General features: G+C 50.3%; 1 protein-coding gene across 2 annotated transcripts; it reads left to right on the forward strand.

Moving 5' to 3' along the window:
- Positions 1 to 2,563: 2,563 nt before the first annotated feature.
- On the forward strand, positions 2,564 to 76,593 carry NOL6 (nucleolar protein 6). 2 transcript variants are annotated; one of them, XM_048849812.2, is made up of 26 exons: positions 2,564 to 2,688; positions 4,959 to 5,180; positions 6,781 to 6,897; positions 7,413 to 7,592; positions 8,502 to 8,670; positions 9,759 to 9,893; positions 10,471 to 10,634; positions 11,385 to 11,505; positions 11,963 to 12,021; positions 12,350 to 12,451; positions 15,779 to 15,894; positions 16,441 to 16,618; positions 17,304 to 17,426; positions 18,599 to 18,747; positions 19,569 to 19,644; positions 23,754 to 23,894; positions 24,748 to 24,865; positions 25,086 to 25,240; positions 32,052 to 32,215; positions 33,986 to 34,138; positions 36,272 to 36,369; positions 45,622 to 45,746; positions 46,194 to 46,283; positions 64,466 to 64,666; positions 74,533 to 74,634; positions 76,086 to 76,593. In XM_048849812.2, exons 1-26 carry the CDS (start codon positions 2,644 to 2,646, stop codon positions 76,236 to 76,238), a joined length of 3,456 nt encoding a protein of 1,151 aa, XP_048705769.2. In that variant the 5' UTR covers positions 2,564 to 2,643; the 3' UTR covers positions 76,239 to 76,593. The 2 variants fall into 2 exon arrangements, with proteins under 2 accessions (XP_048705769.2, XP_048705773.2); XM_048849816.2 differs by lacking the exons at positions 45,622 to 45,746; positions 46,194 to 46,283; positions 74,533 to 74,634; positions 76,086 to 76,593 and having other exon boundaries at positions 64,466 to 64,616.
- Positions 76,594 to 142,212: the final 65,619 nt, after the last annotated feature.

Below are 142,212 nucleotides of genomic sequence, written 5' to 3' on the forward strand. Positions count from 1 at the left end.
ATTTCCCTTGACTCTGAAGCATCTGGCACTAGTCATTGTCAGAAGTCAGGATACAGGGCTAGACAGACCATTGGCCTGACGCAATATGGCTGTTCTTATGGTATTATTTACTATTAGTGCCTAGAGTCTGGGTTGAGGCCCTATTGTGTTAGGGATTGTACAAACACCTAGTTATAATAATGCCTTGCTCTCACCTAATGCTTTTCATCAGTAGGTCTCAAAGCACTTTACAAAGGAGGTCAGTCTCATTATTTTACAGATGGGGAAAAGGAGGCACAGGAAGCTGAAGTGACTTGCCCCAGGTCACCCAGCAGGCAAGTGGCAGAGCCGGGAATAGAACCCAGATTCCTGTCCAGTGCTCTGTACACACGGCAGTCCTGCCCCCCAAAAGGTTATAATCGAAATAAACAATCGGTGGGACTGAAAACAGCGAAGTGACTTGGCCAAGCTTACGCAGCAGTTAATAGTAGAGATGGGCCTAGAGCCAGGTTTCCTGATTCCCAGTCCTGGCTCCTATTCATCAACACTCTGGACTCAGGCGTCGCCCTAGCCAGGGTGGTAAATGTTTTCGACACCCCTCTCACAGCGGCCAAGGCAAACCAACAACCACCCACCACACACAACTGGCCAATCAGCAGAGGGAAAAAAATAAATAAAAAAGCCCAGTGGCAACAGCAGTTCAGTGCCCCCTGGAAGTTGGCACCCAGGGCAGCCATGCTGCTTGCCTGCCCCAGTTTAGATATTGCCCAGAATGGTGAAAATCTTGCAAATTGCAGCTGATCTTGCAAGAGTCCTATATATGGCCAAGATCTCATAAGACTTTCTGGTGAGAATTTGGCACCATCCACTATGAACCCAACCTGATGCCTCTGTTTAGCACCAAACCCAAACCTTAGCTAACCTCTGGATACAAATACCTCCCATATCACATAATATTGGATTGAAAATCTGAGTCCAATACATTTGTTAGCCCATGTAGTAAACATTCTTTTCTCTTGAAAATCTGATGAAAATGATTGAGGCCCATGTGTCTCATAAATGTGGTTTCTGGGATCTCATGTGGATCAAATTAGGGGACCCTGTGGGAAATTCCAGGTGGCAAGTGGCTCTCTGGATATGTCTACACAGCAAAAAACCCCACAGCAGCAATTTTCAGAGCCAAGTTCAACTGGCTTGTGTTATGGGGCTAAAAGTAGCAGTGTAGATGTTCCTGCTTGGGCTCTGAAAACTTGGCGGGGCAGGTGGGTCTCAGAACCCGAGCGGAACATCTACATTGCTATTTTCAGCCCTGTAGTGTGAGCTCCATGAGACCAAATCAGTTGACCAGGGCTCTGACACTTGCTGCCGTGAGTGTTCTTTTGCAGTATAGACATACTCTTTCTGGTCCCAAAAAACAACTAAATTTTAGCATGAAGCAAACAGGTTTGTGGGGCTAGATGCAGGATTCCCAACTCCAAAGCATTAACAAATCATGTTGGGCTCCCAAAAATCATAATATTGGTTTAAAAATCATTAGGTTCTTTTATTAGGGTGCCCTTGGTTCACATTTTCAGGCTTTTTTGTGCAACTGGGAAGGCTAGGAACTGGCTTGCTTGCTTTTCTTAAGAGAAAGCTGAGCGTCCCATGTAATCACTTGCCTCTAGGGGCAAGGGCATCAAGGAAAACCTCAAATATCATGAGGTGAATGATCAAATCATGAGTGTTGGCAACACCGCTAGCGGTGCCCGGGACCGTGGTTCTTCTCGCGGGCACCGAGGGATCAGATAAAGGATCCGAGCAGAGCCGCTGGCATTTCCAGCAGGGCAGCTTCCAGCCCAGTGGGATGGGCGGCAACTCCCTGGCCCTACCGCGTGGGCACTGGCAGGAGGCGAGGCGGAGGTATAGGGTGGCAGCTCACGCATTCCCAGAACGCCGACGCTCTGGTACTTCTGGGAGCGAAGAGACCTCGTTCCCTTGGCAAATGCCTGGTCGTGCTGCGTGGGGGTGGAGGGGCACCATTTTGAAGAGCAGACCGCCCTGCCCCCACGCTCCTTGGCCTAACCTCAGCCCCTTGGCGTAACCTGGCCCTGGTGGCGCCAACAGGGGCAGGTGCTCTTCGCTAGGGCTTCCCCACCCAACCCCAGGCCCGGTTTTGTCTCAGGGCGGCCCAACTCCCAGGCGGGCGAGGGGCCTGCCCGGGGGTGGCAGAAGGGGCTACAGGGATCTGGGGTGAGCCCTGGGAGGGCGGCCACAGGGGGCTGGAAGGGGACCCAGAGCAGCCCACGAGCATCACCCCGCCCCTAAGTGGGGCTCGCCTGGGCCCAAGCCCCTACCCAGCCAGGCCCCCCCGCTGCCGTAAAGCGCCCTGAGGCCCAGCACCGCTGGCGGCTGAAAAACTCCCCCCAGAGTCGCGAAATTGCCGTAAATCGGGGGAGGAGCCTCCTGTCTTCTCTCAGGCAAGCGTGCTGATTGCTGCCGGCACCCGTGGGCGGGGCTAAGAGGACAACGCAGCGCCGGGGGGGATCCAAATTAGCCAATCAGAGGAGAGGAGTCGCCCGTTGAGCCAATCGGGAGCGGCCAAGGGGGCGGGTGTCGGCGGCAGCAGGAGCGGCTGCGTTCCACGTGGGGCTCGGCGGGCTGTCCACGTGAGGGCAGGCGCCGGAGATGAAGCTGGAGCCGAGAGCGGCCGCGGGCGGCGGCGGCGAGCGGGTAGGGCCGGGGGGGACCGGGGTTCCACGCCCCCTCCCCCCATCTTCCCAGCCCGCCTTGGGGGCTCGTCGTCACCCCCTCCCCCCCGGGCCTGGCGGCCTCCCCCCATTGTCTGTGGGGCTGGGGCTGGGGCTGGGGGGGGAGGCAGAGCCGTGTCTCCTCCCAGCCCGGGCGAGACGCGGCCCTGGTGGTGGGGGCGGCGGCGTCATGTCCCCGCCTGGCCTGGAGCGGGGTATTTTCCGGGCCCCCGTCGCTGGGCCCCGGGCCGCCGCGTGTTGTGACCTGGAACCGAGAAGGGAAATGTTCGCTCTTCAGCCGCGCGAATGGGTGTGAGAGGCCCCGGCCGGCCCGGCGTGGGTTAGGGCTACCTGGGGGGGGGCAGGAATCCCGGCGGGGGGGGGCAGGGAAATCCCCCCCCCGCCCCCGTCACCCTGACCCGAGTAACCTCCCCGCACCCCGCTGTTGGGATGCTGCGCTTCGTAAGCCCGGGGGAAGGTGCCCGGGGGCTGCGGCGTGTGGCCCCGATCCTGCGAGTTGTCCTGCCTGACCACACTGCGGGAGCCTGGCCTGGGGTTGGGCGCTCAGGTGGGCTCCGTGGGTTTCCTTGAAGCTCAGGCAGTTTGCCGACCCCTCCCAGCACCGTCACCGTAGCTGTGCCAGAGCAAAGGAAACAAATCCTTGCCCAGAGGAGCTTGCCGTGAAAAGCCCCAGATCAAGCCGTGTGGTGAGGGTTCAGTGCCTCCGTGGTATTAACTGATATGGTGTGTGTGGCTTATTATATTAGTTGTTAGACAAAGGCAGCTAGTGAGTCATTGGCCTGGCAGGCAAAATTCTTCCCAGCACTGGGTTTCTTGACTCTCCGTTTCTGCTCTGGGTTAAACATCCTGGTAAGTGAGTGCAATGCAGAGTAACTTGCATTGCCCCTCTAGATGTGGGCCTACATATTACAAAGAGCTGGGGCTGGAAGGGATCTTGGGAGGTCATCTAGTCCATGCAGAATTACCTCTCATTCTGAAAGATCCCAAAGTACTTTACAGAGGAAGGATGAGCCAACTGTTAGGATGCTAGGCCCAGGCCTGGATTCAATTCCCTGCACTGTCCCGGGCTTCCTGTGTGACCTTTAGGTGAGTGATTTAGTCTCTCTGTGCCACAGTTCTGCATCTGTACGGTGAGGATGACAGCACTGTTCTACCTCATCACTAAAGACACTAAAAATGTATGAAGTGGTTAAGCACTGTGGTATCCAAACACAGACACACAACACGCACAGTTGGCCAATGCAGAAAGAAAACCAGCTAAAACCTCTCCTTGCTGTTTTTCCTCTAACTTGAGTAACCGTGATCACAGTTGCGACATGTACAGCAGAGCCTCAAAAAGAACAGGAGAACTTGTGGCACCTCAGAGTTTTGAACGCCAGAGTTACAAACTGACTGATCAACCACACACCTCGTTTGGAACTGGAAGTACGCAATCAGGCAGCAGCAGAGACGCGCTCGGCCCCCTCCCCCCAATAAAAATAAAAATATACAGTGCAGTGTTAAATGTAAACTATTGAAAATATAAAAGGAAAGTTTAAATAAAAAAAGAGTTGACAAAGTAAGGAAACGGTTTCTCTGCTTGTTTCATTTAAATTTAAGATGGTTAAAAGCAGCATTTTTCTTCTGTATAGTAAAGTGTCAAAGTTGTGTTAAATCAGTGTTCCGTTCTTAGCTTTAGAAAGAACAACCGTAACGTTTTGTTCAGAGTTAGGAACGTTTCAGAGGTACTTCTACTGGAGCACTAATAGGGAAGACAGTCTGAAGTGACTCTTCTTTTAAATTCAGTGCCTCAGTTTCCCCCTCTTTAAATGGGGATAGCATTTACTGACCTCTCAAGGGTGTTTTTGTTTGTAAAGCACTTTTCAGAGGGCAAGGCTGTGGGTAAGAAGTAAAAGACATTGATAGTCTGATGGGGTGTATAAATTACCTTCCCGGGGGAGTGCCAGCTTCTCCATCTCATGTTCGCTGTGCTTCAACCTCTTGTGTAAGGCAGAGAATTTTCATTCAGTCTCCATGGCCCATTTAGTCCTAGACTATTCTATGGTGGGTCTGTGGGTGCCAGTCCTGGAGGTGGCTTGGGTATTAAGGTCCCTTACCCATTAGGAACTGGGCTGAATCCCACCCAACCTTGAGGTTTCTTACTGACCCTGCTTTGGTGACTCATGCTTTCTCCCAGTGGCATTTATGATCAGATCTGCATGGCTTCTAATCGGCTTGTTTATGTCATCACAGGTGTTTGACAATGCGGAGGGAGACATGGAGACAGAGGAGGAGAATCAGGATCTCCCCAAGAAAGGCAAAGCCCAGGGAAGGAAAAGGGCTTCAGCTCCGGAGGGTGTAGTGAAACAGGTGAAACTCAGCCGGGCTGATCTGTACAAGCTGCCCACCAATGAGGAGCTGAACCAATTGAAGGAGACGGAGAACCTCTTCCATTCCAGCCTTCTTCGCCTGCAGGTCAGGAGAAGCCAGGGAGTCAAATGGGATCCACTTTGTGCTGCATTTGACCTGGTAGCCCGATTCTTTCCAGCCAGGAATGTGTGTTGGGAATTGGGGAGGCTTGGGAAGCAGCAGGTGGATTACGGCACTGGGAACTGCCAAGCTCCAGTCCCAGTTCGGCCCCAACCATGGAGCGAGTCCCTTGACCTCTCTCCAGTTTGTATAATGGGGATAACAACATTGAGCCTCTGGCGGCGGCACTGAAAGGAAATTTGATGGGTTTGTTCATTTGGGGTGATTTCATTTTCAGCGGGTGAACAAACGATTCTCTGATTCTTCACCTGCAACATGATGGGTAGACAGTAGCGCTGGCTGAAAAATGTATGAAAATTTTGGCCAAAAAAGCCTTAATTTTGGGGGATCCGAATTTTTTAAATAGATTTTTGTGCCTGAGATGGTAGTTTTCATGATGATATCACAAGACTGTTCCTGCTAGAAGCACTGCTGCTGAGCCCTCTCTATCTGCACGTTTCTACCGTCAAGCGAAGTGCAGGGTCCCGAGCTTTGGATTCTGCTTCTCTTGTTGGGGTTCCGCAATGTCCCATGGGTCAGCACTAGGGGAACCTAATTGCAGGATCAGGGCCTCCATTTGGGGGAAGAAGGTGGTTGGGGAGGCCCTTGATTTTGGCTGCTCTTTGGACATTGGCTTGACTTTATGAGTGAGTGCTGAATGTGTGCCTGGAATTGTGGATAGTGCACTGGGATGCCTCGGGTGTGGGTGGGACACGTTTGCCTGTTGGGGGTGGGGAGGCATTGGACATCATTTTGGAAGTGTAGGAATGTGCATTTGCTGTAGAATTTGCAGAGCTAGATAAAATGGCCTGATGGCCAAGCAGTTTGTCTTGTGTTTATGGTCTCAGAGGCCTTGGGTTCAAACCCCGCATGAACCCTGGTTGGAAAACTGAAAAGTATATATGCATGTTATTGGGCTCAGTATAGGGCTAAGTGAGTGAAATTTAATGGTCTGCAATAGACAGGCGGTCAGGGTAGATGATCTGAGGATCTCTTCTGATCTTAAACGCCCTCAGTTGAAGAGGAGCAGTTCTCAGCCACGTTCTGTGCCAGCTTGATGGCTAGGCAGGCAAGCCCACACCTACCTCTCAGGCCTAGCTCCTGGATGCTGCAGTGTCTTTTGCTGTAGCAGGGATTCTTTCCCTTCACCCTTCCCAGCCACAGTGAAACGGATGTCAGTTGAACCCGTTTGTTCTGGCTAAGCATCGAACAAGAGGGAACTGACATTTGTAAGTTTTTGTGCAGCTTAGCAATTAGCAGCAGCACGGGGACCGACATGAATTACCACTGGCCAGTGGAGGATGCCCTTTGGAGGAGAATAATTCGTATTTGGTATCATGCAACCATATTACCCGTATGTCCGGGTGCTGGAGAAACCTACCTGGCATAGAGGAGTCATTGAGAGGGGCTGGGAGCTCCCGTCTTACCCTACAGAGAGCGTTACCCCCTGGTCCCGACTGGGAATCCCCCTCGAAGGGCAGGATAAAAGTCAGCAGTGATTTCCATTGCTGAGGCTGCCCTTCACGGTCTCCCCTTCTCTCTGCAGATCGAGGAGCTGCTGAAGGAGGTGAAGCTAAAGGAGAAGAAGAAGCAGAAGATCGATGCCTTCCTCCACGAAATCAACACCCTGCTGAGTGCTGTCCCAGAGACCCTGGAAACCGATGTACGTCCTGGGGCGGCCGGGGGAGGCGACGGGGCTGTCTGCTTACAAACGAGCAGGGCTGGCAATGAGCCACTTCCAACCGGCTTTGCCCTTTGTGTTTCACGTGTCATGATTATGACTCAGCCGAGTGGTGCAGTGGTTCCAACCCTGCTGGGTGTACTGCTGCTCCCCCTCCGGAGAATGTTTCTGGGGTGCATAGATCCTGCCCTCCCCACCCTGTAGGGTCCTGTAGCTGTAGGGTCCATGGATATCATGGCTGGGATATATATACATATGATAGGGAATACAGGAGAGAGGACTGTGAAACAAAGGGGGAATCCCTGCAGGACCCATGTCTAGCCACTGAGTTACGGCCTTTGGTTCAGGGTCCTACACTCGCCCTTTGATGCTCTGAGCAGTATTTTGGTGGGTGACCGAGTCCCAGCTCACTTGGCAGAGCCCTGCTCGTACCTGGGTGAGCTTAGCCATTGCTGGGATCTGGAGCTATTCTTCACCTCCCTCCCTGCCTTCCACAGCTCGCCAACCAGTCCTGGCTCCCAAAGGATGTGAAGGTTCCGTTCCTCCAGGTGCCTTCCAGCGTAAAGGGGAAGTTCCGCTTCCTGCCGCCAGCCACGGTGACGGTGGTGGGGAGCTACCTGCTGGGCACATGCATCAAGCCGGAGATCAACGTGGACTTGGCAGTGACGATGCCCCGGGTGAGTCCAAGCACCCCTGGTAGGCGTGGGGTTGGTGTGGTGCCACAACTTTTCCCGTGTTCCTTCCGTGGCCGATGTCTTGTCCTGTAGAAGCTTTACGCTGAGTGCTTTCACAGGGTAAAGATGCCCAGTGCATGCAGGTCCCGGATTCTCTATCTAATGTGCCAGGCTTACCGTTCAGGGCTTAGATCAGATGATACATCAGTCTCAGGCCTTGCTTCGTGCCAGAAGTTGTTAAGGGAGTTGGACCTCATCCCACGGGGACTCCATTGTCCCCGCTTTTCCCAGTCTAACCAGATCAAAGCTTCCTGCTGCTTGATTTCCAGCATAACCTGTCCCTTTCTCCTCTCTGCTCCCTCTGCCTGGGTAGGGACTGGGCATTTCCTTTGCACCCAAACTCACTGGCATTAATCTGGCTTCCTTAGCCACCATGTGGCCTGCCCTTGGCCTGCTCCTGAGTCTGTGTCAAAGAGCAGGTGAAGCCTTTGCACCATTCACCTGCACTTGTAGTAGGTTATATGCCAAGAACTCGCATAAGAGCACTTCGTGTGCCAGGACTTCCTGTCCCTCTTTTCAGCTCACTCCTCAGAACGACTCTGCCTTTTATGTGCCTGGCTTTCAGCTAAAGTGACCCACCTGGGCTGGCTGTCAGGGTGAGTCAGCCGAATAGCTCTGCACTTCCCTGCAGGAGGCATGCGGTCTGCTAATGCTTGGCAGGCTGGCTGCAGTTTGCTGGCACTGTTAGAGCTGGAGTGGATGGCTCTTGGTTCTGCAGTGCTGTTTCTCTGCCTGTCACTTTCTCACCCCAGAGGTGGCTGCATGTCTACAGGGGAGAGAGGGGCATGTGTGCTGGGCTGAACTGGGCTCTGGAAGCATCAGAGATGATTCCTCTGTCCCCTTCTTGCTCAGGCAATCCTCCAGGACAAAGACAACCTGAACCAGCGATACCACCGGAAGAGAGCCCTGTACCTGGCCCACATTGCTCAGCACCTCTCCAAGGAAAAGCTCTTTGGCAGCGTGCGATTCACGTACATGAACAGCAACCATCTCAAGCCGATCCTGCTCCTGCAGCCTCAAGGTACCATGTCTGTGAACTCCCCACCCACCCGTCATTCCCCTAGGGCCTCCTGATCCCCAGGGCTCCTCTCACCTTGTCAGTGAAGTTGCATAGTTCGGTGGTGCTGTCACATCGAGCAATGCCAGGTCTGCGTGCTTGCTGCAACCCCCACCCCATATCACTGGCAGGGCTGTGCCCAAGGGTCTGAGACTGGTACCTGTGCGCACAGGACATGGTGCTGGGAAGAAAACTGGCCTGGAATCGACATTGATGTGAATCTCTCCGGGAGCCGGGCTTGGCCTCACAGACAAGAGCGATCAACAGGAACTGGCAGCGCAGAGGCACTAATGGGACAGGGTTGCTCTGGGGGCTGAAGACTTTGGAAGTAGCCCAGGCACCTGGGCAAAGCATTCGGGGGTGCGGGAATGGGCCTTCCAGTGTCATCCTGGGTCCTCCAGGAGATAGGAGTCTGTTTGGCTGCATTAGCAAAGGGCTGGAGAACAGTGGGGACTCCAGTGAAATGCCACAGTGTGCAGCACTGATGCACCCCGTCTGGTCCCTCTTATCTTGCTGCTTGAGCAGCATCCTCTGTGCCCATGACTCTTTCCAGGCCAACTGGAAGAGGCCCACCCCGGCCTTGGAGCCAGGTTAATCCTAGGGTTGGGCCGTCGCTGCTGGGTGTGACGGTCGCTGCCAGGCGTCGCATTGGCCATGGGTCGCAAGCTGAGGGCCTGCTCTTGCAGGCCCAAAGTCCGGCAATGGAGAGCCAGGGGCGATTGGCGGAGCATTGGGGGCAGGACGAGAGGGTGCTAGGAAAGGTGAATGAGAGATGCGTTGTTCTGTGCCTTCCCTTGGCCCCTCCCGGGGATGGGAGTTCGGGGTGGCTGGAGACTTGGGCAGGGGCAACTAGGAGGAGTTATCGTCAGCGCTGTTGATTCGTCGTCCTCATTACCGATAATGTCTCCGTCTCCTGCTGGGAGCTCTAAGGAGTAAAAGGGAAAGGTCGATGATCTCGTCCCTCTAAGGAGAAGGGGGTGTTGGCCCCTTCCTGGGTTAATCCCCTGTCCTGTGTCACTCTCTCTGACCTCGCTCCCCCTTGGTGCTTGCAGGTAAAGACGAGAAGCTGGTGACTGTCCGGCTCTATGCCTGTCCCGCCCCTGGCTTCTTCAAGCCCAGCCGCTTGTACCCCAGCAAGAACAACGTCCGGACGGCCTGGTTCCTGGAGCAGGGCTCCCCTGGAGAAGGTAGGGCTGGGACATTCAGAGTTGGGGTGTGCGGGAGCTGGGTGCGTGGCTGATCCTGGGATAGAGGCCATGGGGGGGGAGGGGAGCGGAATTTCCTGCAGGGTGGGGTCATGGTGTAGCCCGCAACAGAGAGAGGGAGTGTGTATGTGGGTTTCTCGGTCCCTGCTGGGTCTCTGGACCCACTAGCATTCCCTGCTGGATCCTGTCTGGTCAGTGGGCTCAGTACACCCCATATAGGGGCATCAAGTCACCGGAGGGTCTGCCCTCGCATTGCACCGTTTCCTTTCCCTGCTCGCTGCAGTCTGGCTAAGACCTTCTCCCACCACGATGGGGGAACAGCAGTTTGCTGCTCCCACCCCACAAAGCTGGGAAGGCTACAAGGCAGCACCAGCTCGAGTCTGCAGCCAGCCCCCGCTGCCGTCCTCCGGTGCAAGGGGTGTCACGTTCTGCAGCCAGCCCCTTGTGGCGCTGCAGGTTCTGTGGGAGTTTCTAACTGAGAAGGATGTGGAGGGTTCGATTGGGTTAAAAGTGCCAGTAACTTGTCTGATTGGGTCGGGCTGCCTTGTTCCCTCCCCAGGAGCTGCCGAGTCCCCCACTCCCCACTACAACAACTCCATCCTCTGCGACACGGGGCTGGAGTCCAACCTGCTCTTCCTCGCTGGCGCCGGAGCCGACTTCCCCGGCATGAGGGACGGAGTCGCCCTCCTCAAAGTCTGGCTGCACCAGCGGGAGCTCGGCAAGGTAGCCTCGTCTGGGGATGGGCTGGCCTGCTCGGCTCTGCCCCTGCAACCCCCGTGCGTGTGTGTGGGGCCTGGCCTCTTTTATTCCCGCATGAGGAGTGGGGAAGGGACCGGGGGCACGTTGTCCCCGGCCCGCTCTGCCTTTGGGGTGTGTGTGTGGGAGGCACACCAGCTTGGTATGCTCCCCGCTGATCTCCAATAGCTCCCTCCTGCCCCCGGGTTCCTGCTCTGTAGATAGGAATGGAAGGTGTGCAAGGTCGCTGGCCCATTGAGGTTGAGCTTCCTGGCCCTGTCTGGTCCCTCAAGATCTCATGATGCTCCATTCAGACCAGTCCAAGCGATTGGTTCGCTCCCCTGGCTGGGGAAGTGTGAACTGCAGGGTGTCGCCCTGGGGCAGGCAGGCCCTCTGTCTGCTGTCTAGGGTCCAGTGATGGTCTCTGGCGTCAGCGCCTGGCCCTGCCACGTTCCCTTGCTGGCTGTTCTGGTTCCCTGGGGAAGGGGTTTTCGAGCCACAGGAGATGAAAGGCGCTTAGATCCCTGGAGCAGTCCAAGAGGCAAGGGTGCCCATGCTGGCACTGCTGGGGGAAGGGCAGCCGAAGCTGGCGTCGTTACTCAGCTGAGCCTGGCACTGCAGGGAATCAGGCTGCGTGCTCTTGGGCTCTCTGGAGTTGCCGTTGCATTTGCCAAGGCAGCCTGTGACTCCGGGGCAGGCCTGGAGCTTGCCCTAGCTTTGTGTCTTGTCTCCCAACAGGGCTTGGGGTGTCTCAACGGCTTCATGGCCTCCATGCTGGTTGTCTACCTGCTGGCTAAGCACAAGATCAGCCAGGGGATGAGCGGCTACCAGGTGCTGAGGAGCGTTCTGCAGTTCCTGGGTGAGCTCCCCGATGGCAGCACCTTTGGCTTGGATCACAGCCGAACCTAGAACCCAAAGGTGTAAAGCTGGCGCGTAAACCTAAGTGTGCCACGCAGCCAAGGCTGGGCTTGGAGGGGCCTGGAGGACAGATGTGCCTCTGTCCCTGTAGGATCCCCAGTTAAATGTCCTATGACAGACTGGTAAGAATTCTGAGCAAGACCAGCCAGATCCTCTGTAGCTCCCACCCTAGGGTGAAGGCAGGATGATGCCCTGTGATTTGATCTCTAGAGAGAGAGTTAAGAAACCACGACAGTCCTGTTGATTTGATGGTCTGGAAACTTACAGCAAAGTGCAGCCTTGAGCTTCACCCGCAGGGTTAAATGGCTGTACAGGGAGAGTATTTTAGAACCCAGTCCTGGGGTGCGGTACGATAAACTCCCCCCAGCACAGAGCACTGACCCTTTCTTTGTTCGCAGCTACCTCGGACCTGAGTGCAACTGGGATCAGCCTGTCAAAGGACGCAGACAGCTCGCTGGTAAGGAGCAGGTGTGGCTCCCAGCAGCGTGGTCCGGTGGCTAGGATTGGGTATGGGCACCTGGGTTCTATTGTTGGCTCCGCTGTTGACTCAGCGTATGCCTGTGGACGAGTCACTTAACCGCCGTGCTTTGTCTTCTCTGTCCAGGGATGCAAATACCCCCCTACCCACTGTGCTGTGCAGGGGAATGGCCTGCATGGCACATGGGCTGTGCTCCGCGTTTGCGAGTTGCTGTTACTCTAAGGGTCTGGGTGGTGCAGAGTCTGTTGCTGCGTGTATCTCTGTGGGTGCTACTCCTGCGTGCTAAGCCGCATGCTCTCTCTTCCAGCCCACCCTGGCCGACTTCCACCAGGCGTTTGAAGTGGTCTTTGTGGACCCCTCGGGGTTGGTGAACCTCTGCGCCGACATGACCGCTAGCAAGTACAAGCAGGTACTGGCAGTGTTACGGATGGGCATCCCCATAGAGTCTCGCCTCCCTCTTTCCTCCCAAGGCTCCCTTTGCCTGCTGTTTCCAGACTGGTCTTGCCAAGTGGCTTTGTCCTGGCACAGGCCTGTTTGGTACTAGGAGCCAATTTCCCCTTGCCTGGGATGCCCCTTCCCCTGTCAGAGTCAGAGGCTTTTCTATCCCAGCTGTAGTGTATTACAGACAAGCAAGTGTAGGAAGGATGCAGCTTGTGCGTTGGCTGCTTGTGCTGTGTCCTGCCCAGCAAGCTAAACAGGGTGAGGCCCTGTGTGTGCTGGGATGGGAGACCTCAGAGGAACGGGGTTCTGTAGGTGGTGCTCTTCCTATCAAGTGAGTGTCCCAGCATGGTTCCAGAGGTTGCTGTACAGCTTAAAGTGCTGTCTTCTGACACCGTGTAGAACCAGGCTTTCTGCCTGCTTGTGGTCATTGGAGATCTTAGGTACTTTTCACAGGAGCTGGGATCGGAGTATGAGCATCTACCCCTTATCCCTATTGTGTTTTCTCCCATTCCTTGTCGGTTTTCATATCACACTCTTCACCGTAGCATCTGAAAGCCTTCCAGTAGCGCACTAAGCAATGCGACTAGCATGTCGTGTGTTGGCTGGTCTCTCCTCTTCTCCCCAGAGTGAGCAGTGTGTGTGGTGGAGTGTCTTGTTTTGCTAGGGTTTTTGTTGTTGCTGCTGTTAAATGCACCTTTTGCGGCGTGTGCCGAGCCAAGCGGCTGCCTAGGCTGAGAGCTCACTAACGAGGCTCTAGCCTGCTGTCCTTGATCCTTAACCCCTTTAGGATCCCATGACGAGTGGGGCTAACCTAGGGAGAACGGGGTTAAGAAGCTGGCTTCAAAGCGACCAGAGGAGCTAGCGGGCAGGGGTTTTGCGAGGGAGTTCTCCAGGTGAAGGAGGAGCGACTGAGTGACCCTGGGGGTGAGTTTGTCTGGTAGTTTGTTGTGTGCGTGCTTGCTTGCTCTGTGTGTGTGTGTGTGTTTAAAAATGATAGTGTGCGCTGTATGCTGAGCCTAGCGACCTGTGACAATAATCTAGGCAGAAGTCCAGCAGTAGAGTGGAAGCGATCCCGTCTATTGCACCGAATGCAGCATGTACAGTTACCTTTAAAACAAATAAAAGGAAGTTCTTCTTCACTTAGCACACAGTCAACCTGTGGAACTCCTTGCCTGAGGAGGTTGTGAAGGCTAGGACTATAATGGGGTTTAAAAGAGAACTAGATAAATTCATGGAGGTTAAGTTCATTAATGGCTATTAGCCAGGATGGGTAAGGAATGGTGTCCCTAGCCTCTGTTTGTCAGAGGGTGGAGATGGATGGCAGGAGAGAGATCACTTGATCATTACCTGTTAGGTGCCCCAGAGGGAGTGAACCTGGCGTTGGTGACTGTTGGCTGACAGAATACTGGGATGGATGGACCTTTGGTCTGACCCAGTATGGCCATTCTTATGTTCATACACTGCAAGCACCTCTTAGCCCTCAGAGACATGGGACTGTCTCTTGAGGCTGGGGTGCTGGAACAATTGTATAGTGGGGGTGCTGAGAGCCATTGAACCAAACTGTGAACCCTGTGTATAATGAAAACCCCTTCAAGCCAGGGGGTGTGGCAGTACCCCCCACACCCCTAGTTCCAGCACCTGTGCCTGAGGCCAGAGGGGCTAAGGGAAACAGAGAGGCACATAGATGGAAAAATCATGAATGGTGTGGCGATAATGAATAGGGCGGTGTTATTTACCACTTCATGTTAATGCAAGAACCAGGGGTCACCCAAGGAAATTAACAGGCAGCAGGTTTAAAACCAACACAAGGAAGTATTTCTTCACCCAACACCGTCAACCTGTGGAACTTGTTACCAGGGGGTGTTGTGAAGGTCAAACGCATAACTAGATTAAAAAAAAGAATTGTCCAAGTTCAGGGAGGATAAGCCCATCAGTGGCCGTTAGTCAAGATGGTCAGGGATGCAACTCAATGCTCTGTGTCCCTAAACCTCCAACTGCCAGAAGCTGTGACTAGACGACAAGGGATGGATCACTCAAAATGGCCCTGTTCTGTTCATTGCACCTGGCATTGGCCACTGTCGGAAGACAGGATCCTGGGCTAGATGGATCATTGGTCTGACCCACTGTGGCCGTTCTTATGTTCATGTTGGAGAAGGCAGATCAAAAACTTGCTCCTTGCTCTTGGAGTGGAAAGTGGTGATGTTTGTGATAGTCCTTAGCTCCTGGGGCAGTTCATTCTGCTGTCTCTGATCACCCCAAGAGACGGTTCCGTCTCCTGCACAGACGAGCTTTACCCTTATTAGTGAGAGTTCCATTGTGCCAGAGGAGTGACGTTGTCAGCCACGGTCTTCGTCCTGGAGCTGTAAATGGTCTTTTAGGTACCCTGGGTCCAGGCCATGGAGCACTGTGATGACAAGGACCGAGACCTTAAACTTGATTAGCAATTCTAGGGGAAGCCAGTGTGGACAGCAGAAGGTGGGTGTGTTGTGCTCACCATAGCCTGTGGTGCTGAGCTGACATCTGGCAGCATTTTATACTAGTTGGAATTCCCTACGTGCTGTAGGTTTCATGCCCAGGTATGTTGCATTTAAACAGCTGCTGTGCTCCACCTCAGAGGTGGCTGCATTTCAGTGGTGTGGGTGAATCGATTCCTTTCTATTACTAGTGTTGTGTAAGCTGCTTTGGGCTCCTAGGGCAAAGGGCCGTTATTTAAAATTGTCTCTGTAGGTTTTTAAAGTGTATATAGTACTGGTGAACGTCTCTAGATTAACCGCTCTGAACTCCTCGAGGTGCAGACCATACTGCCACCCCCCAGGGCGATGTGAGGCCAGTGTCCGGGGCCCAAGATAACCAGTCACAGGGGAGGGGGAACTGCTGCTTCTAGCTGGCCACGCAGAGACACCGTTGGACGCGATAAGGGATCCGGGTCCCGCTCCCCAGGCACGGCTGTTCCTGGTTCTAGCCCCAGAACTGTGTGTGATGCTTTAGAGATGGATGTGAGAGCTCAGCACAGGCACCTTGTGCCTTCTCCTTCCTAAGCCTAATTGTCTCCACCCTGGAGTCATTTTATTTAGGGTTCGTCCTGCCCAACAGTGAGATCTGGGGCCGAGGATTGGCTGGGCTCAGAGCCAGGACTACCTCTGGGCTCCTCCCAGATCGGGGTGGGGTGTGGGTTGCAGCTGGGCTGCAGATGACTGGGCAGCCAGGGTGCTCTTGGGTGCTGAAGGACCTATGCTCAGGCTGCCAGTGGAATGAACTCTCCCCTATCCTCCGTTCACAACTGCCCCTCCCTCAGGTCCAGTTCGAAGCCAAGCGCTCGATGGAAGTCCTGGACGACCGAACGGTGGATGGATTCCAGTTGCTGCTTATGACCCCCAAGCCTCTAATCAGGACCTTCGACCACGTCTTCCAGTAAGTCTGGTTGCCGTGGCTTGGGGACGGTGTGCGGGGGATTAGTCAGAGAGCAACTGGCTGTCCCAAGCTCAGCACGGGATGCTGGCAAAAGCGCAGCGCAGATGCGGCCCGGTAACTCAGGTCATCATTTGCTCCCTCCCCCCCAGCTGCCTCCCACTCCCCCTGCAGACCCTGCTCCCCCCGCCTCAGAAAGGGTGTGCTATGCACACATCCCAGCAGTTTGGTTTGGCTAGCCTAGGTGGCCATTTCAGGGTCTGATCTCCCCGGAGCCACGAGGGCTGGGAATTCCAGTACACGCTGGGAGAGAGCTGGGAATCCCAGCTTAGCTGGTCCACGCTGTATCAGACTTTACCTCGCCAGCTGGATGATGCTGGGTGCACTTGATCCCTTGACTGTGGCCCAGTTCCTGGCCCGTGACCCCCTCCCTGCATCCCTCCTACTGTGGGACCATTCTGCAGGTGCCACTGTCTTGAAGTGGCTTGGCAGGGGGAAGCCCAGGGGCGTTTCCCAAGGTGACTGAGGCTCTCTCCTCCCTCACTGCAGCCTGAAGCACGTCTCCAAGCTGCAAGGGGCCTGCAAGAAGATGCAGCTGCTGAATGAGCTGATGGATCGAGGCGGGAACTACGTAGCTGCGGCCCTGCCCTTCGTCACCTCCCTGCTGGCGCGAGGGCTGGCCGGGAGGGTGCTGCTGCTGACGCACTCCCTGCCCCAGGCACCGCAGGTAACCCCCCCATCTTCTCAGAGCCTCCTGTGTAACGCAGCAGCTGCTTCTCTGATAGCTCCCTCTCCTGCCGACTCTTCCCTCGGGCCTCCTGACTCCTTCCATTGCTGTACTGCCTGGGGAAAGGTGGGAAGGGAGAGTCCTTGCCCTGTGCCCCTCTCAGAGGGGGCTGGCTAGCTCAGGGGGCTGGGGGTGCAGCCTATTGTGCCTTTCGCATCTAGGCTGCTGGTTCAAATCCAACCCAGGGTCAAAAGTTGTAGCTGTTTGCTGACCGATTCGGGTGGAGCTCCGTCTAGTTCCTGGCTGTCCTGGCTTGGTGGTCTCAGCAGAGAGGCCATGGGGATTGCACCCCCCTTTTCCCTCTCTCGGTGGGGTCCCTTCGAGGCAGGGATTGAGACCCGCTGGTGATGGGGGTAGTGAAAGAACTTGCATTGCTGGGCTGTAGCTAATCTGGATGACCAAGCCGCTGCTTGGCAGCACTACAGCAGAAGCTGGTATGGGGCTCTTGCATGGGGGAGAGGTTTTGAGTGCATGGCTGCCGTGCCTGCCTGGCCCCAGAGGGCAGGGATTCTGGGGAGCAGCACGGCTGGGGAGAATCTACCCAGTAGAGGGGGAGTGGTGCCCGGGCAGGTGCCGCTCTGCCAAAGGTGGTTCCGTTCATGCTGTGTTTCCTGTTTCTCCCCAGTGGCCTATCAGCGCCGAGCCCCCGAAGCACAAGGATGCCGGACACCTGTCATTCGGGCTCTTGCTCACCCCTGAGTTTGCCACTAGTATTCTGGAGAAGGGACCAGAGGCAGATCGACCAGAGGTGAGGGCGAGGCTGCTCCTACCCAGGGTTGGGAGGGTGGCGCTTACATTGCAGTAGTCTCTGGAAGCCTCGCTCAGGGTTCTGTCCTGCTAGGTGCTGAACAAAGGGCTAACAAAAGCCGGTTTTCTGGCACAAGCAGCTTATGACGCACGTACCAGAGACCGCAGAGAGATGCGGGTGGAGGAGCAGGTGATGGCAGACGATCGTCATGCTAAGCAGCGGCCCCAGCACGCTGGCTGCCGAGTAGTCTGTCGGCATTGCAGCAAGGGCCAGTTAAAGAGGGGTCGGAAGGAGGCTGGCGTGGCGGCTTTGCGGGTGTCTACCGGGAGCACCGTCCCGGTGTAGGGGCAGGCTGGTAGGAAGTGCCAAGGTGTCGGGAAGGGAAATCGGACACGGCGACTGGCAGCAGTGGCAAAGCAGAGAGGGGAGCCGAGCCCTCGCTATCGGTTTGTGGGTGGCGATAGGGGGAGGCAGAGCTAAGGTGCGGGGAGCAATACACTGTGTGTGTTTGTGCTGGAGGAGGGGATGCCTGGGGAGGGATGCAAAGAGGGGACAATGCACTCAGAGGGATGAGTCCGGAAGAGGAGCGATGGAGCTGAACTGAGACCTTGCACCTGGTCTCTTCCTCCACCCCGCTCCAGGGATCGGGATCGGACCCGACTCTGACGTAACAACAGGGAAAATCCTCAGGCCTTTGAGCAGTTCCACGGGCTGGGGGGGGCGCGGTCTCTGCTGCATCAGCTTTAGCCACATCCTGGGCATACGGGGGCGCTGGGGCATCACTGGAATAGGTCTGAGGGCTGTGGTCACTCCCTAGCAGGCTCTTTCTGCCTACCAAGCCCCTGTGTGCCCGACTCTGATCAGTCCGTTTTAGTGGCTGCGGTGCCCCAGGGCACAGTCTGAGCTTTCCATGTGTGCCCTGCCAGCTTGTGTCTCCATGACCAGGAGGGGCCCCGCCTCCATGGATGGGGGGCGTTCCATCTCCAGGGCCTTGCTAACAAGGTTGGCAGCCAGATAGAGGGGTGGCTTTTGAATGCCTGTCTAGAGGGAACTGGCCTGAGACACCCACACCAGACATGAGGTGGTAAGAGCTGGCAGTTGCAATCGCCATGGGCTGCATTCGCATCCGCGGCTTGCTCCCCCAAGCCATGCTCTGACCGCTCTCTCCGCAGGCTGCCGAGTTCCGGAAGTTCTGGGGGGAGAAGTCTGAGCTAAGGCGGTTCCAGGACGGCGCTATCTGCGAGGCCGTGGTATGGGGCGCGGAAACCATGTGCCAGAAGCGCCTCATCCCTGAGCAGATTGTCAAGCACCTGCTGTGTCTGTGAGTAGGGTGCGACCGCCGTGCTGCCTGGTCAGGAGCACTATGGAGCTGGGGGGTCAGCTGATTACACTCTTCTCAGACACAAGTTACTGGGCTCAGGATAGGGGTAACTGGGTGAGGTTTGAGACTTGAGGACGCTGACATCAGTTAGCCACCGTTACCCCATCGATACAGCCAGGGCTGTTGGGAGTAGGGACTCCTGGATTCTATTCCTAGCTCTGCCACTGGATCTATGTGACCTTAGGGCGGTGGGGGAGTCGCCTTGCACTTCCGTGGCTCAGTTTCCTTATCTCTACAAGGGAGATTTTACCTGCTTGTAAAGTTCTCTGAGATCTTAAGATGGCAGGTGCTGTATCCGTGCAGGGTGTTCATCCACCCAGTGCTCTGAACACCTGCAATTGGCAATTTAGGCTTAGTGTCCAAAAACGAGACCCTCGCCCGGAACTAAAAGCTTCCCTTGGCTCTACTGATCCCTTCGTGCCCCGCCCCGCAGAGATCTGAGAACAGCAGCTGCAGCTTGCAGTGCCACTGGCAGGTTGGGAGGTTTGGCTGTGAACTCAGCAAGCCTGTAGTTCTCTGAGTTCTTCCAGTGGTTCTGAACCCATGCTCCTTTGGGTATGTTCCTGATAATGCCTTGTCCTGGGCGGGGGAGAAACGAAGTGACCATCTCGTAACCGTAACCTTCCTTGGGTGATGAATTCCCAGGGCTCCAGCAGGCGCTCACCGGTGATGGGGGGGTGGGATTTCTGCAGGAGGTTGGACTTCCGAGGGTGGGGCCACGTGCATCTCACAGCTCCTCTTGCTTTGGTTTGTCTTTGTAGCCATGCAGATATTCCTGAATCCTCTATCTGCTACACAGGAGCTGTGCTGGAGTCTGTGATCAGAGTTGGGCGAGAGGTGAGGTCTTGTCTAAAATCCCAGGGCTGGCGCAGGAGGTTTCTCTCTGGCGTTTGTGAAGGAGGCAGGGTGTGAGGGGTGTAGCTCTGGGGCCTAGAGACTCCTGGCTTGCTACTTGTGAGATGCTGAGGTTAACAAAAGGACAGGAAATGTACCTGTCTGAACACTCAGTGAGGCCCTGAGCCAGTGCAGCAAATTAATTGGTTCTGTGGCTGTCTCATAATCCTTTCCTGCAGTCCCCCTGCTATTCCAGCCCTGAGGCTCCCCACACAAACACCGCCTCCTGTCGCCCTCGATCCTGACCCAGAACCTTCCTGCTTTTCCAGCTGTGGGGCTCCCTGTCACCTCTTCCCCTTTGAAATCCACACTGTCCTCTGTTATCTCTAGGTCTGTGACTAGCTTGCCTTGCTCTAGTTCCTGTAACCTCCTTTCCTTCCCCTCCATTCTCTCCAGGATTCTGCTGCTAACGTCCTCTACAGCTGTTCAGTCCCCTCTCTTCCATTCTCCAACCTCCTGCTGGCTCCCTGTCTGTGCCCCCATCCAAGCCAAGTGCCTCCTCCTTGACCTTTAAGGAGCTATGTAATCTCACCCTGCCTATGTCCCTTGTGCCCCTCCCAGTTCTCTTCTCTGTCTCCTCTTCACATCCCAACCCCTAGGGAAAGTCTCATGCTTCTTCTTGGTACCCTCCTCTCCTCCAAATCCCTCCCTAAAACTCACTGCATACGTTCTTTCCTCCAGGAGCCGTTCTTTCCTCCAGGAGCCATTCTCTCTCTCTCCCATCTGAGAATAGCCCTCCTGGGGCCTTCATAGCCTAAGTTTCCCATCTCGTCTATATTAAGTTCATCAGGGTAGGGAAAGCGTGTCTCCCTGTGAAGGGCTGTGTAAGTTTAGAGCACTATATCCATGATTTTTGCTGCCCGTGCCAGTCCCCACTCCAGAGCTGGCCCTGGTCTGTCTGTTGCAGGTAGAATATCATTGTTGCTTGGCATGTTGGCTCGAGCAGCTGGGCTCCTCTCTTCGAGAAGCTGTTCCTGCCTTGGCTGTCAGGACTGATTTATTACCACAGGGAAGGCTGTGTGATTTTTCCCCACCGGCACCAAGCATGTTATTGAAATGTTCCACAGAAAAGTTTCTTTTTAGTGAAAAATCCAAAGCAAAAATACTTCAGCCAAAACCAGCAGTGTTTTGATTGGAAAATGGTGCCATGCTGCCTCATGGGAGTTGTAGTTTGGATTCCTCATACTTCCATTCTCCTCTATAGGCCCAGCTCTCTGGTTGGACAACATCTCCCATGATGGACCACAGTCTCCCCGTCTCTCTTCATCATGGGAGTCCTTGGGAGATGCAGCCCAGCTGAGGAGCCCAACCCCTAGAGGAGAATGGGCACATGAGGAAACCAAACTACATCTCCCATGGGGCACCAAGCTCTCTTGATGCAGGATATCTAAATAGAAATATTTCAGGTTTTAGACAAAATAACTTGATTTTGGGGTGTTTGATTTTTGCAACCAAAATTCAAAATTTTCCACAGAAAACAGATGCTTTTTGTTGAAAAACATCTTTTAATCAAAAATCAAATTTTCTGTTGAAAAAGAATTTATATGGAAAACTTTCACCCAGCCCTACTGCTTGCCTTAAAAGCTGTAAAAGCACTGTCGGAAGCGGTCCTGCCATGACCCTGGGGGATGGATTTGATGGGACCCATCTCTAATTTCCATAATCCAAAACAGATTTGCACAGAGTTGTTTATTGTATCACTAAGGCTAAGATTATGTCATGGAGGTCATGGATTCTGTGGCTTCCAGAGGCCTTCGTGACATTTTCTGCTTCAGCCCCGGGGTGGTGGAGCTGGAGTTCTCAGCTGGTGGAGGCCCCCGGGGCTCCATTTTGTTATGGTTATTTTTAGTAAAAGTCAGGGATAGGTCACGGGCTTTACTCCTTGCCCATGAGCTCATAATGCTTCCCAGGTCCTGCTGTGGCTTGTTCTGTGGCTGCCCTTAGATGCTGCCCATGGCCCACGGTCATCTGAGAGAAAACGTCTCCAGGTGGCTTTGGTGCTTTTCAGTGTAAGGAGCCGTAGCCCTGAGAGGGATCCATATTGCTCTTTCCATCTTCCTTGGGGGTGGCGCTCCAAGCTCTGCTAACGTTACCTCCAACTTAAGCTGTGCAGGAAGGAGGCTTTTACAGTGTCCCTCTTGTGACTTAGGGTAAGAAACCAGCATGTAAAGCAGGTCAGTTTTGTCACCCGATAAATTGGATAGCGTATTCCAAGACAACTTGGATCAGCATTGGTTGGGATGGGAGGCATTAGAGAAACCCAGTCCCCACCCAGACCTGTTCTGTGGCCTGATCTTTATGTCCCCCGTCTCTAGCAGGGAGCAGTTTGGATGGCAGGCTAGCGCCAGGATACAGAATTTGGATTTGAGGAGCTGCTGGGGTTGTGCACAGACACTCCAGTAACTTCCATCTATGAATGCTGCTTCTGGGAGCTGAGCAGGAAGGAATCCAAAATGGGGCCTGGGAGCAAGGGTGGGGGGAGAGTCTTGAGGTGCAGGGTTTCCTAGCCAGTAAGGCCAGAAAGTACAGTTATAATCATCTGGTCTCACCTGCTGCTTAACTAGCCCAGTGATTCCCATTTAGTGTGGCCTTCAAGCCTGTTGCACTGCCTGGGTACATCTACACTGTGTTAAGAGACCCTCAGCACAGCCATGGCTGGCCTGGGTCAGCTGACTCGGGCTCTGCCTATGGAGGTAAAATTTGCCGTTTAGACATTTGGGCTTGGGCTGCAAAGGGGGCAGGTGTCAGAGCCCGGGCTCCAGCCCAAATGCCCGAATATCTACATGGCAATTTTTAGCTCCATAGCTCGCTAGTCCAGCGTCATCTAACCCCAGCTCTGAGAGTTGGTGCCGCAGGTGATTTATTTCAGTGTAGACCTGAATACAGGCTATGGCTCTGTATTGCCTATTTGCATGTCCCCTGCTAGCCAGGCCAGGCAACTTTGGGAACATTGGGCAATGAGAGGGAGACAGCAGAGAGAGGGTGAACAAACCATCCTGCTACCCTTCGTTGGGGCAGCCTTTTAAAGACTTCAGTCTGCAATTACCAAGTGGTCCGGCAGAGGGTACTGCTGCTCTCCCATAAAATCAGGCATCCTATAGCTGTCGGATCCATCTGCCTTAGCACCGTCCCTCTGAGCTGCTCCTTTGAAATCTGTCTCCGTTCCTGTTCTTTTGTTTGTTCCAGGCCCTCTCCTGAGGGTGGTGGATGGAAATCCCTCTCTCCTCTGTGCTGACTATGTGCCTATCACTGGGCTCTCTAGTACCCTCAAGGTTTCCTCTCCCTCCTCAGTGTTGCACTCGGCAGATGCCTGTCCCATTAGTTGTTGCTTTGCCAGCTGTACAGGCTGTGCTCTTGCCCATCCCACCCATCAGCCCTCTCATCGGATGTTGCTCTTAGTGACTGTCTCTGGTGACGTGGTACCCGGAATGGAATGCAACAGCTGAGCTGCGCAGCGGGAGGGACTTGTGCCTCCCTTCTCCATGATACAGTGTCTCCCCCGGCAGCTTTTCCTTTATTTGCACCTATGTTGCATTGCTCTGGGCATTCCTAATTTGTTCTCTACTGGCTCTTCCTCCTACTGGGTGTGTGTGTGTGTGTGTGTTTCAGCCTTGCTACTTCCTCAGCTTCTCCCTTAGCGCGTACAATATAATTCTTTGTGCTTCCTTTAGTGCCTTTTATAGGGATCTCTTCCTCCGCCAGTGAAAAGCAGCCACTTCTGGGGTGGGACATGGCAACTGCGCTTGGCTCCTTGTGCTCCTTTCCTTCCCTGTCGTGCAGAGCTGTGGTGGGAGAGAGCAGCAGCGTGCTCCTGCTGTCCCTGATGCTGTTGGCCTGGTGATTGCGTTTGGCAGGACGCAGAAAAGTTGGTGGGGGAACTGGTCAGATGGCAGAGCTGCGCAGTGGGAGAAGCAGCAGGAGGGTTGCAGCTCCCCACTGCTGTGGTTGAGGATGCAGGGGAGGGGTCCCTGGTTGATTTTTGTTGCACCTGCACTTAAGAGTGGGGCGGGGTGGACTGAGCACTGCCATGTGACCATCTGGGGTTTTCTCAGCCTGCAGGGACTGGGGAGGAGGCCATGGTCAGCATCGTCCGCTCCTATGATGACTTGAGCCGCAAGCTCTGGAACCTGGAGGGGCTGCCGCTGATGGTGACAGCTGTGCAGGGGACCCACCCGACCCTCAGATACACGGACGTGAGTCTAATGTGGCAGGGAGAGCACGAGGGATGGGAATGACTGTGCCCCCTTCGCCCCGCAGCAGGCTCCGCATTGGGGGGGCTGGGTAACATCCTAGCCATGGTGAGGAGCCAAGTGTGATGGAGACAGGAGCTGGGAGCGGGGAATGGCTGCTGTGAGGTACTGGAAGGGGCTTGAGGCTGCGACTGTCGCTTCAGACCCAGCCTGGCCAGAGGAACCAGCCTTGCTAGGGAGCAGCGCTTGGTCCCCTTCTCCCCTCCAGGGCCTGAGCCCCCTGACTTCACATCACTCCCAGTCCCTGCCCTGTGGAGCGGAAGAGCTGGTTCAGAAGGCCAACCTGGGTCTTGCATGTGGCCATAGGGAGCACTAGGCCCCAAGCCAGCCCTGGATGGCTGGGGTTTGGATGGGGCCCCTCAGGGGTGGGCGATCCAGCACCTGGGGAGCTATGGGAATGGTGCCCTGACTGTACCGTGATAGGGAATTGTCTCCTCCTGACATGGCAGTAATTCTCCTAGGCCCCTGTCGGGGAGAAGGCTCCACTGCGCTGGGCGCTGTACGTGCGCTCGCTCTCGGGAATCCTAGGAGCTGCCACGGAGGAACAGACCCAGTGGCTTCTCTCATCTCCTGTGCGGCTTCCCCAGCCGATCACCCACCTGTGCCCTGGAGCACAAGGCTTGACCGCTGCGGTGCTGGTGTTTATGCACATGGCTGCTTGCGTGGCCGTGCTTTTGCTGGCTGCGATGGTGGGCACGAGTAGGGCACCGTATTTGGGAGGGACGTGCTGCCTTGCCGTGTGCACCCCGCTTTCTCCAGTATCACCCCATTAAACTTCAGTCTGGCTGTGTCCTAGGTCTTCCCTCCAACCCCCATGAAACCGGATTATTCGTACCACATGAGGATCAAGGATAAGGAGTCGTTGCTTCCATTGGCTGAGAAGCCCTGCCCGGCGTATATAGCCCCAATGAAAGGTAGGGTAGCAAGGAGGGGAAACTGAGGTATGGAGGCCGGGGGGAGAAATAACCTGCCCAAGTTTACATGTGAAGTGCTGGAGCTGGGAACCAAACCCCAGAGTCCTGGCTCCCAGTGCCTTGCTCTAGCCACTAAACTGCCCAGCCCTCTGCATTGTGATCTGGTCTCTCACTGCTGCCCTGGGCTCACCCTGTTCCTGTTGCTGATTTAACCCCTCAGTCGTGTGCCACATGGAAGGGAGCGGCCAGTGGCCGCAGGACAAAGAAGCCATCAAACGTGTCAAAGCCGCTTTCCACCTCCGGCTGGCCGAGCTCCTCAGCCAGCAGCACCAACTCCTCTGCCGGCCTGTGGCCACCCACACAGATGTGTACAAGGTACAGACACGGGAACCTGGGGTGCAGGCAGGCTGGGATCCTTCTCTGATGGGCTGGGCTGGTCTCAGGAGTCAAGGAGCTTTTGTGCCTGGCTCTCTGAGAGGGAGCCAAAGGAGCTGTGGGGTGGGTATAGCGGCTGGCACTGCCAGCTGCAGAGCTGGGTTTCTGGCTGGTGGGTCGCAGGGACCACCAGGCATGAGACTGGCGTGCTGCTCTTTTTCTTGGAAGGCTGGTCCCTACATGTATTCCACCGTGGGTACGTTTGCGCCTGGAGCTTGAGGACATTGAAAGCAGCGTCTGTTGATCTGCACATGCGCCCTGGCTCACCTTGTGCCTCTGACCAAAAAGATAAAGGGCGGGGCGGACCAATGGTCTCCCTAGTTCCTTTTTGTTGCCGCGTGGTCGTGGTCATAACCTCCAGTGTCTGAAGCTTCAGCTTTATTTCTTTATCTGAGCACAGAGTGAGGTAGCTCTAAGTAGCTTTTCGAGGTTTGAATTTAAAAGTTTTATCTGATAATTTTTATTGTTTTTTAGTTAGTCGCTCTCCAGGCTTGGGGAGCTCTCCTTCCACTCTCCCCACCCCTGTTTCTGGTAGTGGGCTATGCGCAAGACTCTGGGCTGATCAGACCCAGAGTGGGGCAGCCCCCCCATACATCGACCTGACTTAGCGAGGGGTGCCCCCTGCCACAAGGTCTGAATCAGGAGCGAAGGACTCTACTGCATATCCCATGTCGGGGTTTTCTCAGGAGAGCAGGGAGCATTCTCATAAGCATGAGACTAAGTCTTCCTCCAAATCCACTTGGAAGAAGGCAGTCTGATTCAGCCCTGGCTAAACCGAGCAAGTCTCTAAGCCCAGCCCAAGAAAACGTAGTATGTCCTAAGTCTCAGCGGCGTGAAAGCTCATAAGTCTAGGGCTCCCATCAGCACCAGATGGTGATCTGGCAGCAAACACGAGCCACCGACCGAACACAGATCACTGAGAGCATCGGTTACCTGTGGTACCATCCTTGTCTTCCATGGCAGTGCTTGAGACGGTCTCACTGCGGCTCCGGTGGTTCGGGCAGACGGGACCCCTCTCGCTCCAGGAAGAGCTGAGACCTGCGCTCCTCCTGAGAACAACTTCTTTCTCCCAGGCCGAATCTCCCCTCCTTCTGGTCCCTCCCTCTCGAGAGAGGTTGAGTCCCCCAGGAGAGCTGACCTTTGGGAGGAGTTGGTCTCCCGTTCCCTTGTCGGGCTATGACTTCCCTCCAGTGGCGCTGTTGGACCCAGAATCAGCTTTCTTCTCATCAGGAGATTCTGAACCGCCCAGTGAACCATCACTCCTTCCTCCAAGACACACCTTCCTGGTCACAAGGCCTGGACCAGTTTGGGACCAAACCTCCACCTCATCACTAAGGCTAAGATTTTTGTCACGGATATTTTTAGTAAAAGTCAGAGACAGGTCATGGGCACTAAAGAAAAATTCACGGAAGCCCATGACCTGTCCCTGATTTTTACTAAAAATATCCATGACAAAATGGGAAGGGGCTGGGCAGATGCCAGTGGCTGGGAGCTCCAGGCCCCCCCACCCGTCCTGCAGCTGGGAGCTGCAGGGATCCCCCTGCCTGCCATGCCACGGGGAGCTGTGGAAATCCCCCTGTGATGGGCGGTGGCAGCCAGGGCGTTGCAGGGATCCCCCTGCTGCTGGTGGTGTGGGGAGCTGTGGGGATCCCCCATGCTGCTGGGGAGCTGCGGAGTACTACCCTGCCCACGGCAGCTGGGAGCTTGGGGGCACCACTGCCCTGCAGCTCCCAGCTGCCAGGGCTGAAGTCACGGAGATCACAGATTCTGTGACCTCTGTGACTAAACCGTAGACTTACTCATCACCTGCCTTGGAACGGTCAGTACCCCATGCCGTGGGAACCTCTGCAACCCCCATTAGATCCATCCAGTTGGTTATTCTGGGGCTATGGGACCAGTACCATCTCACAGAGCTGGTCTGGTCTGCTAGGGAGTCTCCTCTTCTCTTCCCTCCCCTTTGAGCGGGCAACTGGATCTGCCCGCGACACAACTGAGGAGGAGTATGCGCCGGATCTGCTGGCTTCACCAGAACGGATGAGATTGTCTTCTCAGTCTCCAATATTCTCAAATGAGAAGTGGAGTCCTTCTTACAGTGCGGAGCGACACAGTGGGTTCTTCGGTACCAAAGGGGGGGTTTTTGCTCGATGTATTTCCTAGGCAGTTGGAGACTCATTCTCGACCTCTGCCATCTTAACCTCTTTATTCTCAAACTCAAGTTTTGCACGGTCACAGTGGCATCTGTAATTACATCCTTGGAAAAAGACATGTGGTTTACAGCCCTTGACATGAAGGACGTCTGTTTTCACATGGACATCCACCCTACTCACAGATGCTTTCTCAAACTCATGGTGGGCTCTGACCACTTTCAATATAGAGAGTTCGCTTTCGGCATTGCTACCATCCCCGGGGGTTTTACCGAGGTGTTCTCTACAGTAGTAGCCTGTTGCAGACGCTGTGGTGTCACTGTCTTCCTCTACCTCGATGATCAGCTCCTTGTCGCCAGGTCATGCCAAGAGACCTATGTGTTGACTCGACAATCCTGCTACCCCTTTCCTCTTCGGGGGGGGGTCAGCGTAAATGCCAAAAAATCTGTCCTTGCCCCATGCCGACTTCGTTGGGGCATCCTTAAATTCAGTCACAGCAAGGGCTTGCCTGCTGAGGGACAGGTTTCAGGCTATGACCAGTCTTATTTACCAGGTCATAAGCAGCCTCCGAATACCTGTCAAGATTTTTCTCTCTCCTAGGTCATATGGCTTCATGTGATTATGTCCTGCCATTTTCAAGATGCCATCTCTGTTGCCTACAAGTGTGGCTTCAAACAGTGTACTCGCCAAACTGGCAGTCCGTGAACACCATAGTGACAGTTCCTGTCCAAGTGATACCATCCCTGTCATGGTGGCAGAATCCCCGCCGGGTATGTGTTGATGTTCCCTTTGTCGCCTCCACTCTGGACAGAAGGATCATTATTAACACGCCCCTGTTGGGTTGGGGAGCCCAGAAGGACAACTGTATAGCACTGGACATCTAGAGAGTCATAGAATATAAGAGGGATAGCTCAAGGGAGGGAGGGATAGCTCAGTGGTTTGAGCACTGACCTGCTAAACCCAGGGTTGTGAGTTCAATCCTTGAGGGGGCCATTTGGGATATGGGGCAAAAATTGGGGATTGGTCCTGCTTTGAGCAGGGGGTTGGAGTAGATGACCTCCTGAGGTCCCTTCCAACCCTGAGATTCCATGATTCTATGATTCTGCGTGGCTCTGGGTTGTGGCAGATGTCAGGCCGAGGGCTGTACTTATGTGGGGGGAGGGATAGCTCAGTGGTTTGAGCATTAGCCTGCTAAACCCAAGGTTGTGAGTTCAATCCTTGAAGGGGCCATTTAGGGATCTGGGGCAAAAATTGAGGATTGGTGCTGCTTTGAACAGGGGGTTGGACAAGATGATCTCATGAGGTCCCTTCCAACCCTGATATTCTATGGATATCAGGATTGGGAGGGACCTCAGGAGGTCATCTAGTCCAACCCCCTGCTCAAAGCAGGACCAATCCCCAACTCAATCATCCCAGCCAGGGCTTTGTCAAGCCTGACCTTAAAAACTTCTAAGGAAGGAGATTCTACCACCTCCCGAGGTAACGCATTCCAGTGTTTCACCACCCTTCTACTGAAAAAGTTTTTTCTTAATATCCAACCTAAACCTCCCCCACTACAACTTGAGACCATTACTCCTCGTTCTGTCATCTGAGATAATGGCCAATGGCTCTGCAATCACATCTGCCAACTCCTTTAGCACTCTCGGATGCAGCGCATCCAGCCCCATGGACTTGTGCTCGTCTAGCTTTTCTAAATAGTCCCGAACCACTTCTTTCTCCACAGAGGGCTGGTCACCTCCTCCCCATGCTGTGGTGCCCAGTGCAATAGTCTGGGAGCTGACCTTGTTCGTGAAGACAGAGGCAAAAAAAGCATTGAGTACATTAGCTTTTTCCACATCCTCTGTCACTAGGTTGCCTCCCTCCTTCAGTAAGGGGCCCAGACTTACCTTGATTTTCTTCTTGTTGCTAACATACCTGAAGAAACCCTTCTTGTTACTCTTAACATCTCTTGCTAGCTGCACCTCCAGGTGCGATTTGGCCTTCCTGATTTCACTCCTGCATGCCCGAGCAATATTTTTATACTCCTCCCTGTTCATTTGTCCAATCTTCCACTTCTTGTAAGCTTCTTTTTTGTGTTTAAGATCAGCAAGGATTTCACTGTTAAGCCAAGCTGGTTGCCTGCCATATTTACTATTCTTTCTGTACATCGGGATGGTTTGTCCCTGTAACCTCAATAAGGATTCTTTAAAATACAGCCAACTCTCCTGGACTCCTTTCCCCCTCATGTTGTTCTCCCAGGGGATACTGCCCATCAGTTCCCTGAGGGAATCAAAGTCTGCTTTTCTGAAGTCCAGGGTCTGTATTCTGCTCTGTATTCCCTGTGTCAGGATCCTGAACTCGACCATCTCATGGTCACTGCCTCCCAGGTTCCTACCCACTTTTGCTTCCCCTTCTAATTCTTCCCGGTTTGTGAGCAGCAGGTCAAGAAGAGCTCTGCCCCTAGTTGGTTCCTCCAGCACTTGCACCAGGAAATTGTCCCCTACACTTTCCATAAACTTCCTGAATTGTCTGTGCCCTGCTGTATTGCTCTCCTAGCAGATATCAGGGTGATTGAAGTCTCCCATGAGAACCAGGGCCTGCAATCTAGTAACTTCCGTGAGTTGCCAGAAGAAAGCCTCATCTACCTCATCCCCCTGGGCCGGTGGTCCATAGCAGACTCCCACCACGACATCACCCTTGTTGCTCACAGTTCTAAACTGAATCCAGAAACTCAGGTTTTTCTGCAGTTTCATAGCGGAGCTCTGAGCAGTCATACTGCTCCCTTACATACAGTGCAACTCCCCCACCTTTTCTGCCCTGCCTGTCCGTCCTAAACAGTTTATATCCATCCATGACTGTACTTCAGTCATGTGAGTTATCCCACCAAGTCTCTGTTATTCCAATCACATCATAATTCCTTGACTGTGCCAGGTCTTCCAGTTCTCCCTGCTTGTTTCCCAGGCTTCTTTCATTTGTGTGTAGGCACTTGAGATAACTTGCTGTTTGTCCTCCTTTCTTAGTCTGTGGCAGGAGCCCTCTCCTCTTTCGCTCTCCTGCTCGTGAGTCCAGGGTGCACATCAATGTTCTGGAGCTGCGGGCTGTTCAAAGGGTTTGCAAAGCTTTTCTCCTGCTCATTCAAGGTCACTGTGCCATTGTGATGTTGGACAATATCACAACAGTCTTTTATATCAACCAACAGGGAGGAGCGAGATCCATTCCCCTGTGTGCAGAAGCGGTCAGTCTGCGGAGCAGGTGCGTTGGTAGTCTGCCTCCCAGGAAACCAGAATGTGCTAGTGGATTTTCTCAGCAGACATTGTGCTGTTGATTGTGAGTGGGAGCTACACAACTCTGTGATGACCAATATTTTGACTCCGTGGGGAAACGCCACCAGGGACCTGTTTATCTCCCAAACAGTCAAGAACCATTAGCTTCTTGCGCCTTGTCTTTCTTATCCAGGAAGGTTGTATTCCTGGTTGCCAGCACCTCAGCCAGGAGGGTTGGTGAGCTTGGAGCATTGATGGCGGATCCTTCTTACTCTATATTCCATAAGGACACGGTTTCATTAAGTTTACACCCTGAATTTGCCCCCAAAGCAGTTTGCATTTCACCTGAACTAGTCAGTTCACTTACTTGTGTTCTTCCCAAAACCTCTCTCACCCTCAGAAGAAAGGAGGCTCCAATCCCTCAATGGTCAGCGAGCCTGAGCCTTTTACCCGCAGAGTACAAAACCAATCAGAAATTCTCCTAGACTGTTTGTCACCAAAGTGGAAAGGGTCAGGGTTGAGGCTGTCTTCTCTTAAAGAATCTCCAAATGGATGTCAGCAAAGCAAAATACAGCCCACTGGCTGGCTAATCTTTCCCCTCCTCCTGGGGTAAGAGCTCATTCCACAAAAGTGCAAGCAATGGCCATGGTGTCGCTTCAGGAAGTGCCTTTTACTTGATATCTGCAAGGTGGGTACCTCGAGCGGCTTTCACACCATTGTGAGATGCTACAGCTTGGTAGCGGATTCGTCCGTTTGGTGCATCTTCTGGAATGGCGGTCCTTGGTTCAGCTCTGCCATCCACGACCTCACACTCCCCTCCTTTCGGAGTCCTGCTTGTCCGTTGCCCACAGTGGAATACACAGAGGGACCTGCACTCAAAAAAGAAAAGAAAGTTATTTTACCTTGTAATAACTGGAGGTTTTTCAAGATGCGTGGTCCCTCTCTGTGTTCCACTACCCACCCTCCTTCCCTTCTGCTTTGGATCTTCTGTGATTGGTGGTGGAGAAGGAACTGGAGAGGTGGTCGGCCCTCCCCGCCCTTCATCTCTTTGGTCGGAGGCACCAGGTGAGCCAGGGTGCATATACAGACTAGCAGTTGGTGCTTTCAGACTTCTCCAGCTCCGGGCACATGTCGTGCGTGCATGCTCACAGTGGATAACGGAGAGGGACGAGACATCTCCAAGAACCTCGGATACTATAAGTAACTTTTCTGTTCTGCATCCTTGACTTGGGGATACAGCATCGTCTCTGCCTCAGAGGGACGTACCTTGGCTTGGGCTGTAACCAAGCTCAAGGCGTAGCCCGTGTATGTTGCTCTGGGCTCTTGCCCCCACCCACCGTGGCTCACTCTCCTGCCCTCTCTCAGGATGGCTATGTTTTCCGTCTCCAAGTGGCCTACCACAGGGAGCCCCACATCCTGAAGGAGGTGGTCACTCCGGAGGGGATGCTGAAGTACCGGGACACAGAGGAGTCTCAGCAGCTGGAGCTGGAGACACTCCACCTGCCCTACCTGACCAGCTCTCTGCACGGGTAAGGAAGAGGGGAGTGCATTATGGGTAGGTGTGACCATTGGTGCCTGGAGGTGCCATACTGAGATTGCTTAATGGGGGCAAACTGCAAAGAATCGGACACACGATCCCCCAAACTAGTGGTTATTCTCATAATTAGGTTCACCAAGCCAGCAACAAAACAGCATCTACAATACCTTCCTGGTTACCAAGAAGCCAAAACCACAGCTCCCTTAAAGCAACCCAGCCTTGGGCTCCCACCCAGACAGCCAAGTCAAATATGATGAAGATTATGAAAAATCTTGTTCATCATATATAAAGTGCTACCAATCCCAAGAGATCAGACACATTACCCACCAGGTCAATGAATATTTCAGATCTTACCCAAATACATGCTTACAGCCAATTCTTGTTAACTAAACTAAGATTTATTTTTTTAAAAAAGAGAGAGTATTATGGTTAAAAGATCATTATTCATACAGATATAAATAGAATTCTTAGGTCAGTTTCATAGTAGAGATAGTGAGCTGCTGAGTTGCACAAAGTTCTTTCCAGACTCAGTTCATTAGGTTATAGTCCGAGTAGGCAGTCCACATAAAGAGTTTGTTCAAATTCTTCCATGGGAAATAGCAGGGCAATCCAGATGGGAGCTGGAGAACTCCATCTCGTGACTCAGGTTTCCCCTGACCAAGCTTAAGCAGATCTGAGATGCAGGATCAGGGCCCCAGAGTTATTTTATAGATCACTGGCAGGCTATCAATAGCCTCTTGACAGCAGCTATTCCTTGGGCTTTGAGGTAAAACCTTCTATTTCCTGTGTATACACAGTATCAGAGGGATAGCCGTGTTAGTCTGTATCCACAAAAACAATGAGGAGTCCGGTGGCACCTTAAAGACTAACAGATTTATTTGGGAATAAGCTTTCGTGGGTAAAAAATCCCCTTCTTTAGCTGCATGGAGTGAAAATTACAGTTACAGGCATAAATATATATTGGCACATGAAGAGAAGGGAGTTGCCTAGGTAACTAGTTGCATTCGTCAGCATAAGATAACTATCCATTAAGCAGTTCATAGATAGATAGTTTACTACAAACTTCAAAGAGGAACATAGACAATGGTATTATTACACCACCTAAATGTTGTTAATTCCTTTCTGATCTCTTAATCAATAGAATATAGTAACAGTCAGGAACCATCTAGTTACATTGTTAATCTCTAACAAGATATAAGTAAACACGTACAAATACCTTTTAGTATTTACCTCTAATTACCTAACAATGTAGGTTTGCATCTCAAAGCTCTAGTCTATCGGACATGGCTATGCTAGCTATTTATAAGGAATGGCCCTAATGACCAGTTACATACTTTTCTAATATGTCTTTAAAGGTTGCATTTGGGTCGTTTAGCCTACTAATTGCGTAACTCTTTCTGGCTCAGTGTCACAGTCGGGAACTGGTCCTCCAGCTCTCTACACCTATAAGGAATGGGCAGAGCACTGTGGGGGAGAGAGGAGTGCATGGTGGGTAGGAAACTGATGGGCGGCTTTCTGCTAGATCTGAGACACCTTCCCCTCCAGTTACGACAGCCAGTGGGTCTGGGCAGTCGCTATGGAGTGAATGAGACTGACCCATTCCCCCTTCCCTCTCTAGAAAACCCCAGTAAACCCAGTGCCTGCAGCTTGCTCACAGCGAACGATCCATCCACTCACAGCTCTGTAATCAGAGGCCATTGGGGTGGCTTGGGTGACTGGAATAACAAGGTGATGCTGTTGCTTCTCATTCTTCTCCCTGCAGGCTCCAGCAGCAACACCCTGCCTTCAGCGGCACCTCCCGGCTAGCCAAGCGCTGGGTCCGCGCCCAGCTGCTGAGTGACAGCCTCTCGGATGAGTGCGTGGATCTGCTGGCGGCGTCTCTGTTCTTGCACCCCGGACCTTTCACCCCGCCGAGGTGAGAACCAGGGTTCCCTGGCCTCACTGCTTTTTGTGTTGGGTTAACTCTCTCCTGTTTTCTTGAGATGCTTTGGGTGGGGGAACTGAGGACAGGGTTGGGAGTCCTGCCCGGCCAGCTGGGAGGGCGGGGCTGGGAGTCCTGCCCTAGCACACACTGTGTTTTTAATGGCTTATTAATGAAGTGCATCTGGGGACCAGTTCAGTCCTGAGAAGCTGAATGGGTGGCTGGTCCAAAGCCCGGAGCCACCATGGGCTATGAGTAGGGACCTACCAAATTCACAGTCCATTCTGGTCAACTTTAGGGCCAGAGGATTTTAAAATTGGTCGATTTCAGATGTTTACATCTGAAATTTCAGGGTGTTGTAACCGTGGGGGTCCTGACCCAAATGGCATCGGGGTGAGGGGGAGGTTTGCAAAATTGTTGTTTGGGGGGGGGGTGTGGGGGTCCTGAAGATTGCCACCCTCACTTCTGCACTGCCTTCAGAGCTGGCCTCCAAGCTTCCTGCAGTTAGAGGAGGTTCCTGGAGGTGCATGTGGGTAGGATCTCCCCCATGCTGCCAGGATCTCCCCCATGCCCCAGCCTGGGTCTCCTACCTGCTAGTCGAGGCCAGCGACAGATTAAGGCAATTTGGGGACTCTCCCGGGAAAAAAGGGTGCCCCAGCCCTGGCAGAAGCCCCAGGGCGGAAGCCCCAAGCCCTGGCAGGAGCTGTGGGGGAAGAAGCCACCACCCTGGGCTGCTCCTAGCCCCAGCTGGAGCGGCGGGGAGCGGCAGCCCCGAATCCAGTCTGCAGCTGGCAGGAGCGGAAGCCCCCAGCCCTGGCAGGAGCCATTCGGAGAGAAATCCCCAAGCCTGGGCTGCCCTGGCTGCAGCCGCCAGGAGGGGAAGCCTGGGGAGGAAGCCCTGAGCTTGGCACCATGGCAGAAGCCAATGGTGGGGGGCATGGAAGCCTAGAACCCAACTTCCAGGCTGCTGCAGCGCAGAAGTGGGGTGTATCACCCTCATTTCTGCCCTGCCTCTGGAGGTGGGTCTGATCTCCCCACCAACAGCAGCTGTGCAGGGGAAAGACAACTCCTGTCCCTCCCCAGCACAGCCAGACTAGTAGCTGCTGGGAGCCCCGGGTTCCCAGCAGCAGGGGAAATCAGATTTCATGGGGAAGGACTGATTTCACAGTCTGTGACACGTTTTTCACAGGTGTGAAACTGGTAGGGCCCTAGCTATGAGACCTTTCACTTCCAGGCCACCAGTTGGACCCTGGGCCTCATCAGCAAATGAACTGTGTTTCCATCTGAGAGCTGTGATCAACCTGAAATGCGTGTGTTGAGTCCCAGCTCAATTCCCCGTGATTCACTCTCACCAGTGGCTCGGACTAGCCCGCTGGCTAGTTAGCCGGGGAAACTTGGCATGTTTAAATCTAGATGGAACAAAACACTAGTAAATGTACCATAGAGACCAATCCTGCACTGGCCCTGGACTTGACAGGACCCCACAGGGCTTTAAAATAATTATCAGTTTTATCCCTGTGTGGAACCATGAGACCTCCCAGCCGCTCTGTAGCTGCACTCAGGATCCGATTTCTCCACGTAAGTTGTGCTGTTTATAATGTCACACACTGCCAGGGAGTCTTTCATCTGAGGCTCTCAAAGCACTTAATTAAACCTGTCCGTTGACTTGTGGTGCTGGCAAGTATCGTCCCCCGTTTTATGGGGAGGGAAACGGGCACAGAGATGTAGTGACTTGCCCACTACGAGAGTGGCTCACTCCAGCCCCCCTGCTGTAACCACTAGACAAAATTGCTTCTCTGTGGAAGAGGCAGACACAGGAGATGGAGAGGACAGAGGAGAACGTTTTGCCCCATCCCTGGTTTCAGCTGCAGGGACGTGAATGGGGGAGAGGCTCCCACCTGACTTTAATGAACGATCTCTCCTCAATGGGGCAGAGAGGCCAAAATGCCCATGGTTCCTGGCCGTGGGGAGACCCCTTCCTAGCTCTCCTAGCTGGGGCTCTCTGTTGGGGCTCCGCAGAGCCTGGCTCGTTGATATACCATTGCCTGGCTCGGCGCTCCTCTCTGTGCAGGGGGAGCATTCTCTCTCCCTCTCACCCCGTTACATTGGTTTCTGTCTTGCCCGCAGCTCCCCTCAGGTGGGCTTCCTTCGCTTCCTCCACCTGCTCATGGCCTTCGACTGGAAGAACAGCCCCCTCATCGTTAACCTGAATGCCGACCTCAAAGGTGAGTCGATGGAGCCCCGTGCGGCCCATGGTGCTGTGCAGCATGTTCTCTGGCTGCCCTTAGCTCAGGTCTGCTGTGAGGAGATGAGAGATTCTAGCAGATCGTGGCCTCTTGTTCTCCGTGAGAGCCCTGCAGATGGTGCTTCTAATAGGTGGCTCGGGATTGGGAATGGGGTATATGGAACCTTCCACCATAAGGTTGTGGGGCTCACTGTGACCCAAGTGGCCTGCATCTGTTGTGGCTGGCAGGCAGGGTCTGTGGAATAAGATCGATGGGCCTCGCTTCCTTGTAGACAGGCTAGAGAAAAATCACTGTCCCTGTTGGCCCTAATAGCACTGTGGCTGCCATGGAGACTTCTCCATTGGGAGATCTCTCCATGGCAGGAGACAGTTGCATTGACTGGGCCGTGTGAGGAAAGCCTTCATACCATCCTGCCTCAGGGTCTTGTTACCTCAGTTAAACCCTCTGGGAAGGGTTTTTGTACGATCCCTGTGTATGTGTTCAGGAAGAGGGGAAAGGCCAGGGACTTGGCCTATTCAGAGGCTGGTTGGGTTGCTATTTTGGGGGTGGGAGCCAAAATCGAGACTGCCTGCCCTGGTTTCACTGCAGCCACCCAGCAGCTGTTGGGAGAAGCTGCTTTTCAGCTGCCGCTGATTGGGGCCCGTTTGGAGGCAGAAGCTGAAAACCTCCGTATCCTGTTACCGGTCACCAAAGCTCCCTCTGGCTGGGAATGCCTTCCTCGTTGGAGTGGTTGGCTGGGAACCCAAGCAGCAGATTATCTGGGGCTCAAAGCGCTTGGGATGTGGGCTGGTTTCTTGTTCTGTTTTTCCCGTGTAGGTTTTAATGTCTTAATCCCCCAGGTGTTTGGGGGTGGGGGAAGGTATGTTCTTTGTTTTATTGCTTAGATCTATTGGTGTAGCCGTCTCTGATTTCCAAGGCGTTTGGCTCATTTCCTCCTGGACATAGTTTGCCTCGAGACAATACCTGAGCTCTAGTCTATTCATTGTCAGACATGTTTACTAACACCGCCACCTGGGACGCCATGTGGACATGATAATATAGGGCATTGAACTGGGACTTGGGAGTCCTGAGTTCAGTTCGTGGCTTTGCCACTGGCCTGCTGGGTGATTTTGGGCTGGTCACCACCACTCCCTGTGCCTCAGTTTTCCCATCTGTAAAATGGGGTTGAGGATACTGACCTTTTGAGATCTGTGGATGAAAAGTGCTATATAGGAGCTAGTGTTGGTATTGTTTTTAGGGCTGTCAATCACAATTAATTTTTTTTGAGTTAATTGTGATTTAAAAAATTAATTGCAATTAATCACAGTTTTAATCACACTGTTAAACAATAGAATACCAATTCACATTTATTAAATATTTTTGTATGATTTTCTGCATTTTCAAATATATTGATTTCAATTACAGAATATAAAGTAGACAGTGCTCACTTTATTTTTTTATTACAAGTATTTCCACTGTAAAAATGTCAAACAAAAGAAACTGTATTTTTCAATTCACCTTATACAAGTACTGTAGTGCAATGTCTTTATGGTGAAAGTGCAACTTACAAATGTAAGTTTTTATTAATTTTTGTTACATAACTGCACTCAAAACCAAAACAATGTAAAAATTTAGTGCCTACAAGTCCACTCAGTCCTACTTCTTGTTCAGCCAATCTCTAAGACAAACAAACTTGTTTACATTTACGGGAGATAATAAGAAGTGGGCAGCATTGATAGTGTCACCTGAAAGTGAGAACAGGCATTCGCATGGCACTTTTGTAGCTGGCACTGCAAGGTATTTACGTGCCAGATATGTTAAACATTTGTATGCCCCTTCATGCTTCGGCCACCGTTCCGGAGGACATGCTTCCATGCTGATGACACTCATTAAAAAAATAATTCACTCATTAAATTTGTGTCTGAACTCCTTGGGGGAGAATTGTATGTCTCCTACTCTGGTTTACCCTCATTTTGCTATATATTTCATGTTATATCAGTCTTGAATGATGATCCAGCACATGTTCGTTTCAAGAACACTTTCACCAGAGATTTGACAAAATGCAAAGAAGGTGCCAATGTGAGATTTCTAACAATAGCAACAGCACTCGACCGAAGGTTTAAGAATCTAAAGTGCCTTCCAAAATCCGAGAGGGATGATTTGTGGCGCATGCTTTCAGAAGTCTTAAAAGAGCAACACTCCGATGCGGAAACTACAGAACCCAAACCACCAAAAAAGAAAATCAACCTTCTGCTTGTGGCATCTGACTCCTGTGATGAACATGAACATGCGTCGGTTTGCACTTCTCTGGATGATTATTGAACGGAACCCATTATAGCATGGACCCGTGTCCACTGGAACAGTGGTTGAAGCATGAAGGGAATTATGAATATTTAGTGCATCTGGCACATAAAATGTCTTGTGATGCCGGCTAGAACAGTGCCATGTGAACGCCTGCTCTCTCTTTCAGGTGACATTGTAAACAAGAAGCGGGCAGCATTATCTCCTCTGAATGTAAACAAACTTGTTTGAGTGATTGGCTGAACAAGAAGTAGGACTGAGTGGACTTTGTTTTATTTTTGAATGCAGGTTTTTTTATACTTACTTCTACATTTTTAAGTTCAACTTTCATGATAAAGAGATTGCACTACAGTACTTGTATTAGTGCTGATATTGGAAGTGATTATGACCTTGTGATGCTAAACTTTTGGCTGCAGCTAAGGAAAATCATCAGGCCAAAGTTCACCAGAATCAAGTTTGACTTAGAGACCGAAGCATTGCAGAGTCATTGCAAGCAATGATCGGCGGAAAATTTGATCTGTTGCTTACTCTAGAGGAAGACTTAGAAACAATGACCAACAGTTTCAACGCTGTAATGAATGAGGCAGCAATGGACGTTCTTGGGAAACTCGGTAAGAAGACAAAACCTTGGGTCACAAATGAAATACTACAAATGTGAGACAGAAGAGAACTCAAGAGAAATAAGAACAGCACTGAGGGGGCTGACCAGTACGGAGCAATTGGCAGAAAGATCAAGAAAGGAAAGAAGGTGGCCAAGGAGATACAGATTGAAAAACAATGCTCTAAAATTGAAGAGTGTATCAATAATAAAAATAGCAAATTAGCCTTCCAGATTGTAAAAGATCTGATGAAGGAAAGATGAACTGAAGCTAATGCAATTTAAGACAAAGAAGGGAACAATCTTACAGAAGAAAAGGACATCATCAATAGGTGGACAAATTACTGCTCAGATCTATACAACCACCAGACAAATGGAATCCTAGTGTCCTAGATAGCCCAGATTCAACAGAGCAGGATGACTTTCCAGTACTGCGTGAAGAAGTGGAGACAGCTGTGAAATCACTCAGGAACGGAAAGGCTACAGGTATTGACATCTCAGCCGAACTGACGAAATTCGGAGAAGAAATAGGAATAGATACACTCACCAAGATCTGCAACAAGATCTGGCAGACTGGTGAGTGTCCCTCCATGTGGACACAGTCACTAATCATCACTCTGCCAAAGGAAAGGCAACCTGCAGTTGTCAAAATTACCGGACCATAAGCTTGATTAGCCATCCCAGCAAAGTGATGTTGAAAGTCCTACTGAACAGATTGAGGCCACAAGTGGAGAATATCATCGCTGAAGAACAGGCTGGCTTTCATACTGGAAGAAGTACCACAGAACACATTTTCAATCTTCATGTTCTATGTGACAAGTACTTACAACATCAGCAGGACATCTACCATGTCTTTGTTGACTTCAAGAAGGCAGTTTACGAAGTATGGCACGAAGCTCTCTGGGCAACCATGAAGAACTACAATGTTGGTCATAAGCTTATTCTTGCCATTAAGCAACTGTATGCCGAGGCCAGCAGTGCAGTTCTCACCAATGGCACAATAGGAGAGTGGTTTCGCACAACTGTTGGAGTTCGGCAAGGCTGCCTTCTTTCGCCCACACTGTTCAACATCTACTTGGAGCACATAATGACTGATGCCCTAGAAGATCACATATGCACAGTCAGCACTGGGGGACCAACAATCTCAAATCTTCAGTTCACTGATGACATTGACTGCCTGGCAGGCAGCGAAGATGAACTTACTAACCTTGTGAAACGATCGGATGAAACCTCCACAAAATACAGCATGGAAATCAGTGCAGAGAAAACCAAGCTGATGACAAACAAACGTGACTGGATCAGCTCATCGCTGTCAGTGGACAAGAGCTGGAGACAGTGAAACAGTTCAAGTATTTGGGGGCAGTCGTCACTGATGAAGGATCAAAGGCAGAAATTCTGGCGAGAACCGAACAAACAATCGCAACAGTGGCAAAGCTAAAGCCAATTTGGAGGAACAAGAACATCTCCCTGGAATCCAAACAGAAATTGCTGCACGCACTGGTCATCTCCATTTTACTGTATGTGTGCCAGACGTGGACCCTTATGGCAGAAGTTGAACAGAAAATACAAGTAGTAGAGATGAGATACTTCCCTAAAATCCTGGGCATCTCCTACTTTGACCACGTCACTAATGAAGAGGTCCACAACATCATCTCCTAACGCGCTGGGTCATATGAAGACCTCCTGAGAACTGTGAAGAAGCACAAGCTGAAGTGGTACAGCCATGTAACAAGATCTTCTGGCCTATCAAAGATCATCCTCCAAGGGACAGTACAAGGGAAGAGAAGAAGAGGTAGATAGAAGAAGAGATGGATTGACAACATACGAGTGGACAGGAATGGATTTCACGGAGACTCCACCCCTGACAATTTGTGTCAGTAGTTGAGACAGTTGGTTGATTGCTCATCAGTGATGGTGCCCTAACGACCAATGCGGTTATGAGTGGAGGGGGGGTGGTGGTGGTGGTGATGATGATGATGACTTGTGTTAAGTGAATTGAAAAATACTTGTTTTTACAGGGCAAATATTTGTAATCAAAAATAAGGTGAGCACTGTACACTATTCTGTGTTGTAAATGAAATCAATATATTTGAAAATGTAGAAAACATCCAAAACCATTTCAATAAATGGTATTCTGTTATTGTTTAACAGTGCGATTAATCGTGATTTAATTTTTTTAATCACTTGACAGCCCTAATTATTTAATATATTGTCTGTTGTAAAAATATTCTTACTGGTCAAAAGCAACAGTATGAAAATATTGTATAACTCTACTTGGGAGCCACAGGTGGCCATAAACTCTGCAGCTTCCCAGTGAGAACAAGCCATATATACACTGAACCCTCGCTAGAACGTGCATCTATATAATGCGAATTCGGTTATAATGCAGTTGCGGCCATGGATCCCAAATTTAACCCTAATCCCCAGCAACCTGGGGATGGGAGAGATGCCTTTCTTTGGCCACGGCAGCTTTGGGACAGGAGGCAAAGCGCTTTTCTAACTGCTAATTTTGCTAGTTTTGTTGCTAATTTCGTTTTAACGTGGTCCCCGCTATAACGCGGTACTTGGCATGGATCCCAAACCCCGCGTTCTAGTGAGGGTCCAGTGTATAATGTGTGGCTCTCGGTGTTAGGGTAGGAATAAACATACCTGAATTTTCTGGAAAAAAAAATTTTTTTTTATTTTAAAAGAAGAGGGAAAAACTCGGTTTTTGAAAACCAAAAATGTTTACCCAAAACTGAAAGTTGTTTGTTGTTTTTTTTTGGTTTTTCATCTAAACCAAGAAAATCTCAAACAAAACAAAAAACCATTTTTTTTTTGGTTTGGTTCAAAAACCATTTTTCAGAGGAGAAAAGTGTATTTAGATGAAAAAGTTTTTGAGTAGCTCTATTCAGTTTCAACAGTTCTGCAGTATTGGTGCATCCCACAGTTGTGCTGCTCTAGTTATTAACAATAACTCGTGCATTTAGAGCCATCCTCCATCCCAAAATTTTTTACATACGTTAAACTGCGTTGTGAAGAATTGCCCGCCACGAAATGCAACTGCCTTTGGGTGGAATATAGCAGCCATTTTGCACCAGCAACAGGTCTTTTTGGTAAGGGACTAGAAAGAAAACTTCCCCTCCTAAAAATGATTACGTGGTGTTGCTGTTCACTGTTAAACAGGTGCCATGCTCCACTCGGAGGTGGCTGCATTTCGGTGGTCGGTGGCGTGATCCCTGTGCAGAGTTAGTATAGTGCATTATAAACGTAGGCGGCTAGAGACAAAAGGAGCCCTAAGAGTGAATTTAGTGCTGACAAAAGATTCCAGCCTGACCACGTTGGTGACTGAAGCTCTCTATTGATCTGCAGAACCCGTTCTACACATGCAGCTCCGTTTTAAGTTCCTGTTGCCCTACCAATGAGGTTCAATTCTGCGCTGCAGTGACCACTCGGAAGGGGTTAGAAGAAAGTTTAGGCCTTGGTGCCTTGGCTATGACAGTCAGCGAGGGTTACCTGTGGCGTATGATTTTTTGCCCTATGGGATGTCTGGCCCTGTGGGGATTGGATTTAGCGCTACCAAATTATTCCATGTTGCGGCCCCTCAACAGTAGCAGCTCCCCATGGGGACTGTAGTTGAACGAGCGCGGTGGAGGTGAAATGTAAGGTCATTTTACGGAGCAGCCATCCCATAGCAGTGATGCCAAGGCCACATTCTGTCCTGAGGGCCTGGTCCAAAACCCTTTAAAACTCCCGTTGACTTCAGTGGATTTTGGATCAGGCCCTAAGTCCTATTTGTGACTCTTCCCCTTAATGGCCACCTCTAAACCTTTCTTGACCTGCAGCTCTTGTAACGGAGCTTCCCAGTGGTTATATCCACAGGCCTGTGGAGACCGACCCAGCAACTGAGCATGGATCCCGAAGCCTTATGACGTGCTGTGTGTAGTGTAGCAAGTTCCCATGTGGCACCCAGGTTTCTAAGCTGTTCCTGGCTCCTCGCAGGTGTCCTTCCAAGCCAGCTGCTAGGTAGAGAAGCCCTGGTGCTGGGAGAAAAGATGCATTTCAATCAATGAGTAAAAATAGTTCTATCCTGTTCCTTGGCTTGCATGAAATCTAAGCAACACTCAGATATTTTGTTCTCTGTTTCATGCTCTCCGGGATCTAGGGGACAAAGTCATAATGCCACTATATAAATCCATGGTACACCCACCCCTTGGATGCTGTGTGCAGGTCTGGTCCCCCACCTAAAAATAAAACCGTATATTCGAATGGAAAAGGGTGCAGAGAAGGGCAAGAAAAATGATGAGGGGGATGGAATAGCTTCCATGTGAGGAGAGATTAAAAAGACAGGGACTATTCAGTTTGGAAAAGAGACGACTACAGGGGGGGATATGGTAGAGGACATGAACGGTGTGTAGACAGTGAATAGGGAAGTGTTTTATTTATCCCTTCACATAACACCAGAACTAGGGGTTACCTGATTAAATTAATAGGCAGCAGGCTTGGAACAAACATGAGGAAGTACTTCACACAGTCAGCCTTTGGGATTCATTGTCAGGGGATGTTTTGAAGGCCTAAAGTAAAACTTGGTTCGAAAGAGAACTAGATCAGTTCCTGAGGATAGGCTTTTCAATGGCTATTAGCCAAGTTAGTCAGGGACGCAACCTCATGCTCCGGATGTCCCTAAACCTCCAAATGCCAGATCCTGAGACTGGACAACGGGATGGATCTCTTGAAATTGCCTGGTTCTGTTCATTCCCTCTGAAGCATCCGGCATTGGCCTCTGTCTGGATACTGGGATAGATGGATCATTGGTCTGACCAGTATGGCCATTCTTAGGTTCTGTACGGTGCCTGCCCAAGAGAGGGGACCGTGGGCTGGGCTTGTAAACAAGAAATCGGGGACACTTCCTGAAGATCTTGTGCACCCCCGAAGTAGGACCGTGTCTGATGACAGGAGCTCTGAGCATATGTCCACATGGCAGGTGTGATGGAAGCACAAATAGCCATAGCTGTGCAAGCTTTAGTCTAGCTAGCCTGGGTAACAATAGTAGTGTAGACATGGCTTTGTGGGCCAGCTGCCAGAGTACAGGCCTGCCCGGGACCCTAGGTGTGTACTCTGGTTGCTAGCCTGTGCTGAACCCTGCCATCACATCTACGCCACTGGTATGTGAACTAGCCAACTTTGGACTAGCACAGATATGCCTACTCATACTACAAACGCACCTTCCCTTGCAGAGTAGGCGCACTTGATGGGCACACGGGGATCTCCCTTACCCCCCAAGCCTCTGTGCCTAGGTAGCAATTCTGCAGTAGTCTGAAGACTCTCGTCATTTCAGAGTTTAATGTCTGCTATGGGGCCTGTTACTCGGCTGTTTTAATGTGTGGGGTGAAACCTCTTATACAAAGTCTGGTGAGCCCGGGAGGGGCATGTTTGTAACCAGGTCCTTTTGCTGCGTGGAGTTGTTGGATGCAGAGAGGGGGAGCCGGTGGCACAGAGTGCTGGCTGAAGCTGTTATATTTCTTAAGCTATTTCAGCTGGCATCAGACACTGACTGTAGGGTCAGTGGCACTGGAGATTTCAGCGCTAGTGTGCAATTACGCTGTACGTATCCCTGACCTCAGACGAGCTGCGAGTGACCCTGGGGCCACGTCAGTGGAAGCATCTTGGCCAGGATTGGTCTGTGGGCTTTGTATTTAGTTGGTGCTGCTCTATACACCCCCACAGTCTCCTCACTCTGCTTCTCCACTTCAGGTGTTGGCTTTGACCAACTTAAGAGAGACAGAAAATGCAGACTAGGGCTGCTGCCCACGTCCCAGACTGTTTCCCTGCTCAGCCTTGTGTTTGGTGACCCGTTCTGAACACCCATGTTCAAGAAAGATGAAGGGCCTGTCTTACAAGAGGGGACTGAAGAAGATTGGCTTATTTAGCTCAGCAGAACGAAGGCTGAAGGGGAGCCGATTGCCCTCTGTAAATACATTGGGGAGGGCAAACTCCAGGGAGGGGGAAGAGCTGTGGCAGCCAAAGGACAATGTTGGTCCAATTGCAAATGGGGATAAACTGGCTTTGGGTAAATTTAGGCTGGAAATGCGAAGAAGGTTCCTAACCGGCAGAGGAGGGAGGTTCTGGAACCTAGATTTAAAATGAAGCTTTATTATCCAGGGGATTGTGGAACTGGGTTGCCAGGGATAGCACTGCACTGGATTCTGTGACCTTGGAGGTCCCCCTGCCAGTCCTGTGTTCCTATGGTGAGAATGTAGAGTGGTGGCTTCCTATGCTGGGAAGGCCTGCTGGGGGCAAAGAGGGACATGGCTGGCACCCGGGCAGGGCTGATGGACAGGGTTTTGGATGTTGCTTTTGGGTTTGTTCCCCAGATGCAGATTACACCGAGATCAGGAACGAGTTTGTGGCTGCCCGGCTTCACCTCCCCGTCATGTTCATTGCCACCCCCAGAGACAAACGGAGCTCAGTGTGGACCAAAGAGCGGCCTTCTGCGCAGGTGAGCCAGGCATCCTCCCGCCCAGCTGTTCCTGCTATGCTGGGGTGCCTGCCTGCAGCCAGCCAGGGGTAATTTCTGCTCCCCCTCAGATCTCCCTGCCCTGGAGTGCTCTGATTCCCATCCCCCTCCTCTGTCAAGGTTATTCCAGATGTGCCTCTTTGCTGGGCCTGCTGCAGAGATGCCGCTACCCAGGAGGCAGGTATTGTGCAGGCCCTGCACCTGAGCAATGCCCCCAACTGACCCCCAGCACCTGTTCCCTTGTCCCTCCCTTCCTCATGCCCCTCACTGTAGCACTGTCGTCTGGCTGAGAACAGTGTGTCTTCCCTGCCCCCACTGGAGCTGGGCACCTGCCCCAGCACCTAGCAAGTGTCCCTATCGCAGTGCAGGGGCTGTGTGATGTCTGGGGTTGTCCTTGGTTCTACCCTCCAACTCTCTGCCCCTCCTCAGATCCTGCAGCGCCTTCTCGTGCTGGCGCTGGAATCCCTCCGGGCGTTAGAGGAACAGCTCACGGACCCGCTTGGGAGCCAGGATGTGAAGGTAATTCCTTAGCGCACCTGAGCAGAGCGTGCCTGTGAATTGGGGCTGGTGAAAGGAGCTGCATGCGCCACCTCTGGAGATGGGCATCCCTGTGCCCCAGAACAGGTTCAGCATGGAGGCAGCCGTGAGAGCTCTTCACCCTCACCCCGCTGTGCCTCACCCCTGCCCTGGAGGGGCTGCACAGGGGTGAGTGGCCTCTAGCTGTTTCTGCAGCTGGGGTTATTGCCCACATCCTTTCCCTATGCCAGCAATTCTCAAACTTCATTGCACCACGACTCCCTTCTGACAGCTAAAATTACTACACAACCCTGGGGGGGGGACGACTAAAGCCTGAGCCCACACGAGCCCTGCCACCCTAGGCTTCAGCCCCAGGCAGAGGGCCTGTAACCTGAGCCCTACTGCCCAGGGCTGAAGCCGAAGCCTGAGCCTCGCTACCAAGGGATTTTGCCCGAGGGCTTCAGCTTTGACCCTGGGGGGTGGGGCTTAGGCTTCTGCTTTGGCCCTGGGCCCCAGCAAGTCTAACACCAGCCGTGGCGACTCCATTAAAACAGGGTCATGACCCACAGTTTGAGAACCCCTGCCCTGTGCTTTATAAGAATGGTCATGCTGGGTCAGACCAGTGGTCCATCTAGCCCAGTATCCTGTCTTCTCACAGTGACCAATGGCAGGTTCTTCAGAGGGAATGGACAGAACAGGGCAATTTATCGAGTGATCCATCCATCTCCTGTCATCCCAGCTTCTGGCAGTCACCAGTTTAGGGAAACTCAGAGGTTGGGGTTGCACCCCTGACCATCTTGGCTAATAACCTTTGATGAACCTATTGTCCATGAACACTCCTGGCAATGAGATCCACAGGTTGACTGCGTTGTGTGAAGAAGTACTTCCTTCTGTTTGTTTTAAACCTGTTGCCTATTCATTTCATCAGGTGACGTGATGTTTTGTGGTCAGGAGGGAGGAAAACCCCTAAAAAATGTCGTCAACAACGTTTAGTCAAAAAGTTGAAAATTTCAAGTCCATTTTTGTATGAAAATCTGTCTTGGTTGAAAAATTTTCACCTGCTGTTAGGCCCAAGAGAAGGGTAGATATTGTTGAGAGAAGAGAGCCAAGTTTGATCCCTGTGGGACTCTGTAGAGTTTCTCCATAGAGGTGCTGGGCATCTTTTCAGTGCAGTCCGTGCCAAATGGGCAATCCGTGCCGAATGGTAGCCTCTTGGCTCACTCTCCTGGGTCTTCCTTCTCCTCGTTATGCTGCAGTCTGAGTTACTTAGCATCATGGAGCGGGAGCTGTATTCTGAAAAATAACTGCTCTGGAAGTGGCCGTTCTCCAAAGAGCCCAGAAGAGGGTGCGCTTGCTTCAAGCAGCTGATCCTCTTCCCAGACAAGCATTGGGAAAGTGAGAATGATTACATGTACCATACAGCTGTTCTGTAAATGAAAAACTCTTCATGATAGGCCAGAGCACATGTGGGGTCAGTAATGATCTTCCGTAACTGTTCCCTGCTGTGTTTGAGGTGCTTAATATTGCTCAGAGGAGTCTGAAGCTCCGCAGGTGAGGATTAAACCACCTGCATTCCTGTGTAGTAGGCAGGGGATGTACAGAATTGCTTCTTCCACCACTGAAATAAAACCACCTCTGGGGTGCAGTTTAACATTCGAGCACAGCAGCGTTGCACAGCTGTTCAGAACGGGAAGGGAAGGATGGTGCATCTAACTGAAAGTGCAGGTGGAATTCTGGGAGGCAGAATGTAATGACTGGAGTAACAATGTGGCCCGGACTTTGGGGCTCATGCCCTGACTCTTGCAAAAGGATCTCAGGTTTAACCTGTCAGCAGAAAAATAGCACCCCCTAAAACCAGGCTTGGGCATTGGTCTGGGAATGACTCGGCAGGAGGAGCACCCCTCGCTCAATGGCCAGTGTCGCTTCCTGCAGAAGTCAAGTGTGCCTTGGTGGAGGTCTCCTAAACATAGGGTGACTATATTTCCAAAAAGGAAAATGGGACACTGCATGGGGCTAGCCTGAGGCCCCCCCCCCCCCCCCGCACGGAGCTGAGCCATCTTCTCTTCCCCCCTCCCCCCGGAGAGGGCTGGCCTGGGCCCCCCTCCCCGCACGAGGCTGGTGTGGCTACTCGCTCGAGCCCTGCCTACCCGCCGCCTAAGCCCTGCCTTCCGTCCTGCGTGGAGCTGGGATCACCGTTCACCACCCCTTCCCATGTTCCTCTGCACCCCACTTCTTTGACAAAAGTGGGCATTTGTCCCGTTTGCTCTCGGGACGCATGGTTACCCTGCCTAAATATGTACCTATCTTGGTGGACCCTGCTTAGCTTGTTAGACGGGAGCACAACGCACCATGGTATAGGTACATATTGAGATCAGTACAGCTTAGCAAGAGAAGTCTAAGGGAGATGTGAGCGTTGGGTTGTACCCGTGTACATGTGGGAAGCGGCGAGACTCTGCCCTAAGCTCGGCTCACAGTCCTGAACTCCTCCTACAAGCCCAGAGGAGCTGTCTGTTCCTGCTAAAACGATCAGCAGCAAAATTAGTTAACAGTGAGATTTAAGTCTTGTCTACACTAAAAAATTGAAGAGTTGCTGAGAACCGATTAGACCTAGATGATCGTAATAGCCAGAGTCACACTTCTCTCTCCTGAAGATCTGTTCTGAGTCTCCTTTTTCCTGTTTCTATGCTACCGCCATCCATAGTTCCTTGTGTCTCCTCAAATGTCACTGTCCGTGGTGGAATACGTTTGTTTGCTCGTTCTCTTCGTGTGCCTGTCACTGATTGGCTCAGATCCTCTTATCTGCTCGCTGTTAAGCGCTATGGCCCCAATCTTGCTGGTTTCCCTGTGTGGCGAGAACCCTGTTGAAGTCAGTGGGGTCTGTGCAGGCACATGGGTCCACCCATCCAGAATGTCCTGGAGAATAAGAGCTATTTTTTATAAGGATTCCCTGTTTTGTGTGAGTGACGTCATTTGGTTCAGTGTCTTCACCAACTTGAATCGTTAACTCCATTCTCTTCATCATTTATTCACACTTATTTTCTCCACAGCACCTCTTTCCGCGTCTAAACCCTCTGGTTTGTTCCACATCATGGCCTTCTTGGATCAGCATTAACACATGATGCTCACTTGGCTGTCCTTATCTTTACCGTGCAGTCCTTTACTGATGCTGTGAGTTCTTGTTTGGTCCCCTCTCCCCACTTTCCATTTCCAGAGCAGGTCTGTTTTTAAACCTCCAGTCTCTGAGCAGCCTCTTGTGAGGAAGCCCCATTGGTTGCGGCCTATTTCTTGAATTCTTGTTTTCAAAAGAAGTTAATTTGTTGGTTGCCAGTGCTTTACTCAGAGCTTTACCCAGTAGAATTACCTGCATTTTGGATGCTGTGGTGTAAAGGGAGAAAGTTAATTGAGCCTGCAAGTTGTTACTGAGGAGGAAAATTTTGGGCGTCTGATCATGAGCAGCCTTTAATGACTTCTAATGAGACTGGTCACAGCACCAAGAATAGGTCCAGATTCTGAACTCTTGCAATGCTGGGTGTTGCAAGGCCCAAGTCTCATTTTCAAAATTGGCATTGGAGCCTGCATCACAGGGATTCAGTGGGACTTTGGTTTGTTGGCGTTGCAGCCCCGAGCGGAGCAATCCCTGCGGAGCTCTGCAAATCTGAGCCTGTGCCTGGTAGTAAGTGTGAACAGGATGTGGCCCCAAACATTTTCTATTTTATTTCTCTGCAGTGTTGTGTGGCAAGCTTCCAGGGCCTGATTGCCAGGAGGTGCTCAGCATTGAAGCTAGCAGGGCGTAAGAGGAAGACTGGCCTTGTGGTTAAGACAGTAGACTGGCATTCAGTAGATCTGGGTTCAATTTCCAGCTCTGCCACAGACATCCTGGGTGGCCCTAGGCCCAGCTTTGTAAAGCTATTTGGGCGTCATTAAAATCAGCATCGCATTTAAGTGCCGCAACGCCTGAACAGCCTTAAAAATCTGGGCCTTCATCTCTAGCTGGGCTCAGTAAAACGAGGACGGCAGCACTTCCTTTCTCCAGCACTTGGCCCGTCCTGTCGCTTCGTATTGTCAGCGTTTCAGCGCGGGGAGTGTCTGTCTGCTACTAAGCGCTTGTTTGTACAGCTCCTGGCTTGATCAGAGATGGAACCTCTGCGCACTACTGCAGTACAAACAAGGAGTGATTACTGGCCCAACACACCTTGTAGGGTTGGGCTCTACGGGTTTATTTTGGCAAAACGCTCACAAACTTGCGTTGGTAGACCATAGACACCAAGTTTTTTAAATATGAAACCAAAAATAAATGGTTCTTATGTGGCTGAGGATGCCCACGGTGGTCAGTGACTTCGGCCTGGAGTCTGTGAACTGAGCCTCACTGGGAGGCAAAAGCTTCACATAGACACAAGTGTCTGCGTGGATCTGATTGCAGGATTGGGGTTTAATTTTGCGTAAGAGGTACAACTAAAGAATAACAAATGTGTCTTGTTTTTCTGGACTGTGTTCTTGTAACTGCTGTATGAGGCTTGGGGAATCCTCTTCCCGAGTCCAAGTTGATCTTGGCTTTTAATAAGCTGTGGTAAAGCTTTAATTTAATTTAAGTTTTATTTTTTGAACCAGGTCAGGGACAGTGGGCAGTTCCAAGGATTCTCTATAAAACAGTGGCTTTTGTTTAATCCTTCCTGCTCCTCTTACTCATCTAAATAGCAGTGTGGGAGCTGGCAGCCAACTTCTGCAGAGAATAGGAAACCAAGAGGGGCGAGGGAAAGAGACTTTAAGTGCAAAATAATAATGTTAATGACACCTCAGAATGGAGATGTAAAGCATGGGAATTGGTTCCTGTGACAACTGCGGCTCCAGCAGCCCTAGAGCATGTGTTGTGTTCTGATGGTCTGTGCTCTCAAGTTCTTCATAAGTGTATCCTAGTTATTTCTGACTTCACTGCTAGTAAGGACTTCCGGATTTGTGTGTGCGCGCAAGGGGGCATCTGTGATCCCTTAGGCTTTATATGGGGTCATGTTAACTTGTGGCATCCACGTCTGTGAATTTCCGACTCTTGTATGTTTCCTACCTCAGTTCGTGGTGTTTTATGGATGCTGTGCATTTTTCAAGGGGTCTGCTAATATGGGGCACTTTCACTGTGGGTGCCTACCTTGAGACGAGTAAGGCCAGATATTTCCGAGGTTCTGAGCACCAGTGCAACTGCCGATGACTCTCGTTGAAGGTGTCCCTCCCCCCTCTTGTTTGGGGGAAGGGATAGGTCAGTGGTTTGAGTATTGGCCTGCTAAACCCAGGGATGTGAGTTCAATCTTTGAGGGGGCCATTTAGGGATCTGGGGCAAAAATTGGAGCAAAAATTGCTTTGAGCAGGGGGTTGGACTAGATGACCTCCTGAGGTCCCTTCCCACCCTAACCTTCTATGATTCTATGAATGCTCAGAACCTCTGAAACTGGGCCTCTGGAGTTGCCGAAAATTAGAAGCTGCTTTTAAAATGGCTTTTTTTTTTTTTTAGGTTTACGCTTAACTTCCTTTTTGGTCTGGGCGGGGCGTATAGGGAAAAAAAATGGCTGAAGGTGCTGAGACACTTCCTGGACTGCTCACTGCCAGGTCAGAGCCAGCCTTTGCTGGATCGCTGAAGGGCCTTCTGTGTGAGGGGCTGTCCATTTCCCTGCCACGGTTTGTCGTCGTGCTCCCCATCTACTTTGATAGAGCTGGTGGGGGTGAGAATTAAAAGGGAATAAAAAACCATTTTTTTTTAAATACTGGGTGTAGCGAGATCAAGACTCACTGGTGCGGCGCCTCCTGCTGGGAATTAGCTCTTTTCCGGCTTACGGAGCACCCTCTGCAGGCCGGTGTCTTGCCTGCCACTGGCCCCTTGTCCCTCACGAACCCCGGTGCCCTTTACCTCGGGGTCCTGCCCCCAGCAGTACCCCCACACTCTGGGTCTCCCCTCCCTGGGGAACCGCCAACCCTCTAGACCTACCTTGCCTCAGTGGCTACTGCCAGTCATCATGTAGCCCCGGCTCACTGGGGCAGTCTGTAATGGCTACTCATCACTGGCAAGGGGGTTGGACCAGCTGCCTCTGCCTGTCCCTGGGCTGTACCTCTGCAGCCCCAGTACCTTTCCTTAGGCCTTGCACAAGGCCTGCAGCCTGGGGGTTTACCAGGCTGGCGCTCTCCAGCTCCCTTTGCCCTTCCCCAGCACTGCTCCACTTCGGGTACCTTGCTCCCAGGCAGCTAGCCCTTCCCACTTCGGGGCTAGAGTGAGAGACCTCCAGCTTCTGGCCCACAGCCCTCTTATCAGGGCCAGCTGGGCCCTAATTGAGCTGGCCACAGCTGTGGTCAGCTATTCAGTCAGCTTCCCCCAGCTGTTCTTAATCCTTTCCCCTGCTGCAGCCCTCTCTCAGGGCTGCTTTTAACTCCTTTTCCACTGGAGTGGGGCAGGCGCCCCACTACACTGAGGAATTTGTAATCCCCTTTGCCCATGAGAAATAGCTCGAGTATTCTTGTTGAAATTTTTGCATGTGTACACACACACACTCTCTCTCTCACTCTCACTCTGTGTGTGTGTGTGTGTGTGTTCCGTGGGGCAGAAGCCAAGCCTGGAATGCTCCAGCCTGAGCAGTGGAAACTTCAGAAAGTCATGTTTAATGTGGGACAGCTCGGGCAGCTGGGACTCCAGCTATCACTAGTGCTCCAGCTGTAATCCCCTTGTGCACACACCCTCTTATTTCCCCCTTACCCCCAACGGCTGGTTGTGTTACTCCATCGGCCCATGTTGCTGCAGTGGAAGGTGGAGGTGTTCCATGGAGCCAGCCCTTGGCAGGGCTTCTAGCAGCTTGGGTGAGGCCCTGCATTCCACTGGGTCAGGGATTGACAGCTTTCTTCCCTGGTTAGCCTGGGCCCTTCTCACGGGGAGTTTGGCTCTTCGTGTGTCTTGGCATCTCTCCCTGTTGAGCTTGGTGGAAAGTTGCCTAGAATAACTCAGGAGCCACCTTTGTTGGCTGATGTTTTGTTTCCATGAGGAGGTTGCCTCTAGCTTGGGTTGGCTTTTATATTAAATTACTCAGCTGGACAGAAAAGGCATCTGGAAGCAGGACATGGGGAAGGAAGTGGGCGTGGGCAGTGCCCGTGAAGCTTGCCTTGTCTTTCCAGGGTGGGACTCTGGCGCTGCCGAGGCCAGCATGCAGGGTAGGGATGTGTGGATCCAGCCCAGTTGGCTCCTGAGCCCCTCAGGCCAGGCACGAGGGCAGAGCTTTTTCTAAACTCGTAAGTCTGTGACTGAAAGCGGTGTGGTTTCCAGAACGGCTGCCCAAGGGGGCTCTGACCTGCTGGGCCATCTAGCCGCAGTCCTTGGACCCTACCAAGAGGGACTGCAGCTGAAAGAAAGCACCAGCCATTGCCTTGCCCCCTCTCTGCTTCCTCATCTCCTTGTCTCTCATGTAACCCCTCCCCCACCTTGCCTCCTTCCCCTGCCATCCTGACTCTCTTTGGCTGCCCCCAGCTCCATGCCAGATCTGCTCCGGCCCCTGCTTCTGACGCTGGTTCCCTGAGTGAGGCACGCGATGGCGTCCTGTCCTGACAGGAGGCAGGACAAGCCCTATATGCGGGCTGGCAAGGAGAACCATTTGTATTAAGACCATAGGAGCCATTGGAAGTGGGGATAAGGGTGGAGAGAGGGGGAGGCTATGCTGCCATCACCATGGAGATGTCATCACCGTGTCTTATTCAGAAGCTCTGTTGTTTTACTGCTGAACAGTTAAATGATACTTTTTGCATGTTACCTGTTCACTCCGGGCACTGGGGAGGTGTTCATGATACCAGCTCTGTAACTTCCCTTCTGTGTGACGCTGAGCAAGTCACTTCCCCTCTGTGTGATGCTATTTCCCCTGCTGCTCTTTGCCTGTCTTGCCTATGTAGATTGTAACGAATAATAACAGAGCAACGTACAAACAGGAGTTAAGTCTTTCAAAACGTGAAAGAGGTTTTTGTCCCCTTCTACAGGTGATTAAACAGAGGCACAAAAAGATGCACTCACTTGCGCAGTGGGTCATTGGCAGGGCTGGACCCTTCAATTCTCTGCTCTAACCAATGGGCCATATCGACCTGTGAAGGTCAACAGGCAGGAACCACAAAGACTTCAGAGCAGAGAAGTTTTTCATAGTAGCTCGAGAAGAACAAATTCCTGAGCCCACAAATCTGTCAAGAAGCAGCTGCGCTGACCTGGTTTATATTCTTGGGTGGGTTGGCAGTGCCGAGCAAATCAAACTGGGGTATGAAATCCAGACTTCCAGAGGTGCTGGGAAGTGTATTAGTTTTAAAACAAAGAAGTTGACCAGCTGCCATTAGAACGGAGTTAACAACAACTCGGAAAGTCTGCGTCTTTCCCAGACTCTGCAATGCTGGTGCCTGTATTCATTTCCCAGCAGTTCCAGTGTGATGAATGATCAGTAAAAGATTAACTTCCACTGCGGGAAATGCCTGCACTGTTCATGGATACAGAGAGAGTATGAAGAGGGGGGCCTATATTTTTGAAACCCGCTGTTTTGCTTAACAGGCCTCAGCCAGATTAAAAATCCATAGCTGAGATTTTTCAAAGCAATTTAGGGAATGTAGAGAAACTCACCATAAATACCAGTGGAAGAAATGTGCCTGAAGCCCTGAGACAGTTTTGAAAATCGCAATCTGTGTGTTAAAGGAAAATAAAACCTCAGGAAAACTGTCTCCTCTGCCAATGTTAGAAGTAACATCTTAGGATATTTAAGTTGAGTCAAATGTATTTTTGACACTAGTAGCTCACTTTTTCCATTTCTCTCAGTTTGGGCAATGAAAATAGACTAGTTTGTTTCACCTTTGTGTCTAAGTTTCTAGTCAACTTTCCTTTTGGGGTCTCGTTCAGTGCTCTTATGTTTGGGTTGGAAACACTGCAAGAGGAAGGTTTGTTTTTTGTTGTTTTTTTTAAATACCCTCTTTGTTAAGAACATAAGAATGGCCTTACTGGGTCAGAACAAGGGTCCATCTAGCCCAGTGTCCCGTCTTCTGATGGTGGCCAGTACCAGGTGCCCCAGAGGGGATGAACAGAACAGGTCATCATCATGTGATCCATCCCCTGTCACTCATTAGTTGTTAAACTGAAAAAAAAAAAAAAAGCAAACAAAACATTTCTGTTGGTCTTTGGTGTTGTGAAAACTCATTTTAATAAGGACTCTTTGGGGCCAGTTGGAATTGGCAGTTTCCTTAAGAACATAAGAATGGCCCTACTGGGTCAGACAAAAGGTCCATCCAGCCCAGTATCCTGTCTGCTGACAGCGGCCAATGCCAGATGCCCCAGAGGGAGTGAACCTAACAGGCAATGATCAAGTGATATATAAGTAATATATAGTCTTATTTAGTCAATCTTTATCTAGCTGCCAATTCAGTTTTCTTTTCACTATAGCGGTGGCATGGAAATTCTTTCTGATGCTGGGAATAAGTATATCCGTGGTGCAAAGACTTGAGCAAAATGACCCCCATTAAGCAATGTTTGTGGCTCAGCAAAGCACCAAGTGACGTGGGGACATCTGGAAGGTGCTGTAAAGAAGCTGGAAATAAACATGTTGGCAAGATGTTACTAGCTAACAAAAAACCATTGATACCAGATTAAATTCTTGCTCTGCTGGTCAAAAGAGGGAAAGTAAAAGCACTCGGATTGACAACAGGAAAAGAATGGCAAAGATTTAATACAATGATAAAGGATAAATGCAGATTAACAACGTTTGAATGGCTGAATGAGAATGCAATGAAACTGAACAATTGGATGAAGATAAAGTAAGATGCATTAGAAGATACGGGTCTTTAATTACAAAAGAAAGGTGATCAGTATGATCCTTAGGGACATAAATGGACAATGTTTGACAGACCCTAAAGATAAGAATGAGAGATAGTGAGAATATATCAAGGAATTATATAGTGGCGATGGGCCTGAAAAAACCAAGTGCACCAGTAATGGATAAAGAAATCGTGGAAGCAGTAAAAAGACTTCAGAATGGAAAAACACTAGGATGTGATGGAATATTGGCTGAATTATTAAAAACCATAGGCAATGAAGGCTTGAAAGCCCTGCCAGAGATTATGAAAGATATGTTTGAGATGGGAAAAACTGCCAGATGATTTTACAACCTCATTGTTTATCCACATCCCCCAAAAGAACAATGCTATGCACTGTAAAGACTACAGAATAATCAGCATGGTATCACAGGCCTCTAAGATACTCCTGTGAGTTGTTCAAGACTGAATACAAGGAAAGAGTGATAAGTCAGTGAACAACAATACAGCTTCAAATGTGGAAAGGACGCGATAAACACCATTATGAACTTGAAACACATATTAGAAAGATCAGCTGAAATGGGGAAACCAGTCTACTTGTGTTCCATTGAGTTCCAAAAAGCATTTGACAGAATCTGCCACTACAAATAGCTCAGTATATTAAGATCTGTAGGGATTGATGGAAATGAATGCTGAGTAATAAAACAATGATGCTGGAGTCAGAAGAGGTTTGTAATGGGAGATGGAAATGGAAATCTAATGGAGATTCAGAGGAGTGAGAGAAGGTTGTATAATGTCCCCAACTTTATTCAACATTTATAGCGAGTGTTTTATGAAATTAGTTGAGAAACAGAAAAGGGTATTAAGATGAATGGAAAATGGGTTAATAACATTTGCTATGGAGATTGACACAGTGCTGTTGGCTGATTCAGAATGTCTGATGAAGTTCGTGGAGATGATAAATGAATATAGCAGGGGAGTATAGTCTAGAGCAGGGGTTCTCAATCTTTTTTCTTTCTGAGGCCCTCTCCAACATGCTATTAAAAACTCCATGGCCCACCTGTGTCCCAATAACTGGTTTTCTGCATGTAAAAGCCAGAACCGGTGTTAGGGGGTAGCAAGCAGGACGATTGCCTGGGGCCTCATGCCGCAGTGGCCCCCACAGAGCTATATTGCTCAGGCTTCAGCTTCAGCCTTGGGTGGCGAAGCTCAGGGCCCGGGCGTCAGCCCCATGCAGCAGGGCTTTGGCTTTCTGCCCTGGGCCCCAGCGAGTCTAATGCTGGCCCTGCTTGGCAGCCCCCGCAAAACCTGCTCGCGGCTCCCCAGCGGGGCCTTGGACCCCTGGTTGAGAACCACTGGTCTAGAGTTGAATGGGACAACATAAGAATGGCCATACAGGGTCAGACCAAAGGTGCATCTAGCCCAGTATCCTGTCTTCCGACAATGGCCAATGCCAGGTGCCCCAGAGGGAATGAACAGAACAGGTAATCATCAAGTGATCCATCCCCTGTTGCCCATTCCCAGCTTCCGGCAAATAGAGGCTAGGTACACTATCCCTGCCCATCCTGGCTAATAGCCATTGATGGACCTATCCTCCATGAACTGATCTAGTTCTTTTTTGAATGCTGTTATAGTCTTGGCCTTCACAACATCCTCTAGCAAGGAGTTCCACAGCTTGACTGTGCATTGTGTGAAGTAATACTTCCTTTGTTTTGTTTTAAACCTGTTGCCTGTTAATTTCATTGGGTGACCCCTAGTTCTTTTGTTATGAGAAGGAGTAAATAACATTTCATTATTTTTCTCCCGCATGAGTAATGATTTTATAGACCTCAATTATATCCCTCCTTTAGTCATCTTTTTTCCAAGCTGAAAAGTCCCAGTATTATTAATCTCTCCTCATATGGCAGACACTACATACCCCTAATCATTTTTGTTGTCCTTTTGTGAACCTTTTCCAATTCCAATGTATCTTTTTTGAGATGGGGCGACCACATCTGCACGCAGTATTCAAGATGTGGGTGTATCATGGATTTATATAGAGGCAATGTGATATTTTCTGTCTTCTTATCTCTCCCTTTCCTAATGATTCCCAACATGCTGTTAGCTTTTTTGACTGCCGCTGCACATTGAGTGGATGTTTTCAGAGAACCATCCACAATGACTCCAAGATCTCTTCCTTGAGTGGTAACAGCTAATTTAGACCCCATCATTTTATATCTGTAGTTGGAATTATGTGTTTGTGCATTACTTTGGATTTATTAACATTGAATTTCATCTGCCATTTTGTTGCCCAGTCACCCAGTTTTGAGATATCCTTTTGTAGGTCTTTGCAGTCTGCCTGGGAGTTAACTATCTTGAGTAGTTTTGTGTCATCTGCAAATTTTGCCACCTCACTGTTTTGTTTACCCCTTTTCTAGATCATTTATGAATATGTTGAATAGGACTGGGCCCAGTACAGATCCCTGGGGGACACCACTATTTACCTCTCTCCATTCTGAAATCTAACCATTTATTCCTATCCTTTGTAGCCTATTTTTTAACCAGTTACCAATCCGTGAGAGGACCTTCCCTCTTATTCCATGACTGCTTACTTTGCTTAATAGCCTTTGGTGAGGGACCTTGTAGAAGACTTTCTGAAAATCTAAATACACCTTATCTACTGGATCCCTCTTGTCCACGTGCTTATTGACCCCCTCAAAGAATTCTAGACAAGGCATAAACTACGGTGTTATGCAAGGATCCTGGGAAAACATGCAATATTTCAGTGAATGACACAGCTGTACCGTAAGTGAGAAACTATTACTACTTAGGAACCATTATTACAGAAGATGGAAGATTGGATACTGAAGTTAGCACAAGCATAACAAGAGCAAAAGAGACGTCCTGGAAGAATAAACATCTGAGAAGAGACAAAAATCTGAAGACTAAAGTCTGACTCTTAGAAACTTACTTTTGGTCTGTGTTAAATTATGACTGTGAAACATGGACATTCAAACAATCAAGAAGATACAATCCTTTGATGTATGGTGTTATAGAAGAATTCTGAAAATATCATGGATAGATGGCACAATCAATGAAAAAGTATTGGAGGTGATTGGAAATCAGTAAACTCTAGTTAGAGATCTTATGGAAAAGGAGATTTGATTTGAAGGCTACATTTTTAAGAGGTTTTAGTGGGTGATGTATATTTATGGGCACTGGAAGGAAAGTTTAATGGCAGAAGAACATGAGGCAGAAAAAGAGAAGATTGTGGATGGATGATGTAGTATCCTGGGTGATCAAAAGGGCTACTTATCCACAAAGAGATTAGCGCAATGGGCTACTCTGGTTGCAAACTTCCAGTAACAGAGAAGCCAAGCAACAGGAGCAGGGCAGCCGTACCAAAAGGCAGAGCCAGAGTGCGGCTAATCCCTCTCATCAGACTAACGGCTTGTCTGCCCACCACAGTTGAACCTGTTTCAACTAAAGGTGTGGTGATGTACGATGTTAAACGTGCAATTTTTTGTGTAGAGTGGCCTAAATTAGATTCCTTTACTTTGGACGCTGGCTGGAAGGGGTCTGGCAGTACCTGAAAATTAGCTCTATGTGGTTGATCTGACTCTCAGACCAAAACTTCAGCAGCATGTTGGAGGATACAGCAGAGAGATAAGGGAAGCTGTGGCTAGTGAAAGGAGCTGGTGGGACTGGTTCCCTGTGGCTGGGCGTTAACATCACAATGCCCCAACCAGGGGGCTTGACATTCGTGGGTTCCCTAATTGGCAGTTTCAACAGGGAGGTTGAGGATCTCATGGGCTATGAAAATGGAACTCTCCTCTCTGTCTTAGAGGTGGTCCCTCCAGACCTGAGTCACCTTAGCAGGGCAGCGCGGGAGATGCTTGCTTTTGTACTGTCTGAGCTGTTCTCTGGGGAGATCAGAGGACGTGGTTTCCAGGGCCGTGGAGAAAAAACGCCTTGTAAAATGCAGCTGCAAGCTGTGCCCTCCTCAGTTGAACCAGAAGGGATGGAATGCGGAGCAGGGAGTGGCTGCCATAACCAGGCCACGCTGCATCCTGACCGTTCTCATGTTTTTGAGACACTGGGGGCTGCAGTTCAGACAGGTCGTGGGGCTGAGCACCACGTCTCTGTCCATGTCCCAGAACTCTGCTTTGGGCTGCGCAGGGCAGTGGGACCCCTGCTTTTCTCCATTAGCATCCTAGCTGTTCAGGCTCCTTTCGCAGGCAGCACTGAACAAAATCTCCTGCCCGTCGAATCTCCTCTCCTGCAGAAGCCATATCTTCCCAGGGCCCTGTTCTCTAGACAGGACTACCTGCCAGGCTCTTACCTTCCTTCTCCTTAAGGGCAGAGCAGGCCAAATGGAGCAAGCCGAAGGCCCGGAGGCCCTCCATCTGCAAAGGGACCTTGGCAGATGCTCTGTGGCAGCTTCTCCCAGGGGAAGAGGCTCAGTCTGAATAACTCTTTTGCCTGGCCCTGCAGACTAGGCTACGGTGCTGCTAAGAATTACGGGCTGTCGAACTGTTACCCTCCACAAAGCCTGGCTGCTGACCAGCCTCTAAGCCCCATACGTATTTTTAGCCCACACTTTCCTGGGTGGCGTTCCCTCAACCCACGCGTTTCTGTGCTGATGATGGGCTTGTGGTTGGCGACGTCATTTATTCCACAGATGAGCTGCTTTTTCCATTTTAATGCAGCGGCGGCCAAATCCCCACATCTCTTCTCTGTCCAAATATTTATCTGTCCGGCATCGCTCCACTCTGTTAATAATAAACTCATCCCCTCATTTGCCTGTGCATGGTCGAAGACTCAGCTGTCCTCTGAGGGACCGGCTGCAGCACTGGGGTGGTGGAAGGCCGGAGATGGAATCCTCAGGTCCCCTGGCGCAGTGGCTCGGGGGTTCTGCGGGAGGGGGCTGTCTCATTGTGTTACAGAGCCCTAGAGATGCCCTTCAGCTTAGTTCAGCTCCCTATGCCCTCTGCAGGGAGCCTGTTGATGCTGGGAGTCTGCGCCACTCTACATCCTCTTTGTCTCCCTAGCCAATGTCACCCTTGACCTCCATGAGCTTTAGGTGCCTCCTTACTGCACCCCTGAAGGTCCCTGACATTGGGAGAGGGACAATCAGTTTTCTTTCTCCTGGGCCTTACCCTCCTCTCACACACGAAGGAAGCCCCATGGGTCCACCAGCCTCCCAGCCAGGATGGGAGAGGATATGCTTGGTCTCTAAGAAGGCCGCTGTCAGATCTTCTGGCCAGGGCTGCCTGAGGGTCTGGGACTCCCGTGCTCCTCTCCTCTGAGCTAGTGGTATTGCTGATCAGCATTGCTCCCAGCTTCAGTGGGCCGGGGAGTGAGAAGCAGAGCCCAGCTGGCCCCTCCCCACCACCTGGCCAGAACATACTGGCTAGGTCTCTCAGCAGGCCAGGGAGCCCAGATATGTGTGGAAAGCAGCCGCCCTCTCTCCTGCACCAATCATCCAATGTGATTGTGACCGGATCCAGATTGCAACCGGCTCTTCTCAAACTGTGTGTGGGTGAGAGAGTTCAGACTGCACGACAGCAGCTGGGCAGTGCATTTTATTCCCTTCCTCATGGCTGGCTTCAAGTGGCCTCGCCGCAGAGAGAAAATCCCAGGCTGATGAGAGGAGGGAGGCAGCATTGAGCATGGTTCCAGGAATCCTGTTTTTTGATTGTTTCCTGTTCCCTCTGTTTGAACTTGGCACAAACTTCTCGTTCCCTTTTCAGAGAGGAAGCTGAAGCTCGCAACCCACCAGAAATCAATGCATTTAGGATGCTTGGTTTTCTTCCATGGCCTGCTGACGAATAATGTAACATCCTTTCCATTCCCCCTCCCTTTAATCTGTCATGACTCTCACAGATATGTCCTGAGCAAGTAGTGCAGAAGTGTTCTACACCGAGAGAGACCCCGACTTAACTTCACATGCTGTTTGTGACACTGGATTTAAATCCTTTCATCAGCGTATCCACATGTTGCTTGACTTTGCTGGAGGGTTTTCCTGTCCCCTGCTGCACCCATTAGTGAGGGCTGCTCTGTTTCCACCGTAGTGTGAATCTGATTCATGGGGAAAGTTCGTTTGCAGTGACATGCACGTAGTTACTCTACTGCATGCCACTGACCCGGGTGGTGTAACCACAATATGTTGCTCTTAGGATCTTTCATTCTGAGGCTGTCAAAATGCTTTATGGGGTAGATGCAATTAACCTGACTTCCCAGATGGGGAAGCCAAGGCAAGGAGAGCATACACAACAACTAGACACCCACTGCTGGCCCATGCCAACTTGGGCTCATGGAGCTGTTTCATTGCAGTGTAGACTTCAGGGCTCGGGCTGGAGCCTGGGCTCTAGGACCCCACAAGGTGGGAAGGTCCCAGAGTTCGGCTTGTCTACACAGCAATGAAACAGCCCCGCAGCCTGGACCCCCTGAGCCCGAGTGGGCTGGCACAGCCAGCCGTGGGTTTTTCTTTGCTGTGTAGACGTGCCCTCGGTGACTTGTCCATGGTCTCGTAGCAAGTCAGTGGCTGGGCTGCGAGTAGGGCCCCGAAGTCCTGACTCCTTCCTGCTTCAGTCACTAGATCACGCTCCCAGGCCTCTACTGTTAACTAGGGATGTAAAATGTTAACTGATAAGCCTCAGTCTTATCAGTAATGTATTCAATTAACATTTAAACTCCTCTATGGTCCCAAGACTCCTGGCAGCCGGGACCTGGGGCGTGCTGGGGGCTGGCAGGGGAGCCCCATGTAGAACATGGGGATGCTGCAGCAACCCCCCTGCTCTCCTACTTCCTCACCTCTGTTGTGAACTCCTTAGTAGTTAAACGGTGAACTGATGCAACAGGGGTTTGGCACGCTTGCCAGTTTTTAATGGCACGCTGTTGTCTGCCGGACCTGGGCAGACAGCAGCGTGCCACTAAAAATCCTGCCCGGCCCGGCCCGCTCCTTTCCGCCCCCCCGCCCACCTCTCTCTCCTTGCAGGGCAGGCAAGCTTCCCCCTCCCCCCGCCTCTTGTGCTGGGTTCTTGCCCCTCCTCTCCCCCCTGCGGCTACGAGCGGGAGAGATAAAAGCGGAGCCGCAGCGCGCGCTCTGCTCCGGGGACTTTGGGGAAGGGGGTGGAATCGGGGCATATCCCCTCCAGCCCCCTGCCGTGAGCCGCTCAGGGCAGGGGGCTGGGAGCACCCCCGCGACCCCAGCCCACACCCCCAGCCCTCTGCCCTGAACCCCCCTCTCACACATTCAGCCCTCTGCCCTCATCCCTGCACCCCCCCCCCCCGACCCCAGCCCTGACTCTGGCACCCCTCACACATACCCAGCCCCCTGCCCTGACTCCTGCACCCTCCTCACACACCCCCAGCCCCCCCACACCCCATGCCCTGCCTCTTGCACCCCCCCCACATCCCCACTCCCACCCTGAGCACCAAATGGGAGCTCCTGCATCCCCCCTCCCCCACACACACCTGCACCCCTTGCACCAAATGGGAGCTGCCCAGGTAAGCGCTCCACACCCAAACCTCCTGCCCCAACCCTGAGCCCCCTCCCTCATTCTAGTTCCTGGCCAGACCCTGCACCCCAACCCCCAGCCTGCTCCTTCACCCCCAGCCCTGTTCTCAGCATACTCCCACCCTCATCTCAGTGCAGAGAGAGGAAGAGAATGGCTAGAACCGGGGAGAAGGTAGGTACCTACTCTATGTGGATAGGGCTGGGACTCAGGGCTGGCAGCCGGGACCCTGGCTGGCAGGAGCCGGCGGCCGGCCCCCGAGACCGGCAGCGGGTTGAGTGGCAGTGGGCTGAGCCGCTCAGCCCGCAGCCGGTCTGGGGTCTCGGCGGCCGGCCCCGCTGAGCCCGCTGCCCGCCTAAGTGAATGGAACCGCAGGCCGGCAACAGGCTGAGCGGGCCGGCAGTGTAAGATCAGCATTTTAATTTAATTTTAAATGAAGCTTCTTAAACATTTTGAAAACCTTGTTTACATACGACACTAGTTTAGTTATATAATATATAGACTTAGAGAGAGAGACCTTCTAAAAAACGTTAAAATGTATGACGTGGCACGCGAAACCTTAAATTAAAGTGAATAAACGAAGACTCGGCACACCACTTCTGAAAGGTTGCCGACCCCTGCGATACAATTTTAATAGTTTAAACAGTAACTTTTTAAAACGGTATTTGCATCTCTAACTCTAACCACTTGGGTTGATTAAAAAACCCTTTCAGCAGAGGCACTGAAACAGATGCTGGCCCGGAATGGGACATTGAAGAGTTAATGATGCCAGGAACTTGGTGGGGGATGGTTCCCTCCTCCGGGATACCTGGGCATAAGATCCAAGGCTCCTACACTGTATCCTGCATATTGCAAGCAGTGTTACCTCTGTCTTCCTCTCCTCCCCTTCTGCAGATGGTCTTCCGCCCACCTCTGGATATCTATGACGTCCTTATCCACCTGAATGCTAAGCAGATCCCCAGGCACCTGGAGGGTGTGGACCGACCAGCGAAGTCATTCAGCCGGGGAATGCTGAAGAGTGATGCTCCGGTCAAGACCCTCATTTTCCCAGTGGTGGGTTATGATCCAGTGCAGTGCTACCTCCAGGAGCTGAGGGTAAGTGTGGCAGAGAGCCTCAGGGATGCATGTGGGTGTCTTGTGTGCAGATTGCTTTCACTGCAGGAAATGGATACTGGAACCTCTCCATCTTCTGCACATAGTGATTGCATCCCTGGCCCATAGGAGTGGGGATGTCAGCTGGTGAAAGAATCGCCATAGCAGATAGCACCTGGAGCCCTGCATAGGGACCTCACAATCCCAGTGCAAATGATGGCACTAACAGTGTCTTCCTGGTTCAGTTAATTTAATGTTTCTGGCCCCCTAACCTGGCCGTGCTGGAGCAGTGAGATCACTGCAGAGAGCTCTCTTCGGGTGCCTGACAGAAAAGAGGAGTACAGGGTGCGGGGGGATGAGTGGCTCACAGGACTGATCATGGGAGATGGCTGTGTCCACATCTAGGTGATGCTGCACATGATGGCTGTTGGGTAGCCTGTGTGACATGAGTCTGGATGCTGCAGGTGTCCACAACATGGAAACCATTACAGCTGGCACTAATTGGTCCCGTGGTTGTCTCAGCAGGGAAGCTAAGGATTGAATCGGCCGTGGGAACTGAAGTCCTCATTCGCTCATGGAGGGTGGTCTCTCCAGGGTTGGATTCAGGCACGTTAGCGAGGGGAAGCCTGCTCTGTGGATAAACAGAGGATATCCGTGCAGCACGTTTCACCAGTGCATGCTGGCAAAGCCCTTATCACCCCACCTGTGTCAGCCACCCAGTGGGCACGTGGCAGCAGCTTTAGCAGCATTCGATCTGGGCAGCAGATGCTTTGCAGGCATGCAGTCCTGTCTCGTCAGCTGCTGTGCAAGGAGCACTCTGGTTTGGGAAGGGCCTGTGAATGGCTTCCAGCTTTGCATGGAAGATCATGGTGCAGAATGCGATTAGCAGGAGGCTGGTGTCACACCTGGCAATGGAGACTGGCCCAGAGGCACGGTAATGTTCATAGATCCATCCCTAGTACAAGACATGGTGATCCCAGCTGAGGGTGGTTTTCCTCCTCAAAGACCAGATGGATGGGAAGATGGACCCCCTTCTTAAGGAAGGACTTTGAAACCTCTTCTGCGTATCCAGGGGGTAGGCTCTTTGGGGAAATCCCTCTCCTGGTGTCTGGAAGTCAAGAGACTCATAGGGCCCCAAGATTTCGGAGTTGTCACCGCAGTTCTCTCCAGGCGATGTCAGTCTCAGAGAAAGGGGAGCTCATTCAAAGAACAGGTTCATACAACAGCATGGGTGGAGAAGGAGCTTTGACATACCATTAACGGGCTTGAGCTCAGAGCAGTTAGCTATCCCTACTAGCACTAGGCGCAGAGTTGAGCAACAGAGATGTTCTAACGATGTCTGAGCACGGCTAAAGTAGCTTTTGTCAGCAAACAAGGAGGCACCAGGTCCATAGCCATGTTACGAGAAACCAGCCTGTTATGTTCATGGGCAGAAAAGAACCCTCTGTCCCTTTTTGAGCTCTCGGCATAAGAGGATAGTTAAACACCCAGCAGACAGGAGAGAGCCAGAGAAGTGGAGTCTTCACCCAGAGATCTTGGACTCAATACTCAGAGCCCTTGGTCACCCATTTGCTTCTCAATTTAATGCAGAGATTCCCACTTTCTGCCCCCAGGTGAAGGGTTCACTGACCCGTAGCCATGCATGCATGCTTTCTGTGGCTGGAAGGGCTGCTGCTGTCTGCCTTTCCACGATTTGCAGTGCTCCCCAACACAGTTCAGAGGATACAAAGCAGAGGGTAGAGGTAATTCTGGTGGCCCTGCTTTGGATGTGGAGAGCCTGGGCTTCAAATTTGGTGCAGCAGGCAGAATACCCTTTGTTTCTCCCACGCTGATGGAATCTTCTATGACGAGGACTGATCCTCCACCCCGACCCAGGGAAGTTGAATCTAGTTTCTTTGTATTTTTGAGGTTCCAGCTAAAACAAAAAAGGATATTCAGAGCCCCTAAGAGGCATGCTCTTAGCATCCAGAAAAAGCTCAACAAATAAGGCATAAGAAGGATTTGGTCCAGATCCGAGACCCAGTGTAAATAATTGCAGATAGATCCTATCAAGGCTAAGGTGAAACATGTTTTGGAATTCCTGAACGAAGGTCTCACATTGGTCTTCAAACCTCAAACATTAACATTTCAAGTGACTGCAACCTCAGTATCTTCCAGACAACAGGAAAACACAGGATCATGTCCCCCCAAGATCTTTTAGAGCAGTGTCTCGTGTCAACCCTACTCCAATTTGCAGGATTCCCCCTTGGTACCTAAACTTAGTGCTAAATGGCTTTCTAAGAACTCTTTGAACCTCTGTGATAAATGTCCTTATTTCCTTAAAAGTGGTTTTCCTCGTAGCTCTCACATAGCACTCACTTCTGCAAGAAGAGTTTCAGAACTGGGAGTCTCCTCAGTAGAACCACAGCTCTGCACCTTCCATCAGGACAAAGTTTTAAGAAGCAATGCAGCTTTCATGTCCAAGATAAATTCAGTATTCCAGAGGACGCAAGAGAGTCCTTCCCATCTTTCTGTCCACATTCTACTGAAAATCTTTGGCATACCCTGGATGTTAGGAGAGAGTTGAAGATCTACATCAAAGATACAAAAGAGTTCAGAAAATCACTGACTCCTTTGGTTTTATTCCATCCATTGATGTTCGAGTGGATAAAATGGTGCAAAACAGAAGTTTACAAGGCCAGAAACTCAAAGCTCCCCCAGTGGCTACCTCCTAGACTGAAAGATCTTGTGGACTCTCTTCATAGCGTGCATAAGTTTACAGAGTATTACAAGCTTCTCGAAGGCAGCACTTGAGCAAAGGATTCTGCACGCTGTGGTTCCACAGGTTAAGAGTCTATTTACTCGGCTGCATAGAGTTTTGTTATACCCTCCCTTACTGCAGACTGCTCCTGGACAGCCCACTGTAAGGGGTCTGTGGATCTTCTGGGTGCAGAAGAAAAAGAAAAACCTTCCTTCTGGTGGGCAGGTCCACAGACCCCGTACAGTGAGTATTCTCATGTTACGGTTTGTCGAGCGTCAGAACCAGAACTCTCAGGGCAGGGTGGGAGTGGCCAGCCCTTTGAAGATCCTGGTAGGTTTGAGATGCTTCCATGCACTGAATTCTCTAAGGATTAACTAACAGTAATTGAACATACTGAAATTCAGAAATTTTCATATGAACATTTCCTACTGCAAAGCAACTTTTATTTCTGCCTTAAAGCAAGGGTGGGCAAATATACATGCTGATACGTTGTGAGAGGAGGAAAAAAATAGACTTCTGGGGATGAAGAAGGTTTTTTGTCCTGGATATGATGGGATCTATGGACCCTTCCCTCTAGAAGAAAGGAAATGTTTCTATTCTGAATAAAGGCCCCTCTGATGGGTGAATCTGGCAAGTGGCCTTAGGAAATTCTCTGTTGTCACATTGCAAAACAAGTCGGTGAGTCGTACTATACGGGCAGATGTCGGTGTGTGCATGTACACATACTCGTGCATATTTTGGAACAGTTTTTCTCCCACATTCTCTCTGAGGTTAACCTCGGCTAAGAGGATTTTATTAGTCACTTGCTGTGCTCTTTATTCTCCACCCTTCTCGAAATTGCAGAACACTGTCTCCCTACAAATTCTGTGGAGCAATCTTCCAAAGAAAGGAGTGAAAATTCAGTCACGTGTGACATTTGCAAGATCTGACAGTGCACCAGTAAACAATACTAGACGGAACAGTTCTTCCTTTGTCAGGGAGATGGCCCAGTGGGGCTTTTCCACCTCTATCTTGTGCGATTCGCTGACTCCTTAATGCAGCCCAAAGAACGTGGCTGCTTTCCTTCTGTGGTTTGCAGACGCAGAACAGTATGTCGGCAGGCCCATGCAAATCTCTGGGAACCCACCCATTGGTTTTTAGTGTGTTGCACAAAAATGGTAGCTTTTCTGTTTGTCCTTTTTTTTTTTTTTTCTTCAAATTTCTTGGTGACTTTTAATCTCTATGGGCAAATTCCAATCCTGGTGTAATTTTCTCTCTATAATGCCATTGGATACCGAAACAGTCCCCTGGCTGGCTGCCTAGGCGGTGTCACTGGCTCTTCTCACTGACCCTGGGAAAACAAGTTCCTGATATGCTCCTGAGCCTCAGAGTGCCAGTCAAGAGAGTGATTATCCCGGCAGGGAGGCCTGCAGAGTGCAAATGGCAAGTGCTTTTAGGTAGGATCTCAAGCAAATAGCTACAGTTTAATTTTAATTAGGATTTAGAGGCAGGTTGTTAACGAGAGAACATTTAGCGTGTTCAAAGCCCTGAACAAACCTTTAAGTGGTATATGTATTATTTGTGCTGTAGTAGTGTGGATGTGCTGGACTCTTTCCAAAGACCAAGTGAGAGACAGACCCTTCTCCAGCGAGGTCCCGGGCTGAAGGCAGGCATGATGCAATCAATGAGCGAGAGCAGCAGCCGGAGGAGGGGGTGGAATGAGGATTAGAAAAACAGGGTCACACAGTTTTAAATCCTCCTTCATGCACTACGTACCCCTTCTCCAGAAAATCCGCCCCCTCCACAGTCCGGCCTCCCTTCCCCATTCTTGAGATCAGAGGCTCCCAGGTCATGGAAGACCAACATTTTTGGTTCCATAAAATCATTTAACTGAGAGCTTTTCATGGACTTCTAAAGCCAAACTGCAGGGGAAACTTTTTTTTAATTACCCCCCTCCCCCCTCAGTGTTTGCAACCTCAGAATTACAGCGCTTGGCTAGAGCATGAGGCAGTCAGGGAAGCCGACCCCCTTTGCGTTTACACTCCGTGTTTAGTGAGACACAAGTACTCTACAAACAGCACAGAGGCTGCAAATAATTCCACGGTATGCATCCGATGAAGTGAGCTGTAGCTCACGAAAGCTCATGCTCAAATAAATTGGTTAGTCTCTAAGGTGCCACAAGTACTCCTTTTCTTTTTGCGAATACAGACTAACACGGCTGTTATTCTGAAACCTTTTAAGGCTGTAATTTTTCAAGTAGCTGAACAAGGCGGCTTTGACTCTCCACCCAAATGTTTTCTGATTTCAGGTGGTGGTAGTAACGCAGGTTCAGAGATCTGCCCTTCAATAAGGTTTTTGACCAGACACTGTCCCTTTAATGTCTGTGCTGGCCTTTGTTACCCAGGGGAAAGGTGCTATGTATGTACAGAGCAATAACTTTACTGGGAAATAATCCGTCTCAGTGCTGTATCGTGTGAAGGCTAATGGCTGTCGTCCAGCCAGACACGCCTGTGTAGCACCTCCAAGCCCTGCACATCGGCATCGGTGTGTTACTCTGGAGAACTCACCCCTTAGAATAACCAGGGCTTTTTCCAGATTGTCAGAAACCTTATTCCCTTTTATGAGGGATGGCTTTCCCTGGCTTGAAACATAAACACACAGCACAGTCAACGTGTGCTTAAATGTATTCCCTTAACGGGCTCATCCCCAGTGGTGAGCTGGAGCCGGTTCACACTGGTTCACTGGAACTGGTTGTTAAATTCAGAAGCCCTTAGAAGCCCTTTTAGAACCGGTTGTCCCGCTTCTAAATTTAACAACCGGCCAAAAGTGGCGCCTTAGGCACCAACTCCGTGGGTGCTCCGGGGCTGGAGCACCCACGGGGAAAATTTGGTGGGTGCAGAGCACCCACCGGCAGCTCCCCGCCCCATGCCCGGCCCCAGCTCACCTCCGCTCTGCCTCTTCCCCTGAACGCGCCGCCCCGCTCTGCTTCTCCGCCCCCCAGCGCCTCGATTTCCCACGAATCAGCTGTTCGCGCGGGAAGCCGGGGCGGGCTGAGAAGCAGGCGGCGGCTTCCTGCTCAGGCCCAGGGAGGCGGAGGTGAGCTGGGGCGAGGGGGTGCGAGGAGGGCCGCCCGCACTGCAGCAGGTAACCCGGGGGAGGCGCGCAGGGGAACTGCTCCCCACCTCAGCTCACCTCCACCACCCTGGGCCTGAGTGCGAAGCAGCCGCCTGCTTCTCTGCCCTCCCCGGCTTCCCGTGTGAACAGCTGATTCGCAGGAAGCTGGGTGGGGTGGGGTGGGGTGGAGGGGCGGAGGTGAGGTGAGCTGGGTCCGGGCGCAGGGCGGGGAGCTGCCGTTGGGGGCTCCGCACCCACCAAATTTTCCCCGTGGGGGCTCCGCACCCACCAAATTTTCCCCGTGGGGGCTCCAGCCCCGGAGCCCCCACAGAGTCGCTGCCTAAGGCGCCACTTTTGATATGATCAGTGGGGGGAGTGGCTGCTCCCCGTGCTCCCCCGCAGAGCTACGCTGTCCCACCCCTAGGAGCCAGAGGGACCTGCCGGATGCTTCCTGGGAGTTGCCCCAGGTAAGCACTGCCGGGACTCCCCACCTTGCCCCCCGGCAGGTGCCTCTGGCTCTTAGGAGTGGGGTGGGCACCCACTACAGTGGCCCACAAGACCCTCCTGCCCAGTTCTGGGGGTAGTCAGGGGACAGGGGAGGGGGCTGGATGGGACAGGGGTCTGGGGGGCATCAAGGAATGTGGGGGGGTTGGATGGGGCAGGAGTCTGGGGGGGGGGGCGGGGGGGCCAGGACCCCCCTCGTGGGGTGAGGAGGGAACCGGTTGTTAAGATTTTGGCAGCTCATCACTGCTTGTCCCCCTTTGCTGGTGTGAGCCTTTCATCCGAGAGGAATTTGGTATCAACCTACCTCTGAACATTCTAGATTTGCCCACGTCTAGGAATGTGTGGGTGGGTAATTTTGTTTGGGAGGCACTGATTTTAAAACTGGTTTGGCAAGATGTCCCCTGACTAGCCTAGCCTGAATGAACGCCCTATTGATGGGATGAGCTGGCGGGTATCAGTCCATTTCCATCCCAGCAAGCCAGGCACGTCACCCTCTGCTTTGAATCCCTCCTTTTGGCACCACTTCGGATTTACAGCCCTGCCTTTCAGGCCTGATGACTCTGCCACTCCTCTTTTATCCTCTCTTGCCTCTTAAGATGCCCCTGTCCCCACCCACTCAGCTCCAGTGCCAAGGATGCTAACCTGGTTCACCTGCTCCTTCCACACTGATGTGTTCTTTCTTCCGTGCCCGCCCCTGCACAGACAAGATCCTTTCTGAGATGGCTGGCAAGGCTGCTACTCATTAAGAGCCACTTCTACTGTGATGTGTACAAGGATATCAGAGCAGTGGTAGCAGCTGAGTAGAGGGGCACTTAGGAAAGTTTATCGGCAAGCACCCACCTTGCAGAGGACCCCACTATGAGCCGCTTGATGGCTGTCTCAGCAGAGACGTGACTAGGCATGGCGTGGAATTGTTATACTCCTAGAGGGGGGTCTCCTTCTCCTGGGGATGCGGGTTGTGTCATATTGGCAGGGCAGTGGTGGGAAACTTGTACTGCCGCTGCCCAAGCTCTAACTGTTCTGTGGAGAAGTGGTGGACTTTAGTCTGCAGAGCTAACAGAGGAAAGTACAACTCGGTCCCTGACTGGAAGCTGAATAACCATGAGCGTAATTAACGGCGGGAACAGTTTACCAGCGGTCATGGCGGATTCTCTGTCACTGACCATTTTTAAATCAAGATGGGATGTTTCTACTGTAGGGATTCCTTTTGGGGCAGTTCTCTGGCCCATGTTCTATGGGAGGTCAGACTAGATGGATGACAACGGTCCCTTCTGGCCTTGGAATCTATGAATCTGTTCCTGGCAGCCACTCCCATGAGTTTGGCCCTAGGAGTTGCTTTAAGTGGATTCAACAAGGTTCAACAAGGTCAAGTGCAGAGTCCTGCACTTAGGACGGAAGAATCCCATGCACTGCTACAGCCTGTGGACTGAGTGGCTAAGCGGCAGTTCTGCCAAAAAGGACGTGGGGATTACAGTGGATGAGAAGCTGGATATGAGTCAGCAGTGTGCCCTTGTTGCCAAGAAGGCTAACGGCATATTGGGCTGCATTAGTAGGAGCATTGCCGGCAGATCGGGGGAAGTGATTATTCCCCTCTATTCGGCACTGGTGAGGCCACATCTGGAGTATTGTGTCTAGTTTTGGGCCCCCCACTACAGAAAGGATGTGGACAAATTGAAGAGAGTCCAGTGGAGGGCAACGAAAATGATCAGGGGGCTGGGGCGCATGACTTACAAGGAGAGGCTGAGGGAACTGGGCTTGTTTAGTCTGCAGAAGAGAAGAGTGAGGGGGGATTTGATAGCAGCCTTCAACTACCTTAAGGGGGGCTCCAAAGAGGATGGTGCTCGGCTGTCCTCAGTGGTGGCAAATGACAGAACAAGGAGCAATGGTCTCAGGTTGCAGTGGGGGAGGTCTAGGTTGGATATTCGGAAAAAAGATTTCACTAGGAGAGTAGTGAAGCATTGGAATGGGTTCCCTAGGGAGGTGGTGGACTCTCCATCCTTAGAGGTTTTTAAGGCCAGGCTTGACAAAGTCCTGGCTGGGATGATTGAGTTGGGGATTGATCCTGCTTTGAGCAGGGGGTTGGACTAGATGACCTCCTGAGGTCTCTTCCAACCCTAATCTTCTATGATTCCTCCCATGGCTATCCCTGTGTCTGAGATCTGATCCCTGTTCCCCAAGTGTCTGGTGGCACACGTTCAGGTAGACCACACCTGATGTTGTTTACTAATCTCAGTCGTCCCGTCCCCGCCCCCTCCCCCTCCCCCCCCCACGCCTGCTGCACTGGGAGTTGGGTTGTGTGGGCACAGGGCAATCAAGCTGGGGCTATTATCATGGTTCGTGAGCGTTCCTTCTGAACCCTTGTTCCAGGCAGCCGCCTGAGCAGGCTGTGGGAGGACAGGCTTGGTGGGTCATTCACATTGTTGAAGTATTCATGCCATGAGAGCAAGTCCGTGCGGAGCCCCACGTAGTATGACAGCAGTTCTAGTGGCAAACTTTTAAAAGGAAACTGAATTGTCTAGTTACCGTGACCCCAGGTGCTGTATTGCTGGGAGCGAGTCTTTCCTTGTGATTATTTTGCAATTTCCGTGTAATACTGGCAGCGCACCTGAAGTATTTGTGTGGGAGCTCGGCTGTGGGGGCAGAGGAACTGCGGGAAGGAGCTTCATTAGTGCCCCGGTCTAGCGATTGACGCGCTATGAGTGGGCTTCTCTACCCCACTTTCAAGAGCGACCTGCCGCAGAAAGAGACGTTTCTCATCCTGAAGGAGTTAGCCTCACTCAAGCGGAAACTTCATAGCAAGGAAGGCCAGTGCATGGCACACAGGCCAATTGCAAACCATATGGTTCTGCAAGACGGCCCTGCCTCCGATCCAGGGGAGCATGGCCTGCTGGGAACCGTACTCACTGTGGGCTGCACCTCTCTCTTAAATGTGCAGTCTCCTCTGTTTATGTCCAGCCTAGCGAGAGGGACATAGGACTCTAGTTTAGAGGAGATCTTCTGGGATAGGTTGAAGTCTCTTACTGACCTTTCACCAGGCTCTAAGCGCCTGTTATATTGTCCTTACGCTGCAGTGGGACGCAAAAGAGAAACCCTGATCATTGGGGGCTGCTTGCTGGCTGCACTCCTCTTTCCTTCCCTTACGGCTGCAGGGAGCTGTTCCATACTGTCGTGGTTTCCCTGGTGTTGCTGCCTCGGAGTGACCTTTGTTACTGGCAGGGTCGGTGGCTGGCAGATCCCGCCCCCTCCTGCGTGACGAGCTCCTGTGCCTTGGAGTTGGTATCGTTCTGTTGCAGGCTGGGTCGGGGGTTTGCCCTGCGGCCAGCCCCTGGAGGGCAGGTCGTTTTAATTGAAGTTGGGATGTGTTGATCCATGGAACAGTTGTAGAATCTGCACTTTCAAGAGGCTTTTGCCGGATCCCGCTTGGCTGTGAGCCAGTGTCCTTGGTGCATCTCCCTCCTGGGGAGCATTACACAGGGTTTGTGACATGTGATTTCTGACGCCTGAAATGACTCCCTTTCGAATCCTCTTCCAGGAGGCCTTTGGAGACCTGGCCTTGTTCTTCTATGACTCGCACGGCGGGGAGGTGATTGGAGTTTTGTGGAAACCCTCCAGTTTCGAGCCCCAGCCTTTCAAGGTGAGTTTTTGACCCTCTGCTTTTAGTGTCTTGTTTGTTCTGGTGCTGTGGGAAGTTTGGAGGGGATTGTAGTAACACTGGTGTCACCTAGTCTCACAGAGCAGGTCTCAAAATGCTTTACAAAGGCGGGCAGTATCCTCTCATCTGACACTCGGGGAAACTGAGGCACAGAGCGGTGAAGTGACTTGCCCAAGGCCATCCAGCCAGTGGCCGAATTGGGAACAGAATCCAGATCTCCTGAGTTCCAGTCCAGTGCTCTATCCACTAGGCAATAATACCCCCCAAGACACACATCCTTTGACCAACACTAACACACGCACACCCTCCTTAGCTCTCCTGGAGAGTAGGTGAGTGCTTTCTCCATTGACAGGGAAACTGAGGCAAAGAGCCCCATTTTCAAAGGAAGCTTGTGTTTTTGGTTGCCCAGTTTGACACCCCAGGGTCTGATTTTTCAGAAGTGCCGTGTATCTGTAGCTCCTACTGACCAGTAGATGTCCAGGATGGCAGCACTGGGATCCCAAAGATCCTGCTGAGTTTGTGCCATGCAGTTTAACGTGCAAAGCTATTTGGGAACAAGAGTGTGGCTTGGAGAGTCCCTGGGGGATGGTAAAGGTGGGTCTGATGCACAGGTGTGGACGTGAGTCATGCTGCTTTATACGAGGAACTCATCAGACTCAAAGAAACTTGTGATTACTGGCCCACAGTTTTTCTAGCAACCCTGGCTGTTCTGCCGTCCCTTTCATTCCCTAGGATCAAGTGTAGCTCCTCTCTCTGTGCCTGGGGCACTTGCTGCCCTGCAGTGCTTCTGCTTGGAAATCTAGTCATTCGCTGCGATGAAATGAGATGATGCCCTCAAGCCCATGCCTCGCTTTACACATCTGAATAGCTATTGACTTCAGTGAGATAACTCCATGCCTACAGTAGCTTGCTGGATTGGGTTCTTAACTCCCAGTAACAGATCAAAGCAAAGGCAGCTCAGACATGTTGTCTTTGACCCGTTGACCTTTAAGGCACCCTCTATGCATCGGTTTCCTGGGTCCATCCCCACCTCCTAATATCATCAGTGAGTAATTTTCCAGTGTTCAGTGCGCATATATAAGGGGTAATTGTGATTTGGAAATTGCATCATTGCTATATTGATGGGCTGCTTGGTTGTGTATGCTCTGAAGAGGGTGCTTTTGCAGCCTTCTGGTTTACACTGTGTATTTTGCAGCTGACTTGACTGTAACAGGAGCTGTTAAAAGTGACAGTAGTGCTAGCAAAAGGGGACAGGATTGGAAGAGAAGTGGTGAGAGCGAACAGCGGCAGCATTTACTTGTCATGTTGCGCTCACTGCGGAAGGGTAGGAGTGGGTAGGGGTTGCATTAGAGATTTAACTTCTGGAGAAGAATACAGCATTGCTGGGCACAAAATGCAGATGTCAGCCCAACCCATATGCATGTGTGTTACAGGCATCCAACATGAAAGGAAGAATGATGGCATCTCTAAGCTGTGAGGAGCTAGTCACCGTTCCCAATGTGGAAGCCATTCTAGAAGACTTTGAGATCCTGGGAGAAGGTCTGGTCCGATCAGTGGAGGCACGTACAGAGAAATGGACTATCTAAGACCATCAAGAGCTCTTGTTAGGCCTCCTGTACCATATCTGTAACGCTTTCTGTTTATAAATCTGTTCAGGGGAAGAAAACTCATGAGCAATATCTCTAATCCTGTTAATCTGGTACACCTCTCATTCACAGAAACATTGCACCCCTTGAAAAGGGATGATAATTTCTATAGACATAAGACACCCCCTCTTTATACCTTCACCAAAATCATCTCAAGGTGAGATGAATTGTTCATAAATGTTCCTATTTGTTCCTCATGGTGAATGTTTATATAAAATGTCCATGTCTCAAATACCTGCTGGGATGTAAAACAGGAAAGGCATTTCCTAGTATAATAAAGAGGTATTTATAATAACTGCTTTTATTTTTGTCACCAATAACATGTCTCTCATAAGAGACACAGACTCTCTCTCTCTCTCTCTCTCTCTCTCTCTCTCTCGAGTTAGTGAGTTAGTTAGTTAGTGAGAGAGCAAGATTATCCAGAGCTAGTATAGTGAAAAAAGAGAAATCAGGGGACATGAGAAAAGTATATAAAACAATGAATGGGCTAGAGAAGGTAGATCGGGAGCCTCTGTTTTCCTTGTCTTATAGTGCAAGAACAAAGGGACATTCAGTGAAGTTAAAAGGTGAAGTATTCAACATTGATAAAAAGAAATACTCTTTTTTCATGCAGTGTGTAATTAGACTGTGGAACTCACTGCCACAGGAGGTCATTGAGGCCAAAAACTTAGTGATCGGACACACAACTTTGAATAGTCTCAATACCCATTTAGTTCCTGCTTACAAGCATTCTGGAGGGGATGTTAAACCTAATGGTTCAGGGCTTAAGCCAACCTCTCACTACTTGAGATCAGGATGAGACTTAATGTGGAGGCAATTTTTCCCACATCTGCTATTGCAGGGTTCTTGCATCTGAAGCAGCTGGTGCTGGCCACTGTCAGAGGCAGGATACTGAGCTAAATGGACCGTGGGTCCGATGTAGCATAGCAGTGCCTGTCTTCCTCTCTCACTGAAATTGCTTTCAGAAGTCCGAACATGTCTCTTGGGACACAGACGCAATTTTTAAATGCTGGTTATGTTAATATTGTTGAGGAGTTAGACATGCCAGGAGCTAAGCCACCCCCAAGGGGTTAAATTGCCTGTAAATACCCTTTGTTGTAGCAGTTTTTTTCCACCCCACCCCTACCCCCCAGTTCTGTTTGCACTAGGGAATTTAGTGCAGTTTAGTTATACTGTCAAATATAATTAGTGGGTGAAACACGTGTCACATCTGAGAGCAGATTTATGCCTCTGCTGTGACTTGGGGAACCGGGGGTGTGTGTGTGTGTGTGTGTGTGGACAGGACGATGCTGACAGGCCCACATTGAGTTCCATTAGCAAACAGCTTGAGCAGCTATAGAACAGGGTTGAAAGCTTTTACTTTTCAGTTTTAACTTAAGGTCCTTCACAACATATCTTTGCCCTGGCTACTCATCTCTTAGAGGCCTCCATCCCGGCCTTAATTGTTCATTGTCAGATTTACCCAGAAGCCCCTTCACACTTAGGTGTGGGAGGAGTGCCCTGTGAACTGAAATCTGCGGGTTTTACACCAGGCTGCTCCAGATTCCCCCTTAAAACTTGCCTGTGCCGTGCTGCCTTGAAAAACTTAGGCAGCTGGTGTGCGGGAATCTATGCTTCTCACGTGGGTCTCATGAGCTCCCTGCCTGGTCTGTTTGTATCCACTTGCTGTCCACTTCGATTGTGGGTGGTTTGTAGGAGGGACCATCTTCTTGCTAATTGTGGCCTTGCCCTAGTGAGGGCAATCAGAGCTTTTCTAATGTGTTACAATCCTAGCGCAGGCAAGGCAGCTGTAGTTCTCAGCCTGCGTAGCTGGTCCAGGTAAACCCTAGGTTCTGCTATAGGGGGTGAGCTCTGCTTTCCACTCTAGGTCCGGGCTGAGGTCCAGTTGCACGATGGGCATGGAGAGAGCTCAGCCCTGCCGCAGCCTGTACTCTACCTCCCCCCTGGATTATTTAAGGAGGGACAGTCCCTGTTTTGGAGCCAAGCAGTTGCCATATCCCCCCCCCCCCCGCAGTTCTTCCAATGGCTCCCCCACTTCAGTGTTTCAATACGTTAAAACCTGTGTCCCTCTTTTCCTTCCTAAATAGCCCTCATTCTGGCCATGACCAGATGTTGGCCTATAAGGGTGTGTGGGCTCGTTGCTTTCACCCCAGCACCTCTTGCCAGCACTGAATTTCCTTTAGAAACATAAAGGCAAATCAAAGCTTCGTGGTAGCAGTGACCGTAAGGTGTTTTAGACCTGCCCTGCCCTGCAGTGATGCTGCAGCATTCCTCCTCCTTGTTTTTCCTGGGTTTTGCCTAGGGTAAGGCACAAAAGTTTGGAGAACGTCCAGGCTGGTCTTTGCAAATGCGTTAACTCCCTTGAGTTAACTGACAATCCATTATCCCAAATGTAGATAACACCTTGTTCAGTACCCAAGTGCGGTGCAACCCGGAGGCTGTGTCTACTACACTGCAAACTTTTGCTGTTGCAGCTATGTCAGTCAGGGATGTGAGGAGGTGTGATCCCTGACGGAGTTGGGCCAGCAAAAGACCCTAGTATAGACACGGGGGTGGGGGTAGAGCTTATTTTGCTTGGGGGCAGAACTGAAATACATGGAGTGTTGTGGGTATAAGCTGTGCCAACAGGGCATTTTTGCCTCTGTAGCATGCTGGTTTAGCTGTACAACCAAAACCTTCTAAATGTAGGCCTTGCCTTGTAGCGATCCATTTTGCTGCAATTAGTCTGTGAGAGATGGTCCACCACGGTGAAGTAGGAGCAAGTCTATGTGGTGGGGTAGACACAAGCTGTGATGCGGCTATGTCCCACCCCTGGGCATTTCCCCCTCTTCTTCTACTGGGGGGAGAATTATATCACAACAACACAAAGCTTCAAGCATCCCCTTGCAGCCATGAAAAGGGAATCCAGGACAAAAGGTCAAAGGCTTCTACTGAAGGGTGTGCTGGATCCGGCCACTAAACAGTTAAAGGGACATTGTCAGCCTTTATAGGTGCCCCAGATTACCTTCCTTAGTAACATTTTGGGTTTATGTAACGTAATTTACCTTCTACTGCACCTTCACTCCAGAGATCTGGCTTCCTCCTCTCTTATCTTTGTATTCTCGTCAGTGATATCAAACTGTAGTGTGGCCAACTCCCATGAGTCTCATGGTCTTAGTGCTTTTCTTAAAGCCCTAGCTCCTGGAGTCATGTGATTGGAGCAGAATCTCAGCTTTCGCTTAAAAAAAGAAAGACAAGGTGGGTGAAGTAATATCTTTTATTGAACCAACTTCTATTGGTGAGAGAGACGAGCTTTTGATCTTACACCTGAATACAAGCTCTTGTCTCTCTGATATCCTAGGACCAACATGGCTACAACAACACCTCATACAACAGTTGAAAAAGAAAATAAATTTCTAACCTCATGGTTGCAGAGAGCAGCTTGGAAGTGTGACTTGAGTGTAACCTAGAGGCTTGAAAGCCAGAAGGCTAATGAAAAGAAACCCAAAGGTGTTATTTTTTTAAAAAAACATCATTTTGTTGTTTAATCCATTCTCACGATTTTTGGTTTTTTGAGGCCTGATTTTTCAAAACACTTTTGATCGATAGTACGGAAATGGAGACCGTAATTTTGGAGGGTGGTTCACCCACCAGGAGTCTGAGTCTCTTCTGCTGAGAACTGGCCTCTAAGCACACCCAGATCCCAGGGCGGCTCAGTCCAGTTCTTACTGGGACGGCTGTGCAGGGTCCAAAAGCTGCTACCGCTGCTTGGGAGTGCTGAAGGCTCAGAAGAAAGGCAAATAATTGCAGGACCCTGGAGACTGACAATCTTCTTCCTACAGTGCAGCTTGCTGTGCTGGTGACTCACCAGTGGGTGCTCTCCCACCTGAGTCAGTGACCGTGCTTTTTACTTTTCAAATAACTGCAACATCAAATTCTCACGCCACCCCAGGAGGCAGATAAGTATCATTATCCTTTATCTTACACAAGATAGCTAGTCTGTTGAGTGCTAAAGAGATCATTAGCTCTCCCCTGCTGCCTCCCCACATTGACAATAGGAATCCACTCAGATGCAGGCAAAGTCAGATCAAATGAATACATCTTGCACTGCAAACTGTAGGGAAGTTCAGTTCTTGATCTGGACCCCCGGCCTGTTCCATTGTTTTCCGTACACAATGAGCAGCCGTAGACCTTCACTGGACTGACTTTTTATTTAAGATAAAGGGAACCCAAACTAGAAAGAACAAGAGAAGCATCTATGAGCTGGCAGAGCCGTGAAGACACACTCAGGGCTACTTGAATGTTTTAGGGTCTTCCATGCCTTTAAATATTCCAGCAGTAGCTCTTTATTGAGCTAAGCTTAGAGGCCAAGATTTTTCAAGGAGATTCTTGGGTGCCTTGTATTTTTGGCAGCCCAGTTAAAGGGGCCTGATTCTCAGAAGTGCTGAGCACCCGCCCTTTAAAAATCTGGCTGCTCGAGTTTGTGTGTGTATGGAGGTGGGGGGGGGGGGTGAGAAGGCCTGGATTTGTGCTGGGGGTGGCCCACCTTGATTATCATGCGCATTGTGGGGAGAGTGGTCACTTTGGATGAGCTATTGCCAGCGGGATAGTGAGTTTGTGTGTGTGGTTTTTGGGAGGGGGGTGGGGGGGTGAGAGAACCTGGATTTGTGCAGGAAATGGCCCAACTTGATTGTCATGCACATTGTGTGGAGAGTTGTCACTTTGGATGGGCTATCACCAGCAGGAGAGTGAATTTGTGTGGGGGGGTGGAGGGCGAGAAAACCTGGATTTGTGCTGGAAATGGCCCAACTTGATGATCACTTTAGATAAGCTATTACCAGCAGGACAGTGGGGTGGGAGGAGGTATTGTTTCATATTCTCTGTGTGTATATAAAGTCTGCTGCAGTTTCCACGGTATGCATCCGATGAAGTGAGCTGTAGCTCACGAAAGCTCATGCTCAAATAAATTGGTTAGTCTCTAAGGTGCCACAAGTACTCCTTTTCTTTTTGCTAAAATCACTAGTCACTTTTGGAAACCGTGGCATGAATTTCCACGTTCGAGCAGCTTTCTTTGCATGAGAAGGAAATTGGTCCAAGGCCCCATGCTGAGCTGCTTGAGGATTGTCCCATTACAGTGGGGTTTTAGCATACCGAGGGGCCTGTGTCTCACTGACTCCCATTTCTGCAGAGGAGTTAACCCTGTATCTTTTTGGTAGCTCTGTTTGCATCATCATTTCCTGGTTCTCAAGAAAATTCTGATGAAATGCCCTGGAAGGGAAGTGGTTTTCCCCAGACGGTGACAGGTGTCTCAGCCGGGAAGTTTTGAGGGCTAGGCGTTAGCGTTGATAAACTGCAGCTTGCTGAACTCCGTGCGCCCCACTCTGCCTCTCACACAATGGCCGACAGCAGACTTTTTAGCAATTGAACGGTGAAGTGCACGGGGGAAATGGGGGATCAAAATAGATAGAGGCAAAACAAAACTCTTGAAAAATCAAAATTAGAGGTGCTTTGTTCAGCCCCCTTTAGCAGAAACAGAGACCATGTGTGAGCATCAGGCGTGTGCTCTTAGCTTGTGGAACTGTCTTTCAGAGGTGATGCAAGCTGCATTGCTTGGCGCAGTCCCAGCTAGACTGGTCGGAACACAGGTGAATGATACAATAGGAGTAAACCTGCCCTGACAGAGGAACAGGCTGGGTGGCACTTCCTAGATCTATAGATACTCTGTAGATGCTATTTATTGCAGGATTGGCTATTTCTCCCCAGCTCCCCAAGCAGATCCCCCCTGTCATTCAGGTCTAATCAAGCTGGGTTAAGTCTGTTGAAGGAGATTGCATTCAGAGATCAACTAAAGTCAGAAATGAGGCGGAAGATTGTCACAATTCTATTGTTAGAGCTCTTGGTAAACCAACTCAGTGGGATCATTTCACTGCTGACAAGCTTTGCCCTGGCATGACAAAGTGCTGGAATCCTTTATCTATTCACAATTTACAGATAACCTCCCGATGATTCATCTTAAAGATCAGGAGAACACAGCCTCTGAGAAATGGATACCTACTCTGCAGGCCTGTGAGAGTGCTGAAAACAGCAGGATTGTCTCTCACTGTCCAGGTTATTATTTGTATAGGGACTGTCCAGATGAAGAGGGCGTCCCCTGGACACAACACTCCGAGCAGTGTCGTTATTTTTGGGCGGTGTAGATATAGACAGTAGCCAGTGGTTTTGCGTGGCATTCAAAAAGCAGACAGGAATCAGCTGGGCTAGCTTCTGAAGGTGAAGATGTACCAATTTGTGATGAGCGTGCACCCATTTTAAATGCACAGGTTCAGGGAAATCCGGGTTATGCTGCCACGGCTGTGGATTCTCAACCTTTGAGACATTAAGGAAACGGGAAAAACTCTTCAGATGCCAGGGTCTGCAAAAGGCTGCTGCTTGCCTTCTCCTGGGTACAAAGGAATAAGACCATCTCACCTCCCTCTTCAGACAGCTGCCCGCCTGTATGTTTTACGACCCAGTAAAAAACTGTAGGATCACAGGAATTAGAGAGAGAAAATACCTACTAGGCCTAATGTCAATGCAGGACTGTTTCTTCCAAATTATTGTAGTGTTCCAAAATGACCTTCCTCTTAAAATATATCTTGTCTCTTTCTATGCCAAAACCCTGCTTATCTGACATTCACATTTCTCTGCACCGCTCCCACCCCCTCCGATCACAGTTGGTGCCAGAGTCTTCTCTGCAGTTCCTATAATCTGGAATAGCCTTCCTGTATCTCTACATCGTCAAATCCTGTTGTAACCTTTTTTGATCCCAGGGGCTAGCCCAATTTTGGGGCTCTGTGGGTTGTTTCCACGAGAGGAGAAATTGATAGAGTCAGGTACTTTCTTTGATGCAATCTTGTTTATTTACAAAGATTTGTACATTATTATTTATTATTTGTATTACCATGGTGTGTACCAAAGTCCTGTTTCCTTGAACGCAGTAAGGAACCAAACAGCAGGGGGCGGTTCTTTTTCTTGCCGTTTCAAACGTGCTTTTCCAGCCAGCACTCTGTGCCCAAAAAGCTTTCTCTTAGGGTTGTGTTATCAACACTTCTGTTATCGTCTGCTTGGCCTTCTGGCCCTTTCTCTCTCTTCCATCCTGCCCCTTCTCTCTTGCATACAGATAAAAGCAGTTCCCCGCCAATCAAAACCCTAGTCAAGAGGTGGGCGAACTACGGCCCGCAAGCCACATCCGGCCCGCGGGACCGTCCTGCCTGGTGCTTGAGCTCCCGGCCCCTCCCCTGCTGTTCCCCCTCCCCTTGCGAGCAGTGCTCTGGGTGGCAGGGCAGCGTGGCAGCATGTCTGGCTCCGGCCAGGCAGCATGGTTGCCAGATACGCTGCTCTGAGCCGCATGGTAAGGGGGCCAGGGCTGGGGGGTTGGATAAGGGGCAGGAGGTCCCAGGGAGTGGGCAGGGGACAGGGAGTAGGGGGCAGTTGGATGGGGCGGAGGTTCTGGGGGAGGCGGTCAGGGGAACTGGGGGTGGGGGTTTGGGTAAGCATGGGAGTCCCGGGGGGCTTGTCAGGGGGTGGGGGTGTGGATAGGGGTCGGGGCAGGCAGGGAGTAGGGGGGGTTGGATAGGGGGTGAGGTCCTGGAGGACAGTTAGGGGCTGGGGGTCCCAGGAGGGGGCAGTCCGGGGACAAGGAGCGGGGGGGGGTGGATGGGTGGGGAGTTCTGAGGGGGGCAGTCAGGGGGTGGGAAGTGGGAGGGTCGGATGGAGAGCAGGGGTCAGGCTGTTTGGGGGGGCACAGCCTTCCCTACCCGGCCCTCCATACAGTTTTGCAACCCTGCTGTGGCCCTCGGGCCAAAAAGTCCCCCCCCCCCAATCCCTGCATTTGAGGCCCTTTGGGTCACATAGTTCATCTTCTACTCCAGCTTTTCTGTGTGCCTGTGTTTTGGGTGCTAGGGCTTTTCTTTCAGGCACTTCCTTTGACCTTGAATGAAAGGTGGTTACACCCAACCCCCCTAACGCTGTCTTTCTCCCCTAGCCTAGGCCTAACTTCTCTCTCGCTCTGCTCTCCTCTGCTTATCGTTACAGGGCCTGAAGCTGCACACCCGCAACTCCCACCGGCTTCAGTGGGAGAGTGCTACTACTGGGTCATTCTTTCTGCACGCCAGCAGTGTGCAGAATTGCCGGTGATCAGCACCTCTTGTAAAGGCTTCCCAGGGTACGGTTTGCGTAAACAAGGCTGTCCAAAACAAAGCCGTATTGCAGTGCGCTGTTTGCATCCAAGCGTCTCTGTCAGGGGTGGCCAGCCTGAGCCTGAGAGGGAACCAGACTTTACCAATGAACATTGCCGAAGAGCCACAGTAATACGTCAGCAGCCCCGCCAACCAGCGCCTCCCCCTCCTCCCAATCAGCTGTTTTGTGGCGTGCCGGAGGCTTGGAGCGGGAGGAGCGAGGGCACGGCAGGCTGAGGGGAGGGGGCAGGAAGGGGTGGAGTGGGGGCAGGGCCTGTGGCAGAGCCAGGGGTTGAGCAGTGAGCATCCCCCAGCCCATTGGAAAGTTGGCACCTGTAGCTCCAGCCCCAGAGTCGGGGCCTAGACAAGGAGCCGCATGTTAACGTCTGAATAGCCGCATGTGGCTCCGGAGCCCCAGGTTGGCCACCCCGGTCTATGTAGTCTCCATTAGAATTTAGGTAACATTCAAGTGACCATATGTCCCGGTTCTACTTTATGCAGTGTTGTGGTAGCCGTGTCGGTCCCAGGATATTAAAGAGAGAAGTTATATTTTTGATTGGACCAACTTCTGCTGGGGAGAGAGACAAGCATTCGAGCGACGCAAAGCTCTTCCACAGGTCTAGACCTCACCCACCTTGGGTCTCTGGTTCTACGTTGACAGTCCCAGTTTTTCATATGATGTCTGCAGACCTTCTCCAGGAGCACACGAGACGTCTTCGTTTTTCGTTTAATCAATTCAGAATGTTTGTTCAAGACAGGCTGCTGCACTGAGTGGAATTGGCTCCGTATTTACCAGGAACAAACAGTGCAGAGGAATGATCAGTCAGAGTAATGCTCAGTGTTAGTGGGAAGGGAGACGTAAAGGAAAAGATATCTGGTAAACAATCTTGCCGACAAAGGCATAACCAGATCCAATGGCTGGAAGTTGAAGTTAGGCAAATTTATCCTTGAAATAAGATACAGTTTCCTAGCAGAGTGGGTGGTTAAACCTGGGGACGGCTTACCAGGGACATGGCGCAATCACCATTGCGTGGACTCTTTAAAATTAGATCAGGTATCTTTTTCAAAAAGCAGCTTTAGTCCAGTTGCTGGGAGAAATTATATAGCCTATGTGCCCAGGGATTCGGGCTGTATGGCCATGGTGGTCCCTTCTGGCTTGAAATATGTGAAACCCCCTGTTCCTCCACTTCCTGGAATGGGTTACCTAGGGAGGTGGTACAGTTTCCTTCCTTAGAGGTTTTTAAGGTCAGGCTTGACAAAGCCCTGGCTGGGATGATTTAGTTGGGGATTGGTCCTGCTTTGAGCAGGGGGGTTGGACTAGATGACCTCCTGAGGTCCCTTTCAACCCTGATATTCTATGATTCCTTCCTAGGCCATGGAGCAGCAGGAAACTATTGCCCTCAAAATGCTCACAACACTTGCAGCTCTGGAGTAAGACACCCCTCATACTTCAGGGCTTCAGCCGGTCCCGTCCCCCCCAGCGATGCACTATTGGCCAGATATATTCTGTTTCTCCCCCACCCCTCATTCTCCCAGTACCTTCCTCTGAAGCTTCAGAGATTGGCCACAGCTGGCCACAAGACAACAGCTGGGGTGGACCTATGCTCTGCAGTGGTACTGAGAACCCTCTTAGATACCTGGCTGGTGTGTCTTGTTCACAAGCTCAGGGTCCAGCTGAGCTCCAGATGTGAGGTTGGGAAGGATTTACACCCCTGGTCAGATTGGCAGGGACCTTGGAGGTTTGTCACCTTCCTCTTCAGCATGGTGCGTGGATCACCTACTGGGATCATCTGGGCATATCTCATCTCATTGATGCCCTCCCGTTGCAGGGGTGTCAGGCATTAGTGGCACCTTGGTCTCTCCCGTCTTCTGCGTATGGCTTACAACAGTTTAGTCTCCTGGGGCCTGAAATGCTTCAGTTTAACTAAAGTCATTGCGGGAGGAAGGGGTGAGATTCTATGGCCTGTGTGGTATAGAAGGTTAGACTAGGTGATCGAATGGCCTTAAACTCTCTGAAATTGATGTGAGCCTCGTAGCTATCAAAGCTGTTCTTTTGCTCTGAGTGAATGTTACCACCACCCTGTTCAAGTGCTTAATACTGGTGGTTCCAGCTCTCAGTTATTGCAGCCCACCTGTGGAGAAGGTTTCTGATGGCAGAGGGCTCTTTCACTGATCAGACAAAGGCTGACCAAGATGCAGTGGCTGGAACCTGAAGCCAGACAAAATCAGTCTGGAAATAAGGTGCAATTTTTTTTTTTTAACAGTGAAAGCCAGTAACTGGTACGATTTACCCAGGGACGTGGTAGAGTCTCCATCACTTGAAGTCTTCACATCGAAATGGGATGCCTTTCTAAAAGAAATGCAGCTAGTGGGGGAAAAGAGCAGACCAAGGAAATGTCAAGTCACAATACAGGGAGATCACTGGTCATGTTATCTTAGCACCTGTGAAACTGGATGCCACACCCATTTGCATGTTTGATTGTAGCACTTTAGGGAGCACTAGCAGTTCTGCGACTCCTGCTGCTCTGTTAGAGAACATAACAAGGGTCATGCTGGGTCAGACCAAAGGTCCATCTAGCCCAGTATCCTGTCTTCCTACAGAGGCCAATGCCAGGTGCTTCAGAGGGAATGAACACAACAGGTCATCATCAAGTGATCCATCCCCTGTCGCCCATTCCCAGCTTCTGGCAGAGGCTAGGGTCACCATTCCTGTCTTATAGCCATTGATGGACTTATCCTCCATGCACTTATCTACTTCTTTTTTGAACCCTGTTATAGTCTTGGCCTTCACAACATCCTCTGGCAAGGAGTTCCACAGCTTGATTGTGCATTGTGTGAAGAAATACTTTCTTTCGTTTGTTTTAAACCTGCTGCCTATTAATTTCATTTGGTGACCCCTAGTTCTTGTGTTATGAGAAGGAATAAATAACACTTCCTGTTAGGATATAGATATTCAGGCCTGTCTGCAAAGGCCTGTACTTTAAGAATTTAGGTGTATTCTTATCACTTGGCTAGTTCTAGAGGTATAAAAGAAGAATCAAAATCACTGTCTGCTGGTGTAAGGCCTTCTCTTACTGTGACAGTCTGAGGCCCTGTTCTTAGGCTAAGGCCTTTGGCTAAGCAGCAGAGGCAGCCATAAGCTGGGAAGCAAACGGTCACATCCTCACATTCCAACCTAGTCTCATTGAAATCAGGTGCTATTGGGCTGTTAGGCACTATCAGGACAGGATTGTATCCTATCGCCTCCAGAGAAAGGGAAGTGTCTAGAAAATGTAAAAGGAAACTTAGTTTGATAGCATCCTGTCTAGCAAGAACTCACTTATCAATAGCTGGGATGTGAAATCCTCACTTCTGTATTGTCTTGTCACTATAGTTCCCACTTTGCTATTGTTTGTCTGTATAATCTCTGTCTGGTTCTGTGATTGTTCCTGTCTGCTGTATAATTAATTTTGCTGGGTGTAAACTAATTAAGGTGGTGGGATATAATTGGTTACATAATCATGTTACAATATGTTAGGATTGGTTAGTTAAATTTCAGAAAAATGATTGGTTAAGGTATAGCTAAGCAGAACTCAAGTTTTACTATATAATCTGTAGTCAATGAGGAAGTGGGTGGGTGTGGGTGGGAGGGGGTGGGCATGTGGGTGTGAGAGATGGGAACAGGGAATGGGGGTAAGAAAATTGGAATCATGTTTTGCTAAAGGGGGAAATGGGAACAGGGAATGGGAGTAAGGAAGTTGGAATCATGTTTGGCTAAGGGTAGGAATGGGAACAGGGACACAGGTGTAAGGCTCTGTGGTGTCAGAGCTGGGAAGGAGGATACTAAGGAAGGAAACTGGAATCATGCTTGCTGGAAGTTCACCCCAATAAACATCGAATTGTTTGCACTTTTGGACTTCGGGTATTGTTGCTCTCTGTTCATGCGAGAAGGACCAGGGAAGTAAGTTGGTGAAGGAATAAGCCCCCTAACACTTCCTTATTTACTTTCTCCCCACCAGTCATGATTTTGTAGACCTCTCTCATATTCCCCCTTAGTCATCTCTTTTCCAAGCTGAACAGTCCCAGTCTTATTAACCTCTCCTTGTGTCAGGGACTCTGACATTCTGTGGACATACAGGCTTGGGTCTGATTCTTCTCTCCCTCTCACCAATGTTGCTGTGGTATAATTCTATTGATTTCAGAGGTGTTTACATCAGTATATGTGAGAGGAGACCCAAGCCCCTTGAGTTTTCATTTGTGGCCAGCTCTTTGTGGGGAAGTTAATAAGACTTTTGCCTGAGAGAAGTCTGAATAAAAATGCCCAGCTAAGGCCACTTGGATCCAAAGTGTCTTATATTGGGTGCTCCATTCCAGATTAAGCCAGCAATTGATCCTTTAAATTCATTACTTATTTTGCCCAAGAGATCCTTCGTCTATCAGGAAGGGCAGCAGGGAGGTCTTGATCCAGAGAGGACAAAACAGATTGGAAGCTGTAGGGACTCTTTTGGATTCTATCTGTGCTGGCTAAGTTGCTTGAAAAGTACTTATCCATTCCACGGATCGTGAGCACAGGCTGAATTCCGATCGCTGGGATTCAAACCGCAGTGTTTGGAAGAGACGTAATAAACCTTCCTGCCCCCAGAGTTCCTCCTGCTTCTGGGCATAAGCCAGTCCCTGACTAATGGATGTTAATCAGAAACCTCTCAGATGGGCAAATCATTTAATAACTGCCTGCTGTATGTTCTTCCTAACATGCCACTGCTGCCGACCAGCGACTGGGCTAGGTAGACTACAGATCTCTTGTGGCATGGGATGGGGTATTTGAGGCTGGGCAGAGGCAGGTTCTTCTACCTCCTGTGTAGTCAGGCTTCATGCTGAAAACTCCAGCAGTTCTACTCAGAGACACGAGCAATACCACAAGGCAATGGACAAGGGCCCCCTTATTTAGTGCCCCTCTGAGGGCTGCCAGGGACTTCAGTCAAGTACGATGGGCTGTCCCAATTCTGAAGTAGCGTGCAGGTTGCTCGTGGACTTGTACGCAACCTGCAAAGGAGCACGTGACATGGGTATTAGCCCTCTGTAACCCTGAGGGATGCCGTGCGACTAGGACTAGGACATAAATCGCAGCCTCCCCTCTGCGTGTCATGCTTTTGCTATGTGATATCAGAAGTCAGTTCAGGAGGGCTGGCGTCAAAGCTAGGGGTATAGCCCCAGTTGAAGCAAGGGGACCAATGCTGATCCACATCAGCGGAGGACAGGGCCCTGACTCCGGGCAAGAATGGAGCAAATGAAGCCCAACTTCATCCAAGACTGGAGGTATTTGGACCAGGGGTTTGTTTCAGGCCCCAACCCTCATTCCCCTCAGAGCTGATCAGGAAGAAGTGAGGGCTTAAAAACTAGATGTGGTCGAAAATGGTCTGATGGGACAGCGTTCCACCAGGAGACACTGATTGGGTGAAACCGCAACATTCCATGGGAATGTGTCAAAAGTGTCAATGGAAGCCAGGCCGAGAGGCAGGCCGGCCGGCCGGTGAACTGCCCAGTTCCCTAGTTGTCCTCCTGCCCTCTTCCTCAGCGCCCTGGGTCCCTGGCTCCGTGTGTCAAGAATCAGAGCCAGTCTTCAGGAAACCTAACGAGCATGGCTGGCCTATAGTAGGCTGCCAAACTGGCTATGTGGCCTCATTGGTGGCAAGAGTCAGCAGGCCCGCTCATAAACTCAGCAGCAGTTCAGTGGCTGCTCAAAGCATTTCCCCGTGGCCATGATAGCTCCTGGGCCCGCTTGTGCCTAGCCTGGCTTGGGCCCAACCTTGCCCTTGCCATTGCCCCAGTTCTGACCCTTGGCTCTGATTCCTGGCTGCCGATTCCTGCTCTAACCACTAGACACACCTGCCCAGTGACATGACATCTTGGCAGCCTGCCTGGCTCCTTAGTAGCCTGGCTCTTCAGTAACCCACATGGCGGATTGCCATGGAGCTGGGCATCCTGCACTGCCTGGGTGTGTATTTTGTGTTGGAAACAATGAAAGTTTCCAGAATACAATATTGTGCAATAACCATTCTGGGGGGTGAAATGTATTTTTTGGCTTTTCTTCCAGTTTGGGATGAAAAATTTGCCAACAATTCAACATTTTTCGTGGCCCCATAATTTTGTTTCCTGATCAGTTCTGCTAAAAAATACAGACTGGAGCTTAGGCAATTTTTCTTTGCCTGCTCTGAAACTGCCTGGACAGGTTTCTGGCCTCGGTGAGGCGCTCTGTCAGCTGGTAAGTGTGGGGGGGCGTGTTTTTGACTGAAGCAAGTCAAGGTGCCTTAAGGTTTCATCAAGCCCCAGATGGGATTAAAATCTCCAGACACGAGGAGGCTGGCGGTCGCCCTCATATTCTGGCTCATCCGTCTGCTTCGCCATTCTCATCCTGCTGGGTTTAGGGTGGTTTGCACGCGGCTCTGAAGCGCAGCTCTGATTGTCGGGATTTCCCGGCCTCTGGCTGAATTCACCTTCCTCTCTAGATATGGCTCATTCTTATTTGTGTCACAGTCCCGCCTAGTGGCTCCAGCTGGCGAATTAATTAATGCTGGGATACAGTGTTAGCTGCGCCCAGTGGAGTTACAACCCCTGCACCAGAGGGGTGGATCCCACCCTTCCGGTGGAGCTGCTCAGATGTTGGTGGATGATGTTGCATCTCCTCCGCCGTGGGTAGTATCAGAACAGGAGGAGCAGGGCAAGGCTTATGCAACAGCCGTCCAACAAACAGACTTAGAAGCCAATCCAAATCACTTAGTTATGTCTCGGAGACAGATTAATGAGCTTGTCTAAAGGCTTGCCCAGGTGGAATAATCAGCAATTTAAAAGCGGGGTCCCTCCCGTTCGGCCTGTGTCCTGCTCCTGAACGATCCTCCCTCCGAGTCAGGGCGAGGGTGTTGTGAGGCAGCGTGTTGACCAGGGCACGAATACAAGAACACAATGGTTGATGAGAAATGGCCCTGCAGAATGATTCCATGGGTGCGACCTCTGCTCCTGCCGCCAGGAGCACACCAGGATGATGGGCAGTGTGAGAACATGGAGTCAGAGCCTGTACCTTTTACAGACTTTGTTCTTCAGTTGTTACCTAAACACAGCCTGCTGGGGCAAATCATGCTCTTGGCAATGCTGGGGTGAATTAGGAGTAACTCCAGGAGACCGTGCGGGGGCTAGCCCGTCTTCATCTCCAAATACAGCCATACCAGATGCAAGGATCAGCACCAAATAGCCTCAGCTCACCCACTCCCTTTCAAGTGCTTCTGAGGGAACGAACAGAACAGGCAATCATTGAATGATCCATCCCCTGTCATCCACTCCCAGCTTCTGGCAGGCAGAGGCTAGGGCCACCCAGAGCGTGGGGTTGCATCCCTGCCCGTCTTGCCTAATAGTCATTGATGGACCCATCCTCCATGAACTTAATTCTTTTTTGAACCCCATTGTAGTTTTGGCCTTCACAACATCCCCTGGCGAGGAGTTCCACAGGTTGACTTTGTGTTGTGTGAAGAAGTATGTCCTTATGTTTGTTTTAAACCTGCTGCCTACTAATTTAATTGCATGATCCTTGGTTCTTGTGTTATGCGAAGGACTAAATTTCAGCAGGTGAGTGCCACCTTCAAGGGTCAGGCAGGGACTTCTTTTCACCCAATGTATTCTGGGAGTTTTTTTGTTTTTATTATTTCCTTTCTCTGAAGCATCAGGGATGGTCCTGGCTGGAGATGGAACTGTGGGCCAGGTCTCCAAGGTGGCACTGAACCTTCTCTCTCGTGTGCTTGACTGGTTGGTTCTTGCTCAATGGTCAGGGTCTAACTGACCGCCCAAGTTGGGGTTGGGAAGGAAGTGTCCCCCAGGTCAGACTGGCAGTGACCTTGGGGTTTTTTCACCTTCCTCTGCAGCACGTGGGTGTGGGTCTCTTGGCAGATATACCCAGATAATCCTAACTCCATCATTTCCCTGCTATTGCAGGGCCTTCGGGCACCAGTGCACCTTGGTCCCCCTATTCTCTGCCTGTGACACATAATAGTCTAGTCTCCTGTGGGTCTCATTTACTTTGGTCTCTTTTCGGTCATTGGGTTTTGTGTGCGGGTGTTGGGTGGTGGCCTGTGATTCACAGGAGGTCAGACTAGATGACCTCATGGCCCTTCAGGCTTTAGTGTCAGTGGGAGCGTGGCCCTTGCCTCTACATCCTCTGCACATGGAGGTGTATGTTTAAGGTGCTGTGTAAGTATTTAACCCCTTCCTTTACGTATCCCAGTCCTACCGCCTTCCATCTGAGGATCTCAAAGCACCTTAGAAAGATTAACTCATGAACCCTCTGCGGTAGGCAAATAGCATCATCCCCATTTTACAGATGGGGAAACAGATGGGGGCAGGGACTTGCCTGAGTTTCCCCAACATGTCCGGGGCAGAGCTGGGAATGAGCCCTGGGTCCCCTTTGAGAGCTTTGAACACATGATGTGCTGTGTGAGCATGCTGTGTTGCCTTGCTACGCTGCATGGAATGAGGCGGGTGACACGCAGAGAGATTTGGTTTTGCTGTGACAACAAAACACATTGCTGGTGACGGTCCCTGACCATCCACAAGTGGCTAAAAATAGCCCCCAAAAAGTTGGCACCACACCAGAAATGTCTAGAGTCCCCACTCTGAGCTGATGGGAAGGGAATATGTAGATACCTTGCGAGACTGGTCACAGGTTCAAATCCAGCCTAGGTCATTGCTCTGCTGTCAGATGGGTTTGGTGGAGCTCGGTCCAGTTCCTGGAGGAAAGGTGCGCAGACCACTGCAACTGGCATTAGTTGGCTCCTTTGCTGGCAATCTCAGGCCTGAGCCACTGGGATTGAACTACCCTCTGATCTTTGCAGTCGCTCCCACCAAGGCAATGTCGAAGGAGATGCTTCTATGTTGTATCAGCGCTGTAAGTAAATAAAACTGCCTGGTAGCCTGTAGCAGCATGAGTCTCTGTCTCCCATTCCTTCAAAATAGACCCAGAGCTGTCTTGTGAAAGGGACGTGGGCCTGGTTGGTTGTCCCTTGTTTTTGTCCACTTGTGACCTACTGTGAAATCAGATCAATTCGGAGTCACTCCAACCGGGCAGGAAACTAGCTGGAGGAAACCTTAGGACGGCACTTCTGCTGTGGAGGAGCTGCACCGAACCCTGCCCTTGGAGGTCCACTGGGGAAGCCAGAATGGAGGCACTGATATAGCACCAAACTGGGGCAGGCTCTGCTGGGCTGCAGGCTTGGTGCTGGCAGTCTCGTTGGGATCTCGGCTCTCAGAGAGCAGCGTGGTACCAGGGCCGGATTAACCTTTTGTGGGCCCGGCGCCAAACTTATTTGTGGGGCCCCATGGAGGCAATGGAGCATGGCGTGGGGAGGTCAGTCCCCGGAGCAAGGGGCCAGCCAGGGGCAATGGGGCATGGCATGGCAGAGGCCGCCCAGCTCTGCCCAACCCAGTGCAAGGGCACTATTTGCAAACTGGCAGTTGCCAGACACACAGTGGCCCGCCTGGCCCTGTGCTGCCAGCATGCCCCTCCCCTGCCCAATGCCCCCCAGCTCCTTATTGCCAGAGCCCCCTCAGCCCCACTATGCCCAGCACCCCCACAGCCCCTTCACACAAATGCCCAGCGTCCTGCACAACACTGCCCTTGCCCAGCGCCCCCCTGCCCACAGCCCCACCACAACTTCCCAGCACCCTCCCCACAGAACCCCCACTCCCTAGTGCCCCAACATACAGATCTTCCCTGCCCCCTCACAGCCCAGAACCCCCCCCCTCCACCCAAGAAACCCACTCCCCAACACCCTGCCTCCCGGCCGCACGCACTGGCCCGTTGGGAGGCGACTGCGTCTGCCAGACTGAGTGGCCAGTGCAGCCAGGGCTGGTCCCGTGCCGGGGAATCGCTCCGGTCCCTCAGGAGTGGTGCAATCAGCCAGGCTAGGGCCTGCCCTGGCTGGGCTCCCTCAAGACTCACTTCCCCGGGAGGGGCCCAGCCAAGCTGCCCACACTGTCCCCTTTCCCCCCGGCCCCAGCCTGAGACGGGCCAGGCTTCTGCACCATTCCCAGGCAGTTCAGCTCTGGGGGGGACAGGTGGGGCCCTGCAGGTGGTGGGAAGCAGGGACTGCCCAGAACCGGAGGTGCCCTGGAGTCCAGCCATGGGGCAGAGAGGAGCAGGGGGGTGGGGCTGAGGACGCAGCAGGTGGGCAGGCCAAGAGGAGCAAGTGGTGGGCAGGGGGAGCCAGAGGGGTCTCGGGGTGCAATGCAAGCGGAGCAGGCTGGGGCCCATTCTAAGCATAGGCCCAGCTCCATGGAGCCATTGTAAACCTGGGACTGGTGGTGACCTCACTGGCCGTAAGGCAGCTCTGCGGCGGTGTCTTTCTATGCTGGGGCAGAGTGAAGTCATGCAAAGTCCTGCCTCTAACCTCGTGAGACCTCCTGTAAGGATCTATCTTCCCTGAAGTTAACGTGGGCTCTTACTTGGGTGTTGCCCCTGTCCCCCCTCTCCGGTCCACACACAAAACCCTCTTACTTGAGTGTGTTGGTGCTTTTAACCAGGCTAGCTAGGTCTGATGGGGCTACAGGCTAAAGCCTGAGTGAGGTAACCAATGCACAAGTCGGCTAAGTGACTTGCTCAATAGCACACAGGAAGCAGGGAATTGAGCCCAGGTCTCCAGCTAGCACCTTAGTTGCTGGATCATCCCTTATATCAAGGATGATCAAGGTGCTAATGGAACACTCAAGGAAGACAAGGCCATTGTGGAGAATTGTCTGCACTGATCTTACTCCTTTTCTTTTTATTGTAGGTAGTGTGAGGGAGATTCCCACGCGTGAACTGTTCTTTTTAGGTGACAAATCTGAGGAACTGTCCCAGACTGAGGTGTCGATAGAGGAGGTTTTGGAACAAATTGATAAATTAAACAGTAATAAGTCACCAGGACCAGATGGGATTCACCCAAGAGTTCTGGAGGAACTCGGATATAAATCTTCAGAACGACTAACTGTGGTATCAGAGTAGCAGCCGTGTTAGTCTGTATTCGCAAAAAGAAAAGGAGGACTTGTGGCACCTTAGAGACTAACCAATTTATTTGAGCATAAGCTTTCATGAGCTACAGCGGTAGCTTATGCTCCAATAAATTTGTTAGTCTCTAAGGTGCCACAAGTCCTCCTTTTCTTTTAACCGTGGTATGTAATTTATGGCTTAAATCAGCCTCTGGACCAGATGACTGGTGAATAGCTAATGTAATGCCATTTTTAAAAAAAAGAACCAGAGGTGATCCTGGCAATTACAAGCTGGTAAGCCTGACTTCAGCCCTGGGCAAGTTGGCTGAAACTGTCGTAAAGAACAGAATTGTCAGACACACAGATGAACATGATTTTTGTTCATCATCTTGATTAATGATCTGGAGGATGGCGTGGACTGCACCCTCAGCAAGTTCACGGATGACACTAAGCTGGGGGGAGAGGTAGATACGCTGGAGGGTAGGGATAGGGTCCAGAGTGACCTAGACAAATTGGAGGACTGGGCCAAAAGAAATCGGATGAGGTTCAACAAGGACAAGTGCAGAGTCCTGAATTTAGGATGGAAGAATCCCAGGCATTGCTACAGGCTGGGGAACCGACTGGTTAAGCGGCAGTTCTGCAGAAAAGGACCTGGGGCTTACAGTGGAGGAGAAGCTGGATATGAGTCAACATTGCGTCCTTGTTGCCAAGAAGGCTAACGGCATATTGGGCTGCATTAATAGGAGCATTGCAGCCGATCAAGGGAAGTGATTATTCCCCTCTATTCGGCCCTGGTGAGGCCACGTCTGGAGTAATGCATCCAGTTTTGGGCCCCCCACTACAGAAGGGATGTGGACAAATTGGAGAGAGACCAGCGGAGAGCAACAAAAATGATTAGGGGGCTGGGGCACATGACTTACGAGGAGAGACTGAGGGAACTGAGCCTATTTAGTCTGCAGAAGAGAAGAATGAGGGGGGATTTGATAGCAGCCTTCAACTACTTGAAGGGGGGTTCCAAAGAGGATGGAGCTCGGCTGTTCTCAGTGGTGGCAGATGACAGAACAAGGAGAAATGGTTTCAAGTTGCAGTGGGGGAGGTATAGGTTAGATATTAGGAAAACTTATTTCACGAGGAGGGTGGCGAAGCACTGGAATGGGTTAGCTAGGGAGGTGGTGGAATCTCCATCCTTAGAGGTTTTTAAGACCAGGCTTGACAAAGCCCTAGCTGGGATGATTTAGTTGGGGTTGGTCCTACTTTGAGCAGGGGGTTGGACTAGCTGACCTCCTGAGGCCTCTTCCAGCCCTAATGTTCTATGATTCTATGATTTGGTGGGGAAGAGTCAACACGGTTTTTGTAAAGGGAAATCATGCCTGACCAATTTATTAGAATTCTTTGAGGGGGTCAAGAAACATGTGCGCAAGGGGGATTCAGTGGATATAGTGTATTTGGGCTTTCAGAAAACTTTTAACAAGGTCCGTCACCACAGGCTCTTAAGCAAAGTAAGCAGCGATGGGATAAGAGGGAAGGTCCTCTCATGGATCAGTAACTGGTTAAAGGACAGGAAACAAGGGGTAGGAATTAATGGTCAGTTTTCAGACTGGAGAGAGGTAAATAACTGGGACCCCCCAGGATCTGTACTGGGACCAGTGCTGTTCAGCACATGCAGAAATGATGTGGAAAAAGAGGTTGCCACAATGAGGTGGTGAAGTTTGCAGATGATACTAAATTGTTCAAGATAGTTAAGTCCAAAGCAGACTGCGAAGAGCTACAAAGAGATAGCTGGGTGACTGGGCAACAAAATGGCCAATGAAATACAATGATGATAACTGCAAAGTAATGCACATTGGAAAACATAACTCCAACTCTACATAGAAAGTGATGGAGCCTAAGTTAGCTGTTATCACTCAAGAAAGAGACTGTGGAGTTGTGACTAATTCTCTGAAAACATCCACTCCACGTACAGGGGCAGTCAAAAAAGCGAACAGGATCTTGGAAATCATTAGGAAAGGGATAAATGATAAAACAGAATATATCATCGTGCCCCTACATAAAGCCATGGTACACCCACGTTTTGAACACTGTGTGCAGTTCTGGTTGTCCCATCTCAAAAAAGGTATATTAGAATTGGAAAACGTGCAGAGAAGAGCAACAATAGTGCTTAGGGGTAAGGAACAGCTTCCGTATGAGGAGAGATTAAAAAGACTGGAACTGTTCAATTTGGAAAAGAGACGATTGAGGCAGAGATATGATGGATGTTTATGAAATTAGAATTACAACCAGGATGGTCAGGGAGGCAACCCTATGCTCTGGATGTCCCTAAGCCTCTGATTGCCATATGCTGGGACTGGACGACAGGGGATGGATCACTCAATAATTACCCTGTTCTGTTCATTCCTTCTGAAGCATCTGGCATGGGCCACTGTCGGAAGACAGGATACTAGGCTAGATGGACCCTTGGTCTGACCCAGTATGGCCATTCTTATGTTCTTAAAATAATTTCCCCAGTAAGTAACACTCAATAAACCCCAGTCACTACCATTATTTTTCATGAGTAATTATCCTTTATCTAGCACTGTGGGTTTACACAGCACTTTATAAACAGGGAGTAAGATACTTTCCCTGCCCTGAAGTGCTTACCATTGAAGACAGACGGACAAGCTGAGGCACTGTGCAGCAGCACCATTGAGAAAGCGCGGTGTGATTGCTGGTGATGAAAACAAGGCCAGGAGGGTGCTTGGAAGAAGGGGTTTTTTAAGGAGAGTGGGACAGGGACATTGGCGAGCTTGAAGTGGGAAAGTCTTCTAGCCAGAGTACCACGTACCTAATGAAGCCACGGGCTGGATGTCTAGAAGGCCCAGGAGCAGCCTCCTATCATGGCTGCTTGTTGTGTTTTGATTTGGAGTAAGCAAGTCACAAGGATGAAACTAGGTACTTCATTCCAGCAGAGTCACACAATACAGCACTCCCCACCTGCCTGTTCTTCCCTCTTCTCTCTAGAGCGTGCCTCCCAAGGTGCTCACTGCCTCGCTGTTCAGCTGGGATCAGTGCCCGCACAGCTCCCCCGTCAGAGCACCCGGGTACTGGTTTTCTACTGTGCTCGTTGCTGTGACCTCTGCCCCGCCTCTCAGATGCACACTGAGCACTCTTGCAGAGGGGAAAGTTTTAAATGTTCCCTGTGCCCATGGCGTGATACAGCACCCCTTGCAAGGGTATCAGGGCACTCCGCTATCTGGCTTCAGGCTGGTCGTGCCCAGTTTTGCTTGGGCATCACAGATTGAATCAATGTGGACATGATGGATGATTTTCTCTCATATTCGCTCTGACACACTCATGGTTACTCCTCCCCGAGAGATTTCATGCCTACTGTTTGTTGCCTTCTCTCCAGGCAGATCAAAGTCTATAAAAAGCCCCTTGATTTTACTGCATGATTGTGGGTTATAATGATACTTTCCCAGCTATAGCACTGTCATCTCCAGATATCAGATCTCTTCATGAAATACTCTTTATGGCCAGCCCAGTGAGATATGGATCTTTACCCTCATTTTACAGATGGGTAAATGGAGATACACAGAGGCAGAGTGACTTGGGCAAGGTCATAGAGTGAGTCAGTAGCAGAGCTGGGATTAGAAGTCAGGTGTCTCTTGCTCCTCTAGCTAATAGGTTGTTTTTTGGCGGAGGTGGGCTGGGTGGGGGGGGAACTACAGCCTCAAACTGATACCATTCTCCTAACAAGACTGCGCTCTGCTCCAGGCTGCTTCTGAATAATCTAATGGGCAAGTGCTTTTGTCCAAAGACTAAAATTAAAATAAGCACAAGCAGCCAGTTTCTGTTTATTCCAAATGGGTGTTTGCATGTCTAACTGACCTGTTCAATGTACTGCAGAGTTTCAGGGAAAATCCATTATAGACTATCCGGCAGTAACGTCCTTGATCTTTTTTCAGCTCCAATAAGCGGCTAATGCATTTCAGCAAGTGTTAGTATAGAAGCCGGTTCAGTGGCCGTGGGCAGGGTGGAAATTGATGAGCTCCAGGCTGACTGTTTTTCCAGGTGCTGACGACTAAATAGTGCCATGCTTGAATGGCATTAGCTGCTGGATGTTCCTGCAGTGTGGCCTCCCCAGGAAATGGCAGATGGCTTGGTTAGTGCTCATTGGTGGTGGGAAATTATTAGCAGCTCTGTGAAAGGGCCAAGCAGCAAGGAGGGGAGGGAGAGCACCAAGAAAACTGCAGCGGGAGGAGGAGAACCCAAGGAAGGCTTAGAGGATGTCTTCACTGTAGAAGCTAAAGCCCAGCCAAGCAGCTGCTGGCCTGGCGTGGCAGGGTAAAGACACCGGGCAAATGTGGCTGGCATCCCAGACTGAGCTGCTTCTGTTTTTAGATGTGTCTAATGCTGCTCCCCAAGGCCGATCTCCCCGTCACAGAGAAGCAGAGAACTGGCCCCTCAGCAGGAAACAGAGCTGACTTCACAAACTGTAACATCTCAGAACTGTAAAGCAGATAATTGTAGAGTGTCCCCAGCAGCAGGGTGGGGCCGGCACCACCTTTGGGGTTATGGCGTTTCTCCATGACTTGAAGGCAGTCAGCCAGGGCAAGGTTTCAAGGGCAAGGGACCAGGCCCAGCCAGGGACACAAGGGGGAGATCCTGGTTGAGAACCTGGGTGGAGCGAGCAGTTCGGTGAGCAGACCGATGTCAAATGAAGGAAGGAAAGAGAAGAAGAAAAAATATTTGTTAGAGAAGATGGTGACTTAGGGCCAGACCCTCCCAGGAATTTAGGCACCTAACTCCCCTAAATCCCTTGGAGGCTATGGGCCGTGGAAGCCCTGAGGCCTGCTATTGGAACACTGTCTGCCTGGGGAGCAGGGCACCAAGCGGTCTAGTGACAGGAGCATCTGGGCCCTGCTGGATGAGAGTTGGTTGGATCGGGTGGTGCTTTTGTAACCCACACACCTCCTGGGTGTGGTGTTCTGCCCATCTAGTGGCACCGAGACCACTGAGAGAGAGTTAAATGAGTCTGTTTTTTAAATGAGTCTGCAGTTGGCTTTTAGCTTATGCGGTAGAGGCTCACGCACTAAGCTCCAGAGTTCCCCGGTTCGATCCCGCCCACCGACGACTGGGGTCCGCCGGTGTTACAAGTGGCGGCTTGTCCATGATTTCAACTGGAAAGTCTCTGAAGCTCGGGACGCTCTTCCTCAGGTAGGGAATCCCAGACGAACCAGCTCATTATAACAGGTAGAGAGAAGGGCCAGCCACCCTGCGCAAACCCTCATGATGTGCCAGCCTCACAGGGGCTTGCCAGACAGCTCTGAAGGACTCTAGGCTTGAGTGGAAGCTTCTGGTAACGTTTTCAAAATTGTCTAAGTCCCATGTTCAAAAGCAGCTCGGCTATGTTGGCTCCTAAGTCCCTTTGGCATCCCACGAACCATAAACTGCTACATGCCCGCCACTTTTGACAATGGGACTTAGGCTCCTAAGTCACTTAAGCGCTCTGAAGATGTCACCTTCTGACCCTTCTTAGCTGCACCATCTCCTTCAGGATCAGCCCGACTGATCTGTCTCCCCAGCCCCCGACAAACATGCCAGCAGTGGCCACCTCTCTAGAGTATGAAGCTGAATAGAAGGTGCCCCAGCAGCCTGCGGGGAAGCAAACAGGTCCCCAGACAAGGTGTGTTACCTTTATGCAGCGGACCCAGTCCCGGGGCAAAGTGGAGCGGACGTGACTGCAAAGAGCAGCACCGCTGCAGAACCTATCCCATGGGGGCTGCTACTTTAGGACTCCCAGAACCAGGCGTTCTCGTGCTTGAAGTGCCAGCATATGTATCGGGTGATCCGGGTTTTCTGGGCTTGGCTCTGCCATGCCCTCTGAACTTTCTGAACCTTTTCCAGCAATTCTGGGATGAGTTAATCTGGGATTTAAAGCTTCAGCCGGGATCCCTGAGGAACATGGAAGTTGCAACCTGATCTGGGGTAAAACCAGGGACCCCAGCAGAGATTCACTTTGAGGCTCTAGGGTTCCTTCATAGCTGAAAATCAAGAGGAAAACTCACAGGGGCATGAACCCCCCTCCAAGGAAACAAACTAAAGGGAAAGAAATAGAACCTGAAATCTGAACTCTCTGCCTATTCCGTGATGGGAAAATTCAGAGCCAGCTCTACATTTCGTGGCTTCTAAGAATAGCAAAATATTTTTCACGAGTCCCTGTGAGCCAGGATTGCTGGGTTTCCCACTACTCTGACTGCAGTTCTCTTTGTGCAGGCAGACAAACATCTTCTGCTTGGAACTGAGCATGTCCTGTCCTGCTTTGTTCAATGCACGATAACAAATGTGTTGCAACACACCGGTGGGAGGGAATCTGACTTCCCTATGCGGCTGGGATGCATTCATGTGTCAAGACACATGATCCTAGGCAGCACATGCTGCCAGTAGAAACAGCTTAAGCCAAGTGACGTAGGTGGGGGAACGCAGGTGTAAACCAGCAACACACACGATAGTGCTGGAGAAATTAATGTAACAGGAGAGTCTATTCTCAGATTACACGGGAGTGACAGGGAGACATTAACCTTCCATCTGCTGTTACTCCCTGTTTTCAGTCTATAGTAAGCTCAGGGACTTTCGGGGATTGCTGGCTGCCCCCTCAGCTCTGCCAGTGATACAAGTGTCCCAGGGTACACGTGTCCCATAGATCCACAGTGTTAACATGGATCCAGCTAGGAAGGGAGTGTCTAGCTGTGTTGCCCCATACTTTAATCCCTGAGCTATCCGCCCACAAACACCAACACATTTAATAATTGGCCTCCAGATTGGCAGGCTCCGCAGAGAGGCTGAGGATTGAATGGGCCCTGGCCTCTGACCTCATTTCTCACCCCTAGATCTTCCAAGGCACCTTGGTGTGGTAGGATAGGTGCCAACTTTCTAATGTGCCGGGGGGGGGGGTGCTCCCCTCTCCCCTGGCTTTCCCCATCTCCTGGTGATGCCCTGCACTTTCCATCCCCCTCCCATGCACCTGCAAGGACACTTACAGATGATCTATTAGGAGTCCATATGCTAACCTGCTAAGAGCGGCAAAGGAAACCACTGAGCCTGCGGTGGTGACTTCAGGCACCAGCCACCCAAAGTGAGCCCACCAAAGCTACAAGGATGACTCATTGAGGTAGAGCAGGTGGGTGAGTGTGGCATTCACTTACCACCGAAGATGAAATGCCGACCCCATAGAAGTCAATGGGAGTTTTGCCGTTGACTTCAATAGGGTGGGGATTTCACCCCTAGCTGGCAAAATAATGAATGCCTAGAACACTCATTAAACGTTGCATTGGAAAAATCAGTCACACTGTATATTGAGTACATTTTAAAATAGTTTGTAAAGGGTTAAACATGATGAATAGCTGTAGGAGCTGTTTTACTAAACAGCTGACGTGAAGACACTACTACACCAATGGGAGAGCTTCTCCCATTGGCATAGTTACTCCATCTCTCTGAGAGGCGGTGGCTATATCGATGGGAGAAGCCCTCCCGGTGACAGAGCGCTGTCTACACCAGGGGTTAGGTTGGTCTAACTGCATTGCTCAGGTATGTGGATTTTTCACACCCCTGAGCGACATTTTTACTGATATAGGTTTGTAGTGTAGGTCAGGCCAAGGTGGGTGAGATACTGTCTTGTATTGGACCACCCTCTGTTGGTGAAAGAGACAAGCTTTCGAGCTCCCCAGAGCTCTTCTTCAGGCCTGTGTGGAGTTTCCATTTCAGACGGCAAAATTTGATATCTTCCATTGTTGTTTGCAATGTTTTTGTGGCCGTGTCAGCCCCAGGATGTGAGAGAGACAAGGTGGTTGACGCAATAATGTATTTTATTGGACAAGCTTCTGTTGGTGAGAGAGACAAGCTTTCGAACTCCATTCAATAAAACAGCTATTGTAACTCATTGTTATAGAAGCCAAGAGGTTGCTTATTACCATGACTTATCATGCATACTAATCATCTCTTATAACATTGGTTAATCATCTATTAACCCTTCATAAGCTGCTGACAAATGAACCCATAGTAGAAAGTGTAGTAAATTTGGTTTGATTCAGAGCCCCCAGAAACTGCCTGTAGTAAAAGCAGATTCTGTGCTCTGTGTGGTGAAGGCTCTGCCTCTGGTTGAGTTGCATGCAGGATTGGAGCCTATATTCAAAATTGAAGGTAAAATTTCTCTAAACTCCATCCGTAAACAAACAAAACGTAACCACTTACAGCAGGGGTGGCTTTAAAAGAAAGCGTGTGTCTGTATGTGTGGGGAATCTGATGAATAATTTCAATATGTCACTGTTTTGGTTTAGAAAGGGCTTGAAATCGACACATTTGGGGTTTTATAAAAATGTTTACTGGGAATATTTTAATTGAAAATACCTTCAAATATTTTTTGCTTACCAAAAATCTTTCAATAACATTTTTGATTTAAAAATAAGAGGTGCAATTAAGCTCTTTGGGGCAGCAGCTGTCTTTTTGTTCTGTGTTTGACCCCAAAAGCCTAGGACAATGGGGTCCTGGTCTGTGACTGACAGGGGCGCTGAGATGCTGTGGTAATACATGATTTTTCATGTCAATTTTTATTTTAGAAAAAAATCAAATTTTTTGACAAGATTTTAAGAAACATGAGAAAGGCCATCCTGGGTCAGTCCAAAGGTCCATCTAGCCCAGTATCCTATCTCTGACAGTGGCCAAGGCCAGGTGCCCCAGAGGGAATGAACAGAACAGGGCAATTATCGAGTGATCCATCCCATTGTCCACTCCCAACTTCTGGCAGTCAGAGGCTTAGCATCTTGGTTAATAGCCGCTGATGGACCTCTCCGCCATGAACTTATCTAGTTCTTTTCTGAACCCAGTTATAGTTTTGGCCTTCACAGCATCCCCTGGCAATGAGTTCCACAGGTTCACTGTGCGTTGTGTGAGGAAATACTGCTTTGTGTTTGTTTTAAATCTGTTGCCTATTAATTTCATTGGGTGACCCCTGATTTTTGTGCTATGTGAAGGGGTAAATAACGCTTCCTTATTCACTTTCTCGGCAGCAGTCATGATTTTATAGACCTCTGTCATATCTCCCCTTAGTCACCTCTCTTCCAAGCTGAAAAGTCCCTGTCTTTTTCATCTCTCCTCACATGGAAGCTGTCCCATCCCCCTCATCATTTTTGTTGCCCTTCTCTGTACCTTTTCCAATTCTAATATATCTTTTTTTTAGGTAGGGCAACCAGAACTGCACACAGTATTTAAGGTGTGGGCGTACCATGGATTTTTATAGTTGCATTATGAGATTTACGGTCTTATTATCTCTCCCTTTCCTAATGATTCCTACCATTCTTCTTCTTTGAAATAGTATTTTTACCAGCTCTAACCTAAAGCAAACAGAGTCGGAGAAATCCGCTCCCTCTTTCTGTGCTCTGCTGTGTCATGTTACATCTTGAGTTGCCTCAAGTCATTATCCTGGCTCTTTTCACAGTATCAATATTTGACTGTCTTTCGCGTAATACCAGTGGTAACATTGAACCTCGTGTACTGGGAAGAAGCTGCACAGTGCTGGGAAGTATAAAATGCAATGAATTAAACTAATACCAGAAGGGGAAAGCAATCACGTCTACTCATAAGTTAAGAGAGAGAGACAAATTAAAAAACACTTTTATTTATAGTCACCTTTCATCCTGAAGGATCTCAAAGATCAGACAGCGAGAGTGACCTTGCAAGCACTGAGATCAGTGGTGAAGTTCCATTAATTTCAGTATACATCCAGGTACTGCTCAGGGGTGGTGCGTGAACTGCCCATTCGGGGAAGCTAGCCCATGGCCCAGCCCCTTCTGCCTGAGGCCCCGCCCCTTCGACCCCCTCCCCTGCTGGAGCCCCAAACCTGCCACCATGGCTGCCAGCCCCCCTACCCCAGACCTAGGCCACCTGAGTGCCCCCAGCCCTGGATAAATGGAAAGGCAGTCCCAGTGACCCTGCCCTGGAGCACCGGTTGGCATCGTCCCAGCGACCCCGGAGTGCCAGGTGGGCAGCCCCAGCCGCCCGGAGTCCCAGGCTGCAGGCCGGCCTGCCCCAGCCCCAGCCCCAGCTCAGCCCCAGCCACAGGGAAAGAGTAGGAAGCAGGAGGGGGCCTCGGGGCAGAGTGTGGGCAGGGCCATGCCTGGCTCTTTGGGGAGGCTCAGCCTCTTCTGGCCTGCGATACCCACCACCCATGGTACTGCTCAATCACTGCTAAAATGGCTCCATCTCTGGGGTGGAATGTAGCAGCCCTCTGGATCAGGGACTCAGCTCAGCATTTCCGGAGCTGTGTCTAACTTGTCCATTTTAAACCGCTGCGGGGGTCTGAGAAGACTCAATGCTTTGGGTACCGCGGGTCAGATTCTGCTCTTTATCATGCCCCTGGGTTTGGTGCGGCTGTCTCTGAGGATGCTCACAAATGTAACAAGGGTGATCAATTTGTTACAGTCGCAAAATTCTGAGTGAGTAGCATCCCGACCTGGTGCATGGGGTCGCATCACCACTCGCTCAAATTTGGCCTGGATGCCCCATCACCATTATGAAGGGGTGGCCAGGCCAATACCTGAGCAGTGCTGCAACCCCATGCCCCAGGTGACAATGCCCAGAGCGGGAAGCCGGGTCCAGCCCTGCCGGACAGGAACTGCTACTGTGGGATGAGTGTGGGTCGGGCGGTGCACACGGTGTGAGTTCTATGTTTTAGAAGCCACCCTGAACCGATTAGAGGAGCGGTATTTAGAACCCAGCTATGCCAATGCAATGACTTCCTATTATTTTGCTGTGTAAAGAGCAAAAGCCACAACAGTGAGCTGAGGGGGGTCAGCTGAGATGGTAAAATCTTGATCCATTTGGAAGGCTTGGGTTCTGGTCTATGCTTGGAAGAGGCAGTAGTCTGGCTGGGGTGGGGTTCTGTGGCAGTGGGAACCATCTGCTGTGTTCAGGCAGGAGAGAAATAAGATATCCACCCTGCCACCACGTGGTGTGGCTGTGCAGACTATTGAACATACGGAACAAGAAAGAACAAACGTGAAGTCTTCAGGAAGAGCACAGTTTGTGTGTCTCCCCTGCAACGTGTTGCATCCACATCAGCTGACCTGCTTCCCAGAAGGAAAGGGGCCTCGCAACAGAAAGGTAGGTGGAGACTTTAGAAATATAAAGGTGCAGCACAATGCAAAATCATCCCAGCTCCATGGATCCAGCCAGCTCCACACCATTGCAAGTGAGCCCTTCCTCTGTCTCCTCCACGAGAGGATGACTGAGTTGGTGTTTTGAGAGCCGGACTTGTGGGTAGTCCTGGTGGCGTATGAGGACGACGTGCTCCGGGAGACCTGGCCTGGGTGGAGGCTTGCCAAGCCATCTATTTGGTGGTCTCCTCTGCCCAGGTCAACTGGGTCAGGAGCTCTGGACTGGTGGTCAAGGATGGATGGCAAGCAAGCCCCCGCTCCTTCTGTGTGCACTCCAGGCCATCCAGTGTGGCTTGGGTCTGCTGCTGTGTCTGGGCATCTACCTTTCTGCCACCGATCCTCCTCGCTGGAAAATTGGAGTGATCCCAAGGCCTGGGTGGCTGGCCAGTTGTGGAGGTGGACGGGGCTGCTCTGGTGCCTTTCCCTTTTGGGGGGGAACACTCGTGCTCAATCAGCTGGTCCTGTCCATGCCCTAGCTCCTGTTCAACACCCTGGGAACCAACCCCAGGAACCCTGGCCAGCCTTCAAAGGAAGATCCTGGAGTTTTTCTGGCCATGGTGGCACTGCGTGTCTAGGGGGGTCCTGTGCCTCTCCCTGGAGGGGGGGTGACAGGGCCTGGTCTGGATCAACAGCCAGGTTCACTCATTCTGCCTTCAGACCCTGCCCAGACTGTACTGCAGTGCAGGTAACTGGAATGGAGCGTGCTGGCACACCCTTTCCTCCCCCACCTCCGAGGGCTCTGATACGCCCGGCAGCTCTTGTATCTCCACCCGAGGGGTTTCCCGGAGATGTCTCCGAGCTGCTGGTCTTCTTGCAGGAGCTCCGCAGGACCTGGGAGCTTATCTCAGTGACCAGGTCTGTAGCGGCCGCCGAGGGGAGGACCTCCTAACGGAGCCCCTGCTGCACAACCCAGACCTTCGTGTGCAGCTGGCGGAGTCCCCCCTGGTGCGCCGGAGGTCGGTCCTGGCTGGAGCTGCTAGAGTCGGAGACCTCCTGGGCTATGACTGGAGGGACTGGGTGGACCCCGGTGTGCTGAGTCAGTGCATGGGACTGCCTCCCCATGTGTCCCCTGTCGTCTGCTCTAGGAGGTGAGGGCAGCCTTGCCTCCCACTTCTCTTGCCTTCCTCGAGTGGCTCCTGTGTCAGGGTGCTTGCCACCCACCTCTCACCCCGGGCCCTCCGGACCTTGTCATCGGGCCCCTGCGCCCCGAGCCTCCCTGGCCTCCCCTGACGTGCAGCTAAACATCATGAATCATAGAATATCAGGGTTGGAAGGGACCTCAGGAGGTCATCTAGTCCAACCCCCTGCTCAAAGCAGGACCAATCCCCAATTAAATCATCCCAGCCAGGGCTTTGTCAAGCCTGACCTTAAAAACTTCTAAGGAAGGAGATTCTACCACCTCCCTAGGCAACGCATTCCAGTGTTTCACCACCCTCCTAGTGAAAAAGTTTTTCCTAATATCCAATCTAAACCTCCCCCACTGCAACTTGAGACCATTACTCCTTGTCCTGTCCTCTTGTACCACTGAGAATAGTCTAGAACCATCCTCTCTGGAACCACCTCTCAGGTAGTTGAAAGCAGCTATCAAATCCCCCCTCATTCTACTCTTCTGCAGACTAAACAATCCCAGTTCCCTCAGCCTCTCCTCATAAGTCATGTATTCCAGACCCCTAATCATTTTTGTTGCCCTTCGCTAGACTCTCTCCAATTTATCCACATCCTTCTTGTAGTGTGGGGCTCAAAACTGGACACAGTACTCCAGATGAGGCCTCACCAATGTCGAATAGAGGGGGACGATCACGTCCCTCGATCTGCTCGCTATGCCCCTACTTATACATCCCAAAATGCCATTGGCCTTCTTGGCAACAAGGGCACACTGCTGACTCATATCCAGCTTCTCGTCCACTGTCACCCCTAGGTCCTTTTCCGCAGAACTGCTGCCTAGCCATTCGGTCCCTAGTCTGTAGCTGTGCATTAGGTTCTTCCGTCCTAAGTGCAGGACCCTGCACTTATCCTTATTGAACCTCATCAGATTTCTTTTGGCCCAATCCTCCAATTTGTCTAGGTCCCTCTGTATCCTATCCCTGCCCTCCAGTGTATCTACCACTCCTCCCAGTTTAGTATCATACGCAAATTTGCTGAGGGTGCAATCCACACCATCCTCCAGATCATTTATGAAGATATTGAACAAAACATGCTGCCGGTCTGCCTCTGAACTGCACCCAGAGAACATCTGGGCCTGCTCGGGCTTCACGTCCTTACCCGCGTGTCCCAGCCTGACACCAAGCGGCAGGACCTCCTGCCACCTGAGGAGGGCGAGGAGCCCTGGTGGGCCAGTCTGTGCCCTGCTCCGGTCCCACAGCCTGCCGGGGATCTCGGGTGGCTCTTTCACGGAGGTGTGTGCCTGGCGGGGCTCAGCGATTCCACCGACCCCTGACCTTTCTGTGCTGAGAGGGAGACCCCGGCGCACATCTTTGCTGAGTGCATCAGGTTGCAGCCCCTCTTCCGGCTGCTCCAGAACCTCTGACTGAGCGTCTGGCTGCACTTTTCTCTGCACTTCCTCATCCGCTCCCACCCCATCCGTGGCCCCACAAAGTCCCGGGACTATCTCGTCAGCCTCCTCCTGGTGCTGGCCAAGACGGCCATGAGCCATATCAGGAGGAGGAAGCTGGATGGGGGGTAGTCTGAGACTGCTGGGCCTATTTCCTTTCTCTTGTCTAGTCACGCCTCTTTGGGCCATGTCCACTGACTCCCGAGGCGCCTTTGAGGAGCAGCGGGCTCTGTCTGGGGCTCGCTGCTCGGTGTCTCTGGCCACCTGATTTTTGGCCTGATGACCTTTACTCCCGTCCCTGGTTTGTCATTTGTTGTCTCCCAGAATTGGTTGTAGCCGGGGTCCACCGACCCCTCCCCTGGCTAAGGGGGAGGGCCTTTAGCTCGGGTGGGCTTCAGCCCGGGACCTACAAGAGGCAGAGATCTATGTAACTGTCTATCAGAAAAGATCTGACCTGGTTGTTGCCAAAAGAATGATGAGGTAACCCAGCCTGTGCCACACATTGCATCGGCGTCAGCCAGGCTCTCAGTCACAGCCCGGGAATTTATTATGCTTTGAAAGATCAGTGCTTATTTCATTGTTGTTGCTGTTTGGTTTTGGTTTTTGACCCATGAGCGCTGACCCGTCCACAGCACCTGAGTCTCTTACAAACCTTGGCAGCCTTCCTAGCCACTCTGACTGCTTCCCAATTCTGCACCAATCTGGAAAAGCCAATTATATCTCAGGCCAGGCTTGAGGTCGGTTTTGCACTGATATGAGGCGCTCCAAATGCTGGTTTAACGTGGCTGCGTGCTGGTAAACACCTAGTGTGTCCCATCCTGGAGGAGGGTGCAACTGAGCGGTGGCTAAACGGATGCCTTATCTAATATCCCTTGCCTCCCTCACCAGGGTGCTGTAGGCCTGGATTTTGTTTAATGCTTGTCACGCCCTTTGGCAGGGCCAGATGAAAGGGTCTATTGACTGAAGTGCAGTGTGGCAGCCCCGGGGATATTCAGGAGTTAGGGGTTTGGAGCCAGTACTGCGTACGTGGGCACAATGACTTTTTGTATTCGCTATTCATTTTCAAAGAGTCTGCATGTTACAGACTGATAACGGGAACAGCTACAGAACTTGTGATTTCTCGCTTCCCGGCTGTCAAAGGCCAAAGTCTACGGGGCTGACTTTGGATCTTGTGCAGTCATTTAGGAGGATTAGAATGCTACCACATCCGATTGCTAGGGTTCTCCAGGCAGTTTGCATAGGTATAACTGCCAACACTGAAACATCTATCTACAGTGCTTATATGGCCCTCATTCCCATTGGCTCTGAGCACATTGCTCCAGTAAGGTAAGGCAGTGCTGTGACCTCCATGTTACACATGAGGACCTGAGGCACAGACAGGCTAGGTGACTTGCCCAAGGTCATACAGCAAGGTCTGTGGCAGAGCAGGGGATTCCTGTCTCCCAAATCTTAGGCTGGTGCTGTGAACAGTGGACCATCCTTCCCCTCACACTCTGCTCAAGTCCTCAATCCCAAATCTTGCTTTTGTTTTTGAAAACTGATAAGAAAAACCACCAACCTTGGAAATGATCTATCTTTACCTTTCTTATCAGAAGAGCAAGAGGTGATTTAACAAGTATAAGTAACTTCATGGAGAGAAAACAACAGGTACAAAGGGGCCGTTTAACCTAGGGGAGAAAGGCATTGCAAGAACCGATAGCTGGAAGATAAAGCCAGACCACTCCAAATACGAGATAAGGGGCAAAATTTTAACAGTGAGGGTGATTTCAAACTACCATGGGGAAGTGGTGGAGTCTCCATTTCTTGATGTCTCCAGATCAAGGCTGGCTGCATTTCTGGAAGAGCTGCATTAGCCATGCACAAGTTATCGGCCTCAATCCACAGGCAAGATTCTCAGGCCTGTGTTATGCAGGAGGTCAGACAAGAGGATTTAATGATAATGCACGTGAGAACAAAGTGGGTGAAGTTACTGAGGAGTGCAACTGAGACCAGCAAAGAGAGAGCTGTATAATTCAAACTCGTATCTAAAGACCTATAACCCCACTGTACAGTCACTGTCTCCTCTTGGATTGCTGATGGTCAGACCCCCTTTAATTGTTCAAAGCAGAAGAATTTGACGGGTCTGGTTAGCCCAGGGGATTGCTAATAAGTAGAAAAAGTCTGTTCCCTCTAGGTCACCAGTCTGAATCCAGATCACTTAGTGACTGAAAACAGCTACCATGTAATAACTGTTTGGTGGTAAGGCAAGTTGGTGGGTATCCATCTAGCTCCCACTAAACCGGTGTCCAGATCACAGGGGCCGTGAGTGGTGATAACTTTTCCTTTTACTGGCAGCCTGGGCAAAGCAGCTTACTCTACAGATCAAGAGGTGACTTAACAAGTATAAGTAACTTCATGGAGACAAAACAATAGGTACAAAGGGGCCGTTTAACCTGCTGGGCTTCTCCTTAGGCCAGGGCTTGCTGCTCCCTGGCTCCACAAGCCCTTAAAAGAGCAGCCTGTCCTGCTACATTTCCATTTTTACACATCACAGCAAACTGCTCCCCCAGGATTTAAGCTCTGAACCTGTTGGGAACCTTGACTATTTCAGCTACCAACCTTTTGAATAAATACTGAGTGATTACCCCTGCCCCCCCCCCCCCATCCAATGTTATGTTAGTGCAAAGACTTTAACTCAAGTGAAAAAATGTAGAATGTAACTTCAACATTTATCAGTCAAAAACCCTGTTCCTTCCAAGCAGCCATGTAGTTCTTTATTTCTACTGAAGAATCAAAGAGTGAGAAATGTTAGGTCTTAAGAGGGATTTCTTTACTCTGATACTCTCACAAGAATCTTTCCCAGGGCTAGTCAGGGATGCCCGGAGGAATGCTGGCTTTCTAAGAGCTATTAGTGTAAATAAAGATTTATCTACAGCCTAGAAGGGACAATTGTAAGGGCTGATCTACACTTAGTCTGCAGATTCTCTGGGGTGATAATTCCACTCTCCTTTTAAATAACTGGCTGTGAATTTTGCTTCCTCGTCTTTCCCAGATTCCAGTGGCTGGATCCCTCATATGCTGAAGGGAAGTACAGTTTTTCTGAAATTAGAGTTAATGGTGAAGCTAATGATTCACGCTTTTTGGTCTTGTTAGTCCAGTGTTTCAAGGAGCCATCCACAAAGCGGAGGGGTTGGTCTGATGAGATTGCCTACAATGGCCCATCCACAACAGCTAGTAGCAAATATCCCCAATGGGCCTAGAGATGAGACTAGATGGGGCAGGCTCTGAGTTGATACAGAGAATTCTTTCTCAGCTGTCTGGCTGATAGGTCTGGCCCGCTTGCTCAGGGTCCAACTGATCACCATATTTGGGGTTGGGAAGAAATTTCCCCCCAAATCAGATTGGCAGAGACCCTGGGGGGGTTTTGACCTTTCTCTGCAGCCTGGGGCCCTGGTCACTTGCTGGTTTAAACTAGTGTCACTGGTGGATTTTCTGTAATTTGAAGTCTTTAAATCACCATTTGAGGACTTCAGTAACTCAGCCAGAGGCAATGGGTCTATTACAGGAGGGGATAGGTGAGTTTCTGTGGCCTGATGATCACCAGGATCATAGTCCCTTCTGGCCATAAAGTCTATGAGTTGTGTTTTTATCTAGTCAAATTATTGCATAAGGGAGAGAAAAAGCCTCTGGAAGGCTGAATCCTTGCTAATTATACAGGACCATTGTCCAGTAGTTAAATTGGAGACAAGGGAACATGCATGGGATCCAAGTTCCATGACCTTGGGAAAATCTTTTAACCTCCCTGTGCTTCAGTTTTCCTTTCTTTAAATTGGGGATAGTCCTTACATATCCTGCATATGAAGAGTGATTAATATTTTTCTATATCAAGTGGAGGGCCCACATTTAAGATGTTTTAAAGGTTTTACAAAACCCAATAGGAATGGAAATATTTTCATTAGAATTAAAAAAAATTCAATTAAAACGGGCTGGAAGGAGTGTGAATTTAAAAAAGACCCTCCCAGCCATGACGAAGACCCAAACTCAACAGCACTGACTAATGCATGAGAACCAGAAAGCGAAATTGCCATGTCTAGCGTAATCGGCTGATAGGAGCTAGGCGCTCCCAGTGAATGAGAAGCAGAAATGGTGACGTATAAGAGGCGGTGGTGGTGGTGGTGGGTTTTTTTTAAATGCTTGCGTGTGTTTGTTCAGTGCTAGGTTTTGACCACTCTGCAACCTGAAGTCTTGTTTATCCAAAGAATGGATGCTGCACAGGCCGTAACAATTCAAGCTTCCCCTCTCTCCCCTGGCCACATGCCCAACCCTCGCCTGGAAGAAATCACTGGGACAGGTGTGACAGCTGATCCAGCTAAGCAGCAGTTAATGATTGGCTCTGGAAGATATGAATGGGGGCCCAGCCAGCTGTGTGAGGGTGTGGCAGGAGAGATGAATACTTCCCTGGGCAGCAGCAGAAGGCTGTAATAGGGCAGGTAGGGCCTGCAGTAGGACACCAAAGCGGGGGTGGGAGGCTGTGATCCTTGAGCCACTGGGGTAGTGGACCCTGCAGGGCCAGGCCAGGCCTGTCACTTCTCCATATTGCTTGTGATCTAAAAAAAAGCCCGTGTAGAAGGGTGAAACAGAGTTGGGGGTGGCTGACTGTTTTGTCCCCAAGCCGGTGAAGGGTAAGAAACCTTTATCAGCTGGATTCAGTATCCCTTGCTAGTGCCACTAAGGCAGGCACGGATCTCTCTCACTCTCCCACGCAGAACTCTTATTAATGCGAACAATTCGCAACAGCCTTTTAAAACTCGTCGCGCCAGCTTTTGGGGCAGAAGGTGAAATTGGCCGTGATTGACATTATTATTAATAATTTCTCCCTAGTCCTAGCCCCCGACTGGTGCTAAGCGCTGCAGGAACACAGAACAAAAAGACAGGCCTTGCCCCGAAGGAGCCAGGTCAAGTCTTGCAGGATGCTGAGTTCCTCCTAGGTTTAGGCCCTACCTAAAACCTTGCAAGACTAAAGACAGGGCAGGCTGGGAAGATGTACAGCAACAGTAGTTCATGCGCCACAAGAGAATGGAGCAGAATGGGAGGCATAACAAAGCTCTGGAATAGTTATGCCTTCAATGTTTAACCTCCGCAGGAAGTTCAGAGAGGCCACCCACCCAGTTGGACACGAAGCATCACTGTGCTTCTTTCTGACTCTGCTACACAGACAGGAACCGTTGGCTGAGAAGAAAGCCAGGCTAGATTACACCAGCATCGCAACGGGGTTTACTTGTTAAGTTGCCCTAAAACCTGGCTATGTTACTATGACCCATTGAGGTAGAGCTCCAACAGGTGGCTGCACCTGCTACTAAGTTACATGCAACCTATATGCAATAACGACTCTCCTCCCAGAAGGCTGGCGGGAATGCAGAGGCGGCTACACTTAAATGGTGGCGCGATCGTAAAATCAAACCTTTGTGACTCATAAAATGGCAAAGTGGAGAGCAGTGCGGCCTGACCTTTAGGGTGGTGGGGAGGCCAGGTACAGGGTTTATCTCAGGCACAGCAAATATTAGACTGGGAGAGGGCAGGAAATTGCATCTTCAGAAACATGGCCTGTGAAAGGTACAAAATGGGAAAGTTGGCAGCTAAGCCAGGTCATTCTGCAAAATGTTAATCTACCTGGGCTCTGTTACGATATTTGGGGAGGGAAGGATCCACACCAGCCATGTAACCATCAGCATAACCACCCACTACATGAGCCATAGCTAGAGCTTCCCGTCCTGTGGGGAAATTCTACTATTTTGATATTTGTTTTCATCCCAAGTCAGGATGAAAAGTCAAAATATCATTTTGTGGTTTTGCAGAATGGAAAGTTCCCCAAAATTTTGATTCAGAAATGTCAAAATATTTCATCCTGAGCTAGTTCAAGAGTGACTTGTTGTTGCCTCAGCTGCTGCAGTGCCTCCTGGGAGTTGTAATTTGTGTGCCTTGTGCTCCCGTTTTCCTTGATGGGCCAAGCTCTTTGGATGGACTACATCTCCCATGATGCACTGTGGTTGTAGAACTCTCATGAAGCAGTGCATTATGGAAGTTATAGTGCGGTCAGAATTCCAGTCCATAGAAGAGAATGAGCGTATGTGACAACTCAAATTATAATTTCCATGAAACACTGTGGCAGCACAGGGGACCCAGATTAATTCAAAACTGACCTGAAATTAAATGTTTTGATTTGGGTCAGCCTGACATGAAATGAAATATTTTATTTAGATTTTCCCAGTGGAAATTCCCTGCCAGCTCATATTCCGAGACCTCCAACACTGCTGCTCCGGCCTCTGTCATTTGAGCTGTAGGAATAATTTGGTTAGCTGGGCACAGAAGTCGATGATTGTTCTCTGTTTGGCCAGCCTCTAGAAGGAGATACAACATAAACTTTGTCATTGCGTCACACCAGTTCCACAAAGTTCTTTGCAATTTTTTTTACCAGACTGGTTATTGGGATAAAGATAAAGGGGGAGCTTTTCAAAGGCACAAAAGCTGGTTGAGTCCCCATTTCTGTCCTTGTAAAACTCCCCCATAGTGCACAATATTCGGAGCTTTGCATGTCCCACCTACTTGACCATTACACTCTCTTTGGATCTGTCTCTCATATATTTTATATATTTGGGCTCTGGACTTCTGTGGGAGCAGAATCAAGCCCTTAAACTCGTGCAAATGGTGGAGAAGGGTGTGAAGAACCGCTGGCTCACCCTGTGAAGGGATTGGACGTGAAATGTTCTACAATCAAACCAATGGTCTGTCTAGTACGACCAGGGCTACCACTACCTGATGTCTCATAGGGAGGTGTTACCTTCACTTCTCCTTATGCCTCACCAGCTGTGCAATGCAAGTACCTACATGGGGAACAAATATTTGATAATGGGCTCCCCAGTCTAGCAGAGGAAGGTCTAACAAAATCCAATGGCTGAAACTTGAAGTTAGACAAATTCAGACTGGAAATAAGGCGTACATTTTAACAGTAAAAAGAAAAGGAGGACTTGTGGCACCTTAGAGACTAACAAATTTATTTGAGCATAAGCTTTCGTGAGCTACAGCTCACTAGCTCATGTTCAAATAAATTTGTTAGTCTCTAAGGTGCCACAAGTCCTCCTTTTCTTTTTGTGAATACAGACTAACACGGCTGCTACTCTGAAACCTGTCATTTTTAACAGTGAGGGTGATTAACCATAGGAACAATTTACCAAGGGTTGTACTGGGTTCTTTATAACTGGCCATTTTTAACATTTTTAAAGAAGGTTGGATCTTCTCCTGAAAGTTATGCTCTGGTTCAAACAGGAATTAAACAAAGAAACTTCTCTGGTCTGTGTTCTGCAGGTCAGGCTAGATGATCAGAGTGGTCCCTTCTGTTCCTGGAATCTATGATCAAAGGGATGAAGAGAGGACATTAAAGGTGAAGACCTGGTGGGAAACTCAGGACCGGTGTCTAAAAAAAATCCAGGCTTTCTCCAGGGAATGAAGGAGATCAGCTCAGTTGTTCAGCCTGCATGGCAGCCTTCTCTTCTCCACACCCTTCTTGCTGTGTCCAGGTCCCAAACATGCCCTGGCAAGACAGTGGTGCAAGTACCACGAGTAGATAATTACCTGAGTGTTGATGCTCCTGCCACAATTTAAGACCAGACTTGCCAGTCAGTTTTATTAAGAATTTCCACTGTGCTACTCCCTGGGAAGGCTTTGGTTCTCAGGCCAAGGAGTGGCACAAAACTGGGGGGGCAGAGGCCCAGTAGGAGCTGTGTGTCAGATTTTCAGATGCTGTAAATCAGCTCCATTGGAACGGGTGCTGTGTACACAGCTGACCTTTGGGTGTGGTTCTGAGCTTGCAAAATGCCTTTTAATTTATAGCACGCAATAAAGACAGTGGCCTGTTTATGTCAACAAGTGGGAGCTTCAAATACATTTATGTAAAAATAATTCAGTGGGGAAGTGACAACTAATGTGAAAGTAATTGTTAATTGTCACCATAAACCCACATCTCTTCCCATTCTTATCCCCTTATCCTCTTGGAAATGGCATGGAAGAAATTGTTCCATCCTGGTGGCATCTGCAATGCACAGGGCTCTGATGACACATACACTCACATCAGGACCCAGTCCCTGCCCCGAAGAGTATACAGTCTAAGACCCACTCTCCAAAGTTGCCTTTTGTTGTTTTAAGTAAGAACTCCCCACAAATGCCCCGTGGTCAGCTGTCATTAGTTATGATGTATTTGCATCACAGCAGCCCTTGGAGGCCTCAGCCAGGTCTGTCTGTCTTGGGTACTTGTATGGTCCCCAGCCCTATAGTATCTGAGCACCTCATAATCTCTGTGAGGTAGGGCAGGGCTATAAACACCGTGCTACAGATGAGGAACTGAGGCACAGAGAGACAAAGGCCCAGATCCTCAAAGGTATTTAGGTGCCTAACTCCCATTGGTTTCAGTGGGTCTGGGCCCAGAGGGTCTTTGGCAGAGCAGGGAGCCAGTTTCCATAAGTTGCAGGCTAGTACCATAATATTAAACCACCCGTCTTGGTAGGGGCTCCGTTCTATTATGTGCTGTACCAACGTGTATTAGAAGAGGAAACAAACCACACCCCAAAATTTGTTATCTTAATTTCTTGTAAGTATCGTGGTAGAAATGAGCCTTCTGGAGGGACTTAAAGGGGAAGGTAGTGGCTTTGTGGATCACATGCGTAAGGGATGGATTTAGTCCATCTCCTGGAACCTGCACAGAGTGGTTCACGATTATATGGGATTTCAGTGTGCTGTCTAGTTTACATGCCTGGCGTTTCTTTGGGAGACTGTTCCACCCCTTGATAGATCTCACTGTCATGAAGTTTCTCCTGATAGCCTACATTTTCTTTCTGAGTTTCATTCAGTTGCTTCTAGTTACACCGCCTTGTCTCACCTGAAGGAGTTCCTTGCCTTTCTTCGGCCACATGTAGTCTGTTACTCTGTGCTCCCCAGCTTAGCCAAGCTAGACACAATGAGCTCTTGCCACTGCTCCCCATAAGCAAATCTCTCGAGCACTCTGATAATTCCTGTGTTGCTCTTCTCTACCCTCGGTCATTGGAAGGGAGCATGTTCTCTCTCTGCAATCAAATCAGTATGAAGGGATAGAAGGGTTTCAGCGTTGCTACCGGCATCTGTAGTTATGCAAGCTAAGGGTCTGGCCACACGGGGAAATTGACCGGAACAGCTACTGTGGAATAAACTACAGCTATTCTGCAATAACTCCACATATTGAATCTATTTCCCCATGTTAAGTATCCTCACACCTTCTTGTCAACTGTCTAAATGGGCCATCTTGATTATCAGGACAAAAGTTTTTTTCTCCTGCTGATACTAGCTCATCTTAATTAATTAGCTTCTTACAGTTTGTATGGCAACTTCCACCTTCTCTGTATCTATCTATCTATCTATCTATCTATCTATCTATCTATCTATCTATCTTCTTACTATATCTTCCATTCTATGCATCCGACCAAGTGGCCTGTAGCCCACGAAAGCTTATGCGTTAATAAATTTGTTAGTCTCTAAGGTGCCACAAGTCCTCCTGTTCTTTTTTTCCCTACGTGGACACACTCATTCTATATGAGTGCCTTTTTCTGATTCATAGCCTCTTGCATAGCCCTGAAACCCTTTTACCCATTTCTATCGACTTTCATTTGGCTAGAGACTTTGATGGGAGCTTTGCGTGAGGAAGGGCTTCCAGCACGTAATTAATGATCATAATCATAGTCATTATCTTCACTGACTTGTGTAACTGCCAATGGCAAGCCTGCTTGCATTTCTAGCTAGTGAGGATCCACTGACTGGATGACTCCGGTGATGCGTAGAGGCAGAGGAGGGAAAGTGTGTCATACTGTGGAACGTGTGAATGGAAATGGCAATTTAGGTCTATTCCACACATAGAGTCAGACTGATACTGGTGCTAATATTACTCGAGACACTTTCTCCAGCTGCACCTTGGAAGCAGTTTACAAACCAGACTAGCAGGGGGAAACCTACAGCGCGGCGTCCGTCTTCTTCCCAGGAAATTTTACTTCGAATACAAACGCCACAGTCACCTTTGGTGTGTCTCGTCATGCCAGTCATCTAGTTTAACGCTAGCCTTGCGCACTAGCTCCCCCTTACTATTGCGTGACACGTACCACCTCACATTATCTCCCCTTGCAATCAGATCCTACTTGCTGAGCAAGTCAGAAAATAAACTGTAACACGGAAAGGCCAATGCAAGCTAGGCCACCCACAGCTGCAACAGAAACTGCTTTTGGGGGAAAGGGATGAAGACGCAGACTGGTGGCCATAGCTATTAAAAACCAGGGTCGCAGTGGAGGCTGCTTGGTGCAGTTGGAGACAGTACGATCTTTACCTGGTAGCCATGCCAGTTTCACCCCTATACTGGTGGCTCTGTCCATGGCCATTGGGCACGAATATGCCAAGGAGACACTTCCAGTAAACGGGTTTCTTGGGGCCTCCTTGGGCTTCTTCTCCATCTCACTGCAGCAGCTGGGCAATGCCAGCCAAGTAGGAAGGTCTCAGCAGAACTCACTGCTCTAGCTTTATGCCCATGGCTAACCTCTCACTGACTCACTTTTGTTCTGTGTCTCAGTCTGATTATTTCCTCATCACTCTCAGAACAGTCTGATTTTTAAGGATCCGTTTGGGGACCAACAGTTCCTTATTTTCTGGATTCCTTTCATTTCCGCCCCACCCCATCCCCAGCCTCCTCTGCTCCTTAATCAACTCCAAATATTCCCTGAGGTTTTACTTTCTGGGATCTGAGCCTCCGAGACACAATGCTGGTGAAGGGCACAATGATCTCTCTGGCCTTTCCGCCCCAGGATCTGTTGCCAGCTAGCTGTGAAGCAGAGAACAGCTGTGGGACTATAAGCCACATGCTGCTGTTTGAGCAACATCTCTTTCTTCCCAGGTCCCATGCTTTGGGCTGGGGCTGTTTGCTAGATGAAAGGCTGCTGAGCGTGCTGTAGGAACCAATGGTCCCGTCTGGCTAATGCAGGAGGAGTTATTAATACTGACCTGGCCCCAGGGCTCAGAAACGGCTGGTGCACATCTGTACGCCACACTGGCACCTTTCTGAAGCTATTAGCTTGTTCTCTAGAATCCCATCATCATCAAGGCAAATCCCAAAGAGTCGTAGCCTCCTGGCAGATTGAGCGCCACTCAACCAGTCTCTAGTAGGTCCTTAAGACAGTCGGTCAGGGTGTTCAGTCTGTCTCCATCACTGGCAATCTTATTGCACCGTCAAAACTTTTGCCAACCGCATGGTCACCGGCTGCATAGTGACATTCCTTGGTCAATGTTTTCACCATTTGTTGGTCTTCCATCCTAATAATTTGCCTGCACCAAGAAAGCCACTGTGCCAGTGATGATGGAAGCGGCTGCTGGGTTCAGCTGAAAATATCCTCATTCGTTGCTGATCTTGTCTTGCCACCTTATATAGAGCAGCTGACAAAGACGACAGCTTTAATTTAAAGAAACCCCAATAAACTCTAAGTAAGGGCAGTGTTACACTTCAGACACTGCATCTGTGCAGCCCCGGTGCTCTAGCGCTTTCATGAAGACACTCTTTGCTAATGGGAGAGAGCTCTCCCATCGGCGTAGTTAATCCACTTTGCGAGAGGCAGCAGTTCTGTCGACACCGCCACTTAGGTAGGTATAACTACATCGCTCAGGGGCGAGGGGGAAGCAAGCTCAACCAGAGGCGAGGTGGAACCAAGCTCAACCAGATGGAGTGATCATATTTGGAACATCTGCGCAACCTACTGTAATGTCTCATCTTGGTGACTTGCATGGGTGGGGCTTATTTTATGGGTGGAGCTTAGAAGAGCACCACCACCGTTTTCCCCCTCCTTACAATGGGACACCTGACTGGCCCAGAAAAGGGAGAGGGGTCCACAAACACAACACACACAACCTGACACTGCATGCCAGGGGAGGAGAGGGGTGTAACAATCAACTCTGCAAAATTCACAATTTTTCTTTTGTGGAATTTTTGTGCCATTTTGAACACCCAAATCCACCATAATTTACTTCAGGGCACAAAAGTTACACTGGTCTGAGATTCCAGACCTGCTCTATTCAATCCTGGGCAAGTACCAAAGCCAGAAGTGCTTGACATTGGAGTATAGTTGGATCCTTCCCATTACTGATTAGACCAGGCCTGGAATCCAGGAGACCCTGTGGTATGACACTAGATAGAACGGGTGCTAAAGAGAACCACAGTTTCTGGCTGTGTACAGCAGCCTCAGTAAGGAGAAACCTCTTTACGTTCATTACAGCCTAGTCATGGCTTTGCTTTACTGAGGCACATTGTAGAATGAAGGACCTGTGATATCTGAAGATCCAATATTTCATGAACCCCTGGGGGACAGGAATGAATGCAGTATTGGAGATCTGGGCTCTTCTGCTTTCCAGGAGAATAGCATTCATTTGTAGACCATCAGATATTTTATCTTGGATTACCATCTTCCTGTATCCCCAACTTCAGCTCCAGGAAAATTTCAGTGCTAACTACCACACTCACCATTAGCGAGCTGCAACTGATGCTTTATCCTATCTGAAAACAAAGAGAATCCCAGCTCTCAGTGCTAGATGCATTCATTTCTATTTCTATAGCAGTTCATGACAGATCTGCTGCTGAAACCAACTTGGAATTTAAGTGTGTGTGTGCTTGGAGGTTGGGTGCAGGGGAAGGAAAGATGGCCTGAGACTTTGTGCCCTATCCTAGCTAAAAAAAAAAAAGGTTTGGGGGAAGGTATCAGTACAAAGGCTTTCAGGACCAGTAACACTTTCCAGATGTAACACACTGGCAAAGTATGTATTGTGTCCCCCGCTATTCTGTTCCTGTTCCACCCCTGATTCCGAGCAGGGCACGCATCTCCTACCTCAGGTTCCACAATTTCTCCCTCAGGAGGTGGTCCCACACTCTGTCCATGGCTGTTTCTTCGGGTGGAGTGAAGGGTTTGGGTAGAGAGTTCAATTCACATTGGGGGGCATCAGGGATGGACTGGTTAGCTATTGGGTGTTTCAGTTAGTTCTCTACAGGGGTTGTTCCACCTGAAAGTCAACCGAGTGGCACGTTCATAAAATAATCATCCACCTTGGAAACTGCACTCGCTGTCGTCTTCAGAAGCAACAGACTCCTCCTCGGCCACATTTGAAGGAATGTAAGGCCCCAGGGGCCCCAGTGCTACCCGGTAGCTGGCACCTCCAGACTGCCACCCAACAGCAGATGTGACCAATCTGCACTCCACTCTCCATGACCCACTGAGGACGCAGACCACGGGACGTTCCACCTCAAGGGTTTGACAGACAGCAGCCCTAGGGCACCTGATTGGCTCCCTGCCATATATAAACCCAAGGGGCGCTCCAGGAAGTGTCCAGGCAACAGTGTGGATCTTCTGTAGCTGCCGTGGCTGTTCCTGCTCTTTTCTTTTGAATTCCTGGCTTGACCATGGCTTGATTTGGACTTCACCTCCTGACTCAGCCCCTGGAGCCTGACTCAGACTCTGACCCTTGGTATTGTCCATGGCCTGGGCCTATGAACTCCTCTGCTACTCCCAGCCTCAGGCTTGCCCCTGCTCTGACCCTTGTCCCTGACTTCCCTTCTTGGGATCTGGACAATGAGTTGCATCAGGAGGTGGCCCTGGAAACTCATGTTCCCTCAGCTTTCTTCCTGCTCTGAGAGACAGGAGATCTTTGGAGAGATTCCAGTACTGCAGTTTTAGTACTGGGGGTAGCTGTTCAGTTGGCAACAGGTGGTTTCTGTGGAGAGTCTTGCTAGGCCCTCTTCCCTCCTTGAGCCAAACTTTGTAGACAGGAAGGTCTGGCAACCTCTCTTCTATGACGTAGGGTTCAGCCTTCCAACGGTCATCTTTTCTATGCTTTCCCTGGATTCCAAGATTCCGTATCAGGATCCAGTCCCCTGGTTGTAGAGCTTGATGCTTCACATGGATATCATATCTGGCTTTGCTGGGCTCTCTGTTTTTGTCTTGCAGCTTCTGTTGCTACTTTATAGGCCTCTTTCAACTGTGCTCTCAGTTGGGTGACATACCAGAGGGGGATTTCAGAGTAAACTCCATCGGCAGACACTCCAAAGCACAAGTCCACAGGCAGTCTTGCCTCTCTTCCAAACATCAAAGAGTAAGGGGAATACCCACTACAGACAGCAGTGGCTAGAGGCCCCACCATGATCAGGCCCCATTATGCATTGCTAGGCATTGTGGAAACTGTTACGGAGACATGGTTTCTGCCCTGAAGAATTTACAATCTACAGGTCCGATCCAGCACCCACTGAAGTCAGTAGAAAGACCAGCCATAGGCACGGTGATGACACATAACATTCAAAGATGTTGGAGTTATTATTATTACCATAAGATACTACCATGACACCAATTTAACTCAAAATCCCTTTATTAAATCTATAGGCCAAATGGTATTTCTACGATTGTTCTAAACATGCCTAAAAAGCCTAACTAATAAGCAATTCACTACATCCAAACAGTAATAAAACATTTATAAGCATTTGATTAGAAATACTTATAACCCCAGGGGTGCTTAAACCCATATTGGTTGGCTCCAACGTGGCCAGGCAGATATTAACAATGAAACCTTTAAGAGTTTACCATTTTTATACCGTTTAACATACAAGTGATGTCATTGCCAAATGTCAGATCTTAGCTAAGGCCAGATGAAGCAGGTTTTTTTATAATACATGAAAAAGACTTATACAGCCAATTATTTACTGAATCTGGTACCCAATTAACTGTGTTTTATTTTATTACTTTAGCCCAAACCTTAAATAGGATAACACCGGTATTTCCAAGGGTCATTTTAAGTTGAACAGAACAACTCTTCTTTCTCATGATCTCATTCTTTTTGGTTACATGCCGAGAGCCCGTTGCTCCTGTTAATATCCTGACTCAATTTCAAACCTTAGTTCACCCAGTCTAATGTGGTCCTGAATTTCTACAAAGGAGTAGAGAGGTGGTGGCTGTCTCCCAGCTCTGTGATGGCATCAATCAAATTTGCAGAGCTGATTGAAAAATTCCTTCTGGCCTTAAAATGTGTGAATCTGTGAACTTGGAGGTGGAGGATTTGCAATCTGGACTGGAAAGTCTGGATCTAAGTCCTAACTCTGTGGCTTGAGTCTATCTCCTTTGAGTCTACAAAGGTTAACAGTCTGTCCCGGCCCCATGAGCCCCATAGGCTGTCACCCTGAAGTTTGATATTTGAATCTGTGTTAAAATGTCCCGTATGGCTATTCCCTGCCACTTTCAAATGGAAGAGGAATTGGGGTTGGAGAAACTTGTTCTGATAACAACATTATTCATGTGGAGTTTTTTTTCCCCTTGAAGACTTGATGGCTCAGAGGTTTGGTAATCATAGAATCATAGGACTGGAAGGGGCCTCGAGAGGTCATCTAGTCCAGTCCCCTGCATTCATGGAAGGACTAAGTATTATCTAGACCATCCCTGACAGATGTTTGTCTAACCTGCTCTTAAAAATCTCTGATGACGGAGATTCCAAAACCTCCCTAGGCAATGTATTCCAGTGCTTAACCACCCTGACAGTTAGGAAGCTTTTCCTAATGTCCAACCTAAACCTCCCTTGCTGCAATGTAAGCCCAATTTAATGGAATACAGCATCTTTTACCTCTATATCACCACATTAAATCCAGCCCAGGTAAGTGGTGGCTGAACATTATTATGATGTGGTCAATGGCCTATAAACTGGGGGCGGGGGGGCTTGGTCTGCTTCCCGGTGGACACATGCCTGCATACAAAGCACATCTGGGACTGGCACCTTGCTGGCAGCCTCAGAGAAGCCCAGCGTTGCTTTAGGAATGGAGACTGAACTAGCCTCTTATGTGTGTTACCCAGTGTGCAGTACGCGTGTTAGAGAGAGACAGTTAGAGAGCTGGCCCATTCGTCTCTTTTTAAACACTCCTTTGTTCCACAGCAAAGACCCCTGCAAACTGATTCACGACGCAAAAGGCTTGTCTACATAGGGACACTGACTGGCTTCACTATACAAGTGACCTCTGGAATAGAGTCCACCTGGAGGAGTTATACCAGCATAGCCATAGCAGAATAATCATTCCGCTGTGGTTATGCAGGTCCATTGCCCCGGGAGACATGCCCGAAGAAATTCTAGTGGCCAGACAGCATCTGGGCAGCAGCCCCAGTGGCAGCCAGGGATGGGTTTTACTGTAACTGAACCAGCGTAACCAATGGGTGCAAAAAGCACCATACCCCTTCCTCAAGCTGTCCTCAAAATGTGGCTGCGTCCCCTTGGCCTGCCTGCCTGGTCTGGGAGGAGGGGGTGTGAAGCTGCCCTGAAGTCACTGCCTTTCTTTTCCTTTTTTATTTCCTTACTGTGTCTTGTTTTGTCTTTTCCCCCCATGTGGTGGGGCCGAGGGCTCTCTGGATGGGCTGGGACTTGCGCATTATGAAACAGATGGTTGGGTAATGCGGTTTAGGTAATTCGGGGTTTATTATGCAACGTCTCTTCAGTGCATTATCCAGTTCAATGTCAGGTTGATTCCTCCGCATGGTGGCGGGCGGGATAAAGGTGCACAGATGGCTCCAGGCCAAAGCAACGAGCTGCTGCAAGGGTGTTCAGAGAGCCACAGAGGGTAGAGTTCAATGGTCAAAGCCTCGGCTGGTGTAATTCAGTGTAATTCTGCCACTGGCTTCAGTGGAGTCATCCTGGTTTGCAAAAGCTGGGGATCTGCCCCCTAAAGGTCTCAGTGAACAGCAGCAAATCCACCGGAGTGAATCCTCCTCCAAAGCAATGCAGGTGTGTTCTCAGTCCCTGGCTGTCCGATGGTACGGTAACCACCACTGCTGCTGTCACGGTCTCATCATGTGCTCAGATTTAACCACAGGTTAATAGACTTGAAGCCGGAATTCATACATATCCCATAGCCTGTGATAGGCGGGAAATCAGACTTACCACAATGGTCTCTTCTGGTCTTAAAGGTCAAGGAGTGAATGGGCTCGGAGACTGGACGCCACATTCGGTGTGGGCTCTAGGGCTGGGGGAAATTGCAGGCATGGAATGTGCCCTACCTTTTTCTGGGGATAGATAGCTTTCAGTCTCCAGGGCCACCAGCCTAGCTGCCGCCGGCACTAAATCCCCCAGCAAGTTAAAGAAGGAAAGAGGCTCTAGTCCTGACTCTGAGTTTCAGTTACGCTGGTGTGACTCAGGAGTCATGCTTTAAGCTGAGTTACGCTGTTGTAAAACTGGAGCAAAGGAGAGGGGTAAATTGGGCCTTTTATGTGTATCTTAGAATCATAGAATCATAGAATATCGGGGTTGGAAGGGACCCCAGAAGGTCATCTAGTCCAACCCCCTGCTCGAAGCAGGACCAATTCCCAGTTAAATCATCCCAGCCAGGGCTTTGTCAAGCCTGACCTTAAAAACCTTAAAAAAAAAGGAAGGAGATTCTACCACCTCCCTAGGTAACGCATTCCAGTGTTTCACCACCCTCTTAGTGAAAAAGTTTTTCCTAATATCCAATCTAAACCTCTAAGGAGGTGGATAGGATCATGGCGGAAGTGGCTCTGAGCCGGAGTGTGACTGAGACAGTCCTGGGTTGAACATGTGACCTCTGCAGAATGGGACAAAAATCCAATTTATCTTCAAGGGTTCGTGCATTGAGCAAGCATAATGCAAACTAATGAAGCGTAGTAATTATTCATATTGCCTGATGAGTCATTGCAGGTGTGAACCTCACCTCCTCCTTGCTCAAGAAGTGGAAACATACACGCCCAGACTGTAGCAGAACAAACACGGGATTAGAAATAGCCAGTAAATACCGATGGCTGCCAAAAATAGCCATGCGGCCCTCGGGCACAGCAAATGGCATTCTACAGATGCATTCTTCATAGACATCAAGCTGATCAACACGGCTAGGGCTACCATGTCACCTGGGTACATGCCTCTTGTGGGTGAGCGAGGGAGATGATTGGGGCTCCGACCGGGTTAGGATGAAGTAGCACCTCTCTCATGCTATCTGCTGGTTCTCCAGAATCTCAGCTTTCGTTTGGGAAAAAAACAAAACAAAACATGCTTTAGAGCTGCAAAGAAAACCTTCAAAACATGGCTGTGTAACGGAAGCACTTTGCAGAGCCTGAAACAAGAGCTCTGCGAGGCGTGACCTGCCCCACTCCTCTTCGTCAGTGCTAGTGTAACCGATATACTTTATATTGCAGCGTCTGATTATATTTTTAAGTGCAAAGAAAAGGATTGAAGCAGTGGGGAGGATACAGATTTTTGTTTGAATACTCTTTTACGAAGTTGTTGGCAGAATTATTGCTCGCCACACTCTGGAGCACAGATGTCCAACAGAGAAGCAGATTTATAAAGGACTCGTTGAAGTGAGAGCTGTCAAGAAGGAATGCTCTGTTGAGGAGAAGAGAACTTTGTCAAGAGAGGAAAAGAAGGGGACACTCAGTGGTGAAGGTAGCCTTCAGTTGGTGAAGGAACTGGAAGGGATATCCAGTACTAATGGAGCAATTCAAAGATAGATTGGAAAGAGAAATATCTTCAAGCTGAGCTGACCTGGAGCTAGCTAGGCCAGGACCTGCTCCACACGGTTCGGAAGGACATTTGACCTCTCAGAAGTCTAAGGAAAGGTAAGCACTAGAATGTGCAAAGCTTCTCCTGTCAGATGGAGTTTTATACAGGAAAATTTGGAGGAGAGGAGATTTGGGACCGCTAGTAATTCCTTACACTCATTGAGACCGAGCATTGGATGGAATCCATGATGAGTTGTGGGACACGGGAGTAAGAAGAACTCTAGAGTTGACTAGAGGCCAATTGTATTGAACGATGCTCTTGAATGATACGAGCGGTAGAGAGGAATCATCAGACCTTTGAGTGTTGTCTCAGAAGGAAGGCTAAAGTAGAGAAGACTGTCAATTTTTTGAACACTAAAGCAATTGACCCAATAGCCCATGGAGCTAGAACTGCTGGAAGAGACTCCAGTAAGTGGGGGAACCCGACAGCAGGTAGCTAATGCAGGTGTGCAGAAAAAGGAAATGGATAACTCTTTGATTTGACCCTGCAACTTGAACTCGATCCTCTAGCCGAGCAATTTGACTTGATTAAGATCAGTGTGAAAGGCACAAGTAAAGGAAATTTCACAAGATGAACTCTTGACTGGAGCTGAAATGAACTTGCCTATTCCTGCAGCATCTGTGGAGGGTACCACCTCATCGAGGAGATGTAGTCCTACCAGGGGAGCTGAGCCTGCAGAGGAGAATGCGAACATGAGCCACTGTGGCAGCATTTCAGAATCAAAATAATTTGATTTTTCAGCCAAAATAGTTCAGATTTCGATTTTTCGATGAAAACTCAACATTTACCATGTGGGAAAAAATCCCCAATTACTGCCCAGTTGTAGTTAACGTTCAACATTTCACTTCTCATGAAAGCGCGTGTGAAAGCAGAGGGAGGTTCATATTATGAGATTGACACTGTCTGGTCTGAGCAGCTACAATGGGTGCACTTGGGAGATACTCTTTTGCTCCTAACAGTTCTGCTCAGTGGTAGCTGTTGTTCTTCAGAGGCTGCAACATGGGGTAGATACTGTGCTCCTTTCACGCAACGGACATCTCCATGTTTATTTCCAGCCCCCTAAGTTGTGTCTCCTCTGGGGGCTCAAACTGGGAAAAAAAACAAAAGTTTGTGCTGCTTTTCCAATTCCACTCACAACATGAGTTCTACCCATTTGAAACAAAATGAGACGCTGTTCTCAATAGATTTTGCACATGTTCAGATAATAACCGTGCACACTCTGCTGGGTTCCACTGGGCTTTTGGGGCTTGGCTCTACCTCAGTGGGACTTGAATACATCCATGGGCCTCTTGGTAGGACTTAGATGTCGTACTGAGCTTCTTGGTCTTGGTTTCTTTTTGACTAAGGATAGTAAAACACCCATGGACTCAAATTTCCGCTCTCTGTGTTGTGCGTTGGCAGCTGCCCTCCACCATGTAAGTGGCTGAACTTCATTGGGGCTGTTTATGAAGCTCTGTAGGGACTTTTCAGGTGAAAGGTGCTAAAGGAATGTAAATGGTGATGACGATTTTTTCTGCCTGACTGCCAGAGTGGTTAGCACCTCTTAAAGGTGACCCACAAAGTAAAAAATGAATATTGAATGAAGATCCGATTTATGCCCTGAGCAGCCCCGTGAACCACCTTATGGGGGGGTATTAGGGCAACTAAACATCCGAATTTTTTTTAAGCCTCTGGGAAATCTGCTCAGTACATCCTGGTCCAGTAAAGATAACATGAAATTCATGATTGTGACATGAATGGGACACTTGGTGATATCGCATTCAGGGAACCAGGAAATACCAAGAGGATGTCATAGCGGGTGGCGGGGAAGAATTTGGAATAGTTAGTTAAAATTCTAATATTTTATTTGCAAGTTATTTTTTAAACCACAGTTGCACATGGAAGAGAGGTTTTCATTGACTTCTCCACAACGACTGCCAGGTCATGTGCTTGAGTGCCTGGAGGTAATTAGAACCAGACAATATGTATAGAGAGTTTTAAAGCCAGATGGCGGCATGTTATATCGAGCCTCTTATGCCGATCCATGGGAATTCCTGGGAAGGAACTCAGAGCACCAGCTGTGGGTGGAAGACAGAGACTGGAAATCTGGGCTGGATATGGGTTAGGCAGGGCGTTGTGGGAAGTAAAATATGAAGACGCATGTAACAGGTGTAGGCCATCTGGGAGTGGGATGTCCTGGCACCTGACACTGGTGTGTGCAGGGTGGGATTTAGTCACTTGAGGCATAGGGCTCTACGTTTGGCCCCCCTCTTCTTACTCACCACCCTAGCTGAGCTCATCTGCTTGTGCAGCTTTCAGCTCTGCGCCAATACCTAGCGAATCTACTTTTCTGCTCCCGACCTGTCTCCGTTGCGTCCCTCTCCTCGGCCCATCGCTCTGATCCCTCCCCTGGACAGGTCGTCGTCAGCTTAAACTTAACATGGCCGCAGCTGAACTTTGTCACTCCTCCCAACCCTTCCCCTCTTCCTCCTTTCCATCCCACCCCACAACTGGCAGCCATCTCTGGCTCCGCCCTCTCTCTTGCCCCACTCCTCCAGGCCATGTCTGAATCCTGCTCATTCTTCCTCCCTAATACCTCCAAAATACAAGTTTCTTTCCATCCACACCAGGAAACATCTCAGCTAGGCCCTCATAATCTAGCACCTTCATTACTGCAACCTCTGCCACTCTAGTCTGCTTGACCACCGCACCTAATCTCACCACTCTGAATCATAGAATCATGGGACTGGAAGGGACCTCGAGAGGTCATCTAGTCCAGTCCCCTGCATTCATGGCAGGACTAAGTATGATCTCTGATCTCAACAGCCCCTCTTTGACTCCCTCCGCTGGGCCCTAATGGCTAGAGCACTGGGCAAGGACTCCGGACAACTGGGTTCAATTCCTGGCTCTGCTTCTGGTTTGCTGGGTGACCCTGGGCAAGTCGCTTCCTCTTTCTGTGCCTCGCTTTCCCATTTAAAATGCGGATAATGGTACTGCCCTCCTTCATGAAGCGCTGTGAGAAAAGCGTGATGCATGAGCTTGCCAGCATTGTGATTCACACTCCTGACCTCACCTTCAAGGCTCTTTGCAGCTGGTTAATGAAGGGGACAGCATCTGTATCCCAGCTGCGCTCAAACCTGCCCAGGCATGGGCTGCTTGGGCAAAAGGTCAGGGGCCCAAGGGTCACTGGTAATGCCCGTCAAAGGAAGCAGATTGCAACATTCACATTACCACAAAGGTTGGTCTACGAAGGCTTGGCGGTGTGGACAGGAGAAGGGCGTGATCGGCCCCAGCATGGGATGATGCTGCGGAGTTGGCAGCCCCTCATGCAATATTCCCTCTGGGGAGCTGAGTGGCAAACGACCTGCATTCAGATAGAGCCAGGAGGGCGGTGTTTCGCTTGCCTATTAAAGTGTGATGTGGGGGGGGGCTGCTTTGTGCACAGTTCTCTGTTGGGCTGGGAGGGCGTTGCTCTGTTCCCCTGCTGTAGCTGGGAATGCCAGCAGCATTAACGTCTGCTCGCGTACTGCCAGGGGAAGCTGGAGCAAGGAGGGAGGATGGCTGTGGGAAAAGCAGGAGCTGCTTTGGCTGTGGGAAATAGGGGCGTCTCGTCATTCGTTCCCCCAGTTCAAGCTCTATGAAACAGCTGCATTAGAAAAGTGACAGCGGGTGGGAGGGGCTGAGTTTTCGGTGGCAGGCTAATGAGATACGCGAACCCTCCATGGCCAGGTGCTCATGAAAATGGGCTCGCCTGAGGACATGGCATTCCCAAACCCCACCTCTTCCCGCTGATTGGTTAAACCAGCTGCTCGATCCAGAACAGATGGAAAAACTGACATTCGCTGGGGAAAAAAGTTGGCGGGAATCTCCATGGTCCCAGGGCCCACATGAAACGAATCTGTGGGGTCTCTGATCTCCCATTAGTCATTATCCCCCAGGTGTAATGTTTGGATTGGGCTGCTGCTGGCACTGACTGGGTCTCTGCCATGCCAGATTTGCTAGGAGCACAAGTCTTTACTTGCAGCACTGGTGATTTGCCAATGCCTCTGTGAATCATAGGCTGTCAGTGTAGTGCAGGCAACCTGTGTCCTGTTTGATGGCTTATGCTACGTCTTTTATTTTATTTTTTCTAAGTGTTTTTGGTTCTTTTTTCTCCAAAAACTAAATAGAGACAAAACAGGAAGGAAAATAAAGTGCTTGCTATTTTTGGTCCTATATATGCCTTAGTCTCGTCTATCTTGGTAGAGGCTCAAGTCATGACATGTTTGTTCCTCACTCATGGTTAAAACACACTTAGGGTTTGCAGTGGGGTCAGGACCAAACTGTGGCCTTCATTATTATTTGTGTTACATTAATGATTATAGGCTTCAGGGTGCACGATGCTGCATATCACACAACAAGAGGCCGTTCTGACCCTGAGGAGCAGACAGTGGAAATAGACAGGACAGAGTGAAGGTAGGATTATTGTCCTCATTTTACAAGTGGGGAACTGAAGCCCAGGGAGATGAAGTGACTTGTCCAATGTCACACAGTTGGTCTGTGGCAGAGCAGGAAATTGAAGCCAGGCATTCTGAGGCCCAGTTCACTTCTTCAACCAAAAGACCATCCGTCCCCCATCTGTGATAGCACCTTGTATTTGCAGAGCTTTCTTCAGAGACACGATTAAAACACAGTTTGGTCCCATCCACCCAAACCACGTCTGTAATCGCTAGGTCCCTCAACATGGAAGCTGCTACAGTGAATGTAGGACCTCAGTGCAATCCCAGCCTGTCTCTCTGACATCTCTTCCTGGATGTCTTGCCAACAATCTAAACTTAATTTGACTAACCTGAGCACCTCCTCTTCCCACCCACGCACCCTCCTTTTCCTCAACTGAGTCTATTACCATCCTTCTGGATGCCCAGACTTGTAACCTGGTGGTCATCTTCCACTTGTCCCTCCAATTCTCCCCTGACATGCAGGCCATTTCTATATCCTGCTGGTTCTCCCTCAAGATTGTCCATGCCCATATAATCTCCCATCCTGACGACTGCAGCCTCCTGCTCTCCGACCTTCCAGACACCTTCCTCACCCCAATCCAGCACATCCCAAACTTGATTGCCAAATTATCATCTGATTTTTTATTTGTATCAGCATCTAGGAGCCCCAGTCATGGACCACGGTGCTAGGTGCTGTGCAAACCCAGAACAAAAAAGACATCAAAGAGCTTCCAGTCTAAGCACGAGACAGGAGACGGATGCAGACAGGGATAGACCTGGGGACAGTACAATGGAACAAGATGGATCAACATGATCTGTAGTGGTCTTAGCGCACCGTTGCCTGGTATTTGGAAGAACTCATGGCAAAGGAAAGTCTTAAGGAGGGAGATGAAGAAGGAGAACACATTCATTTTGTGGATGTTTAGGGGTCACTCCTCCCAAGCATTAAGGGCAACGTGAGAGAGAGGGCAAAGCACAGGCGCCGACTTCCCAAAGTGATGAGGGGGTGCTTGATCCCCGGCTCTGCCCCAGGCCCCACCCCTACTCCACCCCTTCCCCCAACGCCCCGCCTCTGCCCACCCCCACTCCACCCCTGCCCCATTCAGCCTCTTCCCGCTCCATTCCACCTCCTCTGCTGAGCATGTGCATCCTCGTGCCTCCCCTCCCTCCCTAGAGCCTCCTGAACACAGCCAAACAGCTGATCCCAGCGGGCGGGAGGCGCGGGGAGGGAGGGGGAGGCGCTGATCCTCAGGCAGGAGGTGCTGGGGGTTGGGAGGGAGCTGGTAGGGGGGCTGCGGGTGGGTGCTCAGCATTTCTCCCCCATGGGTGCTCCAGCCCCTATGGTACAATGATGCTTGTTTGAAAATTGAAGACTGGAGTCCACCTTTCAACAGTGAACAAGAGATGACTGGTATGGCAGGGTTGTGTCATGCAGAGCCTGGAAAGTGAAGACAAGTAGCTTTTGTTTGATGTGATTGAAGAGAGGGAGCCAGCGGAGGGATGCGAAGAGAGGTGATGTGGCCAAAGCAATGGGTTAGGAGGAGGAGCTTTGCTGCAGCATTCTGGATGCATCGAAGCAGGGCAAGATTGCACTTTCCACGGCCAGAGAAAAGGCTGTGGCAATAACTGAGACGTGATTTGGTGAGACACAAGAGTTTTAGCTGGGTGGGTGGAGAGAAAAGGCCGTACCTCAGAGTACATCGGCACTGTAGCTGGGAGCGGGATTCCCAGTGCAGGTAGACAGACACGCGCTAGCTCTGCTCGAGTTAGGGTGCTAAAAATAGCAGTTTAACTAGCTGCCTGGGTACAAACCTGCCCAGACCCCCTGTGTACATACTGGGGCAGCTAGTCCCAGCGGCAGCCTGTGCTACCCCCGGCTGCACTGCTAAGTTTAGTGCACTAGCTCGAGCAGAGCTGGTGCCTGTCTGTCTACTCGCGCTGGGGAGTCCATGCCCCTCTGCGCTGCGGACGGACCCACAGAGCTGTTGTGAAGAAAGAATCTGCAAGATTTAGGCATGGCTTGGATCTTCCTCCCTTGCTGCTCTGACCATAGCACCAACCCTTCTGAACCTCCGCACTGCCTCCCCCTTCTCCACCACCTCACATTCTAACTCCTCGTCAAGGCCCTGCGTAATGCTGCCCCTCCATAGCTCTCCCATCTTGTCTTATTCTGCCACCTCCTGCCCACACCATTCTGCCAGTGCTGCCAGCCTGGATGTCCTTTTTGTTTGTTTCCTCCCTCAGGCATCTCGGTAAACCATCTTCGTATCTCCTCCCATATATGGACCACCCTCTCCACTGTGGCCCACCAACCCACCGCCCTGTCCTCATTTAGGGCCTGATCCAGAGCCAGCTGAAGTCAGTGGAAACGCTCCCATTGATTTTAGAAGCCTTTGAATCAGGGCTTTAAATCCCTCCAGAAGACTCACTTCTCCTGCGATTACAACAGCAAATGAACCACCAATGCTCACCATCCCATGTCTTTCCCTGCCTTGTTTTTTATGTGCATAGAAGGGAAGGAAAAGTGACCACCACTCCCAACACCATCCCTCCTCACTAAACCATCACGATATGCACACGCTGGTGATAAATGGTATAGTCAGTTGCTTGCCCACACTTTGGTTTGTTATGAAATATACTCAAGAGACCAAATAATCAATGTCAGTCAGGTTTAGTGCTCTAAGCCAATAATAAACTAGTACAGGAAAAAGTTTCTATCTGACACCAGTCTCCGGGAAGCCGTCTCAGACAGTGATGTTACATTCACCTTACACAGAAGTGTTCCCCAAGTTATGCATTTCGGTTGGTATTATTGATATTATTTTACAAGTTACACATCTCTTTACACATCACTCAAATCCAACCGATCCGTTAGTTTCCTAACCTGTTGTTCTGTTCTTCCCTTATCTCTGTTTTGGAGGTTAGCATTCCAGCTGCTGACCCGGGAAAGTACGTCCCTAACTTGTACTAAGACATAGGACGAATGTATCTTTATTTTGACAAGTTTCCTATCTCCTTCTGCCAAGTGATTACTTCAGCAAATGCAAGGAGTTATGGGATACTTGGCAGAAGAGAACAGGATTATAAGATAGGCCAGTTTAGGCTATATCACTGTTCCAATATTTGTGCTTAATGTTACTGGTGCTTAATGCATACTCATATATGGTGCAGATAATTCATGTTATTAATATGCTGTGTGTGTATTTATGCTAGCCAGCATATATTAATCAAAACACCTAAAGTGACTGCCTATCATCACTGTAACTCTCACCCGGCCTCGACCCATCTCCTCCTTTCTGTTTTGGATGTTTCATACATTATTTAGCTGGATTCCAGTAGTACTTCAAGGCCTTAGTCAGGGATCAGAGTCCCATTGTGCTAGGTGCGGTACATGCATAAAATAAGACACAGCCTTTGGCTTTGTCTACACTGCTAATTGAACAACAAAACTTCTGTCGTTCACAGGTGCTCAAAAAAGTCGCCTCCCCCCCCCTGAAAGACAAAAGTTTTGCCGTGGCAAATGTCAGTGTAAACTGCTCATAGTTGGCAGGAGCTCTCTCCTGTTGACAACGCAAACCCCACTCGTAGGGGGTGGAAGTATTTTGTCGGCAAAAGTGCCGACAAACAGCGTTTACACTGCCCGTGTCGCTAAACGCTGTGTAGTGCAGACAAAGCCTTTGTCTTGAAGCGCTTACAGTCTAAATAGGCAGAATGGACGGGGGGAGAGGAGCGACTGATGCCACATACAAGCAGAGGGAGCAGCACAAGCCGGATGCTCAAGATGTTCAGATACAGAGGGGACAGCGGCTGTATATGCACCTGGATGGAAGGGAGGATGGCTGGATAATCACCTGTGTGTGCTGGACCATCTCTAAACCTGCACTTGTGAGATCTTTGGAGCAGAGACCGTGTTCTTCTGTGCAACACGCAGCACGCTTATGGGTAACGTTTCCTAATAACACGAAATGGGAATGTGCTGAGAACTCCAAGGAAAATCATCTTGAAAAGTAGGATGAGAATCAGTCGAGAGGGAGAGTTCAAACAAAGGTCACTCTCCGGTTAATGGCCCCATCTCCCTGCATGGGAAAATGTCATGCCACTAGGACCTAATTTACCAGCTGGTTTGCTTTTCTGCGCTATAATAGTTGTACTGTCCCCAGCTGAGAGGGCTGATTGCCAGAGAGGGAAGACAGGACAGGAATGTGATGCTGGAGTGGGGGGAGTACGCCTGTGTAGCAACCTGCCTGGAACTTTGGGTTCCCCAAGGGACGAATTGGGAGGAGGAGGAGGTGGGAAGTCAGCCTGAGTCAGATGGCTAAGCACGGAGCCACAGTCGGAGCATCTCTGTAAGTAATTGCTTTAAGATCCAGCTTTGTTTAACAAGAATGGAGCCTTTTCACATTATTACATAGCCTATGGTCCACATGCCCCCAGCACCAGCCCCCTTCCCTATGGCTGGCCAGGATGGTCTGGTAGTTAAAGCACCGCACCAAGGCTCAGATGATCCAGATGCAATTCCCAGCTTTGTCACAGACTTCCTGTTTCAGAGTAGCAGCCGTGTTAGTCTGTATTCGCAAAAAGAAAAGGAGTACTTGTGGCACCTTAGAGACTAACCAATTTATTTGAGACTTCCTGTGTAACCCTGGGCGAGTCACTGAGGCTATGTCTACACTGCAGACCTCACAGTGTAGCTGCCCTTTGTCGGCAGGAAAGAGCTCTCCTGCCGACCAAATAAAACCACCCCCAGCACGGGGCAGTAGCGTTGTCATCGGGAGAGCGTCTTCTGCCGACAAAGCGCTGTCCCCACCGGCACTTTTCGTCGGTAAAACTTTTGTCAGTCAGGGGTGTGGTTTTTTCACACCCCAGAGCAACAACTGGTTTAGCAATGAAAGCGCAGTGCAGACATAGCCCCAGTCTCTCTGTGCCTTAATTCCTGCTCTGTGCAGTGGGGCTAATAAAGCTAATAAACACCGTCTCACAGCGGTGTTGCAAGGATAAATACATTAAGGATAATGAGGTGCTGACAAGCAGCTAATTGGACAGAGAGATGTGTATGAATCAAGCAATACGAGGAGACAGAGAGTCCTGGGCTAGCTGGGGAAATCTTTGCCCAGGCTCAGGGTAAAGTGGTCCTGATAGGGTTAACTGGGTTACCCTTGAGCATTATGGGATGGATCTATCTTCCTTCACTCCCTTTGTCCCTGAAGTCATGTCCCCACCCCCAGTGTGATGCAGCAAGTTCCCAGCCTGCAGAATTGTGAGTAAAGAGTTGGGTATGGTTGAACCGAGTGTCCCTTTGCAAAATTCAGACTAGAAAAGGAGGAAATGGATTAACAAAAGTGTCGGTGGTGCCAGGGGTCATGTAAGTACCTAAGTTGGTGGAGTGGAAGCTGCTGGCACTGAGAGACGCTGAAGGAAGCTGGGGTGGCCTCAGAGGTGACTGTGACAGACCCAGACCAGTGGGGTGCAGGAGTCTGGTCGAAGGCAAATACACTGGCCACTGGATGAATAGTTTTCCCTGAGGGACCAGAGTAGGGGCTGCCCTAGAGCAATCAGGAATCTGCTAGAACCAATTAAGACAGGCAAGCTAATTAAGACACCTGGAGCCAATTAAGAATATACTAGAATCAATTATGGCAGGCAGACTAATCAGGACACCTGGTTTAAAAAGGACCTCCCATCAGTTAGTGGAGGGCATGCTAGGAGCAGGGAGTGAGAAGGCATGATGCTGGAGGACTGAGGAGTACAAGCATGATCAGGCTTCAGGAGGAAGATCCTGCAGTGAGGATAAAGAAGGTGCTGGGGGGAGGCCATGGGGAAGTAGCCCAGGGCTTGGCTGCTATAGCTGTCGAGCAGCTGATACAGGAGAGGTAGACAGCTGCTATCCACAGGGCCCTGGGCTGGAACCCGGTGTAGAGGGCAGGCCTGGGTTCCCCCATCCCTCCATCTCCTGATCAGACACAGGAGGAGTTGACCTGGTCCGTGAGCAACACCAGAAGGGAAGGTCTAATTTGGAAAGGGATCTGGCCTGTCCCCGACCCACTAGGTGGGACAACCGAGACTGTGGGGATTGTTCTCCATTTCCCTCATGCTGGCCAGCGATGAGGTTAGCTGAGTGAATGGCAGGTTTGAGCCGCCAGCAGAAGCGGCCAAACTGAGGGCTGCCGTGAACCTCTGAGGTGAGCAAGTCCGCCAAAAGGCGCCGGACCCACCAAGGCAGAGGAGGAACTTTGTCACAGTGACCTACAAGGATTTTTTTAAAAAATGGGTTGTGCAGTTTTTTATTGTGATGGATAAAGAAGGCCCGAAAGGTTAAAAAAACAAGTTGGGTGATTTTCTGTGTTTTTTTTTCACCGTAGGACTATCCAGTCTGGTCCTTGTTAGAGAAGTCCTTGGAGGTCTCAGGGATGTGTATTGTGTGTTCTTGAAGCTGAACTAAAAAGGCAGTGTGTGTCTGGGCATGGGTGTGTGTGAATTTTTGAGAGCTTGTCTTTTCTCCCAAGTCATAGAATCATAGAATATCAGGGTTGGAAGGGACCCCAGAAGGTCATCTAGTCCAACCCCCTGCTCAAAGCAGGACCAATTCCCAGTTAAATCATCCCAGCCAGGGCTTTGTCAAGCCTGAAACAAGTTAAGTGTGTGTACGCAGACAGGTCTTTACCGAAGATGTCCTTTCTCCCTAGTGTTCGTTAAGCACTGGATCAAGGAGATGTTAACAAGAGCAAACAAAACCCAACGTTTTTGAGAAGCAAATTCCTTTCCCTTCTCAACTGCTAAACGTTCCCTCTCTTGTGACGTCGTTTCACGAATTGTCCCGCTTCCAGAACAAAGAAGAGCTAATCAAGCAGATCTTCTCCCACCCACGCACACTTCTTACAAAATACACAAACCTTCCAGGCCTTCATCATGAAGGTGGCAAAGAGGTTATTTTAAAACACAAGCAAGACTAGAGACTGCTTGGACCCTGGGCTTCCGACAGCTCTTTGATAGCGTCAGTGACTCATTCCTCAACCCTCACCCGCAAGCAGTGGGAGTGGAGAGGGAGACGACTTGCCAGTTGATTTCCCCTGCTTTGGCCGCAAGGCTGACAGAGGAGGCCCTGTTTCCCCACTCCAGCCATGGGAGTAGAAGGCGTCACTGCTTGGCCCCCATTCTAAGGGGAAGTCTCCACTTCGAGCTGGAGGTGGAATTTCCAGGCTGAGGAGACATGGCCACATGAACCCAGGCTGAGCTCCTGTGCTAAGAATAGAAAGGAGGCCATGGCGCAAGCAGCGGGCTGGGCTAGCCACCCAAATACATACTTAGCGTCTCAGAGGGGATCGTACTCAGGTGGCTAGCTCCCCCCGCTGCTGGGGCTACACTTCTATTTTTAGTGCGCTAGCTCAATCAGAGCTAGCGCTGGTGTGTTGGCCCTGGACAGGGCTGGCTTTAGGCATGAGCCTTACAAGCAATGGCTCAAGGCCCCACCTTGTCCTGCAACTTTCCTTGCAGTCAAACTGGCAGGGTGTTCTTGTGGGAAAGTCACTGTCACACCTCTCACGTCCCCAGCGGGTCAAAGCCCAGTGAGCAGAATAGCAGGGTGGGAGCACGCGTGAAGGCTAATGGAAATGGAGATGGGATCTCTTTTCATCAGATCTCCCAGTGCTTTAAATAGGTGGCTCAGGCATTATCTCCATTTTACAGACAGGGTAACCGAGGCTCTGTCACTGTAAAAACAAGGGGTGTTTTTACACGGAGATCACTATCTCAATGTGAAATCCCAGTGGAGACCAGGCCCAGTAGCTTCCACCTAAATGTAGCGAGTCAGGATCCACCCCAGCTAGGAGGGATAGGGTTGACCCTGACTAGCTACGTCGAGGTAAAATTGTCTGCGCTAGGATTCACCCTGAGCCAGTGATCTCCATGTAAAAACATGTCCCTTTTGCAGCGAGGACATAGCCCAAGACTTTAGGAATGCTGCAAAAGCTTCCTCTTTGAAAATGAGTTCCACCCTAAGAATGACCCTCTGCCAGCCTCCACAAACCCAAAACCCCTGAATGCAAGCCACCTGAAAAAAACCTCAGTAAAATTAAATTAACATTTTAAACAACCCCACACCAAAAACCCAAGCAGTTTTGGAAATGGGAGAAACACCAGAGACTCCGTGGTTGAAGACCTGGAGAAGGGAAGGATCTGGCCCAAGTTCACACAATGTGTCAGAGGTGGGAAGAGATCCTAGCTCTCCTGGCTCCCCATCTTGTGCGCTGTTATTGTTTATAAAAACAACAAGGAGTCCGGTGGCACCTTAAAGACTAACCGATTTATTTGAGCATAAGCTTTCATGGGTAAAAACCTCACTTCTTCAGGTGCATCAGTGGGGTTTTTACCCACGAAAGCTTATGCTCAAATAAATCGGTTAGTCTTTAAGGTGCCACCGGACTCCTTGTTGTTTTTGTGGATACAGACTAACACGGCTACCCCCCGTTATTGTTTATGTGATCAGTTTTTCTCCCCGGCCTCCCAGGGGAGGACAAGATGGAATCGGTTTAATTTGCAACAGGGGAGATTTAGGTTAGATATTAGGAAAACCGTTCTAAAGCGGAGCTAAGCTCTGGAGTAGGTTTCCAAGGGAGGTTGTGGAATCCCCGTTATTGGGGGGTTGTTAAGAACAGGTTGGACAGACACCTGTCAGGGATGGTCTAGATTTACCTGGTCCTGCTTCAAGGCCCTCCATTTCTGTGGTTCTATGTAGTGCCCTGTGCCCAGGGAATGACCTGTGGCCAGTTCTAGGTAGGCACTGCACCCCGGGGGCACTCTGTGAGCTCCAGCAAATCCGGGGTGGGTGGGCCAAAGCTTTGGAACGTGTCAGCAAAGCGTGAGGGAGGGAGAAGATAGGGTGGGAGCAGGCTGGCTGCCGTGGGGGGCTTGTAAACGCAGCAGCTTGTGCAGAGAGCTGCGAGCCTCCTGCTTCACCGGAGACCTTCTGTCCCACTGAGTCATCTGTTGGGTGCAGGAGGCATCGTACCCCCAGGGATTAGGCAAGCAATTGAGCAAGGTGTGAAACTGACCCAGGTTCCCTCTATCCTGCTTCCCTCACGCTCTTCTGCTGTCTCACAGCCCATCGTTTATCTGCTCTGGCATCTTCCAGCAGGAAGTTTGGCGTCAACCTGGGCTGGCTGGCTTGGGACTGGCCCCTGAGGGTTAACGTTGGGGAGGCACCAGGAGAAAAGACCCTGTGGGTGAAGCAGCGTTTATCAAGGCTGGGTCTGTTTAAAACAAGGGAACTTGCTCCCAGTCATGGGTTTAGCACTGAAGCCGCCCAAGGAGCTGGAAGGGCTTTCCCACGCATACGCCCCTGAGTGCACAAGGCTGGCTTCCAGAAATTCAGCAGTGTGTGTGTGTCCCCGGGAAAAAGGGGGGGGGGGTGAGAGAGCCTGGATTTGTGCTGGACATGGCCCACCTTGATTACCATGCACATTGTAGGGAGAGTGGTCATTTTGGATGAGCTATTACCAGCAGGAGAGTGAGTTTGTGTGTGTAGGGGGGTGGGGGGGGGTGAGAAAACCTGGATTTGTGCTGGAAATGGCCCAACTTGATGATCACTTTAGATAAGCTATTACCAGCAGGACAGTGGGGTGGGAGGAGGTATTGTTTCATATTCTCTGTGTATATATAATGTCTTCTGCAGTTTCCACGGTATGCATCCGATGAAGTGAGCTGTAGCTCACGAAAGCTTATGCTCAAATAAATTGGTTAGTCTCTAAGGTGCCACAAGTACTCCTTTTCTTTTTGCGAATACAGACTAACACGGCTGTTACTCTGAAATCAGCAGCAGCTGTGACTCTCTGGGCCTCCTGGAGTGCTTGGGAAAGAGACAGATTAGTAACAGCACTCACTGGAGCCAGGTGTGGTGCACAGGCAGGGGCTGTGCCAGCGTCCCCAAACCCA

Source organism: Caretta caretta, chromosome 5 (assembly GCF_965140235.1).
Source record: "Caretta caretta isolate rCarCar2 chromosome 5, rCarCar1.hap1, whole genome shotgun sequence".
Classification (NCBI taxonomy): domain Eukaryota; kingdom Metazoa; phylum Chordata; order Testudines; family Cheloniidae; genus Caretta; species Caretta caretta.

Excerpts from the sequence above, each read along its gene's own strand:
- NOL6 (XM_048849812.2), top strand. The coding sequence starts at position 2,644 with ATGAAGCTGGAGCCGAGAGCGGCCGCGGGCGGCGGCGGCGAGCGG. Across the intron at positions 7,593-8,501 it reads TGGCAGTGACGATGCCCCGG|GCAATCCTCCAGGACAAAGA; the intron begins GTGAGTCCAAGC and ends CTTCTTGCTCAG. Across the intron at positions 16,619-17,303 it reads CCCTGCCCCAGGCACCGCAG|TGGCCTATCAGCGCCGAGCC; the intron begins GTAACCCCCCCA and ends GTTTCTCCCCAG.